Raw genomic sequence first — 144,179 nt, forward strand, 5'->3', positions numbered from 1 at the left:
TGATGGTGAATAGTAGATGCCTTAATCAGCTTAGAAGTGGAGGCCGAGGCTGAAGTAAAAGTAGCTTGACGGCCTGATACAAGTCAAATGGGCGTTAACACTTTTGATCACACAACTCGAGGCCAACATAAGGAGGTTTAAGAATTGATCACCCTAAGGATCCAAGAATTTGCTTGGAGGCCTTTCTTTAAGATCCTAATCAAGTAATGTCGTGTTTGGAAGATATCGTGGAGTCGAGGAAAGCCATGGCTCAAGGAATAAAGAGAACCCTTGTGGGTTATTTCTGAAATATCTACTTTTGGGCTATTTTTGTAATAGGATAGTTGCGCAAATGCAATTACTATAAATAGGTTCCTTAGAAATTTCATTAGTTCGTTTTGTTGATTAATTTACATGATGTATTCATGAGAACTCAATGGGAGTGTTTGAGTGATTGGAAAAGCAGTTGTTGAACCTTATTCAGAAACATTGGCTGTAAGGAGAATCTAATCCCCTTTTCCATCACGTATGAGCTAGATTCTCATTGATAATCCATTAAGAGAGGTTTTAGGGTTTCGCATACTATTAGATTGCCCTTTTGTTATCAATTTTATGTCTATCTTTCTATCTTCGCTATCCTATCCCTCTATCTTTACTTTTCCATAACTATATTTGAGTCCTCGTGGCTAGGATTATATAATTTGGTATTAGAGTTGAGCTTAGGATCGTTCCCATGATTTTGGTCTTAGGTTTGTTATCTTGAAAATCACAAAAAAATTTAAAAAAAAAAGAAAATAGAAAAAGAGTTCCAAAACATTTTTTAGGGTGTTTCAAATTTTGATTTATCTTGTGTTTCTAGTGTTATATTTTTATTCTCTAACACTATACGAATCTATAGACAAAATTTCAGTCAAATCGGAGCTTATTTGAGTGCTCTATTTGTGTTGGAAGCTTGGGCTGAAGAAGTTTGATGTGAATTGAAAAATATGGAATTTTTGTTGTGAATTTGAAAAAATGATGTTTTTAATGTGTTTAAAAGGTTTAAAAAAGCCTTTGTTCAAAATTTTCTTGCATTTCGACCAAAGGTTGAAGAGGTAGAGATTTTTGAAGTTTGGTGTTCTTGAGTGTTCTTGGAGAAATTCAAATCTTCAAGAGGAATTGTTGGCAAAGGAAGTTGTTTAATCCTCAAAGGTAAAGAAAAAGGTGTACAAAAGTATTTGTACAAACACCTTTTGAAGGTCCTAAAGAATATTCCCAAGCGAAAGGCAAAGGAGGCCCATATTTAGGCAAAGCTCGGCTAAAATTCAAGCCTTATTTCCTTGTCCTGTGTTGCATCTACTTCAATATATTGGCAACAGGCTGGCTATAGATCAGGAGCAAAAGGTACTGGAGTGACCTGTGTTGCATCTGCTTTAGCGGATAGGCCGCAGATTGGCCATAGATCAGGAGCAGATTCCTCCTGTGTCCAACCTATTCTCCAAATGCGCCCACGGTGTGGCCACACTTCAAGGAAACTCTCTTGAATGTACCACCAACCTATTTTGAACACATCTCAAGGCTTACCAACGTCCAATTCAAGTTCTAAATGCATTCTAATACTCCTAAACTCCAATTTACTCAAGTTTGATTGCATAGTTTCATTCCTTGATTCTTAAAACCTACCAACAACTAGTAATTCTCCTACTAAGTTGGATGATTAGTTCTTGAGTCCCATTTCTTTCATCATCTAATTTCTTTCAAGCATTTCTGTTTTTTAATTCTTGGTGATTTGTTGATTCAAGTCCGTAATAGTTATAATTTCATTGAGTTGTTCAAACAAGAATCCACTCCGGCTGTAAAGTAGAGATTGACACCTTATTATCATCGTAGTATAAGCAACTTTCAACATTTACCACTCCAATTGTGAGGATCACAAAGGTTATTTCATACGAGTATTGGTGAGGTTCTTTACTACTAATCTTGTTTGTTCATTTTTGTAGGTACAAGGTGATATAAGGGGAACATATCTTTGATAGCCTCGGATAATTATGACTGCGACATACAAGACTATGATTGTGGTGATGAATGTTATAGCTACAAAGAATATGAGGATTATGGGGGATATGAATAGCCATGATCAAATATGTGAAAACGGGAACTAAGGTATGAATGGAAGGTATAGTAGGAGTCAATGTCCTCCTACTCGAAGTCAATGTCCTCCTACTCTATCTTCAAATAAAAATGGGATCCCAAAGTTTACCTTGATTGGGAATGGAAGTATGAAAAAGTCTTTGAGGATTATTCTATGAGCGAAGCCGAACAAAATACATGTACCCTTAAGTACATTCAAGGTCAAACCTTAGAATAGCGTAAACTTGTAAGGAATCCTACCCAAACATAGGGTGCCTTGAAAGAGTTTTTGAGGCCAATATATGTGTCATAGACTTATATGAAGTTTTATAATAGTGATCCAAAAAGGGAAACTTGTTCAAGATATGTAGATATTTGTGGTGTTCCGAGATATGTTCTTATACTTAATGATTAGTTTCAAGCAAACTTCATAACTCCTATTATGGTTGATTATCTAGGGATACCTCGAGAGTCCAAGTTTTTCCCATACTTATTGGAAGGCTATAGAGTCTTCGAGAGTGTGAAGGTTTCCTTCACCTAAGATGGGTACTACGAGGAGGTGTGCTATGACATCTTTCTATTGGAATGTGGACACATATGTTTGGGTGCCGATTGGATTGCACAACATAAGATTCCAAATATTCAAAATTGGCCTATATTTGCAAAGGACTAATGGGAAAATTATCTTATTCCACCTACCCTTCCCAAATCTCAAGGAAAGAAGACCACTTACTCCAAGCCTTATGAAATAAGAGACAAAAGATTGAGAGAAGTAAGGGTATGCAAGGTGGAAACCTAAGAAAGGAAAAATAAGAGGTTGTGAGGAGTGAAGTGGGGGGTTTGCCACCAAACCAAGCTAACATAGTTTGTTCTTTTATTTATAAGAAAATTTGTGTAGGTACCAACATGGCAAACAAAAGAGAACAAGTGCCAAAAGAGAAGATTCCCTTTGAATATTTGATGAGGGTAACTTTAGATGATTCCAAAGCTTATGGAGCACATTTATACAAAGGCAAATAAGAATGTGCTCAAGAACTTTAAGGTAACATAGCTAACTCTTACACTTTTATACATGTGAATGATAATTGTGTGGCTAGTAGCCCATTAAGTGAGAGTAGTATCTTACCTACATGTAAGTCTATTAATTCTTTGCCTATTGATGATGATGTACATTTTGTGAGTGTTGATACACTATTTTATCCTATTGATGACCTAATGTACTCTTCTTGTAAGATAAATTAGTGTCCACCTAGTGTTAAAGCCATTGTGTTGAATGATAGTACATCGTCTTATGAAAATTACGTTGACCAAATTGTATGTGAAACTAGTTCACCACTTGAGGATGTGTGTAATGTGATTAAAGAACCTCAAGTATGTGATGAAATTGATAATATTGGTCAAGAAGATATGAGTGATCCTTTGAGAATGTCTCCTAAAGAAGACCCTATTGATTGTCTTGCTCATAGGGATGATTATGTGTTTGAAACTTCTTTAGAAATTGATAGTTTTCTTTTAAAGAGTGAACTTTCATGTTCTAAATCTTCCTTAGAGACATATTCTTATCTTTTTGAGTATAATATCATGTTCAAAGATGGTACAATTATACCTAGTGAACCTAGCGGTGAGAATGATATTGAACGTATAACTTGTCTTAAAGGCTATAGCCTAAATGCCAACCCACCACGGTGTGATAAAATTCTTCCTAATGATGTATATCTCTTCTTAGATGATGTGAGTACCTTAAAGGGAAAGGAATGTGAAGTCTTGGAATGGAATAATCAATTGGGTGGTGAGAACTTTGATTTGGTTGAATATTTAAGAAACCCAATAAGTGATTGTTCCTTAGAAAATAATAGTGGGTGTGATCCCTTATATGAGACCCCACCCCTGTTTGATACTTATAAGGATGAATTTCTTACTTCTTGTCTACTTAAGGATTCCTCCATTGAAACAAAAAGTATCAATTGTTTGGAAATTGTTTCCTCTTCTACTTTGTGTGACCTTATTATCGAGAATACCTATGGTAATGATTTTAAATCTAATAGTGAGTACGTACATAAGGGCACCTTAGTTTAAGTTGACTTGAGTAATACATTTCTCTACTCTCCCATTGCTTTTGATGATGTTTATGCTAATGAGGAGAGTATACCTTTTTGTTTGGGTTAAGCCTATGGGGAAAAGGGTGTTTTCTAGACCCGTTTCTATGGCCGCTCATTTTATTTGATCCCTGTGTCAAATTTGGAAATGGTAATTTTGGAACACCCAACTTATTGCTTGGTCTACATGATAAGAAAAGTAATAATGCGGATGTTTTTATCGTACCCTACGATGGAGTCTTTCTTGGGAATTCACAATCCACTTGAGAAACCAACATTATGTAAGGGAATGAACTCCAACCAAGATGACGGGTTTTTATAGAAAAGGGATCCAGAAAGAGCTCCATAAGAGTTCCCCAGTATTTGTTTCTATTCTTGACTAAGGTTTTACCACTTATAGGTCAAGGAGAAAGTCTTCTCTTGAAACTACTCTAGATAAACTCCATTTTTGAGACACCCTTCTTCAAAATGTGTGTAGAGAGGATGACCTCCTTCTAAAAGGTGGTACATTCTTTAGAACTCAAGGGAAAATATGTTGTTGTCTCCTTTGGGTATTGCTTATTACTTGCATCCTTGTTTGACAAACTTGTGTTTAAATTGTGTAACTCCCAACTTATGGATTCCAAGTAGATTATTTGGTTGAAAGGAAGAAGTACTATGGGCTTAAGTGTCTTGACTCAATCCTCGTATGAATCATGTGAGCAGTATTTTGAGCCAAATGGTATTATCATAGATAATAGGACCTTGGATGATGTTTTTACACTTGATTCCTTTCTATACTACCTCTTGGCCTATGATGATATCCAAGCTAGTTTGGATGTGTTTTATGTAGAGGTAGGAAAATTGTTGGTTTGTCCACTTGTTTGAGTGACAATGCTATATGGATCTTATGGACTTTAGAACCAATTGAGGCACCGCCCTTGGTGTGGTCTCTTAAATAGATAATGAATCAATTATGTCTTTTGGATCATAAGGTAAAGGTAGTTCTACCTTTTAGATTATGCGATGCTATTTGGACTTTTGTAGTTTCCTTATCTCTTGATGATTTTCCTAACTAAATCCTTGTGCATTTTTTATTGAGTTTCTAATGTTTAACATAAAGGATCCTTGATTATATCTTAAGTGTATGCAACCTTGGAAAGATGTTATCATTGATTGTGCTAACTCTAACCCTCATGCCATGAGTATATCATTTTTTTGTCCTTACTTTGGTTTTGCAAGGTTTGGATTCGAAGTTGAATCTTTTTTAAGAAGGGGAGGATGATGCCAGTCAAATAGATATTAATACTTTTGATCACACAACTCGAGGCCAACATAAGAAGGTCTAAGCCTTGATCACTCTAACGATCTAAGAATGTGCTCGGAGGCTCTTCTCTAAGCTCGTAATCAAGCAATGTTATGTTTGGAAGATATCTCGGAGCTGAAGAAAGTCATGTCGCAAGCACTAAAGAAAGCCTTTGTGGGTTATTTCTGAATTATCCACTTTTGGGTTATTTTTGTAATAGTCTAGCTATGTAGAGGCAACTACTATAAATAGTTTCCTTAGACATTTCATTAGTTAGTTTTGTTGATTAATTTACACGATGTATTCATAAGAACTCCATGGGAATGTTTGACTTCTTAGAAAAGCATATGTTGAACCTTGTTTAGAAACGTTGGTTGTAAGGAGGATATATTCCCCTTTGCAGTCACGTATGATCTAGGTGCTCATTGATAATCCATTAAGGTAGGTTTTAGGGTTTGACATACCCTTAGATTGCCCTTTTTTTGTTAATTTTGTGTCTATCTTTCTATGATTACTATCCTATCCTTCTATCTTTACTTTTTCGCATCTAGATTAGAGTACTCATGGATAGGATCATATCAGGGCCATCCTCCTATTTAGCAACCTTGGGTGTATCCCTATGCTCACGCATCTCAAAATCAACATTGATATCCAACCTATCAACATGCTCTACCAAAGATGAGGGTCTCTCAAAATAGACAAGAATTACTGTCGTAAATGCCAAAGCTCTTTAGAAAAGGACCTGACTTGCTGGATCCTTAATCAAGCTAATATATGAGATGTACGCAGCCTCTAGCCTCATATCAACATCTGGAATCTCAGGCTTCCTTGCCTCATCACAAAGCCATTGTATAAGACAAGGATGGGAAGCGTGCTCATGTCCTAAATGCATGATCATGTATCTCAAATCTAATCAGGTCGCAAAGGCAATATCATGTCCTGCAAGAAAAGTAGAAACAGATGTAACCATCTTATGTCAACATTGTCTGATACAATCGGAGTCAATCAAAAACATACCACCATCAACATAAACTTAGTTGCAAAGTGAAACACTGCAATTTTAATCTCCCCTTACCCTCAATCTAGGGGTATCAAATGCTAAGTATGAAAGCTAATTGATAATTCACCTTGCCAAAACTAAACTCTGCCGTTTGTACTCAGTAACACTTATTGTGTGTCTGTCTCACCCAAATCTAAAGCTGAAATCATACTTTGTAGTAGATGTTGGAGGTGCATACTCAACCCCAAATAAAACTCCACACAATTCCAAATGTGCAAAATTGTACTATGTTTGCAAAGGAACAATGGGGAAATCATCTTATTCCGCCTACCCTTCATAAATCTCAAGGAAAGATGACCATTTACTCCAAGCCTTATGAAAATGAGAGACAAAATATTGAGAGGAATAAGGGTGTGCAAGGTAGAAACCTAAGACAGGAAAAATTAGAGAGAGTGAGGAGTGAAGTGAGGGGTCTACCACCAAAACAAGATAACATTGTTTGTCCTTCTATTTATAAGGAAATTTGTATAGGTTCCAACATGGCAAACGGAGGAGAACAAGTGCCAAAGGAGAAGATTCTCTTTGAATATTTGACGAGGGTAAGTTTAGATGATTCCAAAGCTTGTGGAGGACTTTCACACAAAGGTAAATAAGAATGTGCTCAAGAACTTCAAGGTGACATAGCTAACTCTTACACTTTTATGTATGTGAATGATAATTGTGTGGCTAGTAGCCTATTGAGTGGCAGTAGTATCTTACCTATACATGAGTCTATTAATTCTTTGCCTCTTGATGATGATGTACATGTTTTGAGTGTTGATACACTAGTTGATCCTATTTATGACCTAATTTACTCTTTTTGTAAGATCAATTTGTGTCCACCTAGTGTTAAAGCTATTGTGTTGAATGATAGTACATCGTCTTAAGAAAATTGTGTTGACCAAATTATGTGTGAAACTAGTCCACAACTTGAGGATGTGTGTAATGTGATTAAATAACCTCAAGTGAGTGATGAAATTGATAATGTTGGTCAAGAAAATAGGAGTGTTCCTTTGAGCATGTCTTTTAAACAAGACCCTATTGATTGTCTTGATCATAGGGATGATTATGTGTTTGAAATTTCTTTGGAACTTGATAGTTGTCTTTCAGAGTGTTACCTTGCATGTTCTAAATCTTCCTTCAGGATATATCCTTCTCTCTTTATATGTAATATCATGTTCGAAGATGGTACAATCAGTTCTAGTGAACCTTGCAGTGAGAAAGGTGTTGAAGATATAGCTTATTTTGAAGGATATAGCCTATATGCCAACCCACTATGGTGTTATAATATTCATCCTAATAATGGAAATCTCTTCTAGGACGATGAGAGTACTTTAAAGGGAAAGTAATGTGAATTCTTGGAAAGGAATAATCAATTGGGTGGTGATAACTTTGATTTGGTTGAATATTCAAGAACCCCAATAAGTGATTGTTCCTTAGAAAATGATTGTGGATGTGATCCCTTATACGACACCCCACCCCTATTTGATACTTATAAGGATGAATTGTGTACTTCTTGTGAAGGCCTAAAAATAATTCCCTTGACATCGGTGGTGGTATGTGTCTACTTGAGGATTCCTCCATTGAAAGAGAAAGTATCAATTATTTGGAAATTTCTTCCTCTTATACTTTGTGTGACCTTATTATTGAGAATACCTATGGTGATGATTTTTAATCTAATAGTAAGTAAGTGCATAAGGGCACCTTTGTTGAAGTTGACTTGAGTGATACCTTTCTTTACTCTCCCTTTGCTTTTGATGATGTTTCTACTAATAAGGATAGTATATCTTTTAGTTTGGGTGAAGCCTATGGAGAAATGGGTGTTTTCAAGACCCGCGTATATGGCCGCTCTTTCCATTTGATCCCCATGAAAAATTTGGATATGGCAATTATGGCACACCCAACTTGTTGCTTGGTCTACATTACAAGCAAAGTTATAATGAGGATGTTGCTATCCTTCCCTATGATAGAAAGTCTTTATGGAGAATTCACAATCTGCATGAGGAACTAACATTTTGTAAGGGAAGGAACTCCAACCAAAATAAAGGGATTTTAAGTAAAGGGAGCCATAAAAAGCTCCACGAGAGTTCATCATTGTGTTTTTCCATTCTAAACCAAGGTTTTACCACTTATAGGTCAAGGATAGAGTCTTCTCTTGAAATTACTTTGGATAAACTCCATTTGTATGACACCCTTCTTCAATGTGTGTGTAGAGATGATGTTCTCTTTCTAAAAGGTTGTATCATTCTTTAGAACCCGAGGGCAAATGTATCATTGTCTCCTTTGGGTATTGTTTATGAAATTGCATCCTTGCTCGACACACTTGTTCTTAAATTGTGTAACTTTTAACTTGTGGATACCAAGTTGATTATTTGGTTGAAAGGAAGAAGTCCTATGGGCTTAAGTGTCTTGACTCTATCCTTGTGCACATCATGTGCTAAGTATTTTGACCCAAATGACATTATCATAGACAATAGCACCTTGGATGATGTTTTTACACTTGATTTCTTTCTATACTACCTCTTTGCCTATGAGGATATCCGTGCTAGTCTTGGATGTGTTTTATGTAGAGGTAGGAAAATTGTTGGTTTGTCCACTAGTTTGAGTGACAATGGTATATGGATCTTATAGAGTTTAGAACCAATTAAGGCACTACCCTTGGTGTGGTCTCTTAAAGATATAATGAATCAATTGTGTTTTATGGCTTATAAGGTGAAGGTAGTTCTAAGTTTAAGATTATATAATGCCATTAGGACCTTTGTAGTTTCCTTATCTCTTGATGATTTCCCTAACCAAATCCTTTGGGCATTTTTCAATGAGTTTCTCATGTTTAATATGAAGGATCCTTGGTTATAACTTAAGTGTGTGCAACCTTGGAAAGATTCTATGATTTATTCTGCTAACTCTAACCTTCATGCCATTAGTATATCACTTTTTGTCCTTACTTTGGTTTTGAAAAGTTTGGATTCGAGATTGAATCTTTTTTCAAGAAGGAGAGGATGATGCAAGTCAAATAGGTGTCAACGCTTTTGATCACACAACTCCAGGCCGACATAAAGAGGTCTAAGCCTTGATTACCCTAAGGATCCAATAATGTTATTGGAAGCTTTTATTTAAGATATCAAGCAATATCATTTTTGGATGATATCTTGGAGCCGAGGAAAGCCATAGAACAAGGTATAAAGAGAGTCCTCATGGGTTATTTCCGAATTATCCAATTTTGGGATAATTTTTGTGATGGTATAGTTGTGGAAAGACAACTACTATAAATTTAACATTTCATTAGTTAGTTTTGTTGATTAATTTACATGATGTATTCATAAGAACTCCATGGGAATGTTTGAGTACTTAAAAAAGTATATGTTGAAACCTGTTTAGAAATGTTGGTTGTAAGGAGGATCTAATCCCCTTTGCGGTCACGTAAGATCTAGGTGTTCATTGATAATCCATTATGGGAGGTTCTAGGGTTTGAAATACCCTTAGATTGCCCTTTTAATATCAATTTTGTGTCTATCTTTCTATCAATACTATCCTATCCCTTTATCTTTACTTTTCCACATCTAGATTTGAGTCCTCGTGGATCGAATCATATCAGGGCCTTGCTCCTATGTAAAAACCTCGGGTGCATCTCTATGCTCGCCCATATCAACATAAACTTGATATCCAACCTATCAGCATGCTTTACCAAAGCTGAACATCCCTCAAAATAGTTCAGAATCAATATCATAGGTGTCGAAGCTTTTTGGGAAAGGACCAGGTTTCCGAGATCCTTTATCAAACTAATATGTGAGAAGTTCATAGCCTCAAGCCTAATATCAATATCTGGAATCTCGAGCTCCCTTTCCTCATCACAAACCCACTATATAAGGCAAAGAATGAGAAGTGTGGTCATGTCCTTAAATGCACGATCATGTATCTCGAATCTGATCAGGTCGTAAAGTCAATATCATGTTCTATAACAAAACAAGAAACCGGTGTGGCCCAATCTTATGTCTACATAATGTCCAATATAGTCGAACTCAATCTAAAACATACCACCATCCACCAAAACTTAGTTGCAAAGTCAAGCACTGCCATTTTAATCTTTCGTTACCCTCAATCTAGGGGTATCATCTCCTAAGAATGAAATTTGATTGACAACCCACCTCGCCAAATCTAAAATCTGCCTTCTTGTCTCAGCAACTCTCAGAGTGCATTTGTCTCACAAAAATCTCAAGCTGAAATCACACTTTATAGTAGATGTTGGGCTACATATTCAAGCCCAAATAGAAGTCAACAAGATTCCAAATGTGCAAAATTGTACTATGTTTGTAAAAGACCAATAGGGAAATCATCTTATTCCACTTACCCTTCCCAAATCTTAAGGAAAGAAGACCACTTACTCCAAGCCTTAAAAAAATGAGAGACAAAAGATTGAGAGGAGTAAGGGTGTGCAAGGTAAAAACCTAACAGAGAAAAAATGAGAGGTTGTGAGGAGTGAAGTGAGGAGGGTGCCACCAAACCGAGATAACATTATTTGTCCTACAATTTACAAGGAAATTTGTGTAGGTACCAACATGGTAAACAGAGGAGATAAAGTGCCAAATGAAAAGATTCCCTTTGAATATTTCACGAGGGTAATTTTAGATGATTCCAAAGCTTGTGGAGTACATTCACACAAAGAAATAGAACAATGTGCTCAAGAACTTCAAGGTAACACAGATAACTCTTAAACTTTTATACATATGAATGATAATTGTGTGGCTAGTAGCCCATTGAGTGAGAGTAGTATCTTACTTACATTTGATTCTATTAATTCTTTGCCTCTTGATGATTATGTACGTGTTGTGAGTGTTTTACACTAGTTGATCCTATTTATGATCTAATTTCTCTTCTTGTAAGATAAATTAGTGTCTACCTAGTGTTAAAGCCATTGTGTTGAATGATAGTACATCATCTTGTGAAAGTTGTGCTGACTAAATTGTGTGTGAAACTAGTCCACCACTTAGGGATGCGTGTAATATGATTAAAGAACCTCAAGTGAGTGATGAAATTAATAATGTTGGTCAAGAAGATAAGAGTGGTCCTTTGAGCATATCTCCTAAAGAAAACCTTATTGATTGTCTTACTCATAGGGATGATTATGTGTTTGAAACTTTTTTGAAACTTGATAGTTGTCTTTTAGAGAGTGAACTTGCATTTTCTAAATCTTTCTTCGGGATATATCCTTCTGTCTTTAAGTATAATATCGTGTTCAAAGATGGTACGATCACTCCTAGTAAACCTAGCAGTGAGAATGATATTGAAGGTATAGGTTGTCTTGAAGGATATAGCCTATATGCCAACCCACTATGGTGTGACAACATTCCTCTTAATAATGAAAATCTATTCTTGGATGATGAGAGTACTTTAAAGGGAAAGGAATGTAAAGTCTTGGAAAGGAATAATCAATTGGGTTGTGATAACTTTAATTTGCTTGAATATTTTAGAAACCCAATAAGTGATTGTTCCTTAGAAAATTGTTGTGGATATGGTCCCTTATATGAAATGCCACCCCTATTTTATACTTATAAGAATGAATTTCTTACTTCTTGTGAAGGCCTAATAATAATCCCCTTGACATTGGTGGTGGTATGCGTCTACTTTAGGATTCCTCCATTGAAAGAGAAAGTATAAATTGTTTTAAAATTGCTTCCTCTTCTACTTTGTGTGACCTTATTGTTGAGAATACCCATGGTGATGATTTTAAATCTAATAGTGAGTACTGCATAAGGGAACCTTAGTTGAAGTTGACTTGAGTGATACCTTTCTCTACTCTCTCTTTGAATTTGATGATGTTTATGCTAATGAGGAGAGTATATATTTTATTTTGGGTAAAGCCTATGGGGTAAAAGGGTATTTTCTAGACCTATGTCTATGCCTGCTCTTTCCATTTGATCCCCATACCATATTTGGATATCGTAATTTTGGCACACCCAACTTGTTGCTTGGTGTACATTACAAGCAAAGTTATAATGAGGATGTTGGTATCCTTCCCCATGATAGAAATTTTTTCTTGGGAATTCACAATCCACTTGAGGAAACAACACTGTGTAAGGGAAGAAACTCCAACCAAAATGAAGGGTTTTTAAAGAATGAAAGCAATGAAAAGATCCATGAGAGTTCACCTCTATGTGTTTCCATTTATGTGACACCCTTCTTCAATATGTGGTAGAGATATCGACCTCCTTCTAAAAGTGGGTATCATTCTTGAGAACTTGAGGAAAAATGTTTCATTGTCTCCTTTGGGTATTTCTTATGAACTTGCTTCTTTGCTAGACACAGTTCTTCTTATATTGTGTAACTCCCAACTTGTGGAAGCCATGTTTATTATTTCCTTGAAAGGAAGATGTCCTATGGGCTTAAGTATCCTGACTCTATCCTTGTGCGCATCATATGCTAAGTATTTTGAGCCAAATTGCATTATCATAGATAATAGCACCTTGGATGATGTTTTTACACTTGATTCCTTTCTATTCTACCTCTTTGCATATGATGATATCCTTGCTAGTCTTGGATGTGTTTTATGTAGAGGTAGGAAAATTTTTGGTTTGTCCACTAGTATGAGTGATAATTCTATATAGATCTTGTTGACTTTAGAACCAATTGAGGCACCACCTTTGTTGTGGTCTCTTAAAGAGACAATGAATCAATTGTGTCTTACAGCTCATAAGGTGAAAGTAGTTCTACCTTTTAGATTATATGATGCCATAAGGACCTTTGTAGTTTCCTTATCTCTTGATGATTTCCCTAACCAAATCCTTTGTGTATTTTTCAATGAGTTTCTAATGTTTAACATGAAAGATCCTTGGTTATATCTTAAGTGTGTGAAACCTTAAGATATTATTTTTTTATTTTTTTAGTATATTATTTTTTTCCTTACTTTTCATTTGAAAGGTTTGGATTCAACGTCAAATATTTTTCAAGAAAGGGAGGATGATGCAAGTCAAATAGGCGTCAATGCTTTTGATCATACAACTCAAGGCCGACATAAGGAGGTCTAAGACTTGATCACCATATGGATCTAAGAATTTGATTGGAGGCCCTTATTTAAGCTCCTAATCAAGCAATGTCATGTTTGGAATATATCTTGGAGCCAAGGAAATCCATGGCACAAGGAATAAAGAGAGCCCTTGTGGGTTATTTCTGAATTATCCACTTTTGTGCTATTTTTGTAATAGTCTAGTTGGGCAAAGGAAACTACTATAAATAGGTTCCTTAGACATTTCATTAGTTAGTTTTGTTAATTAATTTACATGATGTATTCATGAGAATTCCATGGGAATTTTTGAGTGCTTAGAAAAGTATATGTTGAACCTTGTTTAGAAACGTTGGTTATAACGAGGATCTAATCCCCTTTGCGTTCACGTGAGACCTAGGTTCTCATTAATAATCCATTAAGGGAGGTTTTATGTTTTGACATACCCTTATATTGCCATTTTGTTATTAATTTTGTGTCTATCTTTCTATCATTACTATCCTATCCCTCTATCTTTACTTTTTCGCGTCTAGATTTGAGTCCTAGTAGATAGGATCATATCAGGGCCCTCCTCCTACGTAGAAACCTCGGGTGTATCTCTATGATCGCCCATATCAACATCAACATTAATATCCAACCAATCAACATGCTCTGCTAAAGATGAAGGTCCTTCAAAATAGACCAGAGTCACTGTCGGAGGTGCCAAAGCTCTTTCATAAAGGATAAGGTTTGTTAGATCCTTTATCAAGATAATATGTGTGATATTAATAGCCTCAAGCATCATATAAACATTGTGAATCTCAGGCTCCCTTATCTAATCACAAGGGCACTGTATAAGGCAAGGAACGGGAAGCATGGTCATGTCCCTAAATGCAGGATCATGCATCTCCAATCTGATCAGATCACAAAGTCAATATCATATCCCACAAGAAAACGAGAAACCAGTGTGGCCCTATATTATGTCAAAACATTGTCCAATACAGTCGAACTCAATCAAATACATACCACCATCCACCAACACTTAGTTTCAAAGTGAAGCTCTGCCATTTTAATCTCCGCTTACCCTCAATCTAGTGTTATCATCTCCTAATTATGAAATCAGATTGACTATCCACCTCTCCAAATCTAAACTCTGTCTTTTGTCCTCAGCAACTCTCATTGTGTGTCTGTCTCACACAATTCTCATGCTGAAATCACACTTTGTAGTAGATATGGGGGCTACATACTCAAGCCCAAATAGAACTCGACAAGATTCCAAAGTATAAAATTGGCCTATGTTTGCAAAGGATCAGTGGGGAAATCATCTTATTCCACCTACCATTCCCAAATCTCAAATAAAGATGACCACTTACTCCAAGCCTTTTTAAAATAAGAGATAAAAAATTGAGAGGAGTAAGGGTGTGGAAGGTAAAAACCTAAGAGAGAGAAAATAAAAGGTTGTGAGGAGTGAAGTGAGGGGGTGTCCACCAAACTGAGATACCACTGTTTGTCTTTCTATTTATGAGGAAGTTTATGTAGGTAGAAACATGGAAAACGGAGGAGAACAAGTGCCAAAAGAGATGAGTCCCTTTGAATTTTTGATGAGGGTAATTTTAGATGATTCCAAAGCTTGTGGAGGACCTTCACACAAAGGTAAAGAAGAATGTGCTCAATAACTTCAAGATAACATATCCAACTCTTACGCTTTTATGCATGTGAATAATAATTATGTATCTAGTAGCCCATTGAGTGAGAGTAACATCTTACCTATATATGAGTCTATTAATTCTTTGCCTTTTGGTGATGATGTATCTATTGTGAATGTTGATACATTAGTTGATCCTATTTATAACCTAATTTACTCATCTTATAGGATCAATTTGTGTCCACCTAATGTTAAAGCCATTGTGTTGAATGATAGTACATTATCTTGTGAAAATTGTGTTTACTAAATTGTTTTTGGCTAAATTATGATCCTATTTATAACCTAAGTGCTTGGCTGTGTCTGTGTGGGGGAAGGCTGGGTTCCCTAGATGCCCAAAGTGGTTGCAACGATTGTTGTAACTACAGCCTATCTCTGACCCCTAATCCGTGGGGTCTCTGGTCTTTTTGGGGCAATCGGATACTCCTCCGCTGAGCCACTCCGATTAGGGAAATCGTTCCGAAGTTTTGAATTTAATCTTTTCTTATGGGATTCCGTAGGTTCCATAGTACCTAAAAAAGTAGTCGTTAATTCTTGAAAGAGAAGTGGGGCATAAAAAATTTGAAAAAAAATCAAATCTCTCAGGGTAGGTCACTTACGACACCACGTATGGGTAGTAAGTTCCACTTACGGCCCTTAAGTACCCTTTGTATGTGTCAAAAAGCCCTAAAACTTTAGCGCTTCAGGTATGAAACCTACAGAGGCACGTACATCCCGTAAGTGCTACTTCCATGACTCGTAAGTTCCATCGTTTGTACCCTTCTGAAGGTACTTCTAATTTTTTCAAAATTTACATCACCACACAATGTATTTAGCCTGTTTAAGTCCAATTTTGCACACAACAACTTTTATCAAGTTCACAAGCACAGGTTTTGCACATAAAATTTTAGATTTACATAAACTTTTTAAACTTCTAATTCCTTTTAGGACATGATCACAGAGTTTCCATTCAAGAATAATGCACTGTTTTGGATTATTCCAGGCTCCTACAAACAAGATTTTTGAGTTTTACACAATTTTCAAGAATATTCAAGTACAAACTAACATTTCTTTGTTGATATGACAATGAAATACTATAAGAGCCAAGAAAATTACCTTAATTTTAGTGATGAAAGTAGAATAATGAAGAAAAATTTGATGAAACCCCAGCTTGAATGCTTTATGCGTGCAAATAAACTATTTAGTACTGCGAATTGGAAGATTTTTTTGCCTTTCATGGAGTCTAGAGGGAGTTGGAGAGTTCAAATTTAAGAGGGAGATATAAAATTTGAGAATATTTGGAAATAGGTTTGAGTTGGGGTATTTACTGGTGTTGGTAGGCCAGTCCGGGTCAGATCCACTTAGGTTCGTCCTAGATTTTTAAAATTTTACCCAAAGAATTTATGTCACTTACGGTGCTACTTACGACCCATAAGTCGCAAAACTTTTTTGCACTCCTCTAAACTTGGGTTATGATTCTTATGACCCCACTTATGAGGTCGTAAGTGGTACTTACGACCGCCGTAAATGGGTTCGTAAGTAAAATTTCAAAGTCCTAAAATCCTAAAATTTCCCCTCCAACATCTACTGCATCACTTACTTAGATCAAGTGGGACTTATGACCCCCATAGTAGGTCACTAAGTCCCCTTAATTGGAATTTTTTGAATTTTGCAATGTTTCACCATGTTTCAGGTATTTCCTCATGCTATACCTACAAAAAAGAAAGAAAACAATGTGAACACTAAAATAGTGGGCTAACTCCCACCTAACGTTTGATTTAACGTCGCGGTCTAACGTGGTTATGTTTGTTACTCAAACTTTACTAACAATCTCGTGGTGTGCCTCCAATGAAGTACCTTATTTAATATTGTGGCATTACATGGGTACCTTGATTACTCAGAATTCATCAAGGTAGCTAAAGGGTTAGCTTCTAGGGTCATCAACACAGCTTATAACCAAAACCACCTAGTCAGATTTTTCATGTTTCTGCTATATTGACCTTATCATCATTAATTCTAAACTTACGTTCACCTTTTTCCATATCCACTAATGCTCTACCAGTGGCCAAAAATGGTCTTTCCAAGATTATGAACATCTCAAAATCAACTTCATAATCTAAGATGACAAAGTTGGCTAAGAAGATGAAGTTGTCCACCTTTACCAAAACATCAAATGATATACCCACATGCTTTTTCATTGTATGATCTGCCATCAACAATTGCATCATCATTGGTTTGGTAGGTCTCAAGCCCAACTATTTGATAACTTCCAGCGGCATCAATTTAATATTGGAACCCAAGTCATATAGAGCTCTAGCAGTTCTCGATGTCCCAATGGTACAAAGAATGGTAAAGGCCTCAGGATCACCTTTCTTTTATTCTAGAGATTGAGATGTAATTTTATTACAATGATGCAACCCACCAACGTCCTCATAAGTTACAACTCTCTTCTTTATTACCTAATCCTTCATAAATTTTGCACACCTAGGCATCTGCTCAATAGCTTCAAGTAGAGGGATGTTCAAACTCAACTCTTTCAGCATAGAAATAAGTTCCATTCAGGATCAACTTCCTTCCTCTTTTCTTTATACTTCATTACACTTTTTATCAACACTTATTGATTTTTGTGATGACTCACCACTAGTCACCAACTTTTTAGATTTCACTTCAGGTGCCTTATCAATATCAATGGTTTCCTTACCACTACGAGTGGTGATGGCCAAATAGTGATTGTTATTATTAGGATTCTGTATAGTATTACTCAAAAGGGTACCCGAATGATGCTGATTCAAGGCCACTGACATCTAACCAAATTGTTTCAAAAGTTTCTTGATCGCAGTAGCATGTGATTCCACTTTCTAGGTCAAACCTGAAATGTTGACCTTAATCTTCTTAAGGAAACTCTCATAATTTTTGACTCCTTCACCAGCTTTGTAAGTAATGCCTCCATCCTTAACTTAGTTTCATGGTTCCCTAGTGGAACATATGCACCATCCTTCTCCTTATAATCATCCTTATGCCTCTAGTCACCATCTATCTCCAATCTGATCCCTATATACATCCCTATAATAGTTTCAACATTGGATCCCTTGACTCAAGTTATAAGATTCTTGATTAGACCCTTGGCCCTTTGATTGGAAACCAACTATCTCTCTATCTAGATACTTTTCCTCTTCTTCAACATCAGAATCCTACAGCTTAGGTGTTGTACCTTATGCACCTACAACATTTACCTTCACAAAACCCATTGTTGCAAACTGCTTTGTCAGTAAACAAATATCTATTATCAACTATGCAACTTCTTGAGCAATTAAATCATCTACAATTCTATGCTTGATGGAAGCACCAATAGAACAAGTATTGGCATCTCTTTCTGCCTCCCAAGTATGCCACCCATGATTGGTAAAAAAGATCTAATCTAAGATTTTTGATGCTGCATCACAATGAAGCATCATGAACACTCCACCAGTAATGGAGTGCACAATAACTTTGGAACTAGCATTTAAGGCATTATAGAAAATTTCCAGCAAATTTCTCCCCAAAATTTTATGATTAGGTACCATCATCAACTTCTTCTTTAACCAAAACTATGCCTCATACAGTGCTTCAGAATGTAATTGCATGAAATTATAGATCTCACTCTTCAATTGCAGTATTCTGGTAGGAGGAAAGAAATTATCTAAGAACTACTTCCTCAACTTATTCCAAGTAGTAATGAACCTACGAGGTAGTTCCCCTAACCATAGTGCCGCTTCACCAGTTAAAGAGAATGGGAACAACCTGAGTCTTAAAGCTTCCTGACTCATCCTAGGAATATTATATAATGTGCAAATTCTAAAAACCTATATGATATGCATGTTTGTATCATCGATAGGCAAACTCCCAAACACACTCTTCAGATTCAACAGTTGAATCATAGAACTTGTGATATCAAACTTCTTCCCCTAGGCAACTCAGGAGGAACGATAGCTCCTATATTTATCGGCTTAGAATATCCCAGGTCATCCTCTTTATCATCATATTCTTACACGTACTGATAAGACGGGGCTATAGGAGCTCTATCTCTTCCAGCTCCATCGAGTTTTATTGGATGATCAGCTTTCTGTCTCTGTCTCACCTCTAAAGATGCACACTGGGCAAATTTATTTTCCCTTCTCACATTTACTTCTGCTAATAACCACACAATGGTTTGCTCTGTGGTATCTTGAACACTATGCGAAGGTAGAGAAAGCAATTCATGTGGATCATCTCAAATCCCCTCAGGATGAGCTTTATGATCGTTTACCTATATCCTACAATTTTGTTGTATGACTTTTTCTAACTTTGGATCAAATGGGATAAAAGTATTTACTTGACTCCTAGTACAAGGCATACACCGATGTAATCCCTGCAAAGAATAAAAAAGTAAAAGCCAAAAACCTTAACAACTTTAATCAACCGATTCGTAATCATATTCCCTAAAAGTGGCACCAAAATTTGATGTCGCCTAAACTATACCCTCCAATAAGATACAATGCAGCCGTTGTCAAATTATAGTAACCCAACTAATTTAGGGTCAATACCACAAAAAATAGTTCAAATCTATCTCTAAAACTTGCTAAAGTAGCTAGTAGTGCAAAAAGGCAAAGGGGAAATTTATAATAAACAGTAAGACGTAACAAGTCTTGATTGTTTTCAGTTTTAATCAAACTGGGTTGAACAGTAGTACTGTGTCCCCCTTGGCATCCTAAATCCGTAGTTATATCGTGCTCAATCCAACTATCTTACTGCCATATATGCAGAGTCTAAGAAGATAGGTATTACCAACCATGTTGTGAATGGCTTAGTAAATTTCACTCTTCATCTTATGAGTCTCGCGTGTCTCCTTTCAAACCATTGTCTTTGATCCTAATTTAACTGTCACCTTGTGAGTATCAATTTAATTTGATGAGGGTTGATAGGCTCAAATCACTATTGTAATCTTATTTTTCCAATCTTAATCTCTCTTGTGTAGATAAACTAGAATACAGGCAAGTCCTTAAATTCTGTAGTAGTTACGGAAGCAAACAATCCGAAGAAGATCATAATATATGCATAAATAATGATCTAGAAGAACCTTATACTTCCCTACTTCATTATTTTCCTAAGGTTTCCAAAACCCTAGCTAAGTGGTTTAGACCCTCATAGTTGCAAGAAATGCCATGGAATTTAATAAAGAAAGCACAGAATCTCACAACAATAGAAGAATAAACCCAAAGTCTCAAACTAATTAATCAACGAAAAACCAAGCATAGGAGGATTCCAAGATTAAAAGTAAATCATAGAATCAAATATATGTTTGTGAATATAATGAGTGCATAAACTGACTAAAAGCATTAAAAGAGTATTTATAGATTACATAAAAACCCTAAGAATCTAAATCAAAATGAATAGGTAACCTTGGATCGGTGGCCTCTTACGGGCCATAAGTGGTACCCATGCCACATGGGTGAGTATCAAAGATGACAAAAAACTTCAATGTTGTTATAACTCCACTTATGAAGGAACCTATGGGGTGTAAGTGGTACTTATCCTCATAGGTTATATCGTTGTATATATTAGATAATCCTTAATTCTGTAGCTTCTCTAAACTTTATTTATGTGCAACCTACACTGGTACTTACAGTGTCGTAGTTTGTACCTACAAGCCATAAAATCCTCATAACTAGCAGTCTCAACACTGTACTTTTAGGTCCTCTGAATTTGCAAAATATGAGACCTACAAACCCCATTTGCGCTATGTAGGTTGCATCATAAGTTGTCCTTTCTATAGTTTTCAACTCCTTTTCTTCTTTTGGGCTCTAAAACCTAGTTTATTGCAAAATAGACACAAAAACACATTATATTTTACAAGACAGATGTAAGTACTTGAATATTTTCCTATTTTAAGAATGAAAATTGCAATGAAACCATGATATATTGGGGGGATGAATATCATCTTTGTGGTCGTTGATCCTTTTTCCAAAATGGATCACTTCATTTCATGTCATAAGTGTGATGATGCCCCACATGTTGCCTCATTATTTGGTGAGCATGTTGTCAAGTTGCATGGTATTTCTCAATCTATAGTGAGTGATAGAGATCCTAAATTGCTTAGCCACTTTTGAAAGGTCTTATAAGGTAGACTTGGGACAAAATTATTGTTCTTTACATCATGTCACCCAAAAACTAATGGGAAAACTAATTATGAGTTGCACCCTTGGTTATATGCTTAGGGCCAAGGTTAAAGGAAAACTCACATCTGGGGAAGAATATTTGTCTTTATCTGAATTTGTAAATAATCATTTCATTCATTATCCTATTAGTATGTCTCCATTTGAGGTTGACTATGATTTTAACCCCCTAAACCCTTTTGATCTAACCCCTTTGTATCAAGATATTGTGTTAAAGTATGGATGGTAACAACAGGGTAGAATCCATAAAAGCTTTAAATGAGAAAGTGAGATTTCAACTTGATAGAATCAAGAAAAGGCTAAGAGAGTCAACAAAGGGCAAAAAATGGTGGTGCTTAAACTGGGTGATTGAGTTTTGTTTAATTTTCTAAATGAAATATTTCCCCAGAAGAGAAATAACAAGATAATTTCTATAGGAGATGGTCCATTTAAACTACTTCAAAGTCTTAATGACAATGTCTACAAAATTGATCTTCCAAACGGATTCAAAGGCTTAATGACAATGCCTACAAAATTGATTTTCCCTTGGATTACCAAGTTCACAATACATTAAATGGTTTGGATCTTTCTCCTATGGATGTCTATGATGAATACCCCTTGAATATGAGGGAAAATTCTTCTCAGGAAGGGGAGAGTGATACACCCCAAGGTTACCCAAGGCATTTCACAAGGACCTAAGCTCGTGAACTTCAACATTGGCAAGGGTTATTCATGAAGAAGGACATACTTGAGTGAATTACGGAATCCTCCCAAGAATTCTATATTTTCATAAGTCATACTTTGAGAAGAAGAAGGAGGATTAGGCCTTTTGATGAATTCAACATCCAAACAAGGCCCTTAGTTTCATTAAGGGTAGAAATGTAATAACATAGGTTCTTCTTTATTTGCTTAGTATAAGTATATTCATTTGTGTTGGAATACTTTGAATTTGACATGATTAAAAAAATACTCCATTTTTATTGAGAGATTATGAGAGCTTGATAATGTTTTAGTTGTTTCTTGTTTGGAAAGAAGAGTTTTTGGGGATATCAATTCACTTGAGGTTCCTCTTAGAGTTAGGTGCTTGTTGGGATATTTAAAGAAGGTCACTTTAATTTATTGAAGTTGGTTGTCTTTGATTCCTAATTTTTATCTATCTATTTATCTTCTCTTATTTCTTAGTTCATCTTCTTACTATTAGTCTTACTTATGCTTCGTTTTCTTATTAAGCTTAGCTTATATTTTAGGATTGTATCAAATATAGAGAGAATGAAATCTACGATCTACTACTTGAACCGATACCTTCACGGGGTGTTGAAGAATAAGAAAAGGAAGAGGAAAAGGAAAAGAAAGAAAGAGCTAGTATGAAATATGTGTACTTAGCAAGCATCATTGATAATCAATCCTAATCCAAAGTGATAGTGAGAACCACCACTCTAAATGCCTATTGTTTCCCCAAATAGAACTATAGTCATTAAATTCTCCACTTCATCCTATTATGACAACCAAATACAACAACCATAACATTATCTATAAACTTGTTAGGCACATAAGACTAGGTAAGTCAACTATAGATATTTTATGTTTAACAAGAATAGAAAAATATTTATAAGGAAGACTCACAAACATAGTCTATCAAACTCAATTATCATGTTTCATAAATCATTTATGATAAAGTAGTGAGAGTGTACAAGTATATGTACATGCTACCACTATGTGTAACACTACATGTCTCACTAATCAAGCCATAGCCACATCATACATCTCATGTATACCTCAGCTCACAAATCAATCAAGAAGTCAAATTATATATTGTAACAAAGTGAAATTAATGTTCAATGCATAATATTATAAACAAGGTTTAATCACAATAATAAGCTATAAAAGTAAGAATTCAACCACAATATAAAACCATACTGAGGAAATGTCATGCAATGCAAGTGATTTAATACAAAGTGATGATGATGATGATGAATGATTAAAAGCCATTGCCTGACTTTATGTATACACTTATCAAGCCTCAACACTCCTAAGATAGGACCCATGTGGGTCTCATAACTAATATACTCTTATAATCTCAATGGTATCAATATCTCATGAATATGCATATATGATATGAGACTTTGGTAAGTCAATCAGTATGAAGATCAAATTACATTTGATACATGTATAAGTGACCTCAGAATTAACTTAATGTATCACTAATTCATGAAAATAGTTTTCACTTGGTACCACCAAAATAAATAGTCATGTAGTCATCAATATTATCATTTATAACCCTTCACTTGGGTATCACTATAATGATAATGCAATTAAATGCTCAGATATGGCCTATGATGTCAAGTCAAGCCCCCGCTCAGGCGACATAATAATAGATATGACATTCTAGTGTACATATAAGGTCTATAATGACAAGTCAAGTCCCCACTCGGGCGACAAAATACTACATAAGGCATTTAATGCACAAACATGACCAATAACATCAAGTCAAGCCCCAACTTGGTCATCACAATGATATATCCTCTCAAATAAAAATTAATATACATATAAGCCCTCACTCAGACATACAATCATAAGTAATTACTCAACTCCATAATGAAGTTCACATAAGCCCCCATACGAGAAACACAAAATAAACAACATTCCCCATAAGAATAAATTACGGACTAACCAACCCTAGCTTATTTCATACATTAAGCCTCATTAAATATTACAAGTCTATTCATACACTAAGTATACTTGAAACCTTAACATTCTATCAAGTAACGACAATAACATAATCATCTGCTAAGAATTTACTAAAACCTCACTCATTACATCAAAGTTTACCAAATATAATTCAAGTTCTAAATTAGGTATCCTCTATCATTATTATTCAATATCTATGAGGTAACTATCTATAATCCACTCTAAGTATTTTCATAAGTATCAAGACTAAATAAGATAAGCAACTAAATAACTATGACCCTTCAAAAGACTACGGTACCCCCAAAAATGCTTTTATTTGACCTAAGTGGGACCCTCAATCCTAAGCATTTCAAAAAATACAAATATACAAATATACAACACATAACCATTTCAAAGAAAGTCAAAATACATCTCAACTTGCCTTGAATATAGGTCTTCAAGCCAAAACTAATTCCAAAGCATCAACCAAAATCTATACTCTGATAAATCAATACCAAATGCATTCAATCTAATCAAATACGACATCTATTAGTCAAAAGGAGTCCAATGATACACATATCAACTATATTTTTTAGCTCTAAAAATAGTTCAAAAATTGACCCCAAAAGAAAAAGGATAAAACTGAATTTTTTTAATCCTGAAAACACATTATTCATATATTTAAAAATCCACATAAAGATAAGTTAAAAACGAGGTCCAAATCAAAGAAAAATTATTTTTAAGTTTATTGCCAAAACCCCAAAATTAAATTTAAATTCTAAGATTTGAGGATGAATTTGTAGTGAAATCAATAGGGAAATGATAAATACAATGTTTAGAAATATACCCATGAAATAAATCTCAAAAAATCCTTTAGAAATGCTCAAATTTGAGCTTTGAAGCCCCAAAATAGAGAAAATGGTGTTTTGATTCTCAAATTTGGGTAGAAATAATGAAAAATAAAATAGAATTTCTTGAAAAATGGATAAAATGGAGGTAGATGCACTTTCTCGGTGGTATTACAAGAAAAAAACATTGATAATTTCCTAAAACGGAGATTTCTAGCTCCCAAAATGTCAAAAATTCTAAAACTTTGTGATTTAGCTTTAAATAAACGCTTGAACCTTTAGTGGAGCCCCTTTACATCGATGACTAAAGGCATGCAGTCACAATGTCCTTTTGGGGAGACTCATCACGGTCATGACTATATGCTACGATCGAGGCCTACGTTCTACCAACAACAATTATTCGAGCTAAAATGACCATATCTCCCATATACAAATACAGAATTTATCGATTAATTTTGCATTAATTCTAAAATTATCATATGGATCTGATGTTATCATATACATGCTTAAAATTACTCATTAACTATAGGTAATACTAATAAAACTTAACAGCACAAAACTCCAAACTTTGAATAACCACCCAAAACCCATCCGAGACCGAAAACTCTAAATTTTGACATTTTGAACTCAACAATACTTTTTGATTTTGTTAGAACAAGTCATTTTCAATGAATTATCCCATGAAATCCCTTTAGGCTAAAATTTAAATAGTTTCTGAATGGAGGATCAAAATGCAAAATAAAGGTTTTGAATCTGAACTAACCTGCTACTAACCCAAAATAAATATTCTAGATTAAATGGTGATGTCAGAATCACCATTTTAAACCTGAACCACAAAATATTGATCAAAGTCAAACTAATTCATTTAAGGGTATTCAAAATCACAAACTCATATAAATCACTCTCAAATGCACCACTGACCATACCAACCATTTCTGCAACTCATAAATGAGATAGAGCAACTATGAAAAAGGAAAAAATGGTTAAAATAATGAAAATTCTAAAATTATAATTAGGGTCATTATAACTAGTTTATGAAAATGTGTTACATGTTATTCCCAAATAAAATACTAAATATAAATTTTATAATACAAATGAAAAATTTTAACTAGTAAATATATTATTGAAATTTCTCTATGCTATAAAAGTATAAATTAAAACATATAAAAAGTAATAACTCGAAAGCTGCAGATAGTAAAAAGTAACTATCAAACATACCACAAGAGATCGGAGTATAAAGGTGAAAAAGGTTAAGTGTTTTCTTTTCGTAATACATAAACTTGAGTTTGGTAGACAATTCCGATTTATTCTTTGATAATTCTTCTAATTACCTCTACCTATCCTGACTCCTACCATTCCCAACCATTCATACCTCCTCACTGGGGCATCTACACTCTTCCTCACATTCTACACTCTTTCTCACATTCTCATACCGTCTTAGTCTTGCTTTCCTCATCTTTTCTACCAAGGAAGTTACTCGTACCTCGGTCGTATCTCCTCATTATTAATATCGTCTCTCCTAGTATGGCTACATATCCACTGTAACATTCACATAACAAAAAAATTTATCTTTTAGACATGAGAGTTTTTAATAGCCCAACACTCTGCTTCATACAATATAGTCGGTCTAATAACCACTCTCTAGAACTTGCCTTCTAGCTTATGTGGTGCATTCTTACCACAATAGATCCTATAAGCTAGCCTACATTATTTTGCTCATCCCACACTAATAGGATGTGTTATCTCACTATTACCTTGAATTAAAGATCCTAGGTACTTGAAACATTATCTCTTAGAGATGACTTGAGACTACAGCCTTACTTCTAAATCGATCTTAGGTGCAAAAACACTGAATTTACATAATAAATATGCAGTCTTGGTCCTACTCAACCTACCTAAGATCATTTCTCCTACACTTAAAAGCAAAAAAAATAAATTATAATGACCTTATTTTTTTTTTCATCTCTTTCAGTTTTTCCTGATCAAGACAATACTACTTGATGATATAGTTATGAAAAGCTAAAGGGTTGCAAGCCAGTTTCTTTGATTCATAAAATTTGGAGTAAGAAAATAGTTGGAATTGAATTTACTTCTGATTATCAAATTAAAATCTATGATAAATTTTAAAATATTTTGGTTATCTAATGTTTGTTTCAAATGACAATTTTATTTCTAATCTTTATACAAACTCAATTTTTTTATGACAAAACATTTTTTATGATTTTTCTCGTAGAAATATTATTTTATTGTATATTTGTCTAACAAAGTTTCTTAGGAAAAATCAAAATAAATGACATTCATACTTTCTTTGTAGCAATATATGTGCACGTAGTATAAAGCATTTACTTTATTAATTTGTAATCAGGTTCATTCTATCTCCTTGTCAACATTATCTTAAGAAAATTGTGGAACATTCCATGTGCTTTACAAGAAATATATATATACATATATGTGTGTATTAAAGCAGAAATTCCTGAAGAAAGATACGTACAAACAAGGGGTTTTGGGTTGTAGGTGACAAAGGAGTTTTAAAATGAGGTGTAGGTAACACATATCTTAATTATTGAGTGAAGGTGACAATTACTTTATTATGGATTAAGAAAGTTGGAAAAGTTTAAAAATACCCCAAAAGTTTTTAAATTTATACTTTGATCCAATTGTTTACCTAATAAAATGGGAAACGGAGGGAAAAGAAGCATCTTTATCCCTCTTCTCATCCATTGTTATTTTCTCTCTCTTAGTGATTTTTGTTCCTCATTGTTTCTACTCCTTTATTCATCATCTTCTTCTTTATTATCATCATCTTCTACTTCATTATCATCTTCATCTTTTTCTTGTTGACCATTGTTGTTTTTGTTGTTGTTACCGATACTGTTGCTATTTGACCAATTTCTTAGGTTAAATTTTATTTTGTACATCACTTCCCACTTTGGAATTGCTTCATAGGAGACTTTGGTAAGTCAAATTATGATTTTTAGTGGAATTTTTCATCTGGGAAACTACTACTGTTCTATTTTTCCAACAACGAATAGAACATAATCATGAATCCAATATAAGATCTATCTTTTTAAATAGATAAATCATTTTTTGCGATAGAGAAGACATCTATTTCAATGGAAGACTGATATGTTGGATTCATGTTTATATTTCTATAGGCCGTAACATAAATCAAATAGATGGGTCATCTGATGCAACATATGATTTATCTGTTTAAATAGATTAGTTATCTGGTGCAATATGATAAATATCTGTTGCAACAGATTATTAACCTATTGTAATAGAACCTGAACTCGATTCCAATAGATGTGTTGTCTATTGCAACAAGGTAAATATCTGTTGCAATAGATTATTAACCTAACTCGATTCCAACAGATGGAAAGTACCTGTTGCAATATATTAGTAACCTATTGTGATAGAACCTGACCTTGAATCCAATAAATCGTAGTCTGTTGCAACAGGTAAGTCATCTTTCGCAACAAGTTAATTATCTGGTAGAATATGTTACTTTTCTGTTGGAATTAGCTTTAAAGGTGCGTTAGTATTGTAACATCAATCCTAATAGATATAGAGTCTATTGCAACATATATTTCACCTACTACAATTGATAAATCTTCTATTAAAATCAGCTTTAGGAGCGTAACATGAATCACAATAGGTAAGTAATCTATTGCGAATGATTGCACATCTGTTGGGATTCATTTACGACACTATAAAATCACTATTAACTTTTTTTAACAAATGACTTTATTTAGGTACCACTAATGGAGGGATCAATAACAGTAGGGGTGGATTGTCATGGTTAATGGATCAAGAAGAGAAATTGATATGTATGGGATTGGAATGAGGGTGAAATACTAGAGACGATAGCTATGACATTCCAAAGTAATGTTTCGGATGATGATTTTGTGAACTTAATCATCAGTTATTGTAGAATGAATTATCAATTGGAAGAACTCGTCATCAGCTACATGCATAGCTCCTCTGAAAATCAGAGGGTACTGGCTTTCAAGATAACCAATTAGGTTTGATTGCATGCGTATCTTAGTAATTCATCTAGGCCAGTGTTAAGGGTGTACGTGGTTGAAAAGGCAAGAGAGAATGAGAACCAGAACATAGAAGAAGAAGAAGAGCAAGGCATCTTTGATGATAGGTTGGATGATCTAAACATGAATAGTCCAGATGATGATCAAACACCTACACCCATTGATGCAACCAACACGATGTGCAGTTCTTCTCAATCAACAAAGTCTGGAAATCTTCAACATGACGGTACCGGATTTTTCATTGGAATGTCATTCAAGGACAAGAATGAACTATCTACCACTTTATTTATTTCTTGCTTGAAAAAAGATTTTATAATAAAGAAGGTGATTAATTTGAGCAGTGCCTTTTGCTTCAAATGTGCTAATTCGAACTACAGGTGGTGGTTGAGAGCGGTTAAGTCTGAAAGTTCTGATAGATTCGTTATTCATAAACATGATAAATATAAAACATGTGGTTCGGAGAACATCTCGGGCCAAAATCCTCACGCCACAGCAAAGGTCCTCAATGAATATTTCAGGAGTAGTTTCCCCGATGGCAAAGGCCCTTCAACAAGGGTTATTGCCGATCAACTCATTACAAAATTGGGTGTCCTGATCAGTTATTTGAAGATATATATATATGGCCATAGCGATTACCAAGGAATTGGTTAAGGGGACACTCGAGCATGGGTATGCAGTCCTAGATGCCTACTATTACATGATTAAGTCCACAAATCCCAAAAGTAAGACGACATTACATCTTGATGAAAATGGAAGGTTCAAGTACTTTTTTGTATTCTATGGTGCTTGGATTCAAGGTTATTGACATTTGAGAAAAGGAAGAGCCATCGATGGTACCTTCTTGAGGAGCAGGTATAATGTAGATATGCTAGTGGTGGTGGCACAAAATATGAAGAATCATATCTATCCTGTCGCTTTTTGTGTAGTGGACGGAGAATGTGATGCCTCTTATAGATTTTTTTTGAACAACTGCGAAGCTGCATCGAAGATTTGTGTTTTGTATCGGATAGGCATCCAAGTATTCCAAAGATGGGTTTACATTTCATCACTTCAGCTTACTTTGGTTGTTGCATCAGGCATTAAAGAGAATATTCAGACCAACTATCACAATGAAAGAGTCGTGACACTTTTTTATAGAGAAGCTAAAGTATATAGTAGAGAGGCGTTTTTATACTATTTCAATCAAATAACGGATGTGAATCCCAAGGTAGCAAAATTTCTCGTATGTGTCAGTTTCGAGAAATAGATCCAGGCATTCTGTTTGGCCGATAGGTACATTCTTATCGATTTTAATGTCTTGTTTAAGTTACAAGTTTAGTATGATGTCGTACTAAGTGGTTCTTTTGTATAGTTAAAATATTATGACATCAAAAATAGTTGAATCGGTGAATTCATTGTTTGGCAATGAAAGACAATTTCCCATCAAGGCTATATTTGAAAAAATAATCCAGAAGTATGGCAAATTTTTTAACAAAAGGCATGTGCAGTTCAAGTTCCCAAAAAAGAACCCAATTTTTTCTTGAAATTAAAAAAATAATATCAATGAATGTCAGTTTGGGGAATAGGTTATTACCTTATATAATAGCAGATTACAAATTCTGTATCACCGGTCATGGTGATGTTGCCACGGTCAATCTTCAAACAAGATCTTGTACGTGTTGAGTTTTTGACTTGGACAAAAAACCCTGTGCTTTTGCTATGACAGCGCTTCGAGCTCAATATGTTCATAAATATGGAGCTAAAGTTTACAAGCACTCCTCTCAATATTATTCGGTAGAAAAATATGAAATGACATATCATGGGCATATTACTCCTCTCAATATTGTTCCTGCAGAGCTTATGGGGAGATTAATACCTCCTCCATACATTACCCAAGCACTATCAAACTGGGAAAAAAACCATATAAGAGGAGGCATGGATTTGGAGAATCATTTTCATCAAGAAGAAACAAGTGCTCCGTATGTAAGCGCGTTGGCCACAAAAGAACTACATGTCTTGATCGTATTCCACCATGATCATTGTAATTGCAGAAACTTGTATAGTTGTTTGTTGTAGACTTTTATATATTTAACTCATTATTATGAACGTAATATTATCATTCATTATATATAAAATATCTTTTTAATAAGTCGCGTATCAATAAAAAGAGGTAAAATACTAATTAAACAATATAGCAGACGACAAGTATTTTCAACAGATTACCCATCCATGATAACATATGGAAATTACCTAGAAAAGTACAAGACAATTCCATAAAACTGGAATGTTTTCCTCCAATAGATGATAAACCTGTCGCAACAGATGGATAAGCTGTTGATAGAAACCTAACCGATGACCAATCTATTCCAACACATGGTTCATCTGTTGAAACTCAAAAGGCAAATTTGATATTGCTACTAGATTCAAAATTCCTTCTTACCTCCAACCGTTGACATGTTAACAAGTAAAATATTTAGAAGAAAAAATAGACAGAATGAAAATTGAATAAGAATTAAAAAGCCATAGTCGACTAAAAATAAAATTTTCATTAAACAAGAAATAAAATACATTAGGTATAGATCCGATATAGAAAAATTAAAATACATACGCTAAAAGAAAAAATACATTCTAATTATTATTATTATCATCATCATCATAAATGATAGCAGGCCAATCACCTCGCAGCAACAAGGTCCTCATCAGCCTCTACATCTCTCTGAATATCATTGCTCTCACGACGACCAACTCTCTCTGCAAGTCATTAACCTACCTCTGAAGTTCCCACACTGTATTGCGTAGAATAGCAATGTCCTAAACAGGATCATCCATATCTGCAACACGCATGAATTGACAAATATAAAGAAAAAATCCCAATATAATACAATGTATACTGCAAATTGGTAGATTTACACTGAAAAAAACTTACCTCAACATAAAAGAATATGCTCTTTGAAGAGAAGTTGTTGAAGATGTGACACGAAAAGAAAAAAAGCAAGAAATAAATAAAGTTTAGCAGAATGAAGATTAAGAAGGGACCTATTTATAGAGGATTAAATCTAGGTGTATAAGGACAAAAGGCACGTCTGTTAAGCTCCATTGTATTAATTACATTAAAACTAGTGGCATTTTGTTTTCTGTGAAAAGTTGCGACTTTTTGGTTTACATTAATACTTCTCACCTTTTCAAAATAGTTTTGAGAATTGATAACAGTCATTATTATTGTACTGTTGCAACCGATCATCCATCTGCCACAACAAATTTACCATCTGTTGTAATATAAGATTATCTGTTGCGACTGATGGACCATATGTTGGGGATGTTTTGAATTCTTCTAACAACTGATTCATCAGATGCAACAGATGAAGAATTTGTTTCATGATTTGCTTTGAATATGTTAGATAAAAAGACACTACTACATTTTTTTAATAGTCATCACATGCGTGCAGATGAAATAATGTTTGGTCTGTCGTTACAAATTTACAATTTGTTGCAACATATGGATTATCTGTTATGACAAATGGACCATATGTTGGAGGAGATGTTTTGATTTCTTCCAACAACTGATTCATTATTTGCAACAGATGGAGATTTTGATTTATCAGCTATTTTGAATGTGTTAAGATAAAAAAGTCACGACTCTTCACACCTCATTTTTAATAGTCATCACATCCGTGCAAATAAATAAACAACACTATAGTGTCTTTAATGGGGTAGGAAGAATAAGGTGTGTGCAATGGACCCACTTTCATACATGGGAGTTACGTATTATTGATCAGTCTACCGCGATAGACACACATAAAGTGCAATGATTTTGTGAATTCAATTTTTTACCGATTAGAAACTAATCCTTCAAACAAGATTCTGCATTGTACAATTTAGTTTGACAGGTGTGAACTAATAAGGCTGAAGGACTTCAAGATGGTGGTGTTGATATCCTGTTACAATTTAATAACGGTCTATACTCATGTTTTTATGTTAAGTTTTGGGAAGGGTTTAAGTTTTTGGCGGCAGTGTAAATATCCAATAGTGATTGGACCAGTTTTAATGGATCAATGGACTACTTGAAAGGCCTCCGAAGCCTCGCACTGCAGCAAACAATGATGGAACTAATAGAAATTCCCCTGGTCTAAATTTATATAGATGAGTTGTTGGAGGAGACTATTATACAGTAGTAAGTGCTTGGGAGAATACCTGTGTGGAAAGGGGGAGGTTGAGAATACCATATATTATCTCAGACTTGTTTAAGAGAAAACACAAGGTAGGAAGCACAAAAGTTCTAGTGATTTTGTCCAATGAAATTGAAATGAGAAATGGAGAAACTGGATGAGCTTCAAAGGTGGAAGTGTATCCAAATATAAAAATCCATCAGTCGTTGAAAAAAAAGAAAATGCTCAATAGGACAGGAGCTGGACACTTTGCTAAAGATTGTAACTAGCTAGCGTGGCCTCAATGAAGACTCTCACAAAGTGTAGGACAAGAACTTTAAGAAAGAAGCTTCGCGAGCACAAGAAATTGATACGATTGTTGGTTAAAATTGAAACTTGAACAAACAACTCCTAAATTAAAAATAAGGGAAATCAAGGTGTCAATTTTTGAAGTCTAACTTGCATGTCATGCCTTCTGTTTGTGGATATGATCAGGTTTATGGTAGTAGAAACAAAAAGGTCTGAAGTTGGGCAGAAATCCCATGCCTTATTCTTTCCACTGCCTTTCCATATGAGGCATGGGGTGCATATTTAAATTGAGAAATTGTCACCTTGGCTTGATCCTGTATTTTTAATTTAGGAGTAGGTTTTTCAGGATTCAATTCTAACCGACAATCTTACCACCTTCTGTGCTCATAAAGCTGCTTCCTCAAAGTTCTAGTCCTGCACTTTGTGAGAGTCTTCATTTAGGCCACCTCGCTAGTTGCAGTTTCTAGCAATGTATACAACTCCATTCCTGTTAACCATTTTTTTTTCAATGACTGATGGATTTTTATATTTGGATACACTTCCACAATTAAAGCTCATCCAGTTTCTCCATTTCTCATGTCAATTTCATTAGACAGATTCGCTATAATTTCCTTTCTTCATTTTCCTCTAAAACAAGGTTTGAGATAATATATGGCCTTTTCAACCTCCCCCTACCCACACAAGTATTCTCCCAAGCACCTACTGTTGTATAATAGTCTCCTCCAGCAACCCATCTATATAAATTTATACCACAGGAATTTCTATTGGTTCTACCGGTGTTTACTGTAGTGCGAGGCTTTGGAGGTCTTTTAAGAAGTCCATTGAGACATTAAAACTGGTCCAATCACTATTGGATATTTACACTACATCAAAATCTTGAACCCTTCCCCAAATTTGACACAAAAACATGAGCATAGACTGTCATAAAATTGTAACAAAGTATCGACACCACTGTCTTGGTCCCTCAGCCTTACCAGCTCGAACCTAACAATCTTAACTGTAAAATGCCATATCTTGTTTGAAGAATTAACACCTAATAGTTAAAGAACAAACATTCACAAAATCATTGTACTGGATGTGTATTTTTACTATAATTGATCAGTAATACATACCTCCCACATATGAAGTGGTTCCATCTATAAGAAGCTTATTCCTCCGAACCCATCTTTACTTTAGCCTTTAATGCTGGTCGGGAAAAAATGGATCCAGTTTCACTTCCTTTTATCTACAAATAAGAGAAATACATTTGACGTCAAATAAGAGAAAAAGAAAAAAAACATTAAAAAAGGGTAACACGATATTGAGCGAATCAACAGATAACCAATCTGATGTAATAAATTACCCATCTGCTCAACCGATGAGGCATCTGTTACATTAGATGGATGACTTGTTGCAATAGGTGAGTCATCTCCTGGAATAAATCAAACCAAGCTTGCTGCTGGTTTGATTTCTTCAAATAGTTGCTCCATCTATACAAAAGGGTAACACAAAATTGAGTGAATCAACACATGATCAATCTTATGCAATGGATTACCTATTTGGTCAACAGATGAGGCATTTTACAACAGATATAAAAACTACAGTTCGATCATTCAAGACTTAAAAGTCACCTTTCCTTCAATTTTCTCAATAAATAGGAAACTGATAAATGGGTAAATCATTAATAGCAATAGATGTAAATATCTAATTTAACTGACATACAAAGAAGAAGACGAGATGAAAAAAGCAATATTGAACCATACCTGTAATGTGAAAAAATCAAAAGGATCAGAACACCCAATTTAGTCAAGAAATGATATTGATCGATTGAGATCTGAAAGAATTCTCAACTGAAAGAAGAGAGAAAAAAGAGCCAAAAAGGAAAGAAAAAGATAAAGAAGAAATAGTGATAGATAAGTTGAGTTGAGTCTTGAGTCTTACTTATGTCTGAAGGAGAGAGTATTCTTCTAGATATGGGTTTTAAATATTCATTAATAGCTTTTAAATTTTAAGTGGCACAAGAAGACGGTGACATTGAAAAGACCAGATAAGACTACTCACTCAGGAGATTTTTGAGTTATCCAAGTAATATTTTTTACCGCCTTAGTATTTTAACTTTTTTTTATCTCGGACAGGAAATACCTAAATTTCTTTAAAAAAAAAGGGTCTTAAAACATCTAAGTGCAACAGATAACAATTTCTATTTGAAAATTTTCAAAGCTCAGTCATATGTCGCAACAGATGCATAATAGGTTGCAACAGATAACTTAATCTATTTGATTAAATCCAATGGAAAAATCTGTTGCAATAGGTTGAACATTTGTTCTTATATAATTTCAATTGATTTCATATGTTAGACTAATACCTTAAGGGGTCATTTGGTAGAGTATATTGTAAAATATAATGGATGCATTAGTTAATGTCTATTGCTAGTACCTTGTTTGGTACGAATTTTTGCCTATGTATAACTAATGCAAGAATCAGTTATAGTTATACACTATTTCGTATGTATTAGTAATACAAAGACTTTAAACACATGCATGAACTTATTAAATTACCTTAATACCCCTCAATCTCTCTCTCAAAATATTTCACCATTTCTTTTCCCGCCATTTTAATTTGCACTAGTGAATCTTTTCAAAATATTTCACAATTTCTTTTCTCACTATTTGAATTTACAATAATGAATGGTTGATTTAAATAATTATAACATATTTTTTCTTTGCTTCAAGAGTCTTTAAAAAGATTTTAACAAAAATTTTTAGACTATTTCTTAATTTTACGTCTTGTATTTTATTTTTATTTCAACTATGTTAATCTTTTGATGTAATATTTTTGCGCAAAGATGAAGGTGTTGCATTTAATCCTAAACCTCTATATAATAGTTCAACAATATTAATTATGTTTGAAATTACAAAAGAACTTTTTTGCATAAACGTGTACAAAATCAAAGAAGAGTATTTTTGTAAACAAAAATTTCTTTTATAGAAATTATGTAAGATGTATTTCTTATACATAAAATCAAACAATATATCAGAAATAATATATGCATAACTAATACAAGCATAAATAATACAAGTATTACTAATGCAAGCATTACTAATACACTATGGGTCGTTTGGTAAAGTGTATAAGAACAATGCAGAATATAGTATATTAATAATGGTTGCATTAATAATGCCTATATTAGTTATGCCTGTATTAGTTATGCATGTATTATTTCTCATACATTGTTTGGTTTGATGTATAAGAAATAATACATCTTACATAAAATCGATAAAAGATATGTTTGTTTACAAAAATACCCTTCTTTGATTTTGTACACTTTTTTGCTACAAATTTTTTTGTCATCTCAAACATAATTAGTATTGTTGAACTAGTATATAGAGGTTTCGGATTAATTGTAAGACCTTCATCTTTGCGCATGAAATATTACACCAACGGATTAACATAGTCAAAATAAAAATAAAATATAAGATGTAAAATTAAGAAATAGTCTCATTTTTTTAATCTTTATAAAGACCCCCGAAGCAAAGCAAAAATATGTTACAATTATTTAAATCAGCTATTCATTATTGTAGATTAAAATGGTGGGAAAAGAAATTGTGAAATATTTTAAAATGATTAACTATTGTAAATTAAAATGGCGGGAAATGAAATGATGAAATATTTTGACCGAAAAATTGAGGGGTATTAAGGTCATTTAATAAGTTTATGCATGTCTTAAAAGACATTGTATTACTAATACATAGGAAATGGAATGTATTACTAATACACAGTTCAATACACAATAGAGTGTATAACTAATGCTTGCATTAGTTATAAATTGGCAAAAAACTGTACCAAACAAGGTACTAGTAGTACACATTAACTAATGCATGCATTATATTTTTCAATACACTACCAACAACAACAACAACAACAAACCCAGTGTATTCCCACATAATGGGGTCTGGAGAGGGTAAGATGTATGCAGTCCATACCACTACCTCTGGAGAAGTAGTAAGGTTGTTTTTGATAGACCCCCGGCTCAATACACTCTACCAAATGACCCCTATATTTTGTATTGTTCTTATAAACTCTACAAAAAAAACCCTAATTGATTAATCTAGGACCAGGGGTGAGTTCTCATAAGGTTAACAACAACTTCAATTGAGTCTTTTGGCAATTGAACAATAAGATGGTATTGCGTTCCTCCCAGCCAGAGTCATCGATTGATCACTCTGAGCTGAACTGATTCTTACTACCTCATATGTTAGACTAATACATTAATTGATTAATCTAGGATAGGGGTAAGTTCTTGTAGGATCAACTACAACTTTAATTGAGTATTTTGGCAATTGAGTGATGAGATGGTATTGCGTTCGTCCTGGCCAGAGTCGTCGATCGATCACTTTGAGCTGAACCGATTCTTACAACCTCATATGTTAGACCAATACCCTAATTGATAAATAAAGGACAAGGGGTGAGTTCTCATAGGGTCAAATACAAATATAATTGAGTCTTTTAGCAATTTAATGATGAGACAATATTATGTTCCTCCCAGCTAGAGTAATCGATGGATCACTCTGAGCTGAATTGATTCTTACTACCTCATATGTTAGACCAATACCCTAATTGATTAATCTACGACTAGGTATGAGTATTCATAAGGTCCAATACAAATTCAACTGAGTCTTTTGGCAATTAATGATGAGATAGTATTGCGTTCCTTCTAGCCAAAGTCGTCGATCGATCACTCTGAGATGAATCAATTCTTACTACCTTATATGTCAGACCAATACCCAAATTGTTTAATCTTGTACCTGGGGTGAGTTCTCATAGGGTCAAATACATCTTTAATTTAGTCTTTTGGCAATTAAATGATGAGATAAATTTGTATTTGTCCCGACAAGAGTCGTCGATCAATCACTCTGAGCTGAACCAATTCTTACTACCTCATACGTTAGACCAATACCCTAATTGATTAATCTAGGACCAGGGGTGAGTTCTCATTGGGTCAACTACAACTTCAATTAAGTCTTTTTGAAATTGAATGATAAGACGGTATTGTGTTCCTCCAAGCCAGAGTCGTTAATTGATCACTTTGAGTGAAATCGATTCTTACTACCTCATATGTTAGACTAAAACCCTAATTGATTAATCTAGGACAAATGGTGAGTTCTCATAGGTTCAACCACAACTTAAATTGAGTCTTTTGGTAATTGAATGATGAGACGGTATTGCATTCTTCCTAGCCAGAGTCGTCAATCAATTACTCTCAGCTGAACCGATTCTTACTACCTCATATGTTGGACCAATACCCTACTTGATTAATCTAGGACCTGCGGTGAGTTTTCGTAGAGTCAACTACAACTTTCATTGAGTTCTTTTTCAATTGAATAATGAGATGGTATTGCATTCTTCCCATCCAGATTCATCGATCCATTACTCTGAGCTGAATCGATTCCTACTACCTCATATATTAGACCAATACCCTAACTAATTAATCTACGACTAGGGGTGTGTTCTCATAGGGTCCACTAGAAATTCAATGAAGTCTTTTGGCAATTTAATGATGAGACGGTATTACGTTCCTCCCATCCAGAGTCGTCGATCGATCACTCCGAGCTGAACTGATTTTTACTACCTCATATGTTAGGCTAATACCCTAATTAATTATTCTAGGACCAGGGGTGAGTTCTCATAGGGTCAACCACAACTTTAATTGATTCTTTTAGCAATTGAATGATAAGATGGAATTGTGTTTCTCCTGACCAGAGTCGTCGATCAATCACTCTAAGAAGAACTGATTCTTACTACCTCATATGTCAGACCAATATGCTAATTGATTAATCTAGGACCAGGTGTGAGTTCTCGTAGGGTCAACTACAGCTTTAATTGAGTTTTTTGGCAATTGAATTATGAAACGGTATTGCATTCCTCCGGGCTAGAGTCGTCGATCGATCACTCTGAGCTGAACCAATTCTTACTACCTCATATATTAGACCAATACCCTAATTGATTAATCTAGGACTAGGGGTGAGTTCTCATAGGGTCAACTACAACTTTAATTGAGTCTTTTGGTAATTGAATGATGAGACGGTATTGCATTTCTCCCGGCCAGAGTCGTCGATCGATTACTCTTAGCTGAACCAATTCTTACTACCTCATATGTCAGACCAATACCCTAATTGATTAATCTAGGACCAGGGGTGAGTTCTCATAGGGTCAACTACAACTTCAATTGAATCTTTTAGAAATTAAATGATGAGACAATATTGCATTCTTCCTAACCAGAGTCATCGATCTACCACTCTGAGCTGAACCTATTCTTACTACCTCATATGTTAGACCAATACCCTAATTAATTAATCTATCACTAGGGGTTAGTTATCATAGGGTCCAATACAAATTTAATTGAGTCTTTTGGCAATTGAATTATGAGACGGTATTGTATTTCTCCCAACTAGAGTCGTCGATCGATCACTCTGAGCTAAATTGATTCTTACTAGCTTATATGTCAGATCAATACCCTAATCGATTAATCGAGGACTAGGGTTAAGTTCTCATAGTGTTAACTACAACTTCAATTGAGTCTTTTGGCAATTGAATAATAAGACGGTATTGTGTTCCTCCTGGCCAAAGTCATTGATCGATCACTCTGAGCTGAACTGATTCTTACTACCTCATATGTTAGAACAATACCTTTATTAATTATTCTAGGACTAGGGGTGAGTTATCATAGGGTCAACTACATCTTTAATTGAGTCTTTTAGCAATTGAATAATCAAACGGTATAGCGTTCCTCCCGGACGGAGTCGTCGATCGATCACTCTGAGATGAACCATTTTTTTATACCTCATATGTTAGACCAATACCCGAATTAATTAATAGATGATATCCTCTATTTGATAATCTACAATATATGGGTAATCTGTTGCGATATGTGACCATCTATTTGTTAATTTACGATAAATGGTTAATCTATCGCAACATAATTCTTAATTTGTTTGATATTTTACAACAGATGAGTATCTAATGCAACAGGTTCAACATTTCTTTTATACAATTTTAATTGAGTGCATATACCTAAATTGATTAATCTAATCTAGGACCAGGGGTGGGTGGGTGAGTTCATGGGGTCAACTACAACTTCAGTTGCATCTTTTGGCAATTGTATGATGAGAGTGTTAGAGATTATGCATATCTTTTATAATTTTAAAAAATAATTAAGATCAATTCGGACCAAATTAATATTTTCAAAACTTGTCATTCTTTTCCAAAATACAAAACAACCATTTGCAAGAAAAACATTTCATCATTTCAAATCTTGGTTTCTCGCTCTTTTCTTTTCTCTTTTTCACTGAATTATACAGTACAAACAACAACTGCAACTACTTAACAAATTTATCTACCCTTAATAAAAGATTAATTTTCTTCTCATTTTAGACCATATAGGTGTTATTTTTGACTTCATTCTTACTTGTATCAGTTATTTTTCTTGTCTTCATTGGTAACAGAGTTCGAGAAGAGTTCTATATTTGTTATTTTTTTCTAAAAAATTAGGGCTTTTATGTTAATGATAAAAAATAAAAATTTTAGTTTTATTATCTTTGAGAATAGGTTTACAATTTTGAGTTTTCATGGTAAAGTAATAAGAAGAACTCGAGAAAACCCTAGTTTCTGTCCCAGTGTTCCATGACTTTCATGGAATTGTTGGATGGTGTTTGTGGTGGTGGTGGTAGTCATCATCGTCGTCGTTGTGGTGACACTGGTGATGGATATTGGTGGCATTTGTTGGTAGTGTTTGTGGTGGCATTGGTTGGTGGTGTTTGTGATGGCTGTTGGTGGTGTCGGTATTCATGGTATTTGTGGTGGTGGTGGTTGTTGGTGTGTCGTTATTGGTGGTGTTTGTAATATATTTTTTAAAATTTATGCATACATCAATTGTAATGTAATTTTTCTTTTTCTATTGTTTTAAGATAAAACATGTCTCCTAAAAAAAGAAAATGTAAGTGGATCAACGCCTGACTATCCAAAAAAAAGGCTACATATAGAGGGATTCAGAGGAGCTTCCTGAATAATATCAGTTAGGGAAACAAAGTGAAGCTGAGGATAGATATGAAAACAACATTAAGTAAGGTGGAATAGGGTTTGTAGATAGTGATGAAGAAAATTAAAGTGAGAAAGAGGAGGAATTAGAGAGTGAGAAAGAGAAAGAGAAAGAGGATGATCATCAACATGATGATAATAGATCAACAATGAGGTGTGAATTAATATCGACATCCCAGCTTGATCCTATCAAAACTTTTTGTATTGACAAGTTTCAAGTTGCGATGCCAATAAATGACAAAAAAGCAGAAGAAGAACTAACTAGTGAAATTGTACTTAAATGTCAGATGGGAGTAAATTTACTAATTCTAGGAAAATTATGAAGGATGACACATAGACGGACTTTTTAAGAAGAGATACTTTGTACACTTTCTTGAGCTGGCTGAGGGCACCCCTGACCATTTCCCAATGAGGATGGTATATGGTCTTCTCAAGCGTAGGATCAAGTACGTGGTGGATGATAAAAATTCAAAGGATGGGGGCAAAAAGATGGATGAAATCTGGATCAAATACTATGGCATGCCGGTTTGTTTTGGCTTAAAGAGTTTTCCATAGTGACGGGATTGATATGCCATCATCTAGAATAATTACCTATCACCAAGAGAACACCCCGCAAAAGATCCAAGGCAAGAAAATGCAAGGAAAAAATAGATGGGTTGTTTGACATTACTTGACGTGGCTACAAAGCATTGGATTTGTTGATAGATCTCATGGATAAAACCATACCAAAGAAGTACAGGGAGCAATTATGCTTAGTTTTTTGGCCGTTAGGTTATATTGGAAAGAGACTTCAACAAGGTCATAGAAGATGATTTGTTGGCGTGTGCTGAAGATTTTGATAAATTCAACAATTATCCCTGGGGATATGACAACTCCTACTTGACTGTCCAATATTTACTGACAAAGCTATCCTCAAGGATGACCACATTATATGGCTTTCCCTGGGCTTTCATGGTAAAATTAATCACTATTTTAACTAATCCATTAAGTTATATTGAATATAGTTATTATGAATTTTTTTTGTGCTTGCTTCCTATTTACATTTTTTAGGCTTGGGAATTTGAAGCCATTCCTCCCCTTCAAAAGCAGGTAATGGATTACCTGGATGAGGTTTCTCATCCAAGGATGTTTAGGTGGTTGGCTAAAAAGAGCAACACTAAAGTTAAGGAGGCTGGTCTCTTTAACCCTCCGGATGATGCAATATGTCATCTTCAAGTATAATAATTTTACTCAATAAAAGACATTGAAGAGATGTTATATCTGGTGCAACAGATGTTATATCTGATGCACCAGATGGAATATCTGCTGTGACAAATTACCCGTCCTGTGCCAACTGGTGCAACAAATAGATAATCTATTACGACAGACGATTCATATCTTATCTCTGATTACCCATCTATTGCTTTGGTTCTTTGAACCTGACTCTTAATAGATTAACCATCTACTGCAAATTATGCAACAAATGTGTAATCTGATGTAACATATTATTAATACACATATAGATCATCTGTTACATGATATGTAACCCAATAGATTACCCGTCTTGTGCAAATGGTGTAACAGATTGGTAATCTTCTGTGACAAATGATTGATATTTTGTATCAGGTTATCCATGTGTTGCTCTAGTTCTTTGAACCCATCTAAAATGGATTTTAACTATCTAACTGCAAACTATGCAGTAGATGGATAATCTGATGCAACATATTGTTAATCTATTGCAGAGGTTGACTGTTAAAATGTTAACCCAACTTTGAAAATTATTATATTATATTATTTAAATATATCTATCTTTTTTTCTAGGTTGTGCATTCACGGATCGTGCCTATTGAGGAGGAATCGTTGATGACTTCTTATATTACTCTAGGTCATGTTGATACTATAGCAGACCCAAAGGTGGAGTTAATAAGGAAGGAATTAGCTGGAGAAACAACCATAAGAAGAGCAGTTAGGCAAGGTCAGCCTAATGCTGAGGCTCTTCAGGACCAACTAACTAAGGCAGATCCGGGTGCTTCTTTTGGTGGAGTTGTTGGTGTTGGAGCCAGGTATGCTGATGCTACTACCACTTGTTATGCTGAGCATGTTGATGCTCAAGAAAAAATAAATATGTTTGAAAACACCCTTTTCACCCTTACACAGGTCCCTCTCACCCCTCTTCACTCTCGTGTTTATGTAGTAAATGCAAAGAGTGCAAGGACAGCCAGGATAAACTCTTTAAAAAAAGTAGAGGCTATTTCTAAAGCTATCGAGGAATTCAAATCCAAGAGGGGTTTCATACCATCCAAGAAGTGGAGGGAGTGATACACTCCTACATTGTTGGTTAGGAGGAAGAAAAGAGCAATAACCGACATACTCTCCTGTCGAAAATCAAAAATATTTGCAACTGCTCCTTCTAAAAAATATGTTGAAGTTTAGGGTCCATTCAAGAAAAAGGTGGAAATATATAGAACTTGGCGCTAAAGAGAAGAGGCATCTACGACAGGCCAAGAATGCTAAGCCAGGTGCACCAGAATACTCCAGGCCTCCCTTTTCACCCCCAAGACATCCAGACTATGACAGATATGCATATGCAGCACGAGGACAAGGAAAGTTTACTTTTCCTAACCTATCCTTCTGATATAATCTACCCCATCAATATGAATCTATGCAATAGATGTGAAATCTATTACAACAGCTGGGTATTCTGGTGCAACTGGTATTGGTTTTGTTGTAACTTACAGTCCATTTGTTGCATAAGTCACATTGGATTATTAATTCAGAGAACCCTATACAATAGATGGACCATCTTTTCAATCACTAACCTATTTAAAAATTGTATTCTTATATCACAGCATGTTGACAAAATTTGCTACTTTACGAGGGAAAGGCAATTAACATACCTGAAAGCTTATAACGCTGCCGATAGGATAACGGACCTCGACTTCTGCAAGAATCTCAAGGATAAGTACGATCAACTTAATAATACCGCATTATACTATGTCATGAGATTTGATTTTTTAACTTCTACATTGGGCTGGGATGAAGAAGAAATGATAAAATATGTTAAAGGGGAGAGGCCAAATCCATATGGCAAGAGCTGGACCGAGGCAAAGAGGATTCTCACAATCATTAGCATGAATGTTATACATTATCGAGCTATTGAAATAACACTCGAGGAGGAAAAGATCAATGTTTATGACTGTAACGAACCTCTCATCGATGATTTCAATCTTTTTCTCCTCGTGGAGCCACTAATGGAGTTGTTTCCCATCTTGTTGAGGGAGAGTAAACTAATAAATCATTTGGCAAAGGATGTTTTGATGAAGAAATTATGGAATTTTAAAGGTCAAAACAATGGGATGATCCTTTTAAAAAATGATGTCGGTTATTGAGCAGATCACACGTTCTTACACATATCGAATATTTGCTGACCGGCAAAGAAATAGCCGAGCCAATGACCTTTCTATATGACAACGCTATGGTAAACCTACAAGAGGTCTGGGCTTATGGGGTACTAATTGGACGCTTGGAGCCTGTGTCTATAGAAGAGCCTGTGAAATAATAATTTTTTATTTCAAGTCACACTTTACTTTACTTTAAATTACATATGCATGTAGTGGCAATAATTTTTTTCTAATAGAATGAAAGTTGAGTTTTTTATAATGTAATAGATTGTCACTCTGTTGTAAAATATATTCTATCTATTCTGGCAGATAGTTTATCCGTTGCAGTAGGTTGGTCATCTGTTGCATTATATCGATGTTATTTCTGTCTAATCTAAGTCTAATGTGTTGCAACAACGGGAAGACCTGTTTGATAATTTTCAATAGATGACCTAAATTTTACAACATATACCTAATTCTATTTGATATTTTGCAGCACCTACACTCTTGAATATCCATGTGCTTGACAACACCAAACTAGTAGCAAATACACCATCAGGAAAATTTTAGCAATTAGGCTAGAAAATCCATGTGCCCAACACCACCAAACCAGTAGCAATAACGACAACAATGTAGTATCTTCTTGCTCAATTTTGTTTCTCTTCTGAAGCTTTGACTTTCTTCAACAAATCGTAGATTACATGATATTCTAGTGAAGGTGTCATTCTTTATACCAATCAAAGTAATCGCATCCATCCAATTTCTATAAAAAAAGAGCACAATAACAAAACAATTACAATTCAATAATTAATAAACAAGTTAAATAAAAAAAATATTACCTTTAAAATCTTATAAGTAAAAAATCTACAACCTAGATTTTGTTGAGTCCAAGAAGTATTTAATAGAGCTTCATGACAGCCCTTACAATATCGAAAATTATTATCACAAAAAATAGTGAAAAATGCGCTCGACATTGTCAAGCTTAGTTGGAAAAAATAAAAAAAAGATGAAGAAAAGAAAGACCAAATACAAATAATTTGAAGAATTTGGATAGATAAAAAAAAGATGACAGCAAAGAAGAAGATTTGGGAATTTAGGGTTATATTTTAGGAAGAAGATGAAAATATAAAAAATTGGGGGGGGGGGGGGGGATGATTGTTGTGGGCAAAATTAGAAGCCAAGTCAACAAAAAGTGTCAACCTGACACGTTTGTGCCTATTTTATTTTACGTGTTTAAAATGAACACTGACTATAATTTGCAAGAAATGTCATTACCTAACACCTAGGGATTCCCATTTACCCCATAGTTTCAATTATTAAAAACATTTAGGGGATTCCTATGTACCCTACAAGGTTTCTCTAATGCATCGAACACTAATCAGGCCCTATCAATGCAGCCTCACCAATCTCAAACCAACCAATGGGATATATGCATCTCCTCCGATAGAGAGCCTCAAACAGTTTGTGAAACACTCATTAGTATTCATCTTGCTGTAAGTTCATCTTTCAGATTATGAATTCAACTTGTTGTATCGATTATTACATTATGAGTCTACTTGATGCCTATTTTATTTTTGTTGTTTGAACTGAACACTTTCGATAGGTTCCGTCTTTTTTATTTCAATTCACTTTCACTTTTTCACATGTAGTGGCAATTTTTTTATGTCCAATGAAAGTTGAATTTTTATAATTCAATAGATTCTTCATCCATTGTAATAGATATTCTATATGTTCTGACATATAGTTTATCTAGTTGCAATAGGTTGGTCATCTGTTTCATTATGTCGGTTTTCCTATGTAAGTCTATCTGTTGCAGCAGTGAGAAGACTTGTTTGATAAATTCCAATTGATTACCTGTCTGTTGCAACATATGTCAGATCTGTTAGATATTTTACAACAGATATTTCATCTATTGCAACAGATACATTATCAGTTGCAATATTAGAATCTAGTATTCCAATTCAATTAATAAGTTCAAATCTAAGGAAAAAATAAAATTCATAGACAAAATAAAATAAATCAAAGCCTTAAGAAATTAGCTGAAATAAAATCAACAAATAAATGAAATGTAAAAAAATTATTATGGGTAGAGATCTTAACAAGTACATCAATAATATAAGTATTGATCCTAAGGATTCCTACATAGGGGTGAGGTTATTACTTTGACAGACTTAAGCTATAAAGATCTACTCAATATGGACAAGTTGCTATTCATCCGGTGCTATGGAATTCATCTTTGATCGTCATGGATATTTATTATCACTTACGTATGGTTTCTGTGCTTTCTATTCTCCATATTTTCATAAAAAGAGTAGAGTAACATACTGTCAATATTATTTAGCAGTAGCTTCTACATCCACCTGGAAAGCCAGAATTGGTCAATGCTAATCACGAAGATACAACAAAATAGAAAAGGATAACTTATCTGTTCTAGCAAATCAAACAGGTCTTCCTCCTATTTTAAATTGTCCCAAATAGATTATATTTCTGTTACAACAATGAATTAACTATTGGGTTAAATTTCTACATGAGGAAGACCTGTATGATAATTTCCAACGGATGAACCATCTATTGCAATATATGATTCATCTATTACAGCAGATAGGTCATCTGTTTATCATGACTCGAATCGGAGCCCTGGCCATGACGACCATTCCGAACCATATAGGCCCAAAACACCCCTATCTAATTGGTAATCATGCATATAATTCATATGATAAAAGATAATGCAGAAATAGAAATCTAATACGGAAACATAGCCAATCTGAATATGATCATAATACTGAAAACTGAAATCCAAAATATATCTGAATAATAATGTCTGACTCAATCTGCAAAATCTCTACTATGAACTACACAAAACTGTCTGAAAACTGAGACAAGGGCCCCAGTAGACCAAAACATGACTAAGGATAAATATCCAAAAATAAACAGGCCTTCTGGATCATAGAAGGCTTATCACTGCACAATCTGATCTGCGATCTGAAATATCTACTATTTACCTGGACCCCTAGACTGAGCCTCAGAACCTGGAGGGAGGAGGAGGGTCAATACAAATATACTGGTACGCAAAACAATCCAAAATAAAGCTTTTATATAGATAAAATAGTGAGAGCAAATCTTTATCAAACATCATGCATAAAAATGGTTTCTGAAATACATGGGCACTTTCTGAAAACATGTAACCTGTCTGTATATTTCAAATTCTGATCTGTGTATTACTTCAGCGTTAGGTGGTATCCTCTACAAGTCTGATATTCCATCGATGATATGGAATCCGCCATTGACTAGAAGGGGAAGCCTCCAACCTGAGTGTGCCGCAAGAGTTGGAGTTCCTGAATCTGAGATGCCACAGGGCTCTAGGCTAGCGTAATATATAAACCCAGTTCAGCAAATCACGGTTTTGGACAATGAGTTGTCTGAACTCATGCCTTCTTCGGGGAACCACCTAAGCTCTCTTTATGCCTAATTTTTATCCTATTCTGAATCATGCATGTTTCTAATTTCAACATCTGGAAAGTCTAATTTCAAACATGTATTAACTATGTTCTGAATTATCTTGGAAAAAATCTAAATTGGTGTCGTCAAACCAAGACTTGCAAGTCCTATTTCTGAGTCATAATACAATAAGCATGATCTTTCATTAAAACACAGTTCAGACCACCCAAACATGCAAATAGTAGAGTTTCGATGTCCCAAAAGCATAAGCCAAAACTATGCAAGAACTCTACAAAAATAAGGTGGTCATGTGCTTTTGGCAAAATCCATGCAATCTTTCATTATATGCATTCTCAACATTTTTCAATATAAACAACCCTCTCTTTGGAATTAAAGATTCATAACCAAATCAGTCATAAATCAAGGCTTTTCATAACAAGTTTTTCAAGATGCATTTCAAAACAATTCATATCATGTGAAAACATGGAAACAATCACATCAAGAGAGGGATTTCATGTGAGTCATGCTTTCAATTTCAATAAATAAATCTTAAATCACATGCTTGCAAGAGAGGGATTTCATGTGAATCATACTTAAAATATGATTTCTATGCCCATAAGATTTGAGGAAAACCCCATGTACCTTAATTCCGGAAGATAATAGGTGCTTCTTGAAGGATATGACCTGGGGATTCCTAATCTCCAATTTTTTTCGAATTCCCATGGTTGAATCTTGAATTACTAGAGATAATTGGATTGGAATTATAGGGAGCAAACCCTAATTCTTTGAATAGAACAGAGAAAAAAAGAGATTTTTCTATTTACTAGGACATATATAGAGGGTAGGAATGGGAAAAAAAGACCAAAATATCCTTGAGTGAAATTCTAAAACTGGAGCCCTATTTTTTTCGTCGGCGCGACACAGAGCTTGTAAAATGCCAATCATTGCGACTTGGAAGTTTGACACGAAGTGGTACTATCGTGGAGGCTTGCTGGAAATTGAGGAGTGCCATTTTGGCCTCTAGCGCGAGGCGCTATGCACTGAAATGGCATTCGTCTTACAGCTAAAACTTAAAATAGCCATAACTCCTTACCCGGTTATCGAATTTCAACAAATCTTATATCATGGAAAATCTTATTCAATTATCTATAATTTGGTACATAGTAGACCACCTAGTTCATCATATACAATGAGTTATGGTTGATTGAAGTTGACCCAAGTTTCGATGCTTACTCAAACTCGAACGATTGGAAATCTTTCAACTCGTCCTTGAGTTAGGGGACTTCTATGATCTTAATTCTTGCTCAAATAGATTTCCACACTACATAATTGATCATCACACTAAATATGCATTGGATTTATGGCTTTTGTAACCTTTATGAGAAGAAATGACAGCTTACGTTCTAGCCCAAAAATGCGGGGTGTTATATTATCTCCCCCTTGGGATCATTCGCCCCCAAATGATGGGTAAGGACTTTGAAGCTTTAAGGTATGGAATAAAGCGGACATGATATTTATCTAAGAAATAATACACTGATCTGAAATATGACTATCGGACTGAAACTGCTGATATTCTGAATTTTTATACCAGAAATGCATATTTGATGCATGGAATACACGACTGAAGCTACTTTCATAAGCTGAACTTTTTCTATTGAACATGCATTTTTTTAATGCATGCACATATGACTGAACTGACATATAAACGTATGACTGAATACGTGGTAATAACTGATGTGAAGCTTGTAATAAGAATCTATGCATGTAACTGAATAGGGTATCTCCCCCTTGGGACATTATGTCCATCTATGAATGCTCAATTCACTAAGATACTCAAAAAAATTGAGGCGATGCACTAGGCACCTACGAATTGAATCATAACTGAACATCTAGAATATGAATCTAGTACATGACACATGAACTGATCTATACTCACAACTACTAGCATACTCTATCTTGGAATAGTAACATATCTGAGATTTTTGGGTAGCATGATTAAATGAAAAGACGAGAAAATAAGGCATGCAAATCTGACTACTAAACTGATTTGCTAGCCATACAAACTGAACTATACTGGAAACTTATACCCAATCTGGACTATCTTATCAACACTCTTACTAAAACGGTTCTAGTAGCATTAGATAGTAAAAGATTTTTAGGCATGAGTCACACAAGACATCCAACTATAGGATCCCAACATTAACATTACTCTGCAGCCTGCAAATAGACATATAACTGATAAATTAAGATAGAATTACCAGGCCTTTGGCAATACAACTTCTTACTTTCAAGCTTAGCACACTTCTCGAATATCCCTTAACTATACTATTTCCTGTAGATACCACATTCATTAGATTCAACTTATTTGTTATCATATTTGCATTTATAAATCTTTCTACTAATGTTTATAGTAACTTAAATCCTCTTCACCGTGATCAGTCCTAACTCCACCTTAAAAAATACTACATGCCACTCCAAGATACCAGTCTAAACCATAAGATTCCACTTTCTATATCTCTTAAAAGATCACACCCTAAGCATATCATGCCTTACCACTTCAATGGCTAACTCTGAACTATTACTATGAATTCACTAGCGCATATTGCATTCCTCCACTACCATCCCAACATGTCATTCGAGCATATTTCATATCCACATGTGAACTTCAAGGCAACACCCCTAAAGACATACTACACATAGTCTCCAAACCACTATCAATATAACTCCCATGCACTACCCCCAGAACATACACACAGAGATTCCCACTAACCATCACATATATCAAAGATTTGGCCCCAATCTTACTTCACACTTATGGCCTTATCTAAAACAAGCATACTGTGATCTTCCATCAACAAGAAATATTTACTTCTCAGATAAGAAGGAGTCACAAAAGGCTAGAACATAAGATCTTGAAGCATGGAAGGATATTATATGAAACTTGACACGTAACTAAGGCCTGAGGAATAGCAAATCAATATCCGGGATTTATCAAAGAAAAATCTGAATTGGGGCACACATGGCTATGAACTATATTTCGCCCATCATAAAGAGTATAGCATGAATTATGGGAACTGAGCACACTATGAAGTCTGAATACATGAGTGATGAGCTGCATGACCTCAATTTAGAGTTCATAACATATGGAATATGATTCCGACTGCTGAATGAACTGAAGTTCCTCATGTAGGAAATCTGGAGGAGCACGTAATTCTCTATCATATACATAAACATGAACTATGATCATGGAACTGAAATATGAGGTATGAGTAGGTATTAAGATAACTAAAAAATACTGAGATAGGAATGGGTTAAGCCTCACCCTTCCTTTTGATATTCTATGCCATACTGCCATCACTACTAGAATCTGAGGGCCGAACCTGGTTACTTGTTCTATCATCTCCCCCTTGGATTTAAGCCACCCTCTTAAGTTTAGGAGATTCCTTACTAGACTTTAAGCTTAACTACACTCACTGCACTCTGGTGTCTAAAATATGACAATACGCAAAATTAATAGAACTTAACCCGAAAGACCACACATGAACGTGGAAAGCCCACTGTTAATACTACCTTATAAGATACACTCTATATTTTGATAGCCCCAATAGTCATAGTATAAGGCTTGCACACTTATTTCTATCGGTTCATTCTTCAAAACTCAAACTTAGATTCTAACACTTAACATGGATATCACTAAGCCTTTGATGAACCATACCACTTTCAAGATAGCCTACCAATATCGCGACTCCAAACTTATGTCTCATTACTATGAGAATCGAGATCATATAAAAAGCCTCAACACTATCAATCAAAACTCTTTAACCTGGCTATTTAGAACCTGTATAACATCTATTAGTCTTTCTCCATCTAGCAACTTAATGGTACTACTAGCCACACACAACATGTAATAGTCTTAGAAAAAATGCCACAAGTTCTTATCACCTTGGGCATAGTTACACACCATACCTACAACATTATACTTCATTACGAATCAACTTAAACTTAAGCCATTCCATACTTCGTTCAAGCCTATTGGGTCACTTTCATATAACTAGCATCATTAACCAAGAAATCATCACATCCACCTTCATGGACTTCAACTGTTCAAAACTTTATGTCTAGAGCTAAACATGATTTTACAATCCAACCTTACACATGATTCTCACTAGGAAACCATGAAATAAACATCAAGAAACACTAGTACACCAGAACTTCATAACAACAATAATCGATCTTGACCTCAAGATCTTTCTTATCATAACTCTTTAGCATGTACTATTTCCAACATATCAAGTCTACTAATTTCAAAACATACATCATCAAGCTCTTGCCATTATTTACCACCACACCATTTAAGTTCAAGCCTATAGCTTAGTATCAATCATTTACCACCAATAAAGGATGCAACATAATATAAATATACTAATCCATCAAATTGGGACATTCTACCCAAATATCTCAAAATCTACTACATACCTTCTCATAAGTAGTACTAGTTAACAACTACTAACGAAAAAGTCAAGGGGTAAGGTCACATAATAGACATGATATACCTTAATCTGATATTATAAACCCATACAATCTTATCTACTAATGCGGATTTCTCACCTTATACTTACTTACTCAATCATACATTTAGACTACCCTCAATTTCCACAACAACCATGAGTCTATAATTATAACTTACTGGCTAATATATCCATTTTTACACTTCAACAAATGACAAATTTCCCTAACTAACAACTCCTTCTCTACCTTCTACTAAACGAATACGCAATGATAAATCACCTTTTTACCAACTCAGTCTCATGAAAACAGATTCAGCTATACATATATTAAACCAACACAAGAACAACAAGTTAGACAACAAGTTGCTAGTGAATCAAAATATGCCTCACACGGCGTCACTAGACTTTTAGTTTCATCAACATGATGATAAAATATTTTCAGGAGATAGAAACTTGTCACACAATATTCCATAATCTATAAATACACATCTTACTTTGTATAGATAAAAATCTGAGTCAAATATTTCCCCCATAGATTATCATACAATCCACACACGCTACTAGCTACCAATAGATCATGACACTTACACTTTAACTTATACTACTATTTAGATGGAAATACAATTCCAACACTTCTACTACACATATTTTCCCTTAAGCATGACATTTACAACATAAATTTCTGAAAAGGGTCGAATATACTCAATACAGAAGGCTAAAAAGAACAATTTCATCAAGATCAAAGTTCAAACTAGAACCAATACACTCTAAAGCAATAACGGACTCTTCTCAAGTTTTTGCATTATTGTAAGATCTTATATGACGTGATCCAAAGGGACAATACCATTTAGACTCTAAACTTCCGCACTTGAATTACCCCAGAAATATGACGGCTCTAAGAACATTAGAGTAAGGAAAGAATTTGGGATGATTTTACTTTTGTATGGACATCACCATAGCACAAATTAGAGTATGAAAGAGGAATATTCTGACTCTGCATGAACTTAAACATGAAGAAAGAGAGACACTCCTAAACGTCTTGTAGCCTTCTTCTTATAAGTGTGGCGCTCTACACACCCATAAATAAGACTCTACCCAACGTGATTTCGCAGACACCTTAGAACCATGAATTGTGCTTTGATACCAAGTTTTTCATGACCTAAAATAAGGCCTTAGCTATGATGAGCATTCCGAACCATGTAGGCCTAAAACACCCCTATCTATTTAGTAATCATGCATATAATTCATATGATAAAAGATAATAGAAAATAGAAATCTAATACGAACACATGGCCAATATGAATATGATCATAATGCTGAAAACTGAAATCCAAAATATATCTGAATAATAATGTCTGAATCAGTCTATGAAATCTCTACTATGAACAACACAAAACTATCTGAAAACTAGAACAAGGCTCCCAATAGACCAAAACATGACTAAGGATAAATATCTGAAAATAAACAGACCTTCTGGATCATAGAAGGCTCACCACTGCACAATCTAATCTGCAATCTAAAATATCTACTATTTACCTAGACCTTTACAGTGAGCCTTAAAACATGAAGGAAGAAGGGGGGTCAATACAAATGTACTAGTAAGCAAAGCAATCCAAAATAAAGCTTTTATATAGATAAAATAGTGAGAGAAAATCTTTATCAAACATCACGCATAAAAATGGTTTCTGAAATACATGGGCACTTTCTAAAAACATGTAACCTGTCTGTACATTTCAAATTCTGATTTGTAACAAGTCTGATATTCCATGGGCAATGTGGAATCTGCCATTGACTCGGCGGAGAAGCCTCCAACCTGAGTGTGCCACGAGGGTTGGAGTTCCTGAATCTGATACGCCATAGGGCTCTAGGCCAATATAATATATAAACCCGGATCAGCAAATCACACTTTTGGGCAATGAGTTATCTGAACTCATGCCTTCTTCGGGGAACCACCTAAGCTCTCTTTATGCCAATTTTTTCTACTGTTCTGAATCATGCATGTTTCTAATTTCAACATCTGGAAATTTTGATTCCAAACATGCATTAAATCTATTCTGAATTATCATGGCAAAAATCTAAATTGGTGTCGTCATACCAAGACTTGCAAGCCCTATTTCTGAGCCACAATGTAATAAGCATGATCTTTCATTAAAACAGAGTTCAGACCACCCAAACATGTAAATAGTATAAGAGTTTTCATGTCCCAAAAGCATAAGCCAAAACTATGCAAGAACTCTTCAAAAATAAGGTGGCCATGTGCTTTTGGTAAAATCCATGCACTCTTTCATTATATGCATTCTCAACATTTTTCAATATAAACAACGCTCTCTTTGGAATTTAAGATTCATAACCAAATCATTAATAAATGAAGGATGTTTGTAACAAGCTTTCAAGATGTATTTCAAGACAATTCATATCATGTGAAAACATGGAAACAATCACATCAAAAGAGGGATTTCATGTGAGTCATGCTCTCAATTTTAATAAATAAATCTTGAAACACATGCTTGCATATATATATATATATATATATATAATTCAAATCATTTTGGGGGGAAGGTCTAAAGACCAAAACAATTCCATCAAGTATTCTAAAACATGGTTATATTCACAAATCTAAAAACCCCTTTCTAAAAATATGATTTCTATGCCCATAAAATTTTAGGAAAATCCCACGTACCTTAATTCTGAAAGATAATAGGTGCTTCTTGAAGCTTACGATCTGGGGATTCTAAATCTCCAATTTGTTTCAAATTTCCATGGTTGAATCTTGAATTACTAGAGATAATTAGATTGGAATTATAGGGAGAAAACCCTAATTCTTGCAATGGAAGAGAGAAAAAATTAAGATTTTTCTCTTTACTAGGACATATATAGAGGGTAGGAATGTGTTGAAAAGACCAAAATACCCTTGAGTGAAATTCTAAAACTGGAGCCCCATTTTCGGTTTCAGTGCGACGTGGAGCTTGGAAAAATGCCAATTATTACGTCCTAGAAGTTTGGCACGAAGCGAGACTATTGCGGAGGATTGCTGGAAATGGACGAGTGCCATTTTGGCCTCTGGCGCGACGTACCATGCATTGAAATGATATTCATCTTATAGCTAAAACTTAAAATAGCCATAACTCCTTACCTGGTTATCAGATTTCGACAAATCTTATATCATTGGAAAGCTTATTCAATTATCTACAATTTCGTTTATAGTAGGCCACCCAGTTTATCATATAGAATGAGTTATGGTTAATTGAAGTAGACCCAAGTTTCGATGCTTACTCAAACTCGAATAATTGGAAATTTTTCAACTCGTCCTTGAGTTAGGGGACTTCTATGATCTTAATTCATGCTCAAATAGATTTTTACACTACATAATTGATCATCACGCTAAATTTGCATTGGATTTATGGCTTTTGTAACCTTTATGAGACAAAATGACGGTTTATGTTCTAGCCCAAAAATGCGGAGTATTACACTATTGGTATAAATAAAAGTTGTATGAAGAGCTGTTTGATTTGCTAAAACAAACAAGACATATGTCACAATAGGTACTTTATCTAGTGCAACAAGTTAGTCAACTGTTGCAACAGATGTATATATCTGTTTGATAATTTTCAGCAGATGTGTTATTCGTTGAAATAGAAATGTGTCTGTTTGTTAGTTAGTTGGAAGACATAGATATTTACCTTGTTCATCTCGTGCTGCTCTCCTTTGGGCATTGTACATTTCTTAGTGCTACACACGGACAGGGGAGTTACAATTTCACTCTTTTGGGTGCTTGATAATGCCTTAAAAATCACTTTCCTTCTCTTCTTAGCCTCAATATCTAAAGGAGTAGATGGAAATAAAATCCTATTTTATTAAATGAAACCTTTCTTAGATGTCAATTCCTTTACAAAAGCAGTTAATGCATTAATAGCATTAATCACAACATCATGTGTCGCCCTTCAGTATTGAAATTTGCATGCAGAACATTCGCTGGGGGAGGCAAAATCTGTATAACTAGTATGATCATACTAATGATGGTTTGTTTTAAATACTATCCAAAACTAAGACCATCAACAACAACAAGCCCACCTTCCAAAACTATTTTTCTTATAATAGTTGTTGCTCCAAATAATTACATTTTTATTCTTCCAATAAACTTAATGTTTGAAAAAATTTGCACAGATCATAAAGTAAGAAAAAATGACATCTTCAAATCTCGATTGGTCGGAACTAGCGATGGATGCACAATATAACATAAATTATTACATATATTAGAATGATGATTAGATCATTCAAAAAAATCATTAATTAAAATAAAAATTTAATTATAATTATACTTACTGCATCCTTCGGGGGTTGAAGAGATCAAGAAATTTTGCATTTTTATCAGTTTTAGCCGACAACCATCTCAAGATTCTTGAATTGGAAACTTCTTTCTGGTAGTTCACTTGTTGTCTCAAATGAAAAATGACTTCAAACGCCCAAGACTATAAAATAAAATCAATAAATCAAAATGATTATTAAGTAAAAAATGAATGATATCATAACAAAAGAAAAAATAAAACATTTACCATGAAAGCCTATGGAAAGTCGTATAAGTTAACTGTCTTTGGCGCTAACAGAGTCAACAAATATTGCACAGTCATTTTGAAGCTTTCATAACTCCAAGGATAGATGTTAAACGTCTCAAGATCCTTGGAGAGCTTAATTAAACCAACAGTTATGTTGTTGTCAACGTCTCTCGCCTAAAGAATATTATGTACAAACCAAACAAAGCACAATAACTGCTTGTGCTTCTTTAAAAGTTCTTTAACTTTCAACGCTTCTATCAAATTTTTTATTTTTGAAGCTTGGACCAACAATGAACGCCAGGTTATCACAATCATATGACTTGACTTTGCCTTTTTTGGGTGTACGAGGTGCTTATTTTTGGGTTAGAACAGGTATAGCTTGAGAAGGAGGCTAATATTTTAGTCTAGTAACTATGGCAAACTCCTTCCAACCAAAGCAAACAGGCATGCCACTGTAATTTATCCACACCTCATTTATCTTATCGTTTTTTCATACATAAACCTACGCTTGAGAAGTTCATATACCATTTTCATTTGGAAACGAGCATTGTTGTCCTCCCGCAAATAAAGATATTTCCTAAAGTAGATGTCCCTGAAATAAGCATCCAATTTTTGTTCTCAATGTATTTTTCTGAAGGCGTCGAAAGATTTTCCTATGGCTAACTTAACCACGAAATCACCCATTAAATATGTGGCACCATCGCATTGCATTCTCACAGGATAATGATCAATGCTGAAGGTTTTGACCAACTATTTAGCGGAAGAGCTATTAGCATTTGGATCATCTCTTTTGAAATATTTCTCATCTCCGTGTTCATCATATTCTGCTCCTGAATGAGATAATTCTTGTAAAGCAAGCTCATAGAGTGGTGGATATAGCCTAGCTACTTCACTTATTTCTTTACTTGAACTTTATTCAGCTTCTGTAGTGTTGGGAGCCATATTATCTAAATTTAATAGAAATATAAAAAAATATATTATAGTTGATTAATGCTTCATTAAAAAAGGGAAACAGTAAATCTAACAAGCAAAATAGTAAAATAACTATTCCAATAGATCACTTATCTATTGCACCAGGTAGTATATCTGTTGCAGCATATAATAAATATGTTGTAGCGGATGAGTAATTTGTTGCAACTCTACAAAATGTATCACTCATCTTTTAAGATAGATGAATGATCTATGAAATAGATCACACATTATTGCAACATGAGTGATCTGTTGGAAGAGTTAAATAACCTATTATAATAAATGAGTAATCTATTGCAACAATACAAAATATATGACTCATCTTTTGAGAAAAATGAATGGTCTGTGCAACAGATCACACATCTGTTGCAATATCATCTGTTGCAACATATAAGTGATCTATTGGAATAGTTAAATAAGCAATAGCAACGACTGAGTAATCTGTTATAACAATACAAAATATATCACTCATCTGTTGAGAAAGATAAATGGTCTGTGCAATAGATCACACATCTGTTGCAACATATGAGTGATCTGTCGAAACAGTTAACTAACCTGCAACAACGACTGAGTAATCTATTGTGACAATACAAAATATATCACTCATCCATTAAGAAAGATGAATGGTCTATGCGACAGGTCATACATCTATTACAACACATGAGTGATCTATTGGAACAGTTATCAACGGTCAATATTATTTAGATTTCTTCCATCATTGGGTCATCTATCGTGACAGATGAATGATCAGTTGGAAAAATCATGTCTTGGACATGTCCTGTTGGAAGAGTTGATAGGATTTTATCTAATAAGAGGTTCATCTATTACATTAGATCATTAATTTGATGGTTCTTTCATTGCATCAGATGGTTAATCAGTTGCATCAGATTTTTTTTTATCCGATGCTTAATTCGTTGCAACATGTGGTTAATTTGTTGCATCAGATATTGAAATTGTTGCATCATATGACAAATATATTGCATCAGATGATTAATTTATTGCATAAGAATTATAATCTAATGGTTCCTATGGTGCATCAGATGGTTGATCTGTTGCATCAGCTGACAAATATGTTGCATCAGACGGTTAATATGTTGCACCAGATGAATAATCTGTTGGATAAAAGAAAAAATAGTAGCATGATTTTGTTCAACAGAAAAACAGCAATGTCACCATTTTTACCAAGAACAAGAACAGAACAAATCAACCTAAATTGTTGTTTTATTTTTATAAACACAAACAACAAAAATCAAAATTTAAAAAAATGCAATAACAACAACTAAAAATCATAATTCACTTCGAAAAGAGCAGAGAAGAAATACCAAAAATGAGAGTTTCGTTCAGACCATATTTTAAATTTAAGCAAAAAATATTAAAATTGTTAACCAAAACTATAAGAGAAGTTGACTCAAGTTCCTCGCTTTCTTTAAAACTAAAAAGGCCATAAATTTTTACCTGTGAAAGAAGAAAGGGAACGATGATGAATTCGAAGCTGTTGTGGCCGGAGAGCAAGGTTGTCACATCGATTGAAGGTTGAAGAATTCAAAGCTGTTGTGGCCGGAGAGCAAGGCTGTCACATCGATTGAAGGTTGAAGTCGAAAAGGAACTCGAAGTCCAACTATTTATCATCGGATGTTGAAGTCGCCGAGGATTGAAAGGAGAAATTTGCAGAACTGTTAGTTGGGAGAGAGTTGAGAGAAGCTGTCAAGAGAGAGGAGAGAGATTGGTTGATTTGGATTGAAGAAGGGTGTGGGTTAGGTTGATTTGTATTTTTGCAAAGATTAGAAAGTTTTGAAAATATTAATCAAGTCCACAATTAACTTAATCAAGTTTTCTAATGATGTTTGACCCTTTAAGTTGGTCAATGTCACCAACCCTTAATTTAAGACTTAAAAACACCTTTCCTTCAATTTTCTGTACAAACAAAGATATGTATACTAATAAACTTCTAAAGATTAAAAATTGAAATCTCTAACCTTTCTTTTTATTCCACGACACGAAATAATTGAATTTGTGGCTTGACTAATTGATATCTAGAAATAAAAAGAAAAATAATTAGGTCATCAATTACACATCAATCAATTATGTGTAACCTTTACATATGTAAATTATAACAGATTATAGAATTTTAAAAGAATGAAATTTGAGAGAGGAAACTATTAACTATGATCGTAAGTTTTTTTTTCATTCACGCTGAACTTATTTCATTGACAGATGTTCTTGTCTAACCCTGACAAGATATTATTTGTCATCAAAATTTGGAGGTACTATTTAATAACAACTCTATTTGTTAAAATAATAAATAAAAGGAAATAACTAGATATTACGTTTTTAAATTAGGACAAGTCTGTGCTTTTTTTCTTTTTTTTTTTTTTTTTTTTTTAAAAATCATATACTTTAGGACTTTATTTTCACATACACAAGGAAAAAGAAAAACTAATAGTAATATTAATTCTTCAAATATTTCCTCTTACCGTGTATTTTAGGATTTCTTAATTTTTCAAGATTATAGTGAACATTATTAAAATAATTGAGAAAAATGGTGAAAAACATTTGTCTATTGCGGAGATTTTTAATGAATGGCAAAAAGTTCAAATAACATTTCTAAGGCCCTTCACACTTTTAATATAATACTATTTTAGGGTATGTGTGTTGCACGTGTGTTTAATATATTAATTATTAATAAATATATGTCTAAAAAATAAATTGGAATTGTGTGTACATTATATTATTAAATAAAAAATTTTTAGAGAAACATAAAATTTATAAGATAAATTATATACATAAAGAGGAACATAATAACTCACCATCACACTAACAATAAGTCTCTACTGCATCTGATATTCGTTCTAGACATAACGCAAACAAATTACTATAAAACAAATTAGAAATAAATATATATGTAGTAGATAAGTGAAACATACACCTAAGACTTTTCTAAACCAGCTATAAATAAATTAGTAAATTAATCAAAAAGAGGCTTTCTAAAATAAAATATTAATGAAATATATAAATATATACTTTTAACGCCGAATTTGGAACGCATAGCTTATTCCTTCATGTCGTACAAGAATGCTATATCAATTCTAATACCAGTATTGACACAGTTCCTCACCGAATTTGATTAAGTAGATAAAATTTAAATAGTATAATTGATATAGAAGTAAATTCAAGATTTAAAGTTTATATTCTACTATAATTTAAACTAAACAATGTGTAATCCCACAACCTTACCTCTATCTTGTGAAGATAGAGATGTTGTTTTCGGTAGACCCTAGGCTCTAGTAACAACTCTACATGTGCCGACTTTGAATATAATGATCTGACTTTTAGTGATTTGTGTGAAATATTTATTTTCGTGTGATTTAACCATTTTACTCTTCCCCGTGGTTGCATTGTTGTACTTTTGGGTGTGGGGATGATTGAAACGATTCCCAATGCACTTCAGTGCAGTTTATGCAAGATTATGGTTTTTGATGGTCTTAAAAGCATATTAGTTGACTTTGATCAACATCTTTAGATCTATGTGTTAGATAGCGAAACGGACTGTGCTAGCAAATATGGAACGTTGATTTTAGGTTTGTAACATAGTTCGAATGGTTTATGGCTTTTATATCTCATTTCAATCCTCCATTTAGAAAGTTGTAAAAATAGGTCTCGGGGGTCAATTCTGTAAAAACAAAATTTTTTTTTGAAACATTGATATCGCCATTGAGTTTTTGAGCATCGAATTTGATAGGGTAGCATTATTCGTTTGTGTTCTGGGAATTCCGAATGAATCTCGAGGGGTCCACGGAGACTTGAAAATTTTCAAGTCTTCATAGCTGGGGCACCAGTCTGTTGGTGCAGCCACTAAAGCACCACCTTGGCCGCTTTAACGGAAGGCGCTGAAGCACTAGTTAACTGCTTTATTGGCTGGCTACCAGTTGGGCAAGGGCACTTTAGCGGCCCTCGTCTGCTTTAGTAGAGGGCGCTAAAGCAACCCTTGTCTGCTTTAGCGAGCTGGGACGCTAAGCGGGTACCGCTAAAGCGGTACTTGATACCTTTAGACTTGACCACTTTAGGAGTGACCGCTAAAGTGGCCACTTGACCGCTTTAGCGACACCTGGCACCTGGGAATAAATAATTCTTTTCTCAATTTTTTTTCACCATATTCAAGAATTAGAGCTTGGATATCGAGTTTATGGGTATTTTCTTTCATTTTTAAGCATGGGTAAGCTCCAAATCCCTATTTCAATGATGTTTCTTCATTTTCGTCATTTAAATCTTAACTAAACGCGAATTCAAAGATGGAATTTGGGAGTTTTATCCTGGATGGCCCAACTTATTATTTTTTCAATACAAACCCCAACTTTACGTCATTTTCACAATTTTATCCTATGAGTTCCTTTAATCTTCGAAAAGATGTTTTTAGACCAAAATTTTTTATTTTTACCCTTCTTTTTTGAAAACACATTTCAGGGGTCTATTTTGACCTTGATTCGAAAATAGGCAATATGGGTGTCATTGGCCTTCTTTTGATGCATAGATTTGTATGTTTTAGTTGATTTTGAATCCATTTGTGAAGGGAAAGCTTTGGATTGAAGGCTTTTTGGATCGTTCTTCGACATTCGAGGTAGCCTATGGCTTACCTTTCATTAGAATGGGTTGGGTAGTTAATAATAACGTAAAAGCATGCTATGTATACGGAGTTGTATCATGGAAAATATGTTAGGTGGTTTAATTACCCGTGTGAGGGATTATGTGGATAATATTAGATTGTTTTAAGATATTATTTGCTATGTGTAATCATGTGGGATCTTACATGATATTGTTAGCCTGGTATTGATATATTTATGTTTGGTTGTACTTTTTTGGTGGAAAATATCGATATTTTGGGATTTATGTGGTATCAATGACACTTTCTTGCATGTTTCACTTGATTGTTTTCTGAAAAAAACTAAATCAAGTATGGTTGGTTGATTTGAGCAGATTATTGACTAACATGGTTGTAATATTGATTGGATATTGGATTTTCTCATTTTTGTTGGTTGTGAGCATTACATCTTCATATTATATTCATTGATGAAACATTGGCACCACCGTGAAAATACTAGAATTAGTTGAAATACTGGTTTTTTCTGACAGAACATATGACATCCTTAAAACCCTCTACAGATGTATGTTCCAGAGAGGAGATATGGATATTTGTATTGGATATTGATTGTATACGGGTTGACGAACCCCCTATGAGTAATTCCTCGAGAAACCTTTTGCTTGATAGGTGTACACGAAGGTTGTGTGATGGCCTCATGTATCATATCATCATCATCATCATCATTACATTCCATTTACTGTGCTATTCTATGATTATATATCTGTTCTTGACTTGATATCAATCCATTTATTCTATATCTTCTTATACTTATATTTTGTGTACGTGAATTATTTGTTGTCCCATCCTCCTACCTATATTTGTGATGTAGATATTGTATAGACCTATTAGTGAAGATGGTGTGGGATACTATTTGAGATATTTTCTTATTGCAGGTAATGTATTCGTAATTTGTATTTATATGCTTTATTTTTTATTTTACTCAAACAGTCTATGATACCTACCGAGTACAACTGGATTGTACTTATCCTTACTGTTCCCTTTCGAAATAGATCTAGGTATGTGTGCACCACACAAATAACTAATTCAGATGGCATTTAGAGTCTTCGAGATAGAAATTGACCTGTACATCCAAAGTTAAATTTTGCCCTTTTTTGTTTAGACTGTGTCTTATTTGTATTCGGAGATAGAGTTATTCCTTTTGGATTGTACTACGTATATTTTGACTTTGACTTGTGTTAGTTGATTCTTACACTGTGACACTAGGTTATGGGATTTGGCTTGGTTTGGTATCTTGATTATATTTTCGCTTAATCTATATATGTACTGACTCTATTTTAGAGGTCTTACCTTGGGTTTTGGTATTAATTTCCCATTTTTTATCAATTTAGGTAATAGGCTTACTTGTCAGGGCTTGCCATAACAAGGGCCATCATGACCCTTGGTTTTTGGATCGTGATAAATTTGTATCAGAACAGCCAGGTTTTATTAGTCTCAATAGTGCAAGAACATGGTTTCTAATAGAGTCCCACGAATTGGTACGTAGACATCTATATCTATCTTCGAGAGGCTAACTTTCCTTATTTCATTCTATACTATGCGACTCTTTCATACCTTATGATCTAAGTCATATTTCACTTTTTTTACATAGATTTGAGAAATAGATCTAGTTATGCTAGAGATTCAGATCCTTTATCGGATGAGAGAACCCAGTCTAGAGGTAGAGTTACAAGTCGTGGTCGAGATTGACATGGAGAACGAGCACAAGGATTTTCCCCATCCAAAGATAGAAATAGGGGACTCTCCCCTGAGCCTCGAATTGATCATGTCTAAGGTACAGGGCCTATTCCAATTTTACATAGTTCTTCTTCCCTAGTCTTAACAGGGTTGTTGCATTGATTATAGAACTATTTGGAGGGTGCTTCTGTGAGTTCACCTAGTGTTTCTCCAACTTTAATTATTGTACCTTCTTCTGTGCCAGAGTTTGCATATAATGTTCCTTCAATTTCGAGTGTGGATCCTCCTATTGTACCAACATCTGCTTATGGTACTTTATAGACTCCGAGCGTAGTTCCTCCTTTAGTGCCTGTATTTGAGTATGATATTTTGAGATCCATAGTTTAGTCTTCTTCTATGATGTCTCCTTAGATGGGTTCTTAGCCAGCTAGATTTACTATGCCTCTTATTATTGCAAGTACAGTTATATCTTCTGAGGATTTGAAGAGGTTTGAGAGATTCACTCATTTGGGTCCTCCTAGGTTCAGTGGTGTTGTAGGAGAGGATGTCTATGAATTTTTATTCGAGTGTCATGAGAAGTTACATAACCTTAGTTTGCTTGAGTTATATGAGGTTGTTGATACTACTTGTTAGTTGAGAGATGTAGCAAGTGATTAATGGAGGTCACTTATTGGTTATCGACCTCTTGGTTTACCATAAATGACTTGAGATAAGCTTATAAAGGCCTTTTTGAATAGGTTTATGCCTTTCAGTTTGAGGGATCAGATGGGAGATTATTTTGATCGCTTGAAGTAAGGTTACATGATTGTTGCTCAGTATGAGTCACGTTTGCATGACTTGACCAGATATTTTTATGTCAATATTTTCATCGAGTCTGAGAAGATTCAAAAGTTCGTGAAGGGGTTAGATGTTTATCTTCAACTAGCTACAACTTAAATGGTAGTGTATGGAGCATTATTTCAAAGTATAATGGATCATGCTAAGATAACTGAGGCTTTTCTTTGAGCACCTTATGGAGGCGCCAAGAAGGTGTGTTGTATGAGTGAGTTAAGGGTCACACTTATTGAGGTAGAGATTCTAGAGGTTTTCGTGGGTATCATGGTAGACTTGTACAGGCAGCCTTGCAAAGTTTAGGTAGTGACTCTTCTAGTTCAACAAAGTCCTTGTTCAATCATACCTTCTTCCTTTGAGTTGGGCCACAAGGTTTGCTATGTGTGTGATAGATTGGCCATGTGGCCAAAAACTATCTCTACCATGTTTTTATAGCAACTCTTATATCGGCCATGAGAGGTAGAGATTCCTCTAAGTGTGTGAGAGATAAAAGTAGTAGTGCCCATCGTGGTAGTCCAAGTTCTATCTAGTCAGGTAGAGGATAGGGCCAGTGCTATGCTATACCTGCTAGGTCGGAGGTAAAGGCTTCTAATACTATCATCACAAGTATCATCCCTATTTTTTATATTTGCATCTATGTTATTTGATTTGGGGTTGATTTTCTCCTATGTGTTTGCATATTTTGCTTCAGGTTTTGATTTTTCTTATGAGCCTTTTGATATGCCTATTCATGTATCTAGCTCCATAGAAGACTCTTTAGTGGTGGATCGGATGTACTGATCTTGTGTTGTGATTTTTTTAGGCATAAGACGTGGGTAGATCTAATTGTTCTTAATATGATAGATTTTGATGTTATATTGGGCATGCATTGTTATTGTTATTCTAAGACCATGAACTTAGCTTCACCGAGTGTGTCGAGGATAGCTTGGAAGGGTATGCTTCATTAAGGTCCCAAGTGAGTTATATCTTTTCTTCAGGCTCGTAGTTTGGTTAAGAGGGGGTATTTATCTTATTTGGCCTATATTTGTGATAATAGTGCTGCTTCACCTCCTTCCTTAGATTCTACTTGTGTTGTTCATGAGTTTGTAGAGATTTTCCCTACAAATCTTCCTAGTATGCCTCCGAATTATGATATTGACTTTTCTATTGATGTTGAGTCTAACACTAAGCCCATTTCTATTCCTTCTTATAGGACGGCCCCAGTAGAGTAGAAGAAATTGAAGGATCAGTTGTAGGACTTATTGGATAAGGGGTTTATTTGACCTAGTGTATCACCTTGGGGTGTGTTTGTCTTGTTTGTGAAGAAAACTATTGGGTCTATGTGTATGTGTATTAATTATCAGCAGTTGAACCAGGTGATGGTTGAGAATAAGAATCCGCCTCCTCGTATTGATGATTTGTTTAATCAACTTCAAGGTGCTTCAGTGTTTCCAAAGATTGATTTAAGGTCCGGGTATCACCAATTGAGGATTAGAGCTTCGGATATCCCAAAGATAGCTTTTAGACTCGGTATGGTCATTATGAGTTTTTGGCCATGTCTTTGAGGTTAACCACTGCTCGAGTCGCATTCATAGAGTTGATGAACTCGGTATTTCAACCATACTTGACTCCTTCACTATTGTATTTAGAGATGATATCTTGGTTTATTCTAAGAGTAAGGCCGATCATAAGGAGAATTTATGGATTGTACTTCAGAGATTGAGGGATGAGAAGTTGTATGCTAAGTTATCCAAGTGTGAATTTTGGTTGGACTCTATCTCTTTCTTGGGTCATGTGGTGACTAAAAATGGTATTATAGTTGATCTGACCAAGATTGCACTGGTTTGTGATTGGGCTAGGCCCACTTCTCCTACCGAGATTTAGAGTTTTGTTTGTTTAACATGCTATTATTGGTGTTTTGTTGAGGGTTTTTCACCTATTCCAGCTCCATTGCCCAAGTTAACTTACAAAAAGATTTCCTTTTAGTGGTTCGATGCTTGTGAGGTTAGCTTTCAACGCTTTAGCATTGTTGACTTTGGCTCTTATCTTGACTTTTCCAAGAAGGGTATGGGTTTCACAATCTTATGTGATGCTTTAGGTGTTGGTTTAGGTGTTGTGTTGATGTAGAAGGGTAAGTTGATTGCATATTTTTCTCGCCTGCTGAAAGAATTACCCTACCCATTAATTGGAGTTGTATGTGATTGTTTTTGCCTTGAATTATGGAGGCACTACTTGTATGGAGTATGTTGCGAGATTTTCTTGGATCATCGTAGCCTTCAGTACTTATTTACCCAATGAGATCTTAATATGAGGTAGTACCATTAGCTTGAGTTGCTTAAGGATTATGACTTGACTATTCTCTACCATTCGGGAAAGGCTAATATGGTTAAAGATGCCTTGAGTCAGAAGTCGGCTAGCATGGGTAGCTTGGTGCATATTTTGACTCATCAGAGGCCTTCGGCCATGCAGGTTAAATCTTTGGCTAACTAAATGGTCAGGCTTGATGTTTTGACACCTGGGTATATTTTGGCATTTGTGGAGGCTAGATCTTCTTTGAATGTGCAGATTTAGGTTCATCAGTTTAATGATATTGGGTAAGAGTGGTCCGAGGTAAGGTGTTAAATGGCAATGCTAAGGAAGCCTCACTTGATCTAGATGGTATTTTGAGGATTGGTGGCCATGTTTATGTGTCGAGAGTGGGTGATTGGGTTAGATTGAGTTTAAAAGAGGCCCATTATTCTGGAATTCCATTAATTTAGGACTGACTAAGATATATCGTGATTTAAGACCTCATTACTAGTGGGGTGGTTTGAGGAAGAATGTTGTGGATTTCCTAACTTGTTGTATATGTTTCCAATAGGTGAAGGCCGAGTATTTGAGATCTAGTGGTTTGTTTTAAAGGTTACCCATTCCCGGGTGGAAATGGGAATGGATCACTATGGACTTTGTGACTGGGTTATCTCGTACTTCTCATGGTTTTGTTAGTGTAGGGTCATCATGGATTAGTTGACCAAATCTTCACATTTTATGTTGGTTTAAGTCTCTTTTACTACTAAGAGGTTGGCCTATATCTATATTTGGGAGATTGTTCGTCTTCATGTATGTCGGTATCTATCATCTCAGGTCGAGGTTTAGCATTCACATGTCACTTTTGGAAGACTTTTCAGTAGGAGTTTGGTACTCAAGTTGATCTTAGTACAATATTTCACCCACAGACCGATGGTCGGTCAGAGCAAACTATTCAGGTTTTAGAGGATATGATTTACACTTATATCATGGACTTTGGTGGTTAGTAGGGGAATAATCTAGCTTTGGTAAAGTTTGTTAATAATAGCTACCATTAAGTATTGAGATGTCTCCTTTTGAGGCTTCGTATGGTAGGCGTTATTGCTCTCCAGGTTGTTGATTTGAGGTTTTTGAGATTAGACCTTGAGGTACAAACTTGCTTCATTTGTCTTTGGATACATTTATGTCATTCTGGATAGACTTCGAGCAACTCAAAGTAGGCAAAAGTGCTATGCGGATCGTAGGCTTCATGCCTTGAGATTTAGTATTGGTGAACGTGTCTTTCTTTGGGTGTCACCCATGAAGGGCGTGATGAGGATTGGGAAGAAGGGAAAGCTTATCCCGAGGTATATAGGACCTTTTGAGATCCTTCGAACTATTAATGATGTGGCATATGAGTTAGCATTGCCTCTAGATTTATCAGTTGTTCATCTAGTTATTCATGTTTCTATGCTTTGGCATTACATTCTAGATGAGTCCCATGTCATTCTCTGGGATTCAGTCCATTTAGATGAGCGATTGTCTTTTGTTGAGGAGCTTGTCTCCATCCTAGCCAGAGATGTTAGACGGTTGTGTTCTAGAGTTATTTTGGTGGTTAAGGTCCAATGGAAGAATCGACTGATAAATGAGTCTACTTGGGAGGTTGAGTCTGATATGCGTATTAGTTATCCCCAGCTTTTTGTTGGTTTAGGTATTTCTAGTTCCTTTATTTCTAGGATAACTAGACTCTTAGGGGTGAATGATGTAATGACTTAATTTTTGGTAATTTGTATGAAATATTTATTTTCATGTGATTTGACTATTTTACCTCTCCCTGTGGTTGCATTATGATATTTCTTGGATATGGGGATGATTGGAATGGTTCCCAGTGCATTTCAATTCAGTTTATGCGAGATTGTGGATTTTGATAGTCTTTAAGACTTATAGTTGACTTTGGTAAATATCTTTTGATATATGCATCAAAGGCCTAAAAGAACTGCGCCAGCAGATCTAAAATGTCGATTTTAGGTTGGTAACATGGTTGGTAGGGTTTTACGGCTTTTATATCTCATTTTGACCCTTTGATCTGAAAGTTGTAAAAATAGGCCTCGGGGTAAATTCTGTGAAAACAACATTTTTTTGAAATTCTAATACCTCCATTGAGTATAGAGCGTTGAATTTGACAGGCTAGCATAGTTCATTTGCTTTCTCAGATTTTGGATGAATCCTGAGGAGTCCGCGGAGACTTGGAATTTTCCAAGTCTCCATAGCTGGTGCAGTTGCTAAACCGTCACTTTGGCCTCTTTAGTAGTAGGTGCTAAAACACCAATTGGCTACTTTAGTGGCCGACTACCAGCTGGGCAAAGGATTTTTAGTGGCCCTCGCCTACTTTAGCGGAGGTCTCTAAAGCGGCCATTGTGTGTTTTAGCATATTGGGACGCTAAGCGGCTACCGCTAAAGCGGTATTTCACCACTTTAGCGATGACCGCTACAGCGGCCACTTAACCGTTTTAGCGGCACCTGGCACCTTGGTATAAATAATTCTTTTCTTGAGTTTTCTTCACCATTTTCAAGACTTGGAGCTTGGGGATCGAGTTTATGGGCATTTTCTTCCCTTTTTAAGCTTGGGTAAGCTCTAAATCCCTATTTTAATAATTTTCCTTCATTTTCATCATTTAAAACTTTCTAAATGCCGATTCAAAGATGGAATTTAGGGGTGTTGGCCTGAATGGCCCAACTTATAATTTCTTCGATTCAAACCCCAATTTCACTTTATTTTCACTTGGGTTTCCTCCTATGAGTTCCTTTAATCTTGGGAAAGATGTTTTAGACCAAAATTTTAATTTTTACCCTTCTTTTTTGAAAATTTATTTTAGGGATTAATTTTGACCCCGATTTAGAAATGGTCAATATAAGTTTCGTTGACCTTTTTTTGATACATAGATTCTATATTTGTATGTTTTACTTGATTGTGAGTCCATTTGTAAGGGAAAAGCTTTGGTGAAGGCCCTTTGGATCGGTTCTTTGACAATTGAGTAGGTTATGGCTTAATTTTCTTCAGACTGGGTTGGATAGTTAATAATAATATAAAAGCATGCTATAAGTATAGGGTTGTATCATGGAAAATGTGTTTAGGTGATTTAAGTACCCATATGGGGCCTATGTGGATAATATTTGGTAGTTTTAAGACATTATTTACTATGTGTGACCATGTGGGGTCGTAGATGATGTTGTTGGCCTGGTATTAATACATCTATGTTTGGTTGTACTCTTTTGGTGGAAAAGGCCTATATTTTTGTATTTATGTGTTATCAATGACACTTCTTGCATATTTTATTTGATGATTTTCTGGATTATTTTGGATTATGGATGATTGGTTTATTTGAGTGGATTATTGAGTCACATAGTTGAAATATTGGTTGGATATTAGATTTTATCATTTTGGTTGTTTGTCAGCATTACATCTTCATATCGTATTCATTCATGAAACATTGGTACCACCATAGAAATACTAGAGATACTGGAAATACTGCCTTTTTTCTTATAGAAAATTTAACATCTTTAAAACCCTTTATCGATGTATGTGTCAGAGAAGAGATATAGATATTGGTATTAGATATTAGTTGTATACGGGTTGACGAACCCCCAATGGGTCCTACATCGAGAATCTTTAGCTCGATAGATGTATAGGGAGGTTGTGCGATGACCTCGTGCCTTATATCATCATCATCATCATTAAAATCCATTTGTTGTGCTATTCTTTAATTATATATTCTTGACTTGATAGGGAGGTTTTGCGATGACCTCGTGCCTCATATATCTATTCTTGACTTGATATTTGTCGATTTGTTCTATCTTCTTATACTTGGTGTGAATATATTATTTGTCTTCCCTTCCCCTACCCATATTTATGATGTATATTTTTGGTAGAACTGTTAGTGGAGACAGTATGGGCTACCGTTTGTGACATTTCCTGATTGCAAGTGACGTACCCATAGTTAGTGTTAATATGCTTTAATTTCTTCTTTACTCAGTTGGCCTGTGATACCTACTGAATACAAGTGGACCGTACTCATTCCTACTACACCCTTTTAGTGCAGATCTAGGTACGAGTGTGCTATGCGGATTGTTGATTCAGCAGGCATTTGGATTCTTCAAGGTAGCGGTTGACCTATGCATCCGTAGTTGACCACTACCTTTTCTTATTAAGACCATTTCTTATTTGCATTCAGAGATAGAGTTGTTTCTTTTAGATTCTCTTATGTATATTTTGACTTCGAGTTGTGTTAGTTTGTTCTTATAGTGTGACACCAGGTTTTTGGATTTAATTTGGTTTCGTATCTTGATTATGTTTCCGCTTTTACTATATTTGTGTGATTTGATTCTGTTGTAGGGGTCTTACCTTGGGTTTTGGTATTGATTTCCCATTTTCTATCAGTTTGGGTAATAGCCTTACTTGTCAAGGCTTGCCGCAACAAGTGCCATAATGATCGTTGGTTTTTGGGTCGTGACATTGAAATATTGGAAGATTGTCTTAGAAGCAAAGAGTAACACATAAACCACATTTAGTTTCACATAAAATATGTTGTTTTTCACTCCATTCACAATTACGACTACCATATAGGGATCAGATGGTCCATATCACTATGTATCTGGTGAAATTTAATAATGAAGAAAATTGTTGACTAAAAAGAGATGTATCATAGATTTTGTTTGTAACTTCGAAAGAAACAAACACAGAATCAAAAAGGTTCCTGCAAGTATTTTCAAGAAAAATCTTAGTACATCTCCCTTGATCGAATGTGTTGAACCCTCCTAAAGCATACAAGTTCTATTGCGGAAAGAAATCCATATTACTACTTAATGAGCTTGTCATTTCTTTATAATTTCTAGATTTTCAAGCCTTTCAGAATTACTTAATCTGATTTCTTCTAAATAGCTCAAATGCATGGTTCAATGTGTGTTTTCCTGGACAATGAACATATAGCTCACCTCCAATTAAGCTATATATAAATTTCATCACAGCGAAAAAAAAAAATTGCATATCACATAATCTTCCCATCAACTACAAAAGATTTAATAGCTAAAAACATATCTAAAGTATCCTGAATTTTTCAGTTTCATGCTTGAACTATCACCAATTGTCTATAGAAATGCACCTCCGCTATCAATTGTTCCTCCCTTTTCCTACCAGGAGCATCACCATTGTTCAGGTAAAGAACAATTGATAGTTGAAAGTGTGTTTTGATAAATAGTTGGTGCTAGTTTAGGTAGGAAACTCGCATACCTCCTGATAGTTCAGGTATGAAACTTGAAAAAAGCAAAATATTTTAGGTGTGTTTATCACCCTTCACTCAACAAAAATCAATGAAACATATAGTAGGATTCATAATTGATTTTTCCTAAACCAAAGATTGTTTACTCCTTGGCAATTGAGATAAATAATTCAATACAAAAATTTAATCCAAATCCAATACCAGAAAGATCTAACTATCTTCATTTACAACTTTGAGAAGTTCCAAAGTTGAATTAAAAGAAATACTCGACAACTCAAGTCCATTAACTACATCATATTCAATCTCAACGACATCACTATCTTTCAAATCCTCTAGAGAAATTTTGTAATGAGCACTTCTGTCGTTATGTATAAAATTTTGTAATGACCATCACTATTTTTCAAAGCTTGGTGGTATTTTACTTGATTTTTAGTTAGCTGAGATAATAAGTAACCTATAAGAATTTCCAAAATCAAATTTGGATAAGTGAAACTCTCAAAATTTATCTTTGCGTAAAGGCCATGTATTGGAATATCCTAGATTTAAGGTGTGTTGCAAAATTAAGATTTTTGGGCGAAACTAGATTTTTTATCCTATTGACACCAGTATAGCAGCATTCATGTCGGTATAATGGGGTGCTATTATAGATAGAATTTTTTGTTATATTAATAGTCAGACCGGGTCAAGGCCCGCTATAGAGGCAGGTGTTGCTATACATCTGTTGTCGGAGATCCAATTAATTTACCCTAAAATAGTTTATATTTTAGAACTTATTTTTGGGAAAAGGAGGAGTGACTTTGGGATATTCCCCCAGATTTTCATCGTTTAGCTTCATTAAGGTAAGAATTTCTTTCCTGTTACTAGTAATTGATGACTAAGCTTTAGAATTGTTAATTTACAAAGTTTTGGGAGAGTTTTAGGGCTGAATTTGGTTATTTTCTGGTGTAAGGAAGCAAATAAAGTAATATTTTAATAGGTTTTGATTATTAACAGTTAATTTACCCTTGCATTTGTTTAATTCAGTAATTTATCCACGAAATTGATAGTTTTAGATGAATTATGGTAAAATAGCCCTAGGATGGAAAGAAAAGGATCACGAACTTGACCTTAGGGGTTGGGTGTGAACTTATAATTGCCAACATGGTAGTTCAATCGTTAATTATGTATTTATATGTGTGCTCTAGACCAATAGCAAACGAAAAATGCACAGAAAGGCAAAGCTCAAGCTATGAGTGGATTGAGAAATATATTTATACGGTTGATAATTATTTGACTTCTTTACTTTGCTTGATTGAAATCACCTTGGTGATAATATGTTGACTGGTTGATTGGAATCCTACGTTGCTTATTTGATACTTGTTGTGCAAAATATATGTTAGTTGAGCATGGATTAACTGGTGTACTATATTTGGTTAAGTGCTTATATTCTTATCTTGGGTTGGCCAAATGACCTGACCAGTACACCGTTGTTTTCTTATGTGTTGATACTATACATGTTCTTACTTTTGTGAGTGCAACACTTATTCCAGTGAATCCTCAAGACCTAACTTATGATTCCAATAGTTGAATTCAAATTTCATGGTGAGCAACATATTTGGGCTACCACTAATGTAATGCCCGGCAAAATCCTCTTCCAGTCTGAGCCTTAGAGCGTATTTCGTAAAGCAAAAAATCTGAGTCTAAATGTTTCAGAAATATTTTCCCAAGAATGAAATACTTTGAATCGTGTGGGAATCTATTTGAGCATGAAGTAAGATCTTAGAGGTCCCCTAACTCAAGGACGAGTTGAAAGCTTTCCTATCGTTCAAGTTTTAGTGAGTATCAAAATTTAGATCAACTTCAATCAATCATAACTCCTTGTATATATCGAATTATAGGACCTACTATATATCAAATGAAAGCTCTTTGAATTATCTTTCCAACAATACCAATTTTATCAAAAACTGATATTGGAGCAAGGAGTTATGCCTATTTTACTCCAGCATGTCTAGCTGGGAAACTAGTGACAACAATTGTGACAAGCCGTCATGCCCGTGACGGCCTATCACCAATGTTGTCAACCTTAACCAAAAACTCAATATTTTACCCTTTTGTGATGACAATTCGTGATGGCCTATCACCAACTTGATGGCTTGTCACGGATGTCGTCAACTATTTTCTTGTAGCAATTCAAGGACGTTTTTCCAAAGGTATTTTTGTCTTTTCCCACCTTTTGGAGGTCTCTATAAATATGAGGAACCCTATCCAAACCATAATTACTTCATCTACTCTTCCAATTCTCTTAAGACAAAATATCTAGGATTTCACTTCAAGAACCCTAATCTTTCAAAAATTCATCAATAATTCTTCAAGATTTCTTCAAGAATCAAGTTCCTTATAGTGTGGGCTTCAAGAATTATTTATTATGAGTTTAGATAGAGTCTCAAGCATTATAATTCATCCAATTTCAAAGATTAAGGTATGTAGATGTTGATTCTTGGGTCCCTTTCATCCAAGAAACTCAAGAACCCTTTACAAAACTCAAACACTTTTATGTTTATGAGTTGTTAATGATTTGTATGAGTTAAAATTGATGTTACATGTGTTGTTGAGTTTTTATTAATGTTTGTTTACAAGATTCATGAGCCTAGAACCAAGTAGGTGGAATCCATGTGATATTTATGATGAATCTTCCTTATGTTGCTTTCTATGTGATGTGTTCAGATCAAATGGGTGTAGAAATGGTTGAATAAGTGAAGCATGTTCCCCCCAGGTTTGATAAATGCTTAGGTGAATCATAAGGGCCATTGTAGCATGTTGAATATGAAACCCTAAATTGTGAGATAGTTTATGCATGCCTAGTGTTTGATAAAATGCCCAAGTTAATGAATTATTTCATGGTAATAAAAATCCCCAAATAAGTATGAACCCGTGCATGTCTAGTGTTTGTTGAAGGACCTTAGTGAATAAGTGGAGATGTGATAGTAGTAAATTCTCTAATTATGTGCTCTTGATATATGCTAAGTTTTAATATATGCCAAGTGGTTAGCAAGTAAGTTATGACATGATAGTGTGAAGTTTTGCCAAGCCATGTGATATCCAAACATATGTCACAATTGATGTAGGTATGAAATAGTTAAGGTAAACCTTGCTGAAAGGAGTATAATCTAGTAGCATGTTTCCCCTACGTTATTATATGATTCTGTTTTCGAGATGCTTAAAGTAACCCCTTGGCGACTGTGATGATGAATAAGATGTTTGTGATTGTTAAATGCTTGAGGTGATATCTTGAACGATTGTGATGATGAATGAATGATTATGCTTTACTTTTATGCTATCGAGCCCTAGAGGTATTTATACCCGCAATAGAGCTGTTGTCTAGAGCCCATGTCAGTTTCTCGATAATTTCAGTCGAGCCATGATTCTCAGAACTCAGTGAACTATAGAACTTTATATCCTCAGACAAGTGCAGAACTTAAAAAAGCTCAGTAATCTCAGTTATCTTTGTATCTCTACTAATCTAGCCTCAGTCCTGTAATCAGCTCAGATCTAATAGTATTCAAGTGATTCAATTCTAATCTCAGAAGCGATTCGAGTAACCTATTCCAGCTCTCTATCGTCAGTCAGATACCATGATTTGATACCTTTTTCATTAGATACAGAACTAAGTAATCTCAGCGTAACTCAGTAAGATCTTTTGAGAAATATGATTAGTATTAGATTAAATTCAGTTGTGTTCAGTTAAGATTTTAGTTCAGAGTTTTCAGTTGGGAGTAGAAGCTAGCATCAAGCAAGATAAGGGATGGCGGCTCTCTCGTCAGAGAGGCTGAGTCGTTAGGAGCAATCCCTGAACTCCAGAACTACGTAGCCAGAATAGGATGAAAGAATACCTATTAGTAGAGGTTGTCACTGTCAGAGAGGTTTGACTATTATATTGCCTCAGGCCAACTTCCTACGAGGGTTATCCCGTTAGAGAGGCTTGACCAGAAAGGTCTTTACCTATGGCACGGTATTGACACCCTTCCAGCTGGGGTTACAGGTTGGACCCCACCTATGGTAGGTTGGGGCATGTCATTTAAGTAACTACTTCCCACAGTTGCAGTTTTAGTATCAATCTTCATAAATCAAGACTGTGTGGTATAATCGTCTATCGCAGTGAGGAATTCAGATAGTTCCATAGATTCATAGACCATCCCATCAGATAGGCTTGGTCTCATATATAGATTCTCATTATCATATCTAGAGATCTCCCATTAGATAGGCTTGATCTCCATCTCAGATTCTGTTGAGTATTCTTGTTGTCAGATTTGGACATGATCATACTTTTTATCATTGATAATCACTTTTAGAATAATCTATTAGAAAAGTTGATCTCTAATCATGTCAGTCAAAAGCAGTAAGCTCAAAATCCAATCCTTGATGTGAGTACATCCAGACTCTCAGTTATCAGCATCAGATAAGTTAGTGATTCAGTAGCTCAGTGTCAATAGTGAGTTCAGTCTGTAGTAAAGTGGTATTCGAGTTTCAGTATCTAGAGTTTCACTGATTGTGTTCATGGTCTGTGCCATTCATATATGTGTTCTCATACGACATCTTCATGATTATTCGGCTTAGATATTGTGCATGCATGAGTCCTTGCATTAGCCTACCTCATCTACATACTCGGTACAATCTTGTATAGACGCATATGCGCTATGGTGTTTTATTTGACACCATAGGTTCAGAGGCACATGATCTAGAGTATCCTTAGTAGGTCAGTCCCAGTCAGCAGCAGTAGCATGAGTCCTCTTCTTTTATGGACGAATCTCAGTTTACTATTATTGCTTCAGACTTTGTTTATTTTCAGTTGAGGGAGTTAGTTGGGGACCTGTCCCATAAACTCCACAGTTAAGATAGTTTAGAATCTTTTCAGATGGATGTATTAGTATTCAGTTTTCTGTATTATGAGTATTCATAGATGTGTTGAACCTTATGGCTAGTTTCCATATTTATTTCAGATATTATGCAGTGTACAAGTACAGATATCAGTAAAGGATTAGCTTGTGGTCCTTCGGGGTCATAAGCACCGTGTGACATCTCGATATGGGATCTTGGGGCGTTATAATTAAATCCTTCCTTTATGACATAGTCCTTTAATTTGGACATTGTGCACTATCTTTTAGTTTTGGGGTTGCATGTACTTCTTAACAATCTTAGATGTTTTGGTGCAAATGAATTTTGAGTCCTAGGGATGGTTTTTGTTTAAGTGCAATTTTCCGTATTTAGTTGTACTTATGTTTTTGTTTTAGACTTGAATATCCTTATTGGTGGATTAGTTCGGTTATTTATTTTGTGTTGATTTAAAGATTGTATTTTGGGATAAATAGTTCTCCCACAGGGTGAGTTGTGTGGGTGTCACTCATCATGGGTTAGGGTCATGACATAACTATACACAATAATATTGGTACCAATAAAATGTAAATAACGAGAATAATAAAATGATGCAAAGCATGCTACGTTACAAACTCATTGCCCAATAAAGCTAGCTAGGGAACATGGGGGACTTGTGAGGCCCATATACCTAACCAAAACCATTTCTCAGTGTGTATATTGGGTGGTGAATATGCATGAACTACATATAGTTGAACGACGCTATTTCAAGGAACACTGTCTTTCTCACTTCATTTATCATATGTTTGATCGATTTACTAACTAAGAGTTCTATTATTTCATTGATGTTTATTTAGGCTATAATCAGATAGTCATTGCACCGGAGGACCAAAGTTTGACCTTTACTTGCCTTTATGACACTTATGCTTTTAAGCATATACCATTTGGACTTTGTAATGCACCGACCACATTTCATCGATGTATGATGGCTCTCTCTACGGCTATCATGGAGTACCACGATGAGGTATTTATGGATGATGTCTCAATTTCTTGTGACTCTTTCAAAGTATCTTTGTAGAATTTTTATAGGGTATTAGAAAAATATGAGGAGATAAATTTTTTGGAGAAGTGCCACTTTCAAGTCAAGGACGACGTTGTCCTTGGTTAAAAGATGTCACAAAGAGATCTTAAAGTTTATTATGCCAAGTTTGAAGTAATTAAGAAACTTCCACCTCCGGTGTCTTTGAGGGTTTTTCACAGCTTCTTTAGAACATAGAATTTCAAAGATGTTTCATTAAAGACTTCTCCCAAATTTCCAAACCAATTTATTTATTTCTAAATAAAAAGGTAAAGTTTGATTTTTGTGTTGACTGTGAGAAAGTGTTTGACGAAATAAATAAGAAACTAGTTGTAGCTCCTATCCTAATTGTACCTGATTGGGAATTATTGTTTGAGTGGATGTGCAATATAAGTGATATTATTGTGCGGGAGTTTGTGGGGGTGAGAAAAGACAATGTTATTTACTATATCTATAATGCTGGAAAGATTCTTGATATTGCTCAAACAAATTACACTATGAGTGAGAAAGAGATGCTAGCATTAGTGTATTCTTTTGGAAATTCTTCTTTTATTTTTTAGGGACTAAGATGATTGTAGACATGGATCATGCAACTATTTATTGCCTATTAAACAAGAAAGATGCAAAACTTAGGCTCGTTAGGTGGATTTTGTTGCTATAAGAGTTTGATATTGAGATCAAGCACTGAAAGAGAACTGAGAATCAGGTAGTGGACCACTTATCTGTACTTAAATATTGAACTCATATGACAAATGGTGGATATATTCATGAATAGTTTCATTATAAGTAACTCATTTCTTTTAATATTTAGAGTTACCTATTACCCTGACATTGCAAATTTGTTGGTAAGTGGGATATATCCTCTGGAGGAAAAGACCCAGTAGAATAAGAAAAAATGGGAAAATTCATATTTCTACTTATTAGATTAGCCCTATTTTTTCAAATAAGAGCTAGATCAAGTGATTTGAAGATGAATTCCAGAAAGTGAAGTAAAGTAGGTTCTCAAGAGTTGTCATTCCTTCCTTTATAAAGGGTATCATGGTGGTGAATGGACAACATAAAAGGTATTGCAGTATTTCTTCTTTTGAATAACTTTTTTTAGGATACACTATCTTATGTGAAGGGCTGGGATCAATATCAAAGGAAGGGAGAAATTTCAAAGAGGCATGCGACGCCTTTGAACAATATGCTTGTGTTAGAGATCTTCAATGCTTGGTGTATTCACTTAATCGAACCTTTTCCGCCATATTTTGTGAAAAAAGTACATTTTTGTTGTAGTTGATTATGTGTTAAAATTAATGGAGTCCATTTTTATTCCAAGGAATGATTCCAACGTGGTGGTAAAATATGTAAAGAAGCATATATTTACATGATTTAGTACTCCGGGGGTGATTCTTAGTGATAGAGGGACTCACTTCATAAATAATTGGTTTCAAAATCTGTTAGCTAAGTATGGGGTGAGACACAAGGTTCCTACGGCTTATCATCCCCAAACTAAAGGTTAAGTGGAAGTTTCTAATTGAGAATGAAGAACATTTCTCAAAAGATGGTGAATCCATAGTGCAAGGATCGGGAAATCAAGTTAGATAATGCATTATAGGCTTATCATACTGCATATAAATATCCATTTTGGACTTTATCTTATCAAGTAGTGTATGGAAATTCTTTTCATCAACCAGTGGACTAAAGCAGCAAACATATTAGGCTGTCAAAAAGCTAAATCTTGATTTAAAATTAGATGCGCAAAACCACCGGTTGCAACTATAAAGCTTGATGAATTTTAGTTGCACGCTTGTGAAAATTCTAAGCTTTATAAGGAGAAAACAAAGATGTGGCATGACAAACATATCCTTCCTCGCTCTTTTAAACTAGGTAAAGGGTTCTTTTGTTTAATTTATATCTAAATATTTTCTCTAAAAAGCTTTAGTCAAAGTATTCTGGCCTATTTGAAGTTGTTTGCATGACTCTACGTGGATTTGTTGACCTTTGAGGGAAGACAAAAGTGTGATGTTCTTAGTGAATGGACAGAAAGTGAAGCACTATTGTGATAAAACATAAACATAAAAAAGACCCCACTTGCCTTATCTATTGATTGAATTAAGGTGTGTTATGTTGAGATGCTAAATTATGTGCTACTCAGGAGAAAATCAGTGTTTTTAATGTATAGTTTAGGATATAAAAAGGAATAAAAACAAGAATGCAATAAGAAGTATCGAAAAACTTTGTATATGTACTTTCAACCTTACATCTTCCCCTATTTGTCTATTTTTGCTCTTTGTCCTTACTCTCCTCTAACTTTGTAAAAGAAACATACTTATCTTCCACTTTCTCTTGGATTTGTCTATTCCACCACAATCCCCTTAATGACCATCACAATTACATTTGAAACCCCCAGCACCACTTTAGCTACTTTATTAATGACTATAGAAGTATTTTCCCACACATTGTTCACATCCTTACTACTCTCCTAGGCCTCTATCTCCATCAAGTTCTTCCCTATCTCCCATTATTTGGAAAGGGTTAATCCACCCTAATTGATTCATGATAGGTTATACAAAGTCCACTTCATGTTTGTTCCTTTGATCTCTAAATCCACAGGAAAGATTTTATATTAGGTGGTAAGATTCTAACTAAGAATAACCTTGCAATCTTAACAAAGGCCTTTATCTTCCTTCCTAAAAAAAGGCAGCCTGATGCATTAAATCTACCGCTATACGCGGTGTCCGGGAGAAAGGCCTTACAACAAAGGTGTATAGTTTGCAGCCTTACCTTGCATTTCTACCATATGCTGTTTTGAAGGCTTGAACCCATGACCTCCTGGTCATATGGAAGCAACTTTACCAATTAATCCAAGGCCTCTATCTACCTTCCTAAGTAGTAAGTAAATGTAATGGCACTCCTAATCATTTTTATTATTTTCATGTATTTTTCCTCATTTGACCCTTCTAGTAGCATTCTTATAGTATTTGTGACCTACAGGGATAGTTGGCATGCTTTTCAAGGTGTTCAATTAGGATTTAGACTAATTTCCCAACTTTGGAGCTTTTAAAGTTAAGAAGTTTGACTTTGATCAACATTCTCAATAAATAGACTTGAATAAAAATTTTGATAGTTCTATTAGCTCTAGCACATGTATTTTAGGCTAGGGGCACCTTTGGTTTTAGTAACAAGGCTTTCGGACTTGCCTCAGGCTCTTAGGTAAAATTTCGGTGAATTTTATCAACAATATATCAAGACGACTTTCATTGTTCATTTTTATGATTTTGTTGAATCTAATATATTGTTTCTTGTAACTTACCATATTTGATTTGTGCTCACAATATTTTGAACAAATTTTTAGGGTCCATTGAGAGTCATTTTGACTCAACATTTTATTGGGTTTTTAGCTGCTAGTGTGGCACCTTTTTCGTCTTCACATTCACAATGAGGTCTTCATATTCATAATGAAATATTTTCAGTTGTAAAGGTCTTAAAGGTTTACTATCATGTTTGTGAAGGATCCTCCTCGTTTGCAAAAAAGGTTATATCAGGACCTGGTCTATGTCCTTCTTTACATTCATGAAGGGACCATCGCTTTCATAATAATCCAACATATTGCAGTCCTATGATTATGATAGGGTCCCTATGTTAGAAAAAAAAGGTTCCCTGGTAGCATATAAAATCCTCCGTTGATTTTTTAACTCAATTTATGTTAAGTGTTGAGCATTATGGAGTTTGAAACTAATTTCTTAAGGTATTATCTCCCAAATTGTGTCATGTCAACTATTATACCTCTTTTTTGACTTTCCCATGATTATTACACATAATTTCCATCTTTATTCCATTGAACTCAAGTTTGAATTCTTTGATTCCTTGCTTTCTTGGCTGGTTTGAGCCCCAAAATAAATTTTGTGTTCACCCATCTACTAGACATGAATTCCTTACCTTGAGGTGAGGTAATTGCAGGATTAATTTGTGTTTCCATCAATGGGACCCGAGGGTCAATTTATGACCTAATTTTTGGGTTGAATTATAAATTATTGAAATAGGTATCTTTATTTTTGTTTTAATAAATAGGTTATTTCTTTGATAGTGTGGTAGCATTCTGAGACTTTATGCAAGTAGAAGGCTTTCATGTGATTGTTTTCCCCTATTGTATTGATTCAATAAAAAAGAGGGCAGTTCTATGGCCTTCTATTTTTGATCCAATATTGATCGAGGACGAGCCCCCACTTCCATAAATCCTTGGTTTGACATGTAAATCCCTTTGAACTACTATATATCCTATCAAAAATTGCCATCCTCATACAAGGCCTTTATATCCACTTGTAATTCGATACCCATACCAAAGACTAGTAGGAAACCCTTGTATTCCCCTCACTTGAAAAGAATGAGATATGGTTGTTGATTTACCTCCCAAAAAGAAGACTATGGTATGTAATTATAAATGTGTATACACAATGAAATTTTTGCCAAGTAGGGATATTGAGAGTTATAATGCAAGGTTAGTGGAAATACGATTCACACATATCAAAGGAATAGACTATGGAGAGATCTTTTCAATAGAGGCAAAGGTTATTTCTATTAGAATCTTATTTACCTTGGATACACAAATATCATGTCCATTGTATCAGATAGATGTCGAAAATTCCTTCGTGCATGGGGACTCACATGAGGAGGTGTATATAGGATAGCACCCAGATATGGAATAAAAGGGGAGTCACCTAAAGTATATAGATTGAAGAAATCCATGTATGGATTGAATCAATCCATAGGGTGTGGTTTGAGAATTTTAGTAAGGACATAGTTTAGGTTGGCAACAAAAGGTGTGCCTCTGACCCCACATATATCGTAATGTAATAAAGGGTGAGAAAGTGAGTAGGATCATAGTAGATATTTAGAATATTATGGTCACTGGTGATGATTTTGATGAGATTGCAAGATTGAAGGTTTGCTCGAGTCGACCTTGAGGTAGGTTATAGTCTTCTTTTTATACTTAACTCAATTAGGTAGTATATCTTATAAATTGCATGTTAATTAAGGGTTTTGTATGGCAGTCTTAGGTTTATTTCAATTTAAGCTCTGAGAGGATCATACCATTTTTATTATTGGTTTTTTATTTTTTAAAGGATTATACCATCTTTAAACTAGGGCTAACATAAGATTTTAGTCCATTTCTACTATAATTCAGTTCGATATAAAATTTTGATCTATTTTAATTTACTTTATTGCTATGATTGAAGTGAGATTCTGGATGACTCGATGTATGAATTTGGGTTTCACTGTATTTTGCCACATAGTGCATTGTAGAAACTCATACTCCATAATATTTTTCATTTATTATTATATTGTGTGTATTAATATTACTATTTTTCTCATATATTTGTGTTATGCTTTAGATTACTTGGATTGTTCTTTGTATAGGTTGCCTTTTCTCACTATTTATATCATATATTATATTCTAAGCTTAGTTTGCCTATGATGACTATCGAATACCCTATGTCTTACTACTCATGTTGTATTTCTGCATTTTTCTGATGTAGATCCTAGCTTGAGTGATCATTGCTGATATTCATTTATTAAAGGTTATTTTGATCAAATATAGAGTGAGCTCGTAACGTTTGAAGACTTGTCCATTTCCCTTAGGTACCTTATGGTCAATATTTTGTAAATTTTAGGACAGATATGTGTCATATTAATACTTAATCTAGTACTAAGTAGCTCTTGTATTACTATCATCGTGTTTTAGGATGGGATTTCTATATATTTTGTCTTTCACTGCTTTTTGTGGCCTATTTCTATATGTTTAACACCCTAAATTTTATACTCGTAACGCTACACGATGTCCATGACCCCAAAGGACCACAAGCTAACCCATGACTAATATCTGTACGTGTACATTGCATAATATATGTATAAAAATGCAGAAATAAAGGCTGATAGGTTGTAACATTCAATGTTGAACATAACTGATAAAAACATAACATCTGGATGGGGTATGAAATACCCAAAACAACTAAAATAACCATCTAAACATGATAGTCTTAAAAGCCTTTAACTGTCTAAATAAGGAGTTGATGGGACATGTCCCGAACTAACTCCATATACTGAAAGCTAAAATTGAATTAATGAAATAACTCATAATATCGTCCTCAAATGATAAGGACTCACTTCTAAACTTGGCTGTTAGTGATGCTCTGGAGCTTGTTCTTCAGAACCTATGGTATAAAAATACCATAGCGCAAATGCATCAGTACGATTGAATGTACTGGTAAGCATGTGAGATAGGCTAAATGCAAAGGGTTCACATGCATGAACTATACTAACTGGTTGGATAAAATGAACGTGAGAATCCATGCATGAATACGTAATAACTGTAACTGAGATTGTGATGACATAATTATTAAGCCTAAGTGCTCATAACATAAGATACAGATAGCTGTATAACTAAAATAATTGATACTGAGTTACTGTATCTGATAGTCTAGTTTCTAATGGAACTAGTTGAGTTTCGTGCTATTCTGAGTTGACTGTATCTGCCAGTCCTAAATTATGAAGAACTATCTGAGTTCTTTTACTAAAATGGTATGACTATATCTGATAGTCCTGATCGTGTGACTAAAAATGTGGGAAGTATTTATCTCACCGATATGCCCCAAATAATCACAATATAGCTGAGTTGGGGTCCAATCTGTAACCCCAATTAGAAGGGTGTTAATATCGCACCACTGGTAAGGATAATCTATGAGTAACCCTCATATAATAGGTAACTCTAGTGAGAACGGTGGGAACCCTCCTATAACAAGTTAAGCCAGCCAATTTACCCTCATATAATAGGTTATGATGTCTCAACCTACATTGGCTACGTACTTTAGGAACACAAGGATTGCTTCTAAGAATCACACCCTCATATAATAGGTGAGTTCCTATCCTTGGGTTTGCTCAGTTCTAATTCCTACTCCCATTTGAGTAGACACTGAACAGAATTAACTGAACTGGACTATACTGATTTCATGGAGTTCCGTTGACTTACGGAATACTACTGAGATTTCTGAATTTATTGATATTTCTTGAGTCACGTGACTGACTGAGTTTTATGGATCATGGATTGACTGAGGATATCATGAAACATGACACTAGGTCTAGGTACACAACTATATTTTTTCAGGTACAAGTACCCCCAGGACTTGATAGAAGGAAACTAAAAAAGCATGACTTTCTTGAATACATGGCCAACATTAACAATTCATACTATGATAGTAGGGGACATTTCATGAAGCACACAGTTATCATAAGCTTGTATATAGCTTAGAATGCACATGATCATGTCTTAACTTCAGCATTTTAATATCATAGTTATATCATCACACAATTGTATTACATAACAATCCTCATGGAAATCATTTTAAACATAGAGGAACACATACATTTATAACTTGGGTCATAGTTTAACTATCAAACATAATTTTTATTCTCCTAGGCATTTTATCAAACACTTAGATTGCATGATTTAAGGCTTAGGCATAAGCATGAATTTAATACAACCTTACTTTGCAATTCCACCCAATTTTATGATTTCAGTCCACATATTAACGTAATTTCATAAAGACATAATAAAGGTTCCATCTTGGAATTCATACAACAACAACACATGAACATAATTCAGTTCATCGAATGAATATCACAATTTGAAATTTAAAACTTGGTTCTTGGGCTTCATGGACGAAAGGAGTCCATGAATGAACACTATGCATACTTTAGATGGAAGATTCTTGATGATTCACAGAGAAATTTGCTTAGACTTGGATCCCCAATTGAAAACCCTAATGTGTTCTTGAGAAAATCTTGAGGGAAGTGGCTATATTTTTAGTGTAAATTATGTTTAATCTCGTGTTTTTGACTTATATAGGTGTGGGAGAATTACCCCTTTGACCTTAAAAATACAGATATTTAATGACTAAATAACTGGGCACCGACGCTACAGGTAACACGGTGCATCGAGGGTTTCAACGCTATACCCGATGTGGCATGCCATAAATGCATTGAGCCTCAGTTATTTTGGCTCTGGCAGTCTGTATAACTAGTGACCAACACGGTTGGCGATGCGGCATACTATGATCGCGTTGGTCCACCATTTTGGACTTCTCAAACTTGCTTGAAACGAGTTTTGAAAAATCTATAACTTGTTCGAGAACATCTATTGACCTTCCTGATCATGAATTAACAAGAATATAGAACATTAATGAACGTTAAGGTGGCGAAATGAATTTTCCAACTTTTGAAGGCAAAAATTAATCTAAGTATGGGCACCTAGCTAAAATTTTCTATGTCTGTGACCCCCTTGACAAGATTAAAGGACTGAATTAAGCTTAAGTATTTTATGGGGTCTTACAATGTGGTACTTTCTTGTATATATAGTGGGCCTATCCTCTTTTTCTTATTCCCTATACTACTTCTTTTGCTAATTATTAGTATTTAAAGCTATAGTGTTAGGCTTAACTACTAGAGAGTTTTAGTATGTGCTATTTTGTCCTAATTTTAGATTGTGATAGTATAGTATCAGAGCTTTAGGTTCACTGGACTTTCTGTTATAAGATCAAGTTTCTAATAAAGTCATTCAAATTGGTATGATAAATTTTGGATCCTATCTTTGGGAGGCCATGGAGAATTTTTTGAAAAATTCTATTTTTTTAAACTTTATCATGTGTCCTTACTCCTATCGACTTCTAAACAATATCTATTTAATTTTTTCATAAATAGTTTAGATGAGGTTGATATTAAGTAAGGACGAGCCTCTTGTGTCTACACTTAGGGCCTCAGTTAGGGAGAAGGATAGGGGTTAACTTAGAGGTCTAGGTTGGGCACAAGTTATGGAACCATCTCAAGGCAAGGCCAAAATACACTCACCTAATATAAAGATAGAGGTAGAGGATATATAACTTCAAACTAAGGGTTTAGGGCCATCTCAGGTTCTAATATGATTCTTGGTCATGCATACAATTTAAGACACTGTGATTAGGATCATGTGCTTTTTGTATAGTATTTCATAGGTAAGGGTGTTGCTCAATACTATGAGTGGGTCTTAGGTAAGACATGACGCTCAAACTTTAGCAGGCAGCGACATAGGGAGTTCAATGTTCAGGAGCACAACCTGTTACAACGGCTCTCTATCTAGAGGTATTTTCATTGTTGGCTATATCTAAGGCTTTTGTAGTTACACTAGCAATGACTACTACTGAGTACAAGATTCTTGGTCTATTTATGAGGTTGGATCCTTCTTGGATTCTTATACCTCCGAGAGAATATGCTTATATGTTTTTGGTAAGTTGTTAGGAGATTTTTCATAACCTTGGGTTAGTGGAATGGCGTAGAGTTGACTACACCATATTTTAGATGGATGGGTTAGCTATGTAGTTATGTAGAGTGTATCTCGAGTGTAAGAGAATCAACTAACCTCCAATGACTTGGAAACAATTCTTTGAGGTTTCTTGAGGAAGTATATTCCTCACATCATAAAAAAGAGGTTGCATAATAAGTTTGTAGATCTAGAGTAGTGTTTTATGTTTGTTTTAGAGTATGAGATAACGTTTTTTGATTTAGGTAGACACTACTATGATTATTCTATAAAGCATGAGAGTATACAGAGGTTCATTAGGGTATTAATAAAGCATGAGAGTATACAGAGGTTCATTAGGGTATTAATTTTACCACACCATATAGTGACAAAGTATTTAATGGTTTTTGGGTATACTTTTTTTTTAGGTTATTGATCTCACATAGACTATTGAGGGGATACACTGCAAGGCCTATAGAGGCAGCGATAAAAAACCAACTTTTAAGGTAGTTAAAATGGTTCTAAGTTTTAGGGTAGGTTTTTCTACTAGGGGTTACCATCAACACTTTTAGCCTAATAGACTTGTTCAGAAAGAGATACAAATTACAAAGAATGGTTATTTGGGTCATAGTTGTTAGACCAACTTGGATTTATGTCAAACTTTGTGGGGTTAACTTTCTAGGTATTTATGCTATGGTGGCCATCTAATTTGACATGGTTTTCGTATCATCTAATGCTTGGTAGAGGGATCTTTGAGTGTGGTGAGTTAGGGAATTTTTCTAGGAAGTGTCCCAGATTTAGACAAGGTAGGAAACATAGTAGGTTTAGGTTCCTAGGGCTCCATTTCCATCAGTAAAAAGTAGTGCATAAGGTATTAGGTATGATACCTAGGTTTTAGAGATGGGTCTCATCTAGGACATACAGGTGGTCATATGGGAGCATATTCTGGGGATGAACGTGCTTTCTGCTTTTCTGGGTAGGCTAGAGGTTGTGGCTGCTAAATATTCACCAGTGGCTTCATATGTAGTCATCACAAGTACGATCTCAATTTTTTTTTGGCCATCTTCTAAGTTATTTGACCCAGGGTCTACAGATATTTATGTTTCTACCTATTTTTCTACTCATATAGATTTGTCTTTTCAGCCTTTACCTATGCTTGTAGGTTTATTTACTCATGTAGGTGGTTCTTTAGTAGTGGATTAAGTATATTGATCCTATGTGGTGACTATATTAGGGTATGATACCTCGGTAGGTCTTGTTACTATAAATATGGTTGATTTTGAAATGCATAGACTTGTTATCTCTCTATCATGTAGTCTTAGATTAATTTACCAACCCTATTATGATGGTTATTCCTAGTATCCCTCAAATTATATTCAGGTGAGGTATTTAGTGGTGAATAGGGTGTTTACCTTATCTTTCATATATTTGTGATACTTCATTCAGGTGAGACAGTTATCTTATCTTACTTATGTTTATGATACTAACGATGATACTCCTTCACTTTAGTCTATTCCCCTGGTTAATAAGTTAGAATATGTTTATCTTATAGATTTACCTAGTCTTTTTCCCTACCATGATATTTACTTTGTCTTAGATATCGCAGGGTACTTAGTCCATTTTTATTCTACCATATCAGATGGCACTGGTAGAGTTGAGGTAGTTAAAGGACAAAATTTAGGACCTTTTTAGTAAGGGGTTCATCAAGATTTGCATTACTTCCAGTTTCATATAACATACAAGTTCTGGGAGTATAGTTTTATTCTAAAGTGAGTTTCAATATATTTCTTTACTATCGAGGAAGAGATATAGCAATACTGAGAGGTGGTTGAGAAGGAAAGAGTCCCGGAACTAAATCTATTTAAGGATGAGTCTTCGTATGCTGAAGATGATTATGCAGGACTCTGAATTTCCCAGGTTTTCCTCCCATCATGACCCTCACTATGTGAAAGCTCTCAGTTCTCCCTTACTCCCTGTTTTCTGTTTTCTCTAGTTCTCTATTAGTTCTCTATGTACCTCTTCTCAAAGATTGTTTTAGCTTCTCTCTCTCTCTCTATCTATATATCTATCTATCTCTCTCTCTCTATATATATATATATACATACATACATATATATATATATAAAGTAAGATTTTTCTTTTTGAGACTGTATCACCTTTGCTTATTTCATGATTGTCGATGTTTTAACGGTTCTGCATCTTTTATGAATTTTATTTCATTTCAATGGATTTGGACCTGGCTTTACGTGGGCTAACACTTTTTAAAAAAATTTAGGTGTTGGGAGTCTGCTTTTTAGTTATTTCTTTCCATTCTTTTTGATACTTTTCTTACTCTTATGAATGATTGAATAAGTCACCAACTGGTTTTCTCTAATTTTAACACTTTTTTCACAACCAAATTCTTTTTATTTATATCTAAGGTGTAATAACTTATGTTTGGCTCTTTTTTATTTTATATTCCTATGTACAAGTATAGAATTTGTGGAAGTTTAGGCCCCTCACTTCCTCTTCAGAAGGATTGATGATAGTCTTTCTATGAACAACAAGATTAGCATCCTCAAGAGGTTTGTTGCACATAACCCCCTATGTTTAAAGTTAGCACAACAGTCCCTAGTATCTATTTACACAAGAGTCTTTAATCTCAAGTTCCCGTTGGTACCCTAGTATGATTGTTAATTACTCATTACAAACCTAGCTAGAAAAAACAATTAGGGAAAAATACTAGTCAAAGAAAAAAGGAGCGTAACATGCTCTAAAAGAGATCTTAGATTCATAAGTAATTTTGCTTTAGCAATAATATCTTTTCAAATGACTGTTATCCAGTTACTTTCTATATGGCTGTCATTCATATCAGCCAACTAACAGGTCCTTTTCCTGCTATTCAGATTACTTTTTATGGACTTCCCTAGGTGGGAGTGAGTTTCTTCACATTCAGATCTCGAGTAATGGGTTCATTTATCATAGCACCAAATCTCCAATTTTAAATTAGCTAAACTTAGTCCTTCAATTGTACTATCTTTCTTGTTCTTCATTTTTTGGCCTTCATCCACACGTGAACCACCTCTAGGTGCTCAGCCAGTAGGTCCAACTAGTTCAACATTATTTTCTTATTTTTTTCTCCCCTTTGGGTTATGTGAACTTGATGTTTTCCTCACCTAATTACACTGTATCAATACCTCTACTTCACCAACTAATGAAAAAGGGTTTCACTGTTATTAGGTTTCATGGTCATTCAGTGTCCCTATAGTGCACCGGGCAATTCTTTGATACTATTCCATTTTGTATTTTCCAACATCTTCATAAGACTCATCTGCACTATTTTATTGGTTGACTATTTTATCCCATTGTTGCTTGGGTGGTAAGGTGACAAATTAATTATTTTGATGCAGCCTTTCCAAAAACCTAGTTACCTTCACCCCAACAATTTTAGAACCATTGTCACATGCAATTTCCTTTGATATGCTGAAGTGGCAAACTATGTGATCATACATGAAATATATCACTTCGTATTATGGTTTCTACTTGTAAGCTCCTTCTTCAATTCTTTTGAAGAAATAATCAATCATAATATACAAAAACTTTACATGCTCAAAAGACTAGGGTAGCAACCCAATGATCTCCATTCCCCATCTTATTAAAGGATAGAGAACTATAATCAAACGCATAAGTTCTCCTTGGTGTATGTCGTGCCCCAAACTTGGAAAGGAATAGAAACTAAACTAAAAACATATATGGGTCATCAAGGCCAAGCCAAACCAAAATAAATGCAATAGAAAACTTGGAATATAATGAAAGAATAATATAAGGCCACCTAGGACGTTCTCTATAAACTATAACTAACGACAAGGCCAACGAGACTACAATTTACTACAAGATCCACAATAAACATCTACAAGCATCTAAGCTATAAAAATAGTACCAACAACTTGTAGGAACAAGCCCTGATATACCCATTTACTATACAATGTAAAAGAACACTCCAGACTCAGCAACTCCATAAAAATGGAGCATACCAACCATTGTTTGAACTCAGCCATACTCAACAAGGACCATTGTCTATCAAATAATCTTCATGCATGAATCTATCCCCCCCCCTTCCCCAAGTAATGGTAATGTTATTATGAAATAATGTACTAAATATGCAAGAAAAGTATTATAGATTCAATAAGACTCAAAACTAAAGTCAAAATACGATAGAAAATTAAATAGAAATAATATCAACATTCCACAACCTACACAAAAGTTATGTCATCCCAACACTACCTTACTTGCACCTACTATGAGTCTCACAACAAGCACCACCTCGATCACACATCATTTAAAATACTAAATACACATATAGCTATAAAAAGCATATGATATGAATACCATGTAGTATGAAGTAATACACAAGTCCAACCCTACTGGGAAAAATCATAGCCTTACATGCTAATAAAAATCAATAACTCAACCTTGTTGAAACCCCTCACACCCTTAAAAGGCTAGCAAAAATACAATCTCTTCCTTACCAAAAACATGCACAACCTTACATTCTAGAAATCCCTAAAGGTAGTACATCTAATTATATGCAATGATACATATAACCTTATACAAAACATAAAAAATAGACCACCAAAACTATAACAAGGTCATCACCTAAACTCCACAACCTACAACACACCAGCAACTAACCATTATATCCATAGTCGAACTACATTTTTAACCATAATCCTCAACACAATCTAATACAATAATAACATATACAATCAACTCCTACTTCTAACCTAAATTAGAACCTATATCATGAAATAGAAATATTTAACAAGAATAATACCAATATTAATTTGTAGACATATAATAATCAACTCTTTGATAGAATCCTAGACTTGAAACCATTAAAACATAAGGAATTATACCAAAAATAAAAATAAATGGTCTTTACATACCTAGATTCTTAGGTCAAATAACTTGATATAGATAAGGATCAAATCTATCATGATCTTTATGAGATATATATATAATTTAGGTTATAACTCCTGGGCTTCCAAGCCTATAATAATCTATTTCATCATTATGCTATTTTATGTGGTGTAACTATTTGAGGTGTGGGCCTTAAGATGAATGTCGTGAAAATCTCACACTAAGGTGAGTTATGATCAAATTTAAGTGTCGTAGTGTAGAGACATTTTGTTTCTTATGGTGGTTGGTATGTTAATTTTAATACGTACTTGTGATACATAAGAAGTCTAGTGATCCATAGAAACTTACATAATGAAATTTAGGTGTGTAGAACCATAAATATAGCAGTTGACATAATAGAATAGATCTATGTTGCTGAAAAATAAAGCCTACATTATAAATAGGGAGAAAATATAAAATTCCTTCAGATAACATTTAGTATCATTATCGTGAACCTATCTCACTATAGAGGGACTATTGTAGTAGCGTAGAGGACTATTTTATGATCCAAAACTTTAGCAAAGAACCACTATAATGAGCCTTTTGTCGCTATATCAGGTGGGGAGCTGCTATAGTGAATGTCGGACAGAATAACTATCTAGATTTTTGAGTTTAGATGTTATTTCTTCCCAAACTCATCCTAGGGTTGTGTGAGGCAATTTTTACAAAGTTTGGGTGATCTCTCTAACAACATGTTCCATTGTTGTTAAAAGGTACCTTGTTATGGGGATTTTTGAAAATATAGTCTCAAAATAGTATGGAATAATGCATCAAAAAAATTTAAAATTTAAACTTGGGTCGAGCTAACAATATCCCACTATAGTAGGAATTTTCTGCTATAGCGACATTGTGGTAGCAGCCGACTGGCCACTATAGCGAGATGCCAATTCATAAATAATACCATATTTTATTTAATTTTCTTTCTTCTCTTTAGTTACAAAAGGATGAAAGATGCTTTTAAAACCCTTCCTAAGGTTGAAATATGCTTGGATGGGTAAAACTCATGATTTTCTTACAAAATTCATGTTAGAAATCACTAGTATGAAGTTAAAAGCTCACATTCATGCCTCCATAGCAGCTGCTTAGCCTCTAAGAGTCTAGGTTTAACTGAGTAGTTTAGAACTGAGTTAGAAAGCATAGGCATGATGTAGATTGATGGAAAATTTCATGCTTAATCTTTCGAGCATGGTGTTGAGATGGATAAATAATGGTAAAATCTAATTGGTTGGACAAAAATTGATACTTCCTGTGATATTAAAATATGTCAATTAATTACCATGCATTGTTGCTAATATTGTTCTTCCTTGAATGTTTGAAAATGGTATTATACCTAGGAATTGTCTTAGAACCTAATAAATGCGTAACTAGAAGTAGTTAGTGATTAGTGGTAGTGGATTTTGAGGAATCTATGGCAGTAACTAGATGAATGCTACTATTGTAAGGTATTAATGTTATGATGAAATTTGGGGTGTATATTAGTGCAGGCCTTAGATGTGTATGTATATCTTGGTTATTGCAAACTTTCACCAAGTCCTAACTAAGGTGCAAACTATAGGTGATGGTTTAATGTAGTTGAAACCCAACTTGTTTTATGTATGCATGATAACTTCCTTTGTATTGCTTACTATAATGCATGTTCAAGGAAAGTGAATGGCTATTTTATATCCTAAACATTAATCACATGTAGTGAAGTTACCTGAAAAGCATGTTAGTTTTATATGTGTTATTATTGTTATCATAATATTTGTTATTGTTATGATATATATATATATATATATATAATTATTGTGAGATGTACCAGTATTTGATCATCTTCATAGGATTTATACTATTATTATTATTGATATTACTATTATTATTGTATGATGTATTGATATTTGGACATCTTCATAGGATAGGTTGTTATAAGGTTGGTAAGAACTTGATGCTGGGGACTTAATACATGGATAAGAGCTCAACCCCTGTAGGTCATCGTGTAATGCCCTAAATCTGGTACCCGAAATGCTATACAGTGCTCGTAATCCCGAAGGACCACAAGCTAACCCATGACTAATATCTGTAACTGAGCATTGAATAATAATAAAAAAAATAATATCATAAATGCAGCAACATGAACTGAAAGGTCATAAGGTTCAATACTGATACATAACTTAAAATATGGTATAACAATACCAAAATAACTAAAATAACTATTTGAACATGTTGTAGTACGAAAGCCTCTAAAACTGAACTTTCTAAATAAAAAATTGATGGGAGAATCCCCCAACTAACTCCATCTGCTGAAATAAATTAAGTACTCAAAAAAATAAAATAATCAAATAATAGCATCCTCGAATGATGAGCACTCACTGCTGACTCTGACTACTGAAACTAGAATGCTACTAATACTCTGAAGCGCGTGCTTCTGAACCTATAGTATAAAAAACCATAGCACAAATGCATCAGCATGATTGAATATACTGGTATGCAAGTGAGGTAGGCTAAATGCAATGGTTCATATGCATGAAAAATACTAACTGATTGAATAACATGAATGTGAGAATACATGAATAAATACTTAACTGTAACTGAGATCGTGATAACACTTACTCATGAATTCTGATAATATGGATTTACTAATATTTAAGTACTAATACTGGGATATAGAATGACTAAATCCATTGAGTATTGAGGAACTGATGTCTTATTATTGATAAAGGAATGGTTGTTTTTTATAATTCTGATTATGAAAAACTGGTCTGATTGACTGTATCTGACAGCCTAAAATCTGAATACTGGTAACATAAATTTTGTATAATTAATATACTATTAACTGGGTGACTGTGTCAAACAGTCCTAATTATGATGGAACTAGCTGAGTTCCGTACTGACCTGAGCGACTGTATCTGATAGTCCTGAAATTGTAGAACTGAATTGTTTTCTATTACTGAGACTAAATCCCAAACTGAGACTGTGGGAGGTAATCATCTAACCGACATTCCCCGAAACTGAACTGGTGGGGTCTAACCTGTAACCCCAATTGGAAGGGTGTTAGTACCATGCTATGGGTAAATATAAGATATGAGTAAACCCTCTTTGACAGGGAGCTCTTTCGTCAACACCTCCTAGTAGGAAAACTCGGATGAGGTGTATAATCCCTAAACTCATAAGGTACATCTCAAAATATATTGGCTACATAGTTCTGAAATACAAGGCTTGCTTCTAAAGATCACACCCTCTACTAGCTAACAGGTGAGTCCCCATCCTTGGGTTCACTCGGTGCTGATTCCTACTCCCAACTGAAGAGACACTGAACTGATTTAAACCTAAATTGAACAGTTACTAATAGTATTGTTTAGCTGATTTCAACAAAGTTCACTAAATTTTCATTGACTGACAGAATACTATTGAGATCTGATAACTGACTGAGATGACTAAGATTACTGAGATTACTGAGATTATTGAGATTACCAAGAGTACTGAGTTTTCCTGAGTCATATAACTGACTGAATTCAAATAATCATGGCTTGATTGAGAGTATCATAAAAACTAACACTGGCGCTAGGTGCACAGCTAAATTATCGGGTACAAGTACCCCCAAGACTAGATAGCATGAAACTGATAAGACTTGATAGTTTTTGAACACGTGACCAATATCAACAATTCATAATACAATAATTTGGCGATTTCATAAAGCACATGGTTATCATACTAGTGTACATAGATGGAATTTCATATAGATATGTCATACTTTTATCAACCTAATCTTATGAACATTTCATCAAACTCTCATAATGCACACAATATCATGAAAGTCATTCTTGGTCATAAGGGTAAAGCATACATTTATTATTTGTGACACAATTGAGCTATATTACACAAATTTTATCCTCTTAGGCATTTTGTCAAACACCTTACATTCACAACTTAGGGCATAGTTACAATCATCAACTTACACATCATAAACAACTCAATTTAATAGATTTCAACTTGCATGCTGACGTAGATTCATAAAAAAACATAAAGATTTCAACTTCGGAATCATACAAAGAGATAAACATAGTTATAAAAAACCAAAAACATAAATATCATGTTTTATAATTTGAAAGAGGGTTCTTGGACTTCATGGATGAAAGGAATCCATAAATCAACCCCTGACATACCTTAGTTCTTGATTTTACGAAGATGGATGGAGAGATTCTTGAATTTGAGTATTGAATTTGAATCCTTAATTGAAAATCCTAACTTGTTATTGAGACAAACGTAATAGAGATACTATATTTTGGTTGAATTGGGGCTAAATAACGTGTTTTAGACTTATATAGGGGTGGAAAATTGATCCTTCTGCCCTTAAAAATACAGACATTTAATGACTGAAACTGGGCATCAACGCTATTATTGACATGACATGTCAATGGCATTGATGCAATAGTCAATGTGTCGCGCCATCATCGTGTCGAGTCTCAGTACTTTGACCCTGGAAACCTGCAACAATATTAGCCAATGCAATTGGTGATGCGGCATGCCAAGATTGCTTTGGTCCACTATTTTGGGCTTTCAAACGTGGTCTGAAAAACCCAAAACTTGTCCGGGACCATCTATGGACCTCTCTGATCATGAATTAACAAAAATTCAAACCATTAAAGAACGTTAAGGTGGCGAGATGAAATTGTCAACTTTCGAAGGCCAATAATAGGCTAAGTCTGGAAACTTAGTTAGAATTATTTTTTCTAAGTCTGGTACCCCTTGACAAGCTTAAACGACTTAATTAAGATTATAAATTTTGTGGGGTCGTATAATATCTCCACCTTGGGAACATTCATCCTCGAATGAGACTGACTGAGAGGGGAGAAATGATAAAATGAAGTACTTATTGAATATGAACAGTCGAGACATGACCTCATGACTAGCATGACTAATAAGCCGAATGTGTCATATTGAACATGCATATCTGATACATGAGTAACTGGCTCATGAATGCATGACTGAAATTTTTAATAAGCTGAGTTTCTCACGACGAAAATGCATGTCTAATGTAAGATTATATGACTAAACTGATACATGAATGCATGGCTGAATAGGCAATGGTATTTTATACCAAGTTTATGATGAGAATCTGAACATGGAACTGAATGCTGAGTTTGAAACCGAAATCTGAACATGAAACTGAGTCTGAGATTAATTAGTAATTATGCATAAGTGGAAATATGAGAACGTAAATGAGTCTAGAAGATGATACAAGATTTGGATTACTATGATCTGAATTGAGCACCTTGAATATGTGGCTTACGACTGTGGTCAGAGTTTGAGGAACAACTTATAAGTACCCTCTTACTCCAAACTTGATTTATTACGAGAAGAGATAATGGCATATTTTATGTCATGAGAGTGTAGGGAATTATCTGGTATCTCTCCCTTGGGACATTATGTCTCAAGAAGAATACTGACTTGACTAAGATACTGAGGAAAACTTGGACGATGCACAAGGCACCTATGAACTGAATTGTCGCTGAATATCTAGGATTTGAAGCCAATACATGATATATGAACTGAGCTGATCTTGCAACTACTGGGACTTTCTATCTTGGAATAAGTACATTCCTAAGATTTCTGATGGTATTAATAGGTTAAAAGAAGGAAAACTACACTATGCGGATTTATTGTCTGATTGCTAAACTAAATTATTGGCTTTGTGGACTAACTAACGTTGAAAACTTATACTCGACTGGAGTATTTCTATGACATTATTTTAATAGAGTTCTAGTGATGGTAGGAAAAAAATGAATCTTAGTCTAGCCTAAGCAGGACATCTAAATAGGAGATCACAATATGGCTAGGATTTTACTATATTAGGAGGCAAGGCCTATGAAACATCATCTAAGATAAGATTACTAAACCTTATGCACTGCAACTGAGACTACTGAAGAGATTCACATAGGTACTAAGCACGAATGCATGGATATACTAATTTATCTGATTAACTGAATGACTGATAGCTGAATACTGGACATGTAAAATAGAAGTGTACTTGATTTGGGATAGCTGGATTAAAACTATAGAGTGTTATGCATGGAAGGTAATAACTGCCTGGGTAACATAAGGTAACTAATCATGAGTGACGAAAAACTATATTACCTTAGATATGCAAGACCAAGCATCTAACATGATTCCATAAAATTCTATAAACTACGGTACAGAAATACCAATATCTGAGTAACTGATAGCCATATGCTATGGTTGGGAAATCTTAAAACTGGACTGAGTTTCTGATCTAACTGGACAAGGACTGGGACTGAGATTATAGTTAAGATGATAATTAAGACTGTAACTGTAACTAAGACTATAACTGAGATTGAATGCTGGTTTATTACAACTGAGTGTTAGACTGGTAAAGAAGTACTGAATTCTGATGGCTAACTTACTGATAGCTGAAATCCATAGTTCTATAGCACTATATGAGTCTTTTACTGAATATTGATTACTGAACTGTCACTGTAACTGAGGCCTGTGGGTTGGAATATTAATATACGAATTCACCGAGGGATCTAAACTGAGGGTATATGTGGAATAATCAGAGTTTGACTGAACACTAGGAGTGAAGTCATTAATCGTATGGGCTAAGCATACTGTAAAGCATAACATAAGTACATGAGTCATGATCTGCACAAACTAGGTTTGGAATTTCTAAATTCATAGACCGCAACATTAGATGAACTTGGACTCCTCATACAAGGAACTTGAAACACACTATTCTATGAAAAACGCATGGATATAAGATATATTTATGGGACTAAACCGTAAAGCATGCATAAGTATGGGAGGGTTAAAGTATAAAACTTTGCACTGAGGTAGGAATAGGTCGGGAATCATCTTTCCTTATTGATTTTGTACACATACTGGCATTACTACTAGAATTTGAAGGCCTGACTTTTTGAGATATCATAACTAGACAGTTACTGAATACCTGTCGAGCTGTGTTAGACTGTCTCACTAGGGTAGAGACTGCAAAAGGTCCTGTTAACATTTGGTCTAACCTTAAAGTAGACTGCTATGAAAGGAGTTACAAAGGAAAAAAGAAGCTCCTAAATCTGAAGAAAATGTGAACATGTAAATGAAGGACCTGTACATACAAGTGGCTATACTAGATAGACTTCCCTAATCCTGTTAGGACTGAAGTACATAGAGTCTATTTGGGCGTTGCCCACTGATAGTGCTGGAACTGGCACCCTGCTGATTCAGGTGGACGGACTGAGCTGAAGGATGACCATGCTTGCTTCTAGGGCCAGGCCTAGGACAGTCTCAGACCTTGTGACCTGACTCACCATATCCAAAACCCCCATCACTGCTGGCTTTATATATACCCTTAGGATGCTTACCGCACTCTTGGCAAAGTAGATAAGTAAAAACTCTTCACTCACTACCATGGGCCTTAGATCCTGGTACCCCATCTCTATGATTATTTCTAAACTTTGGTACTGGTGCACTAGCTAAAGATGGAACTGGGTTGGAAACTTCTATCTATGCTGAGAACGGTTACCACCCTGTGACCCTGGCTGAGAAAAACTATAACTACTAGTTCTGGCTCTGTTATTTTCCATCTCCTTCTTCTTAAGTTTCTACTCCTCAATATTTTAAGCATGGACCTAAGCCTAGATATGTCCATCTCCTTAACCAACATCTTAGTCCTACACTCATTAACCACTCTACCTGATATCCCAGACACAAACTTATTCTTTCTAGTTGTACTGTCTGCTACTGCATGGGAACGTACCTGGCTAACTGAGTGAACTTGAGGGAGTATTTTTGTATTCTCATGCTACCTTGTCTGAGGTTGATGAACTCTAACACTTTGGGTTGTTTTTGCACTAGGGGTAAGAATCTACCTAAGAAGGTCGTAGAAAACTCTTCCCACTCTATGGGCTCTGCATCTGTACCCTTATATACCTTCGACTGCTTAAACTATGTATGGGCTACATCTTGTAGCTGATAGGGGGCTAACTTTGCACTCTTATTGGAAGTCACTCCCATGAAATCTGTGACTTTATGAACTTGATCGAGGAAATCCTATGGATCCTCTTTGGACTTAGAACCTGAGAATAGAGGAGTATTCGTTTGGGTGAAGTCCCGAATCCTGGATGCAGTAGAATTGGCCATTAGGTTGGCCGGAACAGCAGTTGGCCGGTCATTCTGAGCTATGGTTGAATTGGCTAGAGTAGTGAATACAGTCCTAAATTCTACATGAGAGATATATTCTCCTAAAGGGTTAGGCTGGTCGGGCTGAGGGGCTGGATGATCTCCTGTTCCTCTTTTTGAAGTCCTCTTTGAAGGCATATTCTATAAACGGAAGAGAATAAGGGATTAAACTGAGAGTTTGGTTGAAGATCATGCTCACTCGCACGACATGAATAATGAAAAAAGGGAAACTCTTCCTAAAACATCTCATAGCCTCCTACACATAAGTGTGGTGCATAATACACCCATGTACAAGACTCTACCAGATGCGGCTTTTCAGACTTCCTAGAATGTTGTTGAACACTAGGCTATGATACCAAGTTTGTAAGCTAGAATGCTACATGGTGCTCATAATCCCAAAGGGCCATAAGCTAACCTATGACTGATATCTGTAACTGAGTACTGAATAATAATAATATCATAAATGCGGAAACATATACTGAAAGGCGATAAGGCTCAATACTGATACATAACTAAAAATATGGAATAACAATACCAAAATAACTGAAATAACTATCTGAACGTGTTGTAATCTAAAAGCCTCTAAAACTGAACTATCTAAATGAAGATTTAATGGGACAATCCCCCAACTAACTCCCTCTGCTAAAATAAACTAAGTACTAAAAAATGAAATAATCAAATAATAATATCCTCGAATGATAAGGACTCACTACTGACTCTGACTGCTAAAACTAGAATGCAACTAATACTCTGGAGCGCGTGCTTCTGAACCTATGGTATAAAATACCATAGTGCAAATACATCTGTACGATCTAATGTACTGGTATGCAAGTGAGGTAGGCTGAATACACTGGTTCATTGTAATGCCCAAAGAACCTATCCCGAGATGTGACACGGTGCTTAAGGCCACACGTGGCCTCAAGATAACCCTCTAAGCTTGGCATCACTTTCAGAACTCACTATCATGCAAATCATTTTTAAAATAGGGAAGAATAATCATGTCATGAGCATACTGTGAGACAAAGAAATACTATTCTGTACAAACAAACTTCTGAATGTTTTGTACATACTGGTACTCTAGTCTGACAAAGCATCTACTACAAAATACTGAGAAGCCATTAGGACAGATCCCTAACTAACTCACCTAAACTAAAAAGAAACAACCATCTACTATCAAGGCCAAAAATTAGGGACATTGGTCCTTGAACCATGAGGACTCACCAACTGTAAGAATGTAGATGGAGGTACTCAAAGATCACTGTCACAGCTGAGACTGAGCACTTGAACCTACATCACGAGAAAATGTAGAATATATAAGTGTATGGGAATCAGTACTTAGGATTGTACTGTGTATGTGGGGGTGTATGCAACACTTTTAAAAAATATCATAAATGTAAAATAAAGTCATGCATGCTGACAATAATGACTCTCTTTGCTTGAATTTCCTGAAACATAATTTCCATAAATCATCGATAATAACACATGCTTCACAAAATCTCATAAATCATTGGACTCAACTTAAACTCCTTAAATCATGACTTAGAGTGACTTAGTAACTCAAGAAACTTAGACTATTATGGACATGGGAGTTTCTTATAACCGACATAAACCATGTGAGCCGCATGGAGTCCAACGTTTTTCTCTCCTAAGGAAGGGACCCTATATTAGCGGGAGCATTATACTCTTGCCAGAGAGTATAACCTCAAACTCATCTCTGTGATCATAATCTCGGCTCTTTGGCCCTCGAATCTCAATCCTACGGTGGTACGTAGTTTTGAGGAAGTAGGATGTGCTGAACCCACACTTTCTACTCAGTGCTAGATACTCCTCCCTGACTCAGCTCAGAACACGTTAGGAAATCCACCTTAATCAACTCAAGGGTCTATCATGAAGACCAAATCATAAATATATCTCATTTGTAAATCATATACAACTTGTGGATTCCTAACTTGACTCAAACTCAATCAGTCTTTCTCAACATCAAGTACACTTGCTTAATAAATTATATCAAGTATCAAAAGCTTCAAGAAAACATCATAGGACTCATTATTGACCCTCAAGCTCAATATCGATATATATTCAATACTCAATCTTCTCGTGGAAAAGCATAACTCATGACACTTATCTTAAATCACATAGAAATCATCAATACATAATAACAAAATACAACTCATGGCATAAATTCTCAATTTAAGAAATATGATGGTAAAATAATCATAAATATCAAACTTAATCAACTCAAATCTTATAAATCATAAATAAAGAAATTTGAGTGTAAACCCACTTGCAAGGATCATGAAATTCCAATAGTAAAAATCAATTCTTTGGGCACAAGAATGAAAAGATATTCTTGTTCAAGCCTCACATACCTTGGATTAACATTTTAAGATGAAAAGACTTGATTGGAAACTCTTCTTCACACTTCTGAGCTAAGTTTCTTGATACCTTTGGCTTAAAGAACTTGATTCTTGAACAACTCGGTGAAATACATGGAAGATTCTTAAATTTTCTTGGAGAAGATTTGGATTTGGAATTGAAGGAGAGAAACCCTAGCCCTAGATATTTCTTTGAAGAGATTGGAGAGAAAATGAATTGCTCTTCTTTACTTGGATATATATAGAGCTCAAATTGGGCAGAAATGACCAAAATACCCTTGAGTAAATTCTAGAACTGGGGGCCGAGTTTTGGCATTAGCGTGACATACTAGGATCGCAGAACTTCACTGGAATTGGATAATTGGGAAACTGCTCAATGGCGCGATGCAGTGAAGTCGCATTTGCCACCTTGGTCATTACCTGGAAGGGCATTGTAATATAGTGGAATCGCGTTGGTGCACTGGAATTTCACAATCCTAATATTGAGCCTTGGCACGATGTGCCAATATTATAGAGGCTCACTAAAAAATGACAATTGCCATTTTGGCTAGCTTCGCGATGCACTAAAGTAGCAGTTGATACATTGTCTCACTAAAATGGCTCTAACTCTTCACCCGAGTGTCGAATTTGGGTAAATTTGGTATGGACGGAAATCTTATTCAATGCTACACATAGAAAAGTAGAAATTAGAGAAATACAACATGGTACAAACATCAATCACTTTAGAGGTCATCCATTTTAACTCAAAAGGCAAATTTAGGCTTAAGAAACGATCGAGGTATTACCTTTATATGCATGAATAATGCTAACTAACTGAATAAAATAAATGAGAGAACATATGCATGAATACATAACTGTAACTGAGATTCTGATAACACAGACTCATGAATTTTGATAACGTGGATTTACTGATATCTAAGTACTAATATTGGGAAACTGAATGACTAAGTCCATTGACTACTAAGGAACTGATGTCATATTACTAATAAAGGAATGACTGTTTTTAACAGTTCTGATTATGAAGAACTAGTCTGATTGATTGTATCTGACAGTCCTAAAATCTAAATACTGGTAACATGAATTTTGTATAATTAATATACAATTAACTAGGTGACTGTGTCTGATAGTCCTAATTTTGATGGAACTAGCTGAGTTTCGTACTAAGCTGAGCGACTGTTTCTGAGAGTCCTAAAATTGTAGAATTGAACTGAGTTCTATTACTGATACTTAATCCAAAATTGAGACTATGGGAGGTAATCATCTAACACACATGCCCCAAATTTGAATTAATGGGGTCCAACTTGAAACCCCAACTGGAAGGGTGTCAATACCATACCACGGGTAAAGACAAGCTGTGAGTAAACCCTCTCTGACAGGGAGCTCTTTCGTCTACCCCTCCTAGTAGGAAAACTCAGGTGAGGTGTATAATCCCTCAACTCAAAGGGTACATCTCAACCTACGCTGCTACGTATTTCTGGAATGCAAGGATTGCTTCTAAGGATCACACCCTATACTAGCTAACAGTTGAGTCCCCATCCTTGGGTTCACTCGATGCTGAATGCTACTCCCAATTGAAGAGACACTGAGCTGAACTATTACTGATTGTATTATTTTGTTGATTTGAATAGATTTCACTAAATTTTCATTGACTGACAGAATACTACTAAGATCTGATAACTGACTAAGATTACTAAGATTACTGAGGATACCAAGATTACCGAGAGTACTGAGATTAATGAGTTTTCCTGAGTCATGTAACTGACTGAATTATAATAATCATGGCTTGACTGAGAGTATCGCGAAAACAAACACTGGCTCTAGGCACACATATAAATTGTCGGGTACAAGTACGCCCAGGACTCGATAGCATGAAACTGAAAAGACTTGAACATTCCACAAAATACTCGTAATGCACAAAATATCATAGAAGTCATTCTTGGTCATAAGGGTAAAGTATACATTTTTTATTTGAGTCACAATTGAGCTATAATACATAATTTCTATCCTCTTAGGCATTTTTTCAAACACCTTACATGCACAACTTAGGGAATAGCTGCAATCATCAACTTACACATCATAAACAACTCAATTACATAGATTTCAACTTGCATGCTAACGTAGTTTCACAAAAAAATGCATAAAGATTCTAACTTAGGAATCGTACAACAAGATAAACATGGTTACAAACAACCCACAACATAAATATCATATTTTATAATTTGAAAGAGGGTTATTGGACTTCATGGATGAAAGAAATCCATAAATCAACACTTGACATACCTTAGTTCTTGATTTTACGAAGATTGATGGAGAGATTTTGAATTAGAGTATTGAATTTGAATTCATAATTGAAAACCCTAACTTGTTATTGAGAGAAACTATATTTTGGTTGAATTATGGATAAATCACGTGTTTTAGACTTATATAGGGGTGGGAAACTGACCCTTCTGCCCTTTAAAATACGGACATTTAATGAATGAAACTGGGCATCGATGTTATTATCGATGCAGCACGTCAATGGCATTGATGCAATAGTCGACACATCGTGCCATCATCGCATCGAGTCTCAGTACTTTGACCCTAGCAAGCTGCAACAATATCAACCAACGCAATCGGTGATGTGGCGCGCAAAGATCGCATTTGTCCAATGTTTCGGGCTTCTAAACGTGTTCTAAACGTGGTCCAAAAAACCCAAAACCTGTCCGGGACCACCTATGGACCTCTCTAATCATGAATTTACAAAAATACAGACTATTAAAGAATGTTAAGCTGGAGAAATAAAATTGCCAACTTTTGAAGGATAATAATAGGCTAAGTCTGGGAACTTAGTTAGAATTTTTTTCTAAGTTTGGACCCCTTGACAAACTTAAAGGACTAAATTAAGCTTATAAATTTTGTGGGGTCTTATAATATCTCCCCCTTGGGAACATTCATCCTCAAATGAGACTGACTGAGAGGGGAGAAATGATAAACTGAAGTACTTATTGAACATGAACAACTGAGATATGACTTCACGACTAGCATGACTGATAAGCCGAATATATCATACTGAGCATGCATATTTGATACATGAGTAACTGGTTCATGAATACATCACTGAGATTTCTAATAAGCTGAGTTTCTCACGACAAAAATGCATGTCTGATGCATAAATATATAACTGAACTGATACATAAATGCATGACTAAATAGGCAATGGTATTTGGTACCAAGTTTATGATGAGAATTAGAATATGGAACTGAATGCCGAGTTTGAAACTAAAATCTAAACATAAAACTGAATAAGTTCAAGGAAGACTGTTACCTTAAAATAAAAATACTGATGAATCTGAGATTAATTACTAATTATGTAGGAGTGGAAACATGAGAATGTAACTGAGCCTAGAACGTGATAGATGAGCTAGATTACCATGATATGAATTGAGATCCTTGAATATGTGGCTTACGACTGAGGTTGGAGTTTGAGGTTCAACTTATAAGTACCCTCTTACTCCAAACTGGATTCATTACGAGAAGAGATAATGGTATGTTTTATGTCATAAGAGTTTGGGGAATTATCTTGTATCTTTCACTTGGGACATTATGTCCCTAGAAAAATACAGACTTGACTGAGATACTAAGGAAAACTGGGATGATACACAGGGCACCTACAAACTGAATTGCAGCTGAATATCTTGGATTTGAAACTTATATATGATAAATGAACTGAGCTGACCTTGCAACTACTGGACTTTCTATCTTAGAGCAAGTAAATTCCTAAAATTTTTTATGGTAGGACTAGGTGGAATGAAGGAACACTACACCATACAGATTTGTTTTCTGATTGATAACCTGAATTACTAGCTTTCCAATCTAACTCACGTTGAAAACTTATACTCGACTGGAGCATTTCTATGACATTCTTTCAATAGAGTTCTTGTGATGGTAGGGTAAAAATGACCCTTGGTCTGGCCTGAGTAGGACATCTGAATAGGAGATCGCTACATGGCTGGTATTTTGTTATATTAGGAGGCAACTAGTCTGAAACGTTGTCCGAAAGACCTAAAACTTGTCTGGGACCACTTATGGACCTCTCTAATCATGAATTAACAAAAATACAGACCATTCAAGGATGTTGAGGTATACAAATAAGATTGTCAACTTTCGAAGGCCAATAATAGGCTATGTCTGGGAACTTAGTTAGAATTTTTTTTTCTTAGTTTGGACCCCTTGACAAGCTTAAAGTACTGAATTAAGCTTATAATTTTTGCAGGGTCTTACAATATCTCCTCCTTGGGAATATTCATCCTCGAATGAGACTGACTGAGAGGGCGGAAACAATAAACTGAAGTACTTATTGAACATGAACAACCATGATATGACTTCACGACTATCATGATTGATAATCCGAATGTATCATACTGAGCATGCATATCTTATGCATGAGTAACTGGTTCATGAATGCATGAAGGAGATTTCTAATAAGCTGAGTTTCTCATGACAACAATGTATGTCAGATGCGTGATTATATGACTGAACCTATACATAAATACATGACTAAATAGGCAATGGTATTTGATACCAAATTTATGATGAGAATGTGAACATGGAACTAAGTGCCGAGTTTGAAACTAAAATCTGAACATAAAACTAAATAAGTTCAAGGAAATTGTTACCTTAAACTAAAAATATTGATGAGTCTGAGATTAATTACAAATTATGCATAAGTGGAAACATGAGAATGTAACTAAGTCTAAAACGTGATATATGAGCTAGATTACCGAGATCTAAATTGAGAACCTTGAATACGTGGCTTACGATTGAGGTCGGAGTTTTAGGGTCAACTTATAAGTACTCCCTTACTCCAACCTGGATTCATTATGAGAAGAGATAATTGAATGTTTTATGTCATATGATTTCATGGAATTATCTTGTATCTCTCCCTAAGGACATTACATACCTAGAAGAATACTGACTTTACTAAGATACTGAAGAAAATTGGGATGATGCACAGGGCACCTACGAACTGAATTGCGGCTGAATATTTGGGATTTAAAGCTAATACATAATATATGAACTAATTTGATCTTGCAACTACTGGGACTTTCTATCTTGGAACAAGTATATTCCTAAGATTTTTTATGGTAGGACTAGGTGGAATGAAGGAAAAGTACACCATACGGATTTGTTGTCTGAATGCTAAATTGAATTACTGGCTTAACTGGAGCATTTTTATGATATTCTTTCAATAGAGTTATAGTGATGGTAGGGTGAAAATGAATCTTGTTCTGGCCTAAGCAGGATATCTAAATAGGAGATCGCTATATTGCTGGGATTTTATTATATTAGGAGGCAAGGTCTATGAAACATTGTCTAAGATAAGTTGACTAAACCTTATGCAATACAACTAAGACTTTTAAAGAGATTCACATGGGTGCTAAGCACAAATGCATGGATATACTAATTTATTTGATTAACTGAATGAGTGATAGCTAAATACTGGACATGTAAAACTGAACTGAACTTGTTTTAGGATAGCTGCACTCAAACTATAGAGTGTTATGCATAAAAGGTAATAACTGACTGGGTAACGTAAGGTAACCAAGCATCTAACATGATTCAAGAATATTCTATAAACTGAGGTAATAAAATACTAATATCTGAGTAACTTATAGCCATATGCTGTGGTCAGAAAATCTTTAAACAGGGCTGAGTTTGTGATGTAACTAGACTAGGACTGGGACTGAGATTATAGTTAAGACGGTAATTAAGACTGTAACCATAACTAAGGTTGTAGCTAAGACTAAATTTTGGTTTTCTATAACTAAGGGTTAGACTGGTACGAGAGTACTGAATTCTGATGGCTAAGTAACTGGTAGCTAAAAGCCATAGTTCTGTAGGACTATCTGAGTCCTTTACTGAATATTGATTACTAAACTAACCCTATAATGGAGGCCTGCTAGATAGAACATTACCACTACGGATTCACCAAGGGATCTAAACAGAGGGTATACATGGCATAATCTGAGTTTGACTGAACACTAGGAGAGAAGTTATGAATCGTATGGGCTAAGCAAACTGTAAAGCATGACATGAGTGCATGAGTCATGACCTGAACAAACTTAGTTTGGAATATTTAAATTTATGGAACGTGATCCGCAATATTAGATGAACTTGGACTCCTAATACGAGTAACTTGAAACACATACTATTCTATGAAAAGTGCATGGATATAAGTTGTATTTGTGGGACTAAAACATAAAGCATGCATAAGTATCAGGAGGGTTAAAGTACAAAACTTTATACTGAGGTAGGAATAGGTCGGGAATCATCTTTCCTTATTGATTTTCTACACATACTGGCATTACTAATAGAATCTGAAGGGCTGACTTTTTAAGATATCATAACCGGATAGTTACTGAATACCTATCGGGTTGTGTTAGACAGACCCATTAGGGTAGTGACTTGAAAAGGTCCTATTAACATTTGGTTTGACCTTAAAGTTGACTGCTATGAAAGGTGTTACCAAAGAAAAAAAAACTCCTAAATCTAGAGAAAATGTGAGCATGTAAATAAAGGACCTATACATACCAGTGGCTGTACCAGGAGGACTAACCTGATCCTGTCGGGACTGAAGTGCATAGAGTCTGCTAGGGCGATACCCACTAATAGCACTGGAACTGGCACCCTGCTGATTCGAGCTGTTGAACTGAGTTGAAGTATGACCGTGCTTACTTCTAGGGCCAGTCCTAGGACAATCTCGGGCCTTATGACCTGACTTGCCATATCCAAAACATACATCACTACCGGCTCTACATATACCCTTATGATGCTTACCACACTCTTCACTAAGCGGATGAGTAAAAACCCTGCCCCCACTACCATGGGCCTTGTAGCCTAGTACCCTATCTCTATAATCATTTCTAAACTTTGGTGCTTCTGTACTATCTAAAGATGGAACCAGGGTTGGAAACTTCTGTCTATGTTGAGAACGGTTACCACCCTGCGACCCTGGCTGAGAAAAACTATAACTACCAGTTTTAGCTCTCTTATTTTCTATGTCCTCATTTTTATGTTTCTGCTCCTTAATCTGTTGAGCATGGACCATAAGCCAAGATATGTCTATCTCCTTAATCAACATCACAGTCCTGCACTCCTTAACCAATCTACTTGATATCCCAGACATAAACTTCTTTATTCTAGATCTACTGTCTGCTACTACATGGGGAGCGTACCTGGCTAACTGAGTGAACTTTAGGGAGTATTCTTTTATTCTCATGCTACCTGGTCTGAGGTTGATGAACTTTAACACTTTGGATTCTTTCTACTCTAGGGGAAAGAATCTACCTAAGAAGGTCATAGCAAACTCTTCCCACTCTATGGGCTCTGCATCTGCACCCTTATCTACCTTCCACTACTTAAAACATATATGGGCTACATCTTGTAGCTGATAGGCAGCTAACTTTGCACTCTTACTGGAAGTCACTCCCATGATATCTGAGACTTTATGAACTTGACCGAGGAACTTCTGTTGATCCTCTTCCGACTTAGAACCTTAGAATAGAGGAGGATTTATTTGGGTAAAGTCCCAAATCCTGGCTGCAGCAGAATTGGCCACTGGGTAGGTTGGAACAGCAGCTGGCCGTGTCATTCTGAGTTGTGGCTAAATTGGCTAAAGTAGTGAATGTAGTTCTAAATTCTACATGAGACATGTTCTCTTAAAGGGTTAGGCTAATCAGGCTGAGGGGCTGGCTGATCTCCCATTCCTCTTTCCTGAGTCCTTTTTAGAGGCATATTCTGTAAACGAAAGTGAAAAAGGTATTAAAATGAGAGTTTGGCTGAAGCTCATGCTCACTCCCACGATATGAATACTGAAAGAAGGGAAACTCTTACTAAAACATATCATAGCCTCCTGCACATATATATGGTGCACAACACACCCATGTACGAGACTCTACTAGATGCAACTTTTCAAACTTCCTAGGATGTTGTTGAACGTTAGGCTATGAAACCAAGTTTGTAACCCAAAATGCACACGGTGCTTATAATCCTGAAGGACCATAAGCTAACCTATGACTAATATCTGTAACTGAGCACTGAAAAATAAAAATATCGTAAATGCGGAAACATGAACTGGAAGGCCATAAGGTTTAATATTGATACATAACTAAAAATATGGTATAACAATATAAAAATAACTAAAATAACTATCTGAATGTGTTGTAGTCTGAAAGGATCAAAAACTAAACTGTCTAAATAAAGAGTTGATGGGACAATCCCCTAACTAACTCTCTCTGCTAAAATAAACTAAGTACTGAAAAAAATGAAATAATCAAATAATAAAATCCTCGAATGATGAGGACTAACTGCTGACTCTAACTGCTAAAACTAGAATGCTACTTATACTCTGGAGTGCGTGCTTTTGAACCTATGATATAAAATACCATAGCACAAATACATCAGTACAATTAAATATACTGGTATGCAAGTGAGGTAGGCTGAATGCACTGGTTCATATACATGAACAATACTAACTAACTGAATAACATCAACGGGAAAATACATGCATGAATACATAACTATAACTGAGATCATGATAACACTAACTCATGAATTCTAATAATGTAGATTTACTAATATCTGAGTACTAATAATAGGATACTGAATTACTAAGTCCATTGACTACTGAGGAACTAATGTCATATTACTGATAAAGGAATGCCTATTTTTTACAGTTCTGATTATGAAAAATTGGTCTGATTGACTGTATCTGACAGTCGTAAAATTTGAATACTTATTGAACATGAACAACCGAGATATGAATTCGTGACTAGAATGACTTATAAGCCAAATGTATCATACTAAGAATACATATCTGATGCATGAGTAACTAGTTCATGAATGCATGACTAGATTTCTAATAAGTTGAGTTTCTCTCGACAAGAATGCATGTATGATGCATGATTATATGACTAAACCGATACATGAAAGCATGACTGAATAGGCAATGGTATTTGATAAAAATTTTATGATGAGAATCTAAACATGGAACTGAATATTAAATTTGAAATTGAAATCTGAACATGAAATAAATGAGTTCAAGGAAGACTGTTACCTTGAACTGAAAATGCTGATAAGTCTGATATTAATTACTAATTATTCATGAGTGGAAACATGAGAATGTAACTAAGTCTAGAATGTGATACATGAGTTGTATTACCGTGATCTAAATTGAGAACCTTAAATATGTGGCTTACGACTGAGGTCAGAGTTTGAGGGTCAACTTATAAGTACCCTCTTACTACAAACTGGATTCATTACGAGAAAAGATAATGGAAAGTTTTATGTCATGATAGTTTGGAGAATTATCTTTTATAACTCCCTTGGTACATTATGTCTCTAAAAAAATACTGACTTGACTGAGATACCGAGGAAAACTAGGATGATGCACAGGGCACCTACGAACTAAATTACGGCTGAATATCTCGGATTTGAAGCTAATACATAATATATGAACTGAGCTGATCTTGAAACTACTAGGACTTTCTAACTTAGAAAAAGTACTTTCCTAAGATTTCTTATGGTAGGACTAGGTGGAAATAAGGAAAACTACACCATAAGGATTTGTTGTCTGATTGCGAAACTGAATAACTAGCTTTGCAGACTAACTCATGCTGAAAACTTATACTAGATTGGAGAATTTCTATGACATTCTTTCAATAGAGTTATAGTGATGGTAGGGTAAAAATGAATCTTGGTCTAGCCTGAGCAGGACATCTGAATAGAAGATCGCTAAATGGCAAGGATTTTGTTAAATTAGGAGGCAAGGCGTATGAAACACCGTCTAAGATAAGGTGACTAAACTATATACACTGCAACTGAGACTACTGAAGCGATTCACATGGGTGATAAGCACGAATGCATGGATATACTAATTTAGCTGATTAACTGAATGACTGATAGTTGAATATTGGATATGTAAAACTGAACTGCACTTGATTTGGGATAGTTAGACTGAAACAATAAAGTGTTATGCATAGAAAGTAATAATTGATTGGGTAACATGAGGTAACTAAGCATGAGTGAGGGAAAAATATATTACCTTAGGAATGCAAAACCAAGCATCTAACATGATTCGAGAACATTCTATAAACTGAGGTATTGAAATACTAATATCTGAGCAACTGATAGCCATATGCTATGGTTGGGAAATCTTAAAACTGGATTGAGTTTCTAATCTAACAGGACTAGGACTGGGACTGAGATTGTAGTTAAGATGGTAATTAAGACTGTAACCATAACTAAGACTGTAACTGAGACTGAATGCTGGTTTTCTATAACTGAGAGTTAGACTGGTATAGGAGTACTGAATTCTGATGGCTAAGTAACTGGTAGCTGAAAGCTATGGTTCTGTACGACTATCTGAGTCATTTACTAAATATTGATTACTGAACTGACACTGTAACTGAGGCCTGCTGGATGGATCATTAACACTACGGATTCACCGAGGGATCTATACGAGGGTATATGTGGCATAATCTGAGTTTGGCTAAACACTAGGTGCGAAGTCATGAATAATGTAGGCTAAGCATACTGTAAAGCATGACATGATTGCATGAGTCATGATATACACAAACTGGGTTTGGAATTTCTGAATTCATGGAATATAATCCGCAACATTGGATGAACTTGGACTCCTTATACGATGAACTTAAAACACACACTATTCTATGAAAATTGCATGGATATAAGTTGTATTTGTAGGACTAAAACGTAAAGAATATGGAAGTATCAGGAGGGTTAAAGTACAAAACTTTGCATTGAGGTAGGAATGGGTCGGGAATCATCTTCCCTTATGGATTTTCTACACATACTGGCATTACTACTTGATCTGAAGGCTTGACTTGCTAAGATATCATAACCGAATAGTTACTTAATACTTTTCGGGCTGTGATAGACTGACTCACTAGGGTAGAGACTAGAAAAGGTCCTGTTAACATTTGCTCTAACCTTAAAGTTGACTGCTATGAAAAGAGTTAAAAAGGAAAAAAGAAGCTCCTGAATCTGAAGAAAACATGAACATATAAATGAAGGACCTGTACATACTAGTGGTTACACCAGGAGGACTTTCCAGATCCTGTCAGGACTGAAATGCATAGAGTCTATTTGGACGTTGCCCACTGATAGCGCTGGAACTGGCACCCAGCTAATTTGGGCATCCAACTGAGCTGAAGTATGACTGTGCTTGATTCTAGGGCCAGGCCTAGTACAAACTCTAACCTTGTGACCTGACTCACCATATCTGAAACATATATCACTGCTGGCTCTACATATACCCTTATGATGCTTACCACACTCTTCGCAAAGCAGATGAGTAAAAACCCTGCTACACTACCATGGGCCTTGGAGACTGGTACCCCATCTCTATAACCATTTCTAACCTTTGGTGCTGGTGCAATAGATGAAGATAGAACTTGGGTCTAAAACTTCTGTTAATGCGGAGACCGGTTACCACCCTTTCACTCTGGCTGAGAAAAACTATAACTATCAATTCTGGCTCTCTTATTTTCCATCTCCTTCTTCTAAAGTTTCTACTCCTCAATTTGTTGAGCATGGACTATAAGACTAGATATGTCCGTCTTCTTAATCAACATCGCAGTCCTGCACTCCTTAACCACTCTACCTGATATCCCATACACAAACTTATTCATTCTAGATCCACTGTCTACTACAAAATGGGGATCGTACCTGGCTAACTGAGTGAACTTGAGGGAGTATTCTTTTATGCTCATGCTACCTTGTCTGAGGTTGATGAACTCTAATACTTTGGATTCTTCCTGCTCTAGGGGAAATAATCTACCTAATAAGGCCATAGAAAACTCTTTCCACTCTATGGGCCCTACATCTACACCCCTATTTACCTTTCACTACTTAAACCACGTATGGGCTACATCTTGTAGCTGATAGGCGGCTAACTTTGCACTCTTACTGGAAGTCACTCCCGTGATATCTGTGACTTTATGAACTTGATCGAGGAACTCTTATGGATCCTCTTTGGACTTGGAACCTGAGAATAGAAGAGGATTCATTCGGGTGAATTCCCAAATCCTGGCTGCAGCAAAATTAGCCACTGGGTTGGCCGGAACAATAGTTGGCTGGTCATTTTGAGCTATGGCTGAATTGGTTAGAGTAGTGAATGCAGTCCTAAATTCTACATGAGTGACATATTTTCCTAAAAGGTTAGGTTGATCGGGCTGAGGGGCTGGCAGATCTCCTGTTTCTCTTTCCTGAGTTCTTTTTAGAGGCGTGTTCTGTAAACAAAAGAGAAAAGGGGATTAAACTAAGAGTTTGGCTGAAGATCATACTTATTCGCATGACATGAGAACTTAAAGAAGGGAAACTCTTCCTAAAACATCTCATAGCCTCCTACACATAAGTGTGGTGCACAATACACCCATGTACAAGACTCTACCAGATGCAAATTTTCAGACTTCCTACAATATTATTGAACGTTAAGCTATGATACGAAGTATGAAACGCCCTGAATCTAGTTCCCGAAATGCTACATGATGCTCATAATCTTGAAGGCCACAAGCTAACCCATGACTGATATCTGTAACTGAGCACTGAATAATAATAATAATAATATCGTAAATACGAAAATATGAACTGAAGGGCCATAAGGTTCAATACTGATACATAACTTAAAATATGGTATAACAACTGTCTAAACGTGTTGTAGTCTAAAATCCTCTAAAACTGAATTATCTGAATAAAGAGTTGATGGGACAATCCCCCAACAAACTCCATCTGCTAAAATAACCTATGTATTAAAAAAATGAAATAATCAAATAATAATATCCTTGAATAATGAGGACTCACTGCTGTCTTTGACTGCTGAAACTAGAATGCTACTAATACTCTAGAGCGCGTGCTTCTAAACCTATGGTATAAAACACCATAGCACAAATACATCAGTAAGAATGAATATACTGGTATGAAAGTGAGGTAGGCTGAATGCACTGGTTCATTTGCATGAACAATACTATCTGATTGAATAACATTAATGGGAGAATACATGCATGAATACATAACTGTAACTCAGATCATGATAATACTAACTCATAAATTCTGATAACGTGGATTTACTGATATCTGAGTACTAATACTGGGATATAGAATGACTAAGTCCATTGACTATTGAGGAACAGATGTCATATTACTGATAATAGAATGACTATTTTTGACACTTCTGATTATGAAGAACTGGTTTGATTGATTGTATCTAATAGTCCTAAAATCTGAATACTGGTAATATGAATTTTGTATAATTAATATACTATTAACTGGGTGACTGTGACTGATAGGCCTGATTCTGACAGACTAGTTAATTTCTGTACAGAGCTTAGCGACTCTATCTGACAGTCCTGAAGATGTTGAACTAAACCAAGTTCTATTACTAAGACTAAATCTAAAACTGAGACTACGGGAGGTAGTCATCTAAATAACATACCCCGAAACTAAACTAGTGGGCCTGTAACCCAAGCTGGAAGGCTGTCATAAACATGCCACGGGTAAAGATAACCTGTGAGACAACCATCTCTGACAGGGAGCTCTTCCATCAACCCCTCCTAGTAGGAAAACTCAGATGAGGTGTATAATCCCTAAACTCAGAGGGTACATTTCAACCAACGCTAGCTACATAGTTCTGGAATGCATGGATTGCTTCTAAGTATCACACCCTCTACTGGCTAATAAGTGAGTCCCCATCCTTGGGTTCACTCGGTGCTGAATCCTACTCCAAACTGAAGAGCCACTGAACTAATTTAAACTAAATTGAACTGTTACTGATAGTATTGTTTAGTTGATTTGAACAAAGTTCACTAAATTTCCATTGACTGATGAAATAATACTAAGATCTGATAACTAACTGAGATTATTGAGATTACTAAGGTTAATGAGATTACCGAGAGTACTGAGATTACTAAGTTTTCCTTAATCATGTAACTGACTGAATTCTAATGATCATGGCTTGACTGAGAGTATCATGAAAACTGACACTGGCTCTAGGCACACAGCTAAATTGTCGGGTACAAGTACCCCCAGGACTCGATAGCTAGAAACTGACAAGACTTGATATTGTACATGGATGAATTGCATATAGCTATGTCATACTTTCATCAACCTAATCCATGTACAATAGTATGATAACCATGTGCTTCATGAAATCCCCAATTTATATGTTTGATATTGGTAACTGAAGCACATGGTTATCATACTATTGTACATGGATGGAATTGCATATAGATATGTCATACTTTCATCAACCTAATCTCATGAACATTCTATCAAATACTCATAATGCACACAATATCATGGAAATTATTCTTGGTCATAAGGGTATAGCATGCATTTATTATTTGAGTCATAATTGAGCTATAATACACAATTTCTATCCTTTTAGGCATTCTGTCAAACACCTTACATGCACAACTTAGGGTATAGGTGAAATCATCAACTTACACATCATAAACAACTCAATTTTATGGATTTCAACTTGCATGCTAACATAGTTTCATAAAAAGATAAAGATTCCAACTTGGGAATCATACAACGAGATAAACATAGTTACAAAAAACCCACAACATAAAATCATGTTTTATAATTTGAAAGAGGGTTCTTGGACTTCATGGATGAAAGGAATCCATAAATCAACACTTGACATACCTTAGTTCTTGATTTTATGAAGATTAATGGAGAGATTTTTGAATTTAAGTACTGAATTTGAATCCTTAATTGAAAACCTTAACTGTTATTGAGAGAAACTTGAGAGAGACACTATATTTTGATTTAATTGGGGCTAAATCACATGTTTTAGACTTATATAGCAGTGGGAAATTGACCCTCCTGCCCTTAAAAATACAGACATTTAATGATCGAAACTGGGCATCGACGCAGTACGTCGATGGCATCGATGCAATAGTCAACGCATCGCGTCATCATCATGTCAAGTCTCAGTACATTGACCCTAGCAACCTACAATAATATCAACAAATGCAATTGGCAATACGGTGCGCCAAGATCGTATTGGTCCACTATTTTGGGCTTTCAAACGTGGTCTAAACGTGGTTTAAAAAACTCAAAACTTTTCTAGGACCACCTATGGACCTCTCTAATCATGAATTAAAAAAAATACGGACCATTAAAGGACGTTAAGGTGGCGAAATGAGATTGTCAACTTTTAAAGGTCAATAATAGGCTAAGTTTGGGAACTTAGTTATAATTTTTTTTCTAAATCTGGGACCCTTTGACAAGCTTAAAGGACTGAACTAAGCTTTTAAATTTTGTAAGGTCTTACAATATCTCCCCCTAGGGAATATTCATCCTCGAATGAGACTGACTGAGAGGGGAGAAACCACAAACTGAAGTTCATATTGAACATGAACAATCGAGACATGACTTCTTGACTAGCATGACTGATAAACCGAATGTATCATACTGAACATGCATAGTTGATGCATGAGTAACTAGTTAATGAATGCATGACTGAGATTTCTAATAAGCTGAGTTTCTCACGATGAGAATGCACGTCTGATGCATGATTATATTACTGAATTGATACATGAATGTATGACTGAATAGGCAATGTATTTGATACAAAGTTATTGATGAGAATCTCAATATGGAACTGAATGCCCAGTTTGAAACTAAAATCTGAACATAAAACTCAAAGAGTTCAAGGAAGACAATTACCTTAAACTAAAAATGCTGATGAGTCTAAGATTAATTACTAATTATGCATGAGTGGAAACATGAGAACATAAATGAGTCTAGAACATGATACATGAGCTGAATTACCGTGATCTAAATTGAGCACCTTAAATACGTGGCTTACGACTGAGGTCAGAGTTTGAGGGTCAACTTATAAGTATCCCCTTACTCCAAATTGTATTTATTACGAGAAGAGATAATGACATGTATTATATGATGGGAGTTCAAGGAATTATATTGTATCTCTCCCTTGGGACATTATGTCCTTAGAATAATACTAAATTGACTAAGATACAGAGGAAAACTTGGACGATGAACAAGGCACCTACGAACTGGTCTGATTGATTGTATCTGATAGTCCTAAAATATGAATATTGGTAACATAAATTTCATATAATTAATATACTATTAACTGGGTGACTGTGTCTGATAGTTATGATTCTTATGGAACTAGCTAACTTTTGTAATAAGCTGAGTGACTATATCTGGTAGTCCTTAAACTGTAGAACTGAATCTAAAACTAAGACTATGGGAGGTAATCATCTAATCGACATGCCCCAAAATTTAATTAGTAGGTCCAACTTGTAACCGCGGCTAGAAGGGTGTCAGTACCGTACCACGGGTTAAGATAAGTTGTGAGTAAACCCTCTCAGATAGGGAGCTCTTTGGTCTACCCCTCCTAGTAGGAAAACTCGAATGAGGTGTATAATCCCTAAACTCAAAGGGTACATCGTAACCTGCACTGGCTATGTAGTTCTGGAATACAAAGATTGCTTCTAAGGATCACACCCTCTACTAGCTAACCGGTGACTCCCTATCCTTGGGTTCACTTGGTGCTGAAGCCTACTCTCAACAGAAGAAACACTGAACTAATTTAAAATAAAATGAACTATTACTAACAGTATTGTTTAGTTGATTTGAACAGAGTTCACTAAATTTCCATTGACTGATGAAATACTACTGAGATTTGATAATTAACTGAGATTACTAAGATTACTGAGGTTACTGAGATTATCGAGAGTGCTAAGATTACTGATTTTTCCTGAGTCATATAACTGACTAAATTCTAATGATCATGGCTTGACTGAGTGTATCGTCAAAACTGACACTGGCTCTAAACACACAGCTAAATTATTGGGTACAAGTACCCCCAGGACTCGATAGCATAAAACTAACAAGACTTGACACTTCTTAAACACGTGACCAATATCAACAATTCATAATACAATAATTTGGGGATTTCATGAAGCACATAGTTATCATACTATTGTACGTGGATGGAATTGCATATAGATATATCATACTTTCATCAACCTAATCTCATGAACATTCCATCAAATACTCACAATGCACACAATATCATCGAAGTTATTCTTAGTCATATGGGTAAAGCATGCATTTATTATTTGAGTCACAATTGAGCTATAATACATAATTTCTATCCTCTTAGGCATTTTGTCAAACACCTTACATGCATAACTTAGGACATAGGTGCAATCATCAACTTACATATCATAAACAACTCAAATTCATGGATTTCAACTTGCATGCTAATGTAGTTTTATTAAAAAAAACATAAAGATTCCAACTTGGGAATCATACAACAAGATAAACATGGTTACAAATAACCCACAACATAAATACCATGTTTTTTAACTTGAAAGAGGGTTCATGGACTTTATGGATGAAAGGAATCCATAAATCAACACTTGACATACCTTAGTTCTTTATTTTATGAAGATTAATGGAGAGATTCTTGAATTTAAATATTGAATTTGAATCTTTAATTGAAAACCCTAACTTGTTCTTGAGAGAAACTTGAGAGAGACACTATCTTTTGGTTGAATTAGGGCTAAATCCTATGTTTTAGACTTATATAGGAGTGAAAAATTGACCCTTCTTTCCTTAAAATATGGATATTTAATAACTGAAACTGGGCATCGATGCTATTATCGACGCATCGCGTAGATGGCATCGATGCGATAGTTGACGCATAACGCCATCATCGCAAGAAGTCACAGTACTTTAACCCTGGCAACCTGCAATAATATCAACCAATGTGATTGGTGACGTGGCACCCCAAGATCACATTCGTCCACTATTTTAGGCTTCCAAACATGGTCTAAACATAGTCCAAAAAACTAAAAAATTGTCCAGGACCACCTATGGATCTCTCTGATCATAAGTTAACAAAACTACAAACCATTAAAGGTCGTTAAGGTGGCAAAATAAGATTGCCAACTTTCGAAGACCAATAATAGGCTAAGTCTAGGAACTTAGTTAGAATTTTATTTTTATTTTTTTCTATGTCTGGGAGCCCTTGACAAGATTTAAGGACTAAATTAATCTTATAAATTTTGTTGGGTCATACGCATGGCTAATGGGATATCATAAGATTCTTAGAATATTTATACAAATATTGGTGAGTGTGACAGTTTCTTGAGTGAACACGTTATTTGTGTACTTGTTATATTTATTATATTTTGTTTCCTAAGTAAATTAAGTAGATATGCTAATTAGATAAATTTGATTTCTTAAGTAAACTGGGCTTATTTGTTGACTTTTTATATTTGTTATCTTGAGTAAACCAAAATTTATGTGTATTGACATTGTTGTTGTTAAAATGGATCCTTGTAGGGTCAGGGTTAAATTGCAAATGAGTGACATACCTCTTAATTGTATATCTACTTATGTATTTAAGACATATCCAATGTATTATTGTGGAGTCATGGTTGTTGACTTGGTATATTTTCTATATTGACTTAAACTTGATTAAATTATATGATTGCTTGAAAAATGCTAAGTTTACTTTATGAATATATGTTACTTGAAAGGTGTGCATGGTTATGCTTGTGGGAAGGTTATGGTGATAGATCTGCTGGTTGATATTATTAAGATGGGTAGGTGGGGTGTTTCTATCTTGGTAGTTAATTCACATAGCTCTAAATGAATGTCTAATTTCTAAGGTATTAATGCAAAACCAAAATGTTAGAAGTAGGTTAAGTATCATATAAGGGTTTAAATTGATGGGTTGTTAAGGGTAGAAGTTGTGAGGCTAATTATGGTTGAATTATATTTAATTGTGGGATGAGGTCTTACTTGATGACATCATGCGCTGGTAGTGATTAGGGATGAATTTAGTAAGGAAAAGTTGAATCATAATTAGTTAGGCTAGTAAGATCTGAAAAGTGTTAGGGAGTTAAAGGATAAAAGGTCTTTGACTAATAAAACTCTTCAGGTGCTTGTTTCTTTTAGGATATTTATGTGATTTAGTTTAGGTCGGACAATGATGCTTACCAGTATGTGTGTTTATACTAATACTACTCTTGCTATATTTTGTTCTGGGTATAGTCTGTTTACAAGATCAATAAATATTTTATACTTGACGCGTAAGGATCTCCAGCAACTTCTGTCATTATTCCTACGGTGGAAGCTGGGTCATGTGTACAATTTTGTGTCTTCTCTTAGTAATTATTGTACCTATTTAGATAGGTCCTTGGTAAAAGTATTCCTTTTTGTATTTTAATATTCAATAAACTATTTGTAATAAATAAGGTATTTACTTATTTCTGGTTGACTTCTACATATATTTTGTAATAGGTGGTAAATTTTCTCCTATCTAGATGGATTAGAGTTGGTGCCTGCATAATCCAGCTAATTGGGTCATGATAATTTTCAACATTAAGGTAAGAATTCAGATCACTTCACCATGATTTTGTAGATTAGCTTCTTTAATCTCTATAATCGTTATGTTAGAAAGAATTTATATATTAATCCCTAAAAATGATGAAGTAGAGAGAATTTCCCATGGAAAGGCTTAAAATCAATAGTGATTTGACTTCCTAACATAGATTCATTTCTCTTTAACATAAGTTATGGAGAAATTAGGTGGACTAATGAGTAAAAACCCTGAATTGGATTTTAGGATATGAAGTATGTTCAGACCTATGGGTTTTAGTCCCTAATGCTTAGAATTAGAGAATAGATTATTAATTTCTCCCTATTTACTATTTTTACTAAGAACGGTCAAAAAAGGCAAGAAAATAAAAAGGTTTGCTAAATAAGAGCATTCTCAACTTGCATTTGAGGTAGGTTATGATTTAAATGTAGTTATTATAGACTTAATTTGATTTTCATGTCTATCCATGAGTTGAGTAATTATGTATTGACCTTTGGGCATACATGTAATTTGTGAATGGGTTTCGTAATTGATTTCATTCATATAAGTGATGAACCTTGAATTTGACTAAGTGTCTAGATAAATTGTGTTATGGCATACTAATGTACTTCATCATATTATTATTGATAGTGGTTGAGATGTTCATATATTATAATATCTAGAGGGTCGGGTACACATCGTTATGCATAGCTTATATCTTAATAATTCATAAGGTCAGTTATCATGTTGGTATGGTACATAGATTAAACTCGCTCCCTGCAATTCATGACTATTAGGCATACAAGACCCCTTGGTAAGTGTGTACACTTTCATTATCAAGTGATGGTCATGATGCATGGTTTCATATCATTCATTCATTGATTTTATGGTTGTGTGATATAAGTGTTGTGTCAACTAGAAGTTACTTAACACTACTTGTGAAATGATAGATAAATATAACTTGTTATATTACACTTGAGATGATTAGAGTTCTTTAGGCTTTCCTTATATTATGATTATACTTAGCTTTAAATAAGAGTATTGTGATGGTATAGGCTATTATTTTTATGATTGTGTTGTTTTCTTCCACTAAGAGGTTAACTATGGATAGTACTACATTATGGTGTAATTGTTTGCATGTCTTGATTGTTAATTTTTTGTATTTGATCTATGTTTATGTATGGTTCTTAAGTTAAGTCGACCTTTGATTCCTACCAGTACATAGTGTTTGTACTGATATTACATGTACTCTTCTTTTTGTTGAGTGTAGATAGTGTTCCATCTACTGAGACGAGACTTCAGATTTAGTTCATGAGCAACATCTTATTGATCCATGGGTGTGCATATATCTTCGAGCAACCATTATACCTTCTCATTGATCATGTCCACTTATTTGGACAATGATATTCATTTGTTAGTTTTTTTGAGATATATATTCAGACTTCGGGTTTACGGTTTTAGAATGTTCTTATATGGTGACTTTTTGGTCTTGGGGATTATGATAGATACTTGTTGATTTTGGCATTTATTTATTGATTAATTTTTGGATTCTCTTACTATTAATTTGGTGTTGTTATTCTTGTTTAAAAATAGCAAAAATAATAGGATAGTTATTGGTTAAATGATCCTTCACTTGAGGGTTATTGTGGATGCCACTCACGATCATTTGGGTCATGGCAAAGCCAAACATTATTTCATGGGAGTTACCAAACTATGATATATGATCTTAAAGCTATTTAGTGGCATTTCTTAGAGTAATGTTTAACATGATAGAAGTACTGTAATACCCCGGAAAATCTTTTGTTGAAATTTTATGCGTAAATGTGTTGGGTTCTATCTTCTAGAAAGAATTATAAATTTTCCATGCGAAATGTCTTAGATTATGACCCACCATTACGTATAGTATCGAATAATCTTTCCAACGATATGTGGATCATCCAAAACGGACACCCGAACGACGAGTTATGAACATTCTGATCGAATAGTGAATAGTAGTGAACAGTAAAATATGCAAGAAAAAGTACTGAGGTCTGGCGTATTTTTGCTTCAATTTTAAACGATCATAACTCCTTGTACATAATGATCTAAGTGATCTATATATATCAACGAAAATATCTTCGAGTCCTCTTTCCAATGAAATTGGTTTCATCCAATTTGTCTATCGGAGCAAAAAGTTATGGTTGATCTACTTCAGCCTATCAAAAGCGAATTTTTGGGTCAACTTCAAACGATCATAACACCTCATACACAATAATCTGGGTGAGATACTATATATCAACAGAAAGATATGAGAGTCCTCTTTCTAATGAAATTAGTTTCATCAAATTTGGATCAACTTCAGACTGTCAAAATAGTCCACCAAAGAATAGATTCGAGAATTATTTAATTTTTAGGGGCGTTTTGGTCATTACCCCTCACCCAAAATCCATCCAAACCCTACATTAAAGCCTATTAGAAGCATTATATATTATATTTCATCAAATTCCCTCAAAAATAAAACCCTAAGCTCCTACATCCAACTTTAAGAACCTCCAAAGTTCACCACTAATTCTGCAAATTTATTCAAGATTCCAAGTTCCTAGTTTAAGAACTCCAAGAACCATCATTCAAAGGCACGATTAATATCTCAAAAATGAGTATCAATCTAAAGTTCATAATTCAAGGTATGTGGGTTTTTTCAACAAGAACTCTCTTTCGTTCTTGTGCCCAAAAGTAATTTTCTTTACAAAGACATAATTTTTATTTGATTTTTATGAATTTGAAGCATGAACCCATATCTTATGATGATTATTATGAAATCTTAATGTTTATGATTTTGAAAGATGAATTTACATGTGTGGAGATATAAAGCATGAATCTTGAACGATATTTATCATGATTTTGATATTTGGGTCGTGAATCCCCATTGGAAATTATGTTTTTTAGAAAGTTTGTGTTATAAGCACGTTGATGTTGAATATTTGAGATATTTTGAATGATTTAACCTTTTGGTCTTAATGGAATTGTTTTGAACTCGAGTGTGAAAGAAATCCACAACGTGGTTGATTTTGATAGATGGGAAGCATCATGACTCCTGATGTATAATTATATATTACTGAAATTATTTTGTTGTGGATTGTCTTTGAAATGATCTGAGCCAAGTCCAGGAGAAATCTTTAGCACCGAGTGGGAGGTATAAAGTGACCTTACTTCCCTAGAACTATGTTCCCCCATAGGAGTGAGCCTGAGGTTGATTTATATAATGATCACTAGTTTGTGTGGATTTGATATCGATAGTCCTACTCCGATGGCAAGGATAGGACGGCTCTCCCCAACGTGGGTTGTACGTTGGACTCCATGTAGCTCATATAGTTTATGTCAGTTATAGGATCTCCCAGTGTGTGTGTGTTTCCTTGTGTCGATAGTGAATGGTGAAGTGATTTGAAAGTGGAATTATGAAAGTTATTCTTTCGAAAGATTTAAATGATATTTACATTATGAGAACTGATATTCTTGATGAACTAAAAGTAATTGAAAAATTATATAATGACTCACATGTGTTATTGTACTTATTTCATGCTCTCATGATTATGATGATTTTTTTCTGGCTATGTGAGTCTTTCATACATCCTGCATATTTCTTATAAATATTTATGATGATGATGTTTATACAACTGCATACACCCCCATATACTCGGTTCCTTTTCATGGTACTGACCCATATCTTTGTATGTGGGCTACATTTTCTTGGAATGTAGGTTCAGGTGCTCAGTTCCAAGTTTGACAGTGATTTTTTGGGCACTCTGTTCTACATCCTCTGTTGTGGTGAGTCCTAATGTTTTGAGGACGTGATGTCTGATGTTGGTTTCACAGAATTATTTACATTTGATAACTGAGTATGAGTCAGTTGGGGCATGTCTCAATGGCTCGCTGGTTTTATTGATTTTCTTAGAGGCTTGTCAGACTAGTATAGATGTTGGTTGACTAATAAGTCGTATTTTGTTATCTTTCTAAAATTCTTTTATTCTTGGATGATGATTACTCTGTTGATATTTGAGGTTTATTTATGGAAACCCCGTTGATTTGTTTTGAACTGAATGAAAATGGCTCAAAGGGTTAGCTTGGGGCTACACGTAGCCTCAAGCACCGTGTGATGCTCTGGGACCCATTTTCTGGGGCGTTACAAACAAACTTGGCATCAGAGCCTAAGGTTTGAAGGTGTCCTAAGGAGTCTGACAAGTAGCATTAAGTAGAGTCTTGATCATTGGTGTGTAGCGCGCCACATCCATGAGTAAGAGGCTACAAGACGTTTTAGGAAAAAGTGTGATTCTTTCTTTCAGAAGTCTATCGTGCTTAAAGTGTCTCTCTCTGCTATTTATTCGTGATCTCCTCTTTCAAAAATATGCCTCCACGTCGAGTGAGAAGAAATAATGATGGTCAGCAACCTCAACCCACTGACCCATTAAATGAAAACGTGTCTCATACTGAATTTCAGGCAGCCTTTCAGGCACTGGCCCAAGCTGTTACTGTAAATGTTTAGGCTAACCCAGCCTCAGCTCCATAGCAGTAGAGAGGTAATTCCGCTGCTGCCAGGATCCGTGACTTCATGCAGATGAATTCACCCAAATTCTATGGGTCCAACTCTGATGAGGATCCATGGTTGTTTTTAGAGGAGGTACAGAAGATTACTCAGGTGATGTATGTATCTGAGGAACAGTGTGGAGTTGGCTGCGTATAGGTTGAAAGACCTTACTTATGACTGGGTTGTTGCTTGGAGAAAAGGTAGAGGTAAGGGAGCTGTACCAACAACTTGGCAAGAGATCCAAGATGCATTCTTGGATAAGTTTTTCCGTTAGGAGATGAGGAAGGCGAAGGTTGAAGAGTTTATGAACCTGCGACAGGGCTCTATGACTCTTAGGGAGTACTGTCTAAAGTTCAATCAGTTGGCCAAGTATGCTCCTGAATTAGTGGCTCATAATTGGGTTAGTATGAGTAAGTTTGTGACTGGAGTGTCTAGTTATATAATTGAGGAGTGTAGGTCTGCTATACTGAATAGTGAGATGAATCTCTAGGCTGATGACTCATACCCAACAGATTGAGGCAGACAAGATTAAGGAGAGAGATAAAATGAGAGGGAATAAGAGAGCTAGGTTCGAGAAGCACGGACAGGGTCAGACTAGAGTGCAGGGAGGGAGTCGCCCTCAGTATCAGGATCGTTTGCTATGCCAGCACTGTCATCTTCTAGTACTTCCGTTCCTAGAGGTAGGCAGGAGCAAGGTAACAGGTCATATGCATCTAGGTCCCAGTACAATACTGGCAGTAAGCCAAATCATCCCCTGTGTCCTAAGTGTGGTAGGGCTCATTCGGGTGAGTGTTGGGGTAAGAAGAGGGGTTGTTTCCGGTGTGGTAACATGGGTCACAGAGTTAGAGATTTTCCATAGGATGAACAAGGGCATTGTGACTATCTCCCTCAAACCCAGACTCAAACTGTTAGTGCTCCAGTTCCAGCGACTCGCCCAGCCTCAGCTCAAGGCTCCTCTTGTAGTAATGTTGGCGGGCAGCGCCAGAATAGATTCTATGCTTTATCGTCCGGCCAGGTATAGGAGGACTCTCCCGATGTTGTTACTGGTTTGCTTTGTATGTTTCAATTTGATGTGTATACTTTGTTGGATCCTGGATCCAGTTTCTCATATGTTACACCTTTGATTGCTGTGAATTTTGAAATGAGTCCTGATATTATTCCTGAGCCTATCCTAGTTTCTACCCTAGTGGGTGATTCGATTGTTGCCCAAAAAGTGTATAAAAAGTGTCCTATTACCATTCTTCATAGAGTCTTGTTAGCTGATCTGATTGAGTTAGACATGGTAAATTTTGATGTGATTCTAGGTATGGCTGGCTGTATTCTTCTTATGCCTCTATTGATTGCCGGACCCGAGTAGTCAAGTTTCAATTTTCAGGTGCATCCGTGTTTGAGTGGTCTGGGAATTCTGTGTCACCCAAGAGTCATTTTATCTCTTACCTCAAAGCTAGAAAGCTTATTTCTAAGGGGTGTATTTACCATTGGGTTAGAGTCAAAGACACTAAGTTTGAGACTCCAACTCTCCAATCTGTTAACGTCATCAATGAGTTTTCTGATGTCTTTTTGGATGATCTCTCAGGGATACCTCCTGATAGAGAGATAGAATTCAGGATTGATCTTCTTCTCGATACTCAGCCCATTTCTATTCCTCCTTACCGTATGGCCCCTACAGAACTTATGAAGTTGAAAAAACAACTTAAAGATCTACTAGATAAGGGTTTCATAAGGCCCAGTATTTCTCCTTGGGGTGCTCCTGTGTTGTTTGTGAGAAAGAAAGATGGCTCTTTGCGTATGTGCATTTATTACCGCCAACTGAATAAAGTCACCATAAGAATAAGTACCCCCTTCCGAGAATAGATGATTTGTTTGACCAATTGCAAGGTGCAAGTTATTTCTCAAAGATAGACCTTCGTCCCGGCTATCATCAACTCAAAGTTAGGGAGTGTGACATCCCGAAAACCACTTTCCAAACTTATTATGGCCATTTTGAGTTTTTTGTTATGTCTTTCGGGTTAACTAATGCCCCAACAGCTTTCATGGACCTCATGAATCGAGTGTTCAGACCATATCTGGATATGTTTGTCATAGTGTTCATCGATGATATACTGGTGTATTCCTGTAGTGAGGATAAAAATTTTGATCATCTCTGAACTGTCTTGCAAACCCTTAGAGATCACAAGTTGTTTGCCAAGTTCAGTAAGTATGAGTTTTGGCTAAGGTCAGTTTCTTTTCTGGGTCATATCATTTCTTCTGAGGGTATTAGAGTTGATCCCCGAAATACCAAAGCTATTAGAAATTGGCCTAGACCTATTTCTCCGACTGATATCCGAAGTTTCTTGGGTTTAGCACCGCTGTTTTGTTGAGGGTTTCTCCTCTATAGCGTCTCCTATGACTCGGTTGACCCAAAAGAAAGTAAATTTCTTGTGGTCCGAATCTTGTGAGAAGAGTTTTCAAGAGTTGAAGACTCGACTCACTTCAACCCCTATTTTGACTTTGCCTGATGGTGTTGATGGTTTTATGGTGTACTGTGATGCTTCAAGAGTTGGTTTGGGTTGCGTATTGATGCAGAAGGGTAAGGTGATAGCTTATACTTGTAGACAATTGAAACCCCATAAGAAAAATTACCCCACCCATGACCTTGAGTTGGCTGCTGTTGTGTTTGTTTTGAAAATCTGGAGACACTATTTGTATGGTGTCCATGTAGATGTTTTCACTGATCATAAGAGTCTGCAGTATGTGTTTACCCAGAGAGAATTAAATCTCAGGCAGAGATGATGGTTAGAATTGTTAAAGGACTATGCTATGAGTGTGTTGTACCATCCGGTTACCTTCCGAGTTGTCCTCTGTTCATCCAAGATTCCTGCTGAGATTCTTGATTTCAGTGTCCGAAGACTAAGGAACAAAGAAGTTCCCTTGGTCAAGGTGTTGTGGCGAAACCAATCTGTTGAGGGTGCAACTTGGGAAGCTAAGGCGGATATGCAATCCAAGTACCCGCACCTATTTTCTGCGAACTTCAATCAACCCGAAGGTACCGTTCTTTCCTAAGTCATGCACTTTTGATAAAAAGTTGCAGCAGTTCAGCTGTCATTTATTATGTGTTCAGCTGTAGTTTCTTGAATTTATGCATTCTATGTTGCATTCGGAGTGAGAAATGATGTGGTGATGACTCTAACGAATGGTTTCAGCTGTATGCACTATTCCCTGTCTAATCTTGGCGTGTCTAGCGTCATTCGAGGACGAATGTTTCCAAGGGGGGAATGATGTAATGCCCCAGAAAAATTTTTATTAAAATTTTGTGCGTAAACGTGTTGGGTTCTATCTTCTAGAATGAATTATAAATGTTTTGTGTGGAATGTCTTAGATTATGACTCACCATTACATAGAGTATCAAATAAGCTTTCCAATGATATGTGGATCATCCAAAACGGACACCCGAGCGACGAGTTATGAACATTCCGATCGAACTGTGAATAGTAGTGAACAGTAAAACGTGCAGGAAAAAGTACTAAGGCCTGGCGTATTTTTTATCCAACTTTAAACGATCATAACTCCTTGTACATAATGATCTCGGTGATCTATTATGTATCAATGGAAAGCTCTGCGAGTCCTCTTTCCAATGAAATTGGTTTCATCCAATTTGTCTATCAAAGTAAAAAGTTATGGTCGATCTAGTTCAGCCTATCAAAAGCAAATTTTTGGGTCAACTTCAAACGATCATAACTTCTCATACACAATGATCTGGATGCGCTACTATATATATCAACGAAAAGATATGAGAGTCCTCTTTCTAATGAAATTGGTTTCATCCAATTTGGATATCAGACAAAAACGTCATGGTTGATCTATTTCAGACTATCAAAACAGTCCACCAAAGGATAGATTCGAGAATTATTTGATTTTTAGGTGCGTTTTGGTCATTCCCCCTCACCCAAAATCCATCCAAACCCTATATTAAAGCCTATTAGAAGAATTATATGTTATATTTCATCAAATTCCCTCAAAAAGAAAACCCTAAGCTCATACATCAAACTTCAAGAACCTCTAAAGTTTACCATTAATTCTTCAAATTTATTCAAGATTCCAAGTTCCTAGTTCAAGAACTCCAAGAACCATCATTCAAAGGAACGATTAACATCTCAAAAATGAGTATCGATCTAAAGTTCATCATTCAAGGTATGTGGGGGTTTTCAACAAGAACTCTCTTTCATTCTTGTGCCCAAAAGTAATTTTCTTAACAAAGGCATGATTTTTATTTGATTTTTACGAATTTGAAGCATGAACCCATATCTTATGATGATGATTATGAAATCTTGATGTTTATGATTTTGAAAGATGAATTTACATGTGTAGAGATATAAAGCATGAATCTTGAACGATATTTATCATGATTTTGATATTTGGGTCATGAATCCCCATTGAAAATTGTGTTTTTTTAGAAAGTATGCGTTATAAGCACGTTGATGTTGAATGTTTGAGATATTTTGAATGATTTGACCTTTTGGTCTTAATGGAGTTGTTTTGAACTCGAGTATGAAAGAAATCCACAACGTGGTTGATTTTGATAGATGGGAAGCATGATGGCTCCCGATGTATATTTATATATTACTGAAATTGTTTTGTTGTGGATTGTCTTTGAAATAATCTGAGCTAAGTTCGGGAGAAATTTTTAGCACCAACTGGGAGGTATAAAGCGATCTTACTTCCCTAGAACTATGTGCCCCCGTAGGAGTGAGCCTGAGGCTGATTTATATAGTGATCACTAGTTTGTGTGAATTTGATATCGATAGTCCTACTTCGATGGAAAGGATAGGACGGCTCTCCCCAACGTGGGTTGTACATTGGACTCTATGCAGCTCACATGGTTTATGTCGGTTATAGGATCTCCCAGTGTGTGTGTGTTTCCTTGTGTTTATGGTGAATGGTGAAGTGATTTAAAAGTGAAATTGTGAAAGTTATTCTTTCGAAAGATTTAAATGATATTTACATTATGAGAATTGATATTCTTGATGAACTGAAAGTGATTGACAAATTATATGATAACTCACATGTGTTATTGTACTTATTTCATCCTCTCATAATTATGATGATTTTCTTTGGGCTATATGAGTCTTTCATATATCCTACATATTTCTTATAAATATTTATGATGATGATGTTTATACAACTGCATACACCCCCATATACTCGGTTCCTTTTCATGGTACTGACCCATATCTTCTAAGATGGGCAGTATTTTCTCAGAATGTAGGTTCAGGTGCTGAGTTCCAGGTTCGACAGTGATTCTTCGGGCACGCTGTTCTACATCTTCATTTGTGGTGAGTCCTCATGTTTTGAGTATGTGATGTCTCATGTTGGTTCCACGGAATTGTTTACATTTGATTGCTGAGTATGAGTTAGTTGGGGCATGTCTCAATGGCTCGCTGGTTTTATTGATTTTTTTAGAGGCTTGTCAGACTAGTATAGATGTTGGGAGTTGACTAATAAGTCGTATTTTGTTATCTTTCTGAAATTATTTTATTCTTGGATGATGATTACTTTGTTGATATTTGAGGGTTATTTATGGAAACCCCATTGATTTGTGTTGAACTGAATGAAAATGGCTCAAAGGGTTAGCTTGGGGCTACTCGTAGCCTCAAGCATTGTGTGATGCTCCGGGACCCATTTTTTGGGGTGTTACAAGTACAAATTTAGATAACACATGCCTAAAAACTATGTTTGTCCATGTAGGTTAAGGATTGTACCACTAGTTTAGATGACTCCCATATGTGACCCTAGTAAGAGCTCATTATGGATCTACATGAAACATATGCCTCAGACCCTACAAGAAATATGGTGGTTAGCTAATCGAGCTGAGATTAGACTTTGTGTTCTCCTACGGAGATTTATCATGTTAGCCTAAAGACCATGATAAATTACAAAATAAAAATACTACATTTATGAGCTATGATCTTTTCACGCTCTCATGTTATGATTATGGTTTTCATGAACTATATTATCTTATTCAGCTATGTCCTATGTAATCTTCTTCTTAACGTACAGTTCTATTCCATATGTAATTATATCTTGTTTCCTAGTGGTTCTAAATTTTAAATGAGGCAAACTTCGAGACTTAGGATAACCAAGTAGTATATTAGTTTTATGTTTAGCTATTGATGAGCTCCATTCATTGTTGGGGTAAAATTAGTTAGTTTCAGTTAATTTAAGTTTATAGGTCATATGTTGAGGGCTTTTCCTTTTCCTTCTTAATAGTATTCAATCGTGTTAGAGACTTCATAGATGGCCAGTTAGTATGTTCTTCTATCATGTATTTTAGTTTTGACCCTGGTATCATTATATTTTGACACTCAAATGATTTATTTATGTAAATCTTTTATATAAAGACTTATTTTTCTTTATGCATGACAAATTTCTAAAGAATTTGTTTTCAAACTATGTAACATGTCTATGTTAGATGAATTCTGTGTGCTCAATTCCATGTTATAGGCTCACTTGGGCTAGTTTTGGCTTTGAGTGACGCCCATGACTAAGCTGTATGATCGAGGCATGAAAATGATCATCTTAATTACCTTTACAATCTAAAGTACAAGCCTTCAACATTTCATTAAGCATCTATATCATAAGTTTGTCCTGACCATCTGTTTGAGTATGGAAAGTGGTACTAAGATAAACCCTTGTACCTAGTCCATTTTTGAAAAATCTTCTGATTCTTAACTTTTACTGGTTGATATTGGATGTTTAGTAACAAAATTGAATAATACTTCTTCATATTGTTCATCTAATAAATTTCTTTAATATCATGATACATTTTCATAAAACCTAGGTGTGCACCTATACTGTAATCCTTTATTGAAGTCCATCAACATCTATAACATAACACATTATTTCCCTCTTGTCTCCAAGAGGCAAAAGCTATACTAGAAGCATGCAGGCATTATAATCAAGATAGTATATGCAAGTCATCATCCAGATAAATTCACTTTAATTATAGTAGGTTATATGTAACACCCCAGCTTTTGGCATCTAAAAATTTCAAGTATGTTGAGCTCACTCTCTAGGATATGACTCACGTGATGAGTCGTTATCACTCTTCACAAGTCGTATGTTGCTAATTATAGCTTAACTAGTAAGGATTGCCCATATTTCTATTTGGATCACGACTATGACCCTATTAGTAGTATTGTGTGGTCACGCATTGTAGGGTGTGACTTATGACTAAACCAGTGGAGATGGTCCTGGGTATTGCCCAGACTACAAGTCTTGGTGATGACTCATGACCAGTGACTATAAGCCATTACCCGACCTATAGTGATTGGAAGTTATTTTCCTACACATTTTTCATTAAGGATAATTCAATATTTTCCCTTCCTTTACACTTCCCACAACTTAAAACTTCTCTTAGCCCTATTTCCACCTAATTAACATAATCATAAACAACTTTTCTCTCTCAAATTCCCAAATTAAGAACAAGGCTAGGGTTTCTAGGTATTGGTAATCTAGGGATCAAACTGTAGTTTCTTCTCTAAATTCGTGGTATTTTCAGGCATGTATCTCTTCCTTAAACTTGTATAGCATGCAATGGTTTGGTATCCATATGGTTTTAATGTTTGGTTTTGGAGTTGGGTTGAAAGTTTTTTATTATTATTTTTTAAATGGTATTCTTATGGTTTACATGAATTTCTTTATGCCTTATGGATGGATTTTGGAACTCATTGGGTGCATGGACATGGTGAATAGATTGGGGGTCGTGGATTCCCCTAAATTTATGATTTATGGTTTGGAATTAGTATTAACCTCAACCCACTTGCATAATTGGTTTTGAAATATGGGTAATTACATGGTTTTGCACACTTTACTAAACTATTGTATTTTATTAATGGTTAAATAGATAGAAATGGTTTTGAAAGGCCTTGGTGGCCATGGACTGATTTAAAATTGGAACTTTGGAGTCTTATGGCTAATTTGATTGGTTTGGCATAATGAACTTGGCTTGCAAGCATAATTAATCTATATATGGATGGGTTATGTGTAAATATTTCAATTGGGCTTAAAGGGGGTTACGTAGCTCGTCGTGAAAGGTGGAGGTCTCGGGGGAACCAATACTGGAAATTACATTTGTTGGGGTGGGGGCCTTGGTGGCTGTGTGTATAGCCATATTTTACTTATATATATATAGATTGGTAATGGTTGTGGTTATGGATTCTCTAGACCTTCCTTGGATTTCTCCAGTTCATGATGCTAACACATACTAGGGGACTTTTGGTGGGGGAAGATGGACCCAAATAGCCCGTGGGTATTTTTAGGATGGTTAGAGCTACACAGTCTAGGATAAAGGTATTAAATATCATGCTAAACCTTATTCTCTATCTCAGCATCTTCTATATATATATATATGCATGTATTTGAACATGTACATTAAGTTTGGACTTGATTTTGAAATGCCATTATTTTATCCCTATCTTGAGTTACATGCTAGCGCTTACCCTACTAACCATCCTAGGATGCTACATTGTTTAATATTTAGGGTCCAAACATACTCCTTTTACACCTCTGCAGCGTTAGGTAATCCAGTTCATCGGTTGGTTCACGATGAAGTGGTGAGCTTCCATCATTCAGAAAACTTGATCATTCCATCGGTTTCTTTCTATATTTTAGAAATGAAAAGTTCACACTAACAGTATCATTTTCATTGTCACTGTCTTAACATTATTATTGTTATTGTCACTATAATGGTTGGGGGCATATCTCAACCTAGTTTGATATTCGAATTAGTTTAGAGGCCTTTGTGGACATGTGTGGGTTGGATATTATTTTTGACTCTTAGATCGCATTCTTGAGTTACATCAAATGTTTTCTTTTTATTCTCTGGTCTTCTTATTCTTTGGTATTATTTTGATTTTGCTTGATTGAACAGGCTATGGGGGTGGTCTCCGGTGTTTGGTGGGCTTCATCTACCCATAACGACTAGGCCTAGGGTCGGGTCATGACAGGCTTCGTATTAGATCCTAGGTCCAGGGTCATTGGGCATCCAAAAAGTCATATAGAATAGTCTCTTTTATGGGTGTGTAGCATGCCACACTTATAAGAGAGAGGCTACAAAATAGTTAGGAATATTTCCATTTCTTGTGTTCTATTTTTAGGCTATAAAGTCTGATGTCTTGAATTCCCCTAACTCTAATTTACTCGCATTTCAAATCATGCCTCCTTAAGATCTGATGTTTGTGGAAAATCTGTCGGACCCTCTTTCCTACCTGAGGATATGTCGATGGAACTTGCCCTATGTATAGAGTATAGACCTGGTGTAGGGTCCATGCCCCTGATTGTACTATCCCTCGTGGAGTTCTACTAATTCCTACTAGTCCCTTTTGGGCTTCCTGGGATGATGATTTGTCATGCCCCAACACCTCAGGGTGATATCTCTAATGTGTAGTTCCATCAGTCCATTTATTTGCTTACTCAGTTGGTGACCTCACAGTCTCATCAGTTGGATCGTGTTGGTTTTATTGCTACTTCTTCTAAGGTCACTAGAGTTGGCCAATTTATGTGATTGAATCCCCCCATCTTTACTAGCTCTAAGGTTAAGGAAGATCCTCAAAAGTTTATTGATGAGATAGAGAATATCTTGAGGGTGATGCATGCTATTGATGTAGAGGGTGTGGAGTTTACTATTTATCAATTGAAAGACGTGGCACAGTGGTATGAGAAATGGGAGAAATTGAGGGAAGAAGATGATAGGCATGATATGTGGGAGAAGTTCTTTTATGAATTCCATATTATTTCTTTCATCAGTAATTAAGGAAATCTAAGGCAGAGGAGTTTGTAATTTTGAGGCAAGGTAAGATGAGTGTAAAGGAATATGCCTTGAAATTTCTGCTTCGGAGTAAGTGTCTAGCATGAGAGCCAGAATGAGGAAGTTTGCTTGTGGGTTGTCCCATGACTTCATCTTGGAGCTAAGGTTGCAATGTTGAACAATTACATAGATATCTCTAGTCTTATGGTTTATATGCGGGAGGTAGAGGACAAAAAATTAGAAAGAGATTAGAAAGAGGCAGAATAAGAATTTCAGGCATTCATAAGAGGGTGGAGGTCAGCAAGCTAGTAAGAGAGATGGTAGAAGAAGAGTTACGAAAATTCTAGTTTATACTCTTCGGCTAGTTCTCCTTATCCAAAGACGTTCGGTAATCGTCATTTTTAGACTAGCAATGGCCCTAAGGAATAGGGAACCCACTTTCAGTGTAGTATAGCTTAGCCAACCATACTCTTATAATAGATTTTACAGTCAGCTTCACCGGGGTTATTATGATGAGCAGAGAAATTGTTGCTTTAACTGTGGTCATCTTAGTCATATGTAGTGGGATTGCCCTGTGGCTAAGGTAGCCACTGGGGCTAATAAAGTTTCGGTCACCACTTCTTTGGCTTTTGTACCAAAGGGTGCTATTTCTGGTACCAGTATTGTTCGGCATCATCTTTATGATCTTTTCACTAGTCAAGAATCTAAGGCATCTCCTGATGTTGTCACTAGTACATTAAAGCTCTTCTCTCATAATGTGCATTGTCTATCTGATTTGGGGTCCACCCTTTCCTCTTTGGCCCATATGTGGCTGTGCATTTTGGTTTTGGTTCCAAAAGTACTTTCGACCATTTTTCTATGTCTACTCTGGTGGATGACTCTAATGTGGGTAGAAAGATCTATAGGGGTTTTGTGATGTCTATCTTTCATAAGAAGACCTTGTTAGATTTAGTAGAGTTTGATATGGTAGACTTCGATATAATCTTAGGTATGGATTGTCTTCATTCGTGTTATGCTTCTTTAGATTATAGGACTCAAAAATTTAGTTTCCAATTTCATAATTAATCAATAATTGAATGGGAGAGAAGTTCCTTAATGCCTAAAGGGAGATTTATTTCTTATATTAGAGCCCAGAGGTTGATTTCTAAAGGGTGTTTATATTATTAGGTTCGGGTTAAAGATTCTAGTTTAGAGGTTCCCTCCATGCAATCTGTCCTTGTTGTCAATGAGTTTCCTACCGTGTTTCTCAAGGATATTCCTGGTATTTCTCCCGACAAGAAAATAGATTTTGGGATTGATCTTCTATCGAATGCCTATCCTATCTCTATTCCTCCATATAGAATGGCTTTGGCTGAGTTAAAGAAACTAAAGGAGCAGTTAAAAGATCTTTTTGATATGGGTTTCATCCATCCTAGTATTTCCCCATGGGGCGCTTCTGTGCTTTTCGTGCAAAATAAAGATGGGTCTCTCCAGATGTGTATAGATTATCGGCAGCTAAAGAAGGTGATAGTGAAGAATAAGTATCCTCTTCCTAGGATTGATGATCTTTTTTACCAGCTTCAGGGTGCTAGATGAATTTCTAATATGGACCTCCGTTTGGGTTATCATCATTTGAAAATTAGAGAGGATGATATACCCAAGACTGTTTTCTCAACTTGGTATAGTCACTATGAGTTCTTAGCTATGTCAATTGGATTGACTAATGTTTTGACTACTTTATGGATCTTATGAATTGGGTTTTTAGGTATTTTTTTAGACTTGTTTGATATAGTCCTTATTGATTATATCTTGGTGCATTCTAAGAGTAACGAGGATCATGCCAATTACCTTTGAACTGTGTTGCAGACTCTTAAGGATCAGAAGTTGTATGCTAAATTTTCTAAGTTTGAGTTCTAGTTGAATGCTGTGATTTTTCTTGGTCATATTGCTTCTAGCAAGGGATCAAGGTGGATCCACAGAAAGTTGAGGTGGCTAAAAGGTGGCCTCAACCCACGACTCCAACTAATATTTAGAGCTTTTTAGGCTTGGCTAGGTATTATAGGAGGTTAATGGAGAATTTTTCATCTATTGCCACACCATTGAAAAAGTTGACTCAAAAAAAGGTAAAGTTCTTGTGGTCTGATGGTCATCAGGGTATCTTTGAGAAGTTGTAAGATAGGCTAACTTATGCGCTAGTTTTGACCTTAATCATAGGTATGGATGGATGGTGTATTGTAATGCATATCGTGTGGGACTGGGTTGTATCCAATGCAGCATGGCAAGGTTGTGGCCTATACTTGTAGGCAGCTAAAGGTTAATGCAAGAAATTATCCGACTCATGATTTGGAGTTGGCGGCTGTGGTATTTGCTTTGAATATTTGGTGCCATTATTTGTATGGGGTGCATGTAGACATCTATTCGGATCATAAAATATTGCAGTATGTGTTTACCCAAAAGGAGTCAAATCTTTGGCAGAGGTGATGGCTTGAGTTACTAAAGGACTATGATATGATTCTTCACTATCATCTAGGTAAAGCTAATGTTGTTATTGATGCTCTTAGAAGGTTGTACATGGGGAGTTTATCTCATGTGGATAAGAAGAAGCGAGCGTTGATGAAGGATATTCACCAGTTGGCTAATTTGGGAGTTTGTCTTTTGGAATCTGAGGATGGAGGGGTGATTGTTCACAAAGTGGTGAAATCATCTCTCTGTTCTGAGGTGAAGGAAAAGCAAACTTTGGATCCCATTCTTATACAAATTAAGAATGATGTGGGATAAGGATGATGTGGGATGTGAAAGATTATGGCCTTTGAGATTGGTGGTGATGGTATCCTGAGGTACTAAGGTAGGTTATGGGTTCTTGATATGATAGGCTATGAGAGAGGGTTTTGACTGAGGCTCATGAGTCGAGGTATATAGTTCATCCAAGTTCGAGAAAGATGTATCATGACTTGAAGGAGATCTATTGGTGGAATAATATGAAGAAGGATGTGGCTAACTTTATGGCTAAGTGTATAGTTTATCAGCAAGTAAAGGCTAAGCACTTGAAGTCGGGTGGCATGTCTCAAGATATTTAATTGCCTATGCAGAAGTGGGAGATAATCAATATAGACTTAGTTATGGGTTTTCCGCAGTCTCGTAATCATTATGATTTAATTTAGGTCATTATGGATAGGATGACTAAGTTTGCTCACTTCTTGTCGGTGAGGACTACTTACTCTGGAGAGGATTATGCTAAGTTGTTCATTGAGAATATAGTTAGATTGCATGGTGCCCATGTTTCCATTATTTCAGATCGAGGTACACAATTTTATTCTCACTTTTGGCATTCGTTTCAAAAAGGTTAGGGTACTAAAGTAAACCTTGCCACCGCTTTCCACCCTCAAATGGATGGACAAGTGAAATGGACTATTCTGACATTGGAGGATATGCTAAGGTCCTGTGTGATTGATTTTGGAGGAAGATGGGTTGATTACTTAACCCTAATTGAGTTCGCATATAATAATAGCTATCACTCTAGTATTAGGGTGGCTCTATTCGAAGATCTTTATGGTAGGAGGTATAGGTCTCCTATTTAGTGGTTCGATATTGATGAGACTAGGTTATTGGTCCTGACTTGGATCACCAATCCATGGAGAAAGTGAAGGTTATTAGAAAAATACTTAAGATCGCTCAGAGTTGCCAAAAGTCCTATACGAATGTGAGGCAAATGGATTTGGAGTTCTTGGTTAATGATTCGGTGTTCTTTAAAGATTCTCCTATGAAGGGAGTGATGTGATTTGCAAAGAAGGGGAAACTCAGTCCCTATTATGTGGGTCCATATCATATTTTGAGGAGAGTTGGTAATATTGCCCATGAATTGAAGTTGCCTATGATTTTGGGTTCTATTCAGTTGGTTTTCCGTGTGTCGATGTTTAGAAAATGTGTACGTGATCCTTCTTTGATTGTGCCTATAGAGAATATTGGAATTTCGGATTCTTTGTCGCATGAGGAAGTCCCAGTCGATATTTTGGATAGACAATTCCATAGATTGAGGACTAAGGATGTGGCCTCCATAAAAGTCCTTTGGAGGAATCAAAAGGAATACGAAGCTACTTGGGAAGCTTAGGAGGACCTGAAGTCAAAATATCCGTTCCTACTCCCCGAGTTGGATGAAAATGCTAGAGCTTTGATTTATGTTCTCTTTCTTGTGGCCTTTTAAATTTATCGTTTGGGTGTGTGTACATTATTTCTTGTTATCGTTCTAATAGGTGCATTAAATCCTCATCCAGGGATTAATGATCATTTGGGGGGGGGGGGTAATGTAACACCACAGGTTTTGGCCTCAAAAAATTTCAAGTCTGTTGAGCTCACTGCCCAGGTGATGACTCACATGATGAGTCGTTATCACCCATAATGAGTTGTATGGCGCGAATCGTAGCTTAACCTATTAATATACGAACAATTCCCGAGAAACCCACGTTTCTAGACAATAAATCAACACAAGCAATTCCACGTTTTCCATAAGCTAATCAAAGCTTGCCTCACACTTTCACAAGTGTTTACATTCATTAATAATCAATAACTTCCTACTAAATGAAAGAGAAGTCCTATTTATAATCTAGGCTAAGTTATTACATCATATGGGCCGAAAAGTGACCCATTTAGGAAAGACTAAACATAAAATCCCATTAAGCACAAGATTGAGAATTTGTAGAGCATATGGGACGCACCCCAAGGGTATAGTGGGCTATTTTGAACCGCTCTAGAGGATCTAGAGTGAGGTGAAAGCACCTCCAAAGTGGATGGGGTACATTTCCTCTTTCGGGTGTTGTCTAGCATCGTTTTGTCTTCCCTTGGCCTCTCTAACATCCCTTGAAACTACTTGATCATCATAATCATCCAATGGACGCATTTTGATAGTCGTAAAGAAGTCATCAAGTGTCACTTTACCTGTAAGCATCCTCTCTAGCAACTCGGAGGCCATTTGTATTGTATCATCCTCTCTTTCTTGAAGAAGATTTGTACTCAAATCTACAACCTTTAAACACAAGAAAAGAAAATACAACTAATATTTCCTCGTGGTATGAGGGTTAGCACAAGGGTTAAAATCAAAACATCCATGCCAAGGAGGTACAGATTTGACATACAACCAACGATCCTTTGTTATCAATAAAATGAATTCATCATGCACTACACAAAGGTGTTGGCTATAAGAAGCCTTATGAATCAAGGAAACTACCAATGTCATAAGACACAAGTATTTCATTATTTAACCATAAGACCATATCCAAGAATTCCCACCTCTATCTAAAATAGATCCAACATCAACATGGATGTCATCAAATGGAAAGAGGTAGTAAAGAAAGGTATGAAGAAGATGAGTCTCATCCAAGGTGTTTCCATACTTAAGAGTAGCAAAGTACTCAAGAATTCTAATAACCAAGTCACTAGAAATTTGAATAACCAAGGAATGAGCAATTCATTAAGATGCACATTACCCTTCCTTCCAAGACAACCCATGTTCACACAAAATGCATTTTCAACATAAACATGGTCATCATCATAAACAAAAAGATAGAAAATAAAAGAGTTAAGGACACCATTCTCATCAAAATTACCCTCAAACATGAGTTTACAATAAGATGAGACAGGATATTTAAAGCCCATCACATCTTTTCTCTTCAAGCAACTTCCCTCAAGAAGTCCATTCACCAACGGAATCATGCTATTAGAGGAATTAGAGAATCAATGGGAAACCAATTCACTCCAAGCTAAAGGGTATAGCCAATAATTTGAGTGACTTCTTTTCATGGCACTTAGCATGTTCCCAAGAGTTCTTCATATTACTTCAACTTGTCCAACCACACCTAAAGGGTATACCCAATAAGTTGAGTGACTTCTTTTCATGGCACTTAGCATGTTCCCAAGAGTCCTTCTTATTACATCAACTTGTCCAACCATACAAGTGTGACAAGGATTAGGAGACAAAATTTATACATCAAGTACACACTTAAGACTCTTCTTAAGGCAACAAATAGATTGGGCATTAAGATTGTAAGGCCCATACAATTCAAGCACCAAAGGGAAACACCATAAAGGAATCGTGAAGACACTAATAATCTCATGGTGTGACATGGTTTCAATCAATTTCAAAGGTCTATTCAATATAAGGAAAATATCATAATGTCTCCAAGGATCACTAGGAATAGGAGGGGTAGGTACATACATTGGAAGAAATGCCTTGAATTTGATCTTTTATCCTCCATAGGTGTTTTACAAGGACCTTTCCTTCCATGCAGTAAATTGGACCAATAGGCTTGATCCTATTGCCTCTTTGTAGGAATTCCTTTGGTAGGTAAATCATTTCTTCAATCCATAGGGTTAGATGCTTCACTCCTTGTCATAAAGTACCCATCAACCCATAGGAGTTTGACTAGGTTCGTCATTTGAGTCAAGTCTTCATCAACCTTGGAGTCCTTGAATAAGAAGTCATCTAGGCCTTTAAACTTATGCTCATGCGAAGTCTTCTTTGATTCCTCCTTCGGAAGCATTAGCTCATGAACCTGCAAGATAGAAGTATTGGTATTAGGCAGCGATAACTTTTACCTAGACCATGCAATTTGGTACAGGATGGTCTCTTTCAATAGCTCAACTTTCATTGAGGTCAAATCCATAAGGAGAAAGATTTAGATTTTGAGTCCTGTAGGTGTCAAGATTACTAAAAAAATGCCCAGAGTGAACGCAACATAAAATAAATAATGTGGGGGGATGGTTTGGAATAAGATGTTATCGATATCAAGTCACGCGACACACTACCATAATACTTTTGTTTT

This window comes from Capsicum annuum, chromosome 12 (assembly GCF_002878395.1).
Source record: "Capsicum annuum cultivar UCD-10X-F1 chromosome 12, UCD10Xv1.1, whole genome shotgun sequence".
Taxonomy (NCBI): Eukaryota; Viridiplantae; Streptophyta; class Magnoliopsida; order Solanales; family Solanaceae; genus Capsicum; species Capsicum annuum.